The sequence below is a fragment of the Takifugu rubripes genome, chromosome 4 (assembly GCF_901000725.2).
Source record: "Takifugu rubripes chromosome 4, fTakRub1.2, whole genome shotgun sequence".
In the NCBI taxonomy this organism is placed as follows: Eukaryota; Metazoa; Chordata; class Actinopteri; order Tetraodontiformes; family Tetraodontidae; genus Takifugu; species Takifugu rubripes.
In genome coordinates this window covers 11,852,734-11,964,907 of record NC_042288.1, presented here as the reverse complement: position 1 = coordinate 11,964,907, position 112,174 = coordinate 11,852,734, and the positions used below count along the sequence as shown (strand labels likewise).

Genomic DNA, 112,174 nt, shown 5'->3' with positions numbered 1-112,174 from the left:
ATAATTAAAAGCTTTTGCTTTTAGATTAATTTTCTGGATGAAATTCCCAGAGTGGCCTTGTTGGTAGTTGTCTCAGCAAAAAACATGTGAGGATGTTATCCCCACATGTTTGTATTGAAGCAGGTATTTGCTTTTTAACCCTCTTAGTACCAACCTCCTTGTTGCCACATAAATTTAACTCATAATACAACACATTCAGTTATTCAGAAGGGTTATTTAATACTTAAAACCTCACGCCCCATCATAACTTTTAACCACTATTATTCTATAATGCTGTTGAGAAACATTATTTTATTCAGTGTACTAAGCTGTGATATGTAATATTCTGGCATAGTTTTACTTGCTGAGAATTTAGACTGTCATCCCATTTTGCTTTGGATCACATGTTGAACCTGTCAGTTTAGTTCCGTTCCTTCATTATTAACCAGAACCAACCATGTAAAAATGTTTACTTGTTAGTTCCTAATAATATGTGCCTAGGCAGCTTAAGGAGTATATTTTCCCACGATGATTCTTTTTCTCCGGGTTCAGCACATGTAAAGTTACCAAACTCAACAAATGCATATATTTTCACAAAAGACCAAATTAAGTCACTTACATCGCTGTCGTTAAAATCTTTGCCGGGCTCTTGGTTTAGGACTGGCATTATGGCGGAGAACGGCTGCAGTGCAGTCTGATTCACTCTCACTCTGTTACGATAAATAAAATGTAAATCGGGTTGCAGGTTCTGTGATAGCTCGTATCAATTGCAGCTTCCCCCCCAAAAGTATAGCTCTGTGTTGTGCGTAAACTGGCTGTGCGTAAATGCGCACGTGGAGACATCCTCAATGTTGTGCCAATGTTTTTTCCTAAATGTTATTCAGACATTAAATATTTTAGTCAGTTATAAAAGATCCCTCCACTCACCTGAGGAGAACGGTGATTCCATGTGCCGCGGGTTGCTGCGTTTTCTCCACTTGTGAGTCCACTCCACAGAATTTTACTATGGCTCCTTTATCGTTATGAGCATAATTTCGGTCCCCAGCATGGCAAGAGCCCAACTCCCTCGCTGGCTCCGGAGATGTGCTGAGAGGGTACTTCGCCCCACCTCAGAGCCAAGCTCCTCCCAGAAGTCTTGCGATTCGCTAAGAAGTTTATTTGGTGCTTCACGCCACCTGCTTTGGACCCTGAACGTCTCAGGCGCAGAACAGTTTGGGTTGTTGCTGCTGTACAGGCTGCAGCGTTGACTGCTTTATGACTATTTCAAACACTTTCCGAGATGACAATTTTAAAGCAATCTTTGGATCCATCTCCTTGATTATTACAGGATTCGGTTGCTGCTGATGTATTTAATATTACATCATCAAAAAAGAAGGAAAGAATAGCCGCTCATCTTCAGGCTTTCCCCAGAAATTATTCAAATCAGTGTCTTATGTGATCCCAATTGGATAACCTAAACTACATTTCCCCCCGCAGATAGCTCATTGAACAGGTCACTGAATCGTTCTAAACATGTTCTTAAGCAGCTTTTAGATTAAAAAAGGGAACTTAAATGGACATCATATCATACGGATTTTTGTTGCTTTTAAAATTTTAGCTAGGTCGATCGACATCCTCTGTTGTGCAGACAAATTAATATAAAAGCATAATAATAATAATAATAATAATAATAATAATAATAATAATAAAAAACGTGGTTCACTTAATACTGTTTTAATTATGTACATGAATATACATGTATGTACATTCGCACATCATACAACGAGGCATTCCAGGAGTACATAATTCAAAATAAACCCACATCAAGACGCAAACGTCCATCTGTTTAGTCGTTCCGAAGCTGTCGTGGCGAGCACTTTTGCCTAGTGAGCGCAGCGGCGAAATGAATACAGATTACACTGACAGACGCACATACATCACAGCTGATGCTCAATTTAATGCAGGAATTTACATTTACATCATCCCTGAATACGACACTAGTAGGTTTGTGATTAATAGGATATTGTTAATGGACGCACAATTATCTCACCAAATCTTTCACAAAATTCCCATTTTATGGTGAACAGAAACGCAAACAGCACCTTTATTTAACTGCAGAAGCTCGAACTATTATTTTGACAATACTGGCGGGGCGATATTACACAGTTTCTTGTGTTATGTAATTGGTTCCGATGGGTAAATAACGCACACTTCTCTATATTGGGCACTTAATTAGTTAAACATTTAGTTAAAGGGCTTTTACGCATATTCTCCCCCCGATGATTCCTCCTCAGAACAGGACCTTTGCACGAAGGTTTCAATGCCGTTCTCGTTGATTGTTGTGCACATTCCCTTTCTTTTTTTCTCCCGTTGCTCCATCTTAATTGTGTCGTACAGTCCCGTCGGGCCGTCCTCCAGAAGCATATTTCGCTCCGAGAACGAAGGCTTCATGCTCGTCACGTTCTTCAGGAGGAGGAGTGCCGGTGCGTAAAGCATATTGGCGAGCCCCATGCCCAAGTTGAGCTGAACGAAACCCAGGTCGTGCACTATCTGCCCGGCCACCACGGGCCCGAGGGCATATGCCACACAGTATGAGATGTCTGCGATGGCGTACACGCTGCCGTACACCGACACGTGTCGCACGTCCACCAGGAAACCCAGCGTGGGCAGAAGCGCGGTGTCAACGAAGGCGATGCCGAAACAGATTCCGCACAGCGGGATCATGAGCTGCCCAAAGTTTTTACAAGCCGGGACTGTACATGAGCTGGCGCCTATGAACACCATGCCTATGGCCCCGTAAAACCACTGGAGGTGAGGGTACTTGGCTGCTAATTTGACAGTGAGATACACACCCAGAACATGAGGGAAGAAGGAGGGGAACCATGTCATGCCGATTTCCCACTGACTGGCATGCATGTTTTCTTCCATCCAGCTGGCAATAGTCGGCTCCAGGAAGGCGAGGGGGATGTTGCAGACCGTGAGAGCCCCAGCCACCACAGCGATGTACGGGTCAATCATAAGTTTGTAGATGGGGGTGCCCACCGGCATGTTTTCTCTCTCTCGGCTGGAAAATGGTTTCAGCACAGCCAGGCACATGATCCCATCAGCCAGGCAGATGCAGGCCAGGATCAGAAAGGGCACCCGCCTCCCAGCGAACTGATAGAGGACCCCTCCAAAGGGGGGCGCCGCGAGGCTCCCAAAAGAGATGAAGGCCAGTGCGATGCCCAGCGCTTTGCTCCTCTCCTTCTCCTCCGGGTACCTGTCAGCGATCAGGGCGATCCCCGACGTGTCCGCGAACGCCGAGCCGAGGCCCTGCATGCTGCGCGCCAGGAACAGCGTCGCGTAATTATCAGCGAAGGCGAAAATGAGGGTAGACAGAAACATGACATTGAGACCAATGAAGAGTGGAATATCGTAGCCGACCCGGTCTATGAAGGTGCCGCTCAGCGGGTTCACCAGGAGCTGCAGGATGGCCTTGGAGGCGAAAAGAACCCCGATCTGCAGGTCGAAGTTCCCCTTGGTTTCTCTGGTGACGTTAGTGAAGTTGCTGTGCGACGCAGCGTCTTGAGCGCGGTCCGCTGCCTTCTGTAGCCCTTCAAGGTAATCGGGTATAATCGGAACAATCACCATGTAAAGCATGTTGTCTAATAAAAGTACAATACAGACAATCACGAGAATAATCCGTTTCTGCCGCACAGGGTCTTGGATTACATCGCCCAGTTGTTTAGTTCTTTCTCCCATTTGGGACAGTTTGGAGGCTGCAGATTGTGCCAAATTAGGGGCTTTCCCCTCTGTGGTTCCCTCTTGCTCCATTTTCCCCTCTTCTCTCGCTCAAAGCTTATCTTAAAAAAGAAAAAAAAATTGGAAAAACAGCTTCCCCAGTTGACTTGGTTATGAAATCACGCACGTGTGGCACATCTGTTCTAGATTAGTTTCTTATCCAGCACCGGGAAGTCTACTAACGAGCTAGGCAACTTTCCTCTGTTTTACCTCCGTCCCTTGCGCCGTTCGTCATTGCACACGCGTTTCCACTTTCGTGAGTCGGACTCGTTTTATCTCCGTCGTCCCCGGTTGCTTCATTGTCTCATATCCCGTCATTCGGGTGACGCGCTGGTCCCGGTCCGCACGCACAGGTTGGGGATTCGACTACAGCTCACAGTGGCGCTTCCTTCAGCGCGCTCGCCGCATCTGCTGCGCCCTCTTCGGCTCACGGGGCTCCCGGCTGTCTCCAGTCACCTGTAACGCTGTCAGTTAAGTCATCGTTTCTCATCAGCCCGGGCCAGTTTTTGTCGCTCGCGGAGGGGAAGCACATTGCAGGTTGTTGACTCCGAGAGGAGTCTCCCCCTCCCCGTCCCACCCCACTACCCCCTCCTCCCCCACTACCCCCTCCTCGCAATTCTGTCGATGACGGTGACGCACAGTCCTGCTGCTCCAGAAGATCTTTCTATGCTAATTGGATGCCAAACCCCGGTTGCGCACTGCTGTCCTGTTCGTGGAAGGCAGAGAGCACGCTGGCTTCTGCTTTGGCTCTCTAATACAGTTTTAACTCACTCATCTACGTTATGAGGCGGTGCTTTAACATCTAGCGCGCATACATTTGTCCAGCTGTACCTTGCACATTACAAGTTGTAAAAGGTGCTTTGACCTTTTGTAGCAAGAGAGCTGTATCTATTGTGATCTAATAAGTCTTACGTGTATTGTTGGGAAACTTGTTGAAATGTCGCTAAAAACCAGAGAAAATTTGATTAGAAATAAATTAACCACACGAAGCATTTGTTCTGTTTATCTTAATGGATTTGGTCACTTTAAATGCAGAGTTTAATGGTGGCGTGCCAATATCGTGCGTTAAAGAAACTTTTATGAGATCAGACAATTCCTGTCTGAGGACTGAAAGGCGTAGACAGTGAAACACTGCCATCTACTGGCCGAAAGAGCTCCAGCAGCTCAGGCTTAATTTTTTTATGGATGCAAATTATTTCATTTCTAATATCACTCTTTACCACGCTCTAACCTCTCCCACTTAGTCATATTTTGGCAAAATGAATTTTCGAGGCACTGGCATTTTTGATTTTCCAAATTTAAACGACATTCAGGCAAATCTAGAAACGACTTTTTTTTTTTTTTTTAAAGGAAAGCATTTTCAAGCAAATGTTTTGTGCGAAGATGCACATCGATATGCCTGACACATTACGCAGGTCAGTGTTGATGTCGGGCAATAAAAGAATATGCAGGTCCAGCAAGCATTTCCACCATCCATCATTTATTTATTTCCAGGCATCATTCGCCGGTTGAGCCAGCAGATGTCCTCATGTCCTCGCAGAATAAATCATGTTTTTCTGCTTTGCCATGTAAAGAAAACGCCTGTGGCAGAAATGACCTCCATATACTATCTTACGCTCTATCAGCTTGACTCCTACATTTCTCAGAATCTGTCAGAGATATTAAAAAATAAGAATATAAACTGGCAAATTATACACTTGATTTAAAGATGTATGTTTTGTGTGTGTAGTTTTTTTTTTCTTTTTACGTTGTTAATCATCTCTTGAATCAATAATTCCTCTTCAGGTAAGCTCAGAGAACCAAGAAGTGACCTAATAAAGAATATATTAATAATATAGAGATGAATAACCATTAGAGCAATGAGCAAACTGTCTGCTGCTACGTGAATTATTAAAACATTAACTATTAATAAAATATTACTAACAGATGAAGTTTATAGCTTCACCATAAGAGATCTGTACATCTAAATGCCAGACCGATTTTCTACTTTTTGGGGTCAATTTTAAGATAATTTGCAACATTTTTGAGAATAACACAAAAATTCAGCTGCTCGTTTCCCCATTAAGCTTTGACGTAGATGGATAAATCCAAGCAAAATATGTTCGGAATCTAACCAAGTAGGGGCTTATGTTGAGGTTTTTTTTCCCCTTTTATTTTTAGACCAAATGTTACATCACTTTAGTGCTAGAACAGCTTTGATAATCATATTTATTTCCCCCTGCGAATGCACTCTAACAGCCATGGACGCCAGGACTCTGGATTCTGGAACTGCTGGATTCTGCTTCACCCTGCGAGACTGTAGCGCTTCAACTCAGCCTGACTCAAAGAGTCACACAGAAACATCAAAACCTGCTCTGGTCTAAGTTTATTTTTGTTTAGTCTGTGTTTTCCTTGTGTATTTTTGCATCTGCGCGACAGCAGTGCTGAAGCTCACAGTCACCAGGTAACACAGGCGCCAGAGTATCCAAAACTCCAAGTACTCCAAAACCCATAAAACACGCAGTTGTGCATGGATGTTGTCCACTGATTCATCTGCTGTTAATCATTTTTTCTAAGCCTTATGAGGAAATTTCCTTAAGTGTGCTTTAGACACGCATTCCTTCATTATCAGGCTGTTCATGCTCTGTCCTCTTGCATTCCAGCTGGAGTCTGGGGGTGAAGGGAGCAAGAATTTAATTAGCAGGCTTACATGAAAAACATAGGAAATAATAAAACATGGATGTCAGAAAGAGTCAATTCTTCATGGGAAAACAACAGAAGATATTTACCGATACTTAAATTCATTCGAAAAGACACAAAATGGGACAAAGAGGAAACATCAAAGGCTGGAGTCGAAGAAAAACACATTTCTTGCACTTTTTGACTTTTAATGAAGCGTCTCAGTGACTCAGATCAGCTTTACTTGATGAAATACATAAACCATTTAACAATAAACTTTCATTTAAAGAAAAGTAAATTCCAGCTGTAAACCTGGTATATGACCAAATACATACAAATGCATCATATAGACTCAATAAAAATTCTTATTAATAAAGTCTGGAATGTCATTCTGTATGCAGTCCTCCGAGTTTTATTTTGATATATCCTCATCAATGCAGCCATAAACACAAAGTATTTGACAAAAATACCTCAGTAGTTCAACAGCTCCCTCAAATCAGTTCAGACAAATTCAGTGGATTATAGTTTTGAAGAGAGATTAATCTACTGTACAATTTCAAAGCAAATTCAGTTTTGCAACACAGAATTACATGGAAATCCTTATGTTGGTTCTGGCTGCATTTGAATTTGGAAAAAACAAAGAAAATTGAATGATGCAAACTGGAATGGATTAAATGCACAATCCTCACAATGAAAGCAAAGAGTGGGAGACTCATCACTGAATTTATAAAACGCTTCCCTGCAGAAGCACTTCCTCAGTTTACAGGTTCCTGAAAGGTCCGGTGCGAGGAAGGTGCTCAGGTTCTGGTTGAAGACGAGTCCAAGTGTTTCGGATGAATCAAACACCAAAGTTCTACAGAGCAATGATGCGCGGCTCTGCTTTAATCCAGATTACAGTCAAACACTAATCCTGTAAAAAGTCAGTGTCTTTAAAACAAATGTTGTGGGTTTTCTTTTTTTTTTTTTTTGCTCCAATATGCAAAGCCTCCAGTTTGTGCTTGGTTATTTACCAGAGCATCAGTGTGTGTTCATCACTGAAAGATGCCAATCTGGCTACAAACGCTGCTGCGCACAAGAGATGAACCACCCGGCGTTCGATGAACTGATTGGAAGAGCAGCAGCTGTGTGTGTGTGTGTGTGAGAGAGAGAGTGTGAGAGTGTGCGTCTGAGAGAGTGTGAGAGTGTGCGTCGTCTTAAGGGGTTGAGGTTATATAATCGGGTTCACATCTGACAGTCAAGATCAGTAATGGAGAGATCTGTGGCAGCAGACTGACCTTTCACCTCCTTTTTTCCACCACCGGGTCAATCTGGAGGTGTCGGCCAGATTACGGATGGTGATTTCGCAGATGATTGGAAAGCAAATACACGCAAAAGGTTGTGGCGACGCTTTCAAGGATGGTGGGAGAAACTGCGAAAGGAGCGAGGCGAAGAGGAACATGACGAGGATAAGGATCAGGATAACCTTTATTGATCCCACATCGGGGAAATTCCCGTGTTACAGCAGTAGCCCGTGGATGAGCATGTTACTGAAACCTGACACATGAGGCGCTACGCTCGCTGCCGTCACGGAAATGCTTCGCTTTCACTGCTTCATCCAGGGAAAGAGCTCAGTTTACTGGTTTTGGCTGCGCGAAGACGGACGGCAAAATGAACCTTTTCAAATCAAACCCCTGTTGTATTGGCAGCCGCCGCAAAGGCGAACGCTGATTAATCTAACGACTCTGCCCACCATTCCTGTTGCACTCGTGATCATGTTAGCAACTAATCCTCTCAAAAGGATGATATGAAACTTCACTGGTGGACCAGACATAATCCGCAGTGCCTCCTGCTGCATGAGCGCCACTGTAGGACTGATGGGAGTGTGTAAACATCTATGGAATCATCTCACACACACCTGGACAAGCGGTGTAACGCCTCAGCCAGTGATCCCGTAGAGACGGACGTTTGTACCAGCAGCGTTCTGTTAACCTTTGTCTCCTCCTCAGATAAAGTGCAGATGAAAACGGCACCAGCCTGCTGCGCACGTGCCGCCTGTGTGACCTTACGTAACGTAACAGGCCTCACTATTGACAGGCTGCTGTCAATTAATCTGCTTACAAACAGTAACCACGTGTGTTTCCCCTCGAGGTGTGGTCGCGGTCGTGCGCGGCAAAAACCGAGCACTTCCTGTGTTTCTTACTGAGTTTTTAACAATTGTGGTGAAACATCTCCTGAATATCCACAGCGGGAGACGATTTGATTCATTAAATAAGTCTAGATTTTAATAAATTAGCTGCAATCAGACGGCCTTAATCCTGAATTTAGGTTAGTGCCGATTATCAAAGGTCAAACAAAGGACATTTGCACTTTTAAAAAAAAAATCCTTTATTATTCAGGAAGAATACGCAGGGGTGTTTTTATTTGAACCCCTGTGAAAAAATATGGATTTATTAATCACAAAGTACAAACACATTGCACCGCAAGAACAAAGGCGAGAAAAGAAGTAATTAAAAGAGTGATTTCACACAGGATAACACCAAACCTATCAGAAAATGTCATCACAACGCCTGAACATCTGGACTGCAGATGTTCATCACTGACTAATCTTAAAGGATTTTGCAGGCGTTTAAAGTTAAGCTATTTATGCATTTACACGGGGAGGCTAAAGGGTGTGAAGGGACCCCCGGGTGCTCTCTCTCTCTCTTTCATTCATAACATCTGAAAACCTTTCTATGTAAATCTTCACTAAACTATAGAACACAACAGTTCTGATCAGCTGATCACATTCCTAACGTCTCTGATCCAATCACGAGTCAAAATGATCGTGTGCAAGTCTTTTGGGTTTCATTTAACAGAGCAGACAGTTGCTATTAGAGCTAAGAGGAGTAATAATAATAATAATAAAACACTTTAGATGTCTGTGTTGTTGCAAATTAACGTTGGAGCAGAGTGGTTTTGGCTGTTGATCTTTTAGGTTTTTGAGGGAGAAATTATTATCAGAGCCTTACAAGTAATAAGAGCAGAGGTCATAAAATACACACGCATGCCAGATCCGCAAGGTTTGACTCCAATCTCGCTACAAGTTTCTTTGTTTGCAGCCTTAAACCTTCAGAAAGTCACAGTCTAAGATCAAAGATCTACATTTGTGTAGGTGTGTAATAATCTGAGGAACGCTCAAAGCAACTGGGTCAAGCAACTGAACTGATTTTCTTCTTCTGTGGTTGCTGCTTTGGGTAACACGAGTTTGTTGTGTTCCTTTGTCATTAAGTTCACACACACACACACACACACACACACACACACACACACACACACTTGGGCACAAACACAGAGGGTCTAAATTAGTTGTGAGAAAACAGGACAGTGAAGGTGTGTTGTCATGGCATGCTCAGTTTATTTGGACTTGTTCTCGATCTGAGGTGCTTCGATCTTCTCCCCGGTCAGGAACTGCCAGATGCCCCCTCTGTAGTTCTCATTCCCCAAAGCATACAGGAAGACGTTGATGGTGGGGCAGGTCTTGGCCAGGATGGGAGCCATCTGCAGAGGAGACGGCAGCGTGAGTTCAAACGCGCCACTCGAACTTTAACAGTGAAGATGCTTGATGGTTCTCACCATTCTGAGCTTTGGAGAGACCAAGTTGGCGTTCTCCACAGCGGCGTAAAAGGCCAGAATTCCGTAGGGCCCCCAGCACAACAGCATGGCTTTCAGAGGGGTGCTGGGATTGAACTACAGAATGAAGGGGTTGAATGGAGGGATGAGGGGAAGAAAAGCAGAGAGTGAGGAACCAGTGATCGAATGCTGAAGTGAAGGCGACTTCTACCATGTTTTTTTTTTAATTCCCAGAGGAATGTCACAAGCCTGGGATCAAGTCCCCGGGAGAAAATCGGCCCCTGTGCTCAAGCTCAGCTACAATACAGAATCAGCAGGTTAAGAGGGCGTTTACTGTAATCCCGACTTCAAATGTGACATTATTCTGTGTCACAACTCATGCACACAAAGCCACATTTAACCACTCGGGTTTGTATGGTTAAAGAAAGCAGATCAGAAGCCCTCCACCTACGTTCTATCATTTGGTTTGGCTCAACAATCTGAGTTATTTCAGCTGCTTCATTTGGGATCACTCGAAACATTGCAGCAGACTTTTAATTTTAACATTTTGTGTGATATAAAAACAATTGGCAGAAGACACCAGACGGCATGCCTGGGAATGATTTCTAACAACTGTTTCTATTCACAGATTGTGTTTAGCCACATTTCAATAGTCTGCCGGATGCTGACATTAGCATTTCTGCCTTGCAAATGGGTTTGAGTAACCGAATTCACCCTGCAGAGGAGAAATTCAATTCTAAAACTGAAGGAAAAAGAAGATTCAATCTCAGGAGTTGACTCAGTCGGCCCTTGTCAGAATGAGCTGTGACACGGCTCTCACCTACGTAACAAGTTAAATGGACACCTTTTTTCACAACTAAATTCTTTGTGCTAATATATCAGCTCCTAAATCAACCTCAACTATATATTTTTAAAAACAGCACTCTTCTCTCACTTTTAATTGTGTCTTATGAAAGAAAACATGCAACCACGTCCTAAACGACACACCTCCAGCCAGTCTTGCACTCAGCGTGACCCTGTAAGTGTTTGATGAATTGATGTAATGTGACTCAGACAGATGCCTCCAACATTAGCACAGCTACTGTTTATGGCTGAGGTTCGAGCTAGCGTGCAGACACTGTCTGCACAGATGACTGATGGGATGTTTTCGCCTCAGGGTGATTCCCGCTCATGGCCACAGTCAATGTTTACAGCTCAGCACCGATGCTACGTTACTCACGCAAAGAATTGAAAATGTGACCCAAAAACCGAGCCATTTACACAGCAGCGTCACACACACTCTATCCATTTTTTTTGCTGAATAAGCGCTTGGCTTTTATGGCAGCCATCTCACGCTGGACCCATGATGGGGGGCAGCTGCTGTTTCTGATGAAATGAGACGGTTCTGTGATGGCCAGCTGCTCAGCTGCAGATTGAAAGTGCCATAAAAGCCCCTCTGGCTACGTCTGATGGCTGTGAGCAACAGTCTTAAGCAACATACAATGAGGTCACCTGACTCAACCCCCGAGGGCCGACGCACTCCAACGTGCTGACACTAACCATCACCGGGCACCAGTTACTCCTCAGTCCCAGTTGAATTGACTAGTCTTGCCCCTGTAGCAATGACCTATATCTGCCCACCCCCCCACTTGGATTGATTTATTACTCTGCATAGGAACAACTCGCTGCATTTATACTATTTCTTCCACCAGATGGGTGGATTTCTTATAATCATCAGGTGCTTTCATTTGTTTGCATGATGCTGCATCAATATATAGATATTAGTATTTCACTCACCCTGGGGTTTCCAGTCTTCTTAAACTTCTCAGCGATGGACTGATATGATGACATGACAACGAACACTTGGATGACCATGTTGAAGATGGCCATGGGGATCAAGTAGGAGACGTAGTTCCTGTGGAGAAGGAAAAACACATGCAGCAAAGGGTCAGATTAGATTATTACAACCGTGTTTCTCTGAGCATGTGGGAGCCAAACCTGTCTCCCTTGCTGTAGTCCAGGGTGCAGCAGGTCCTGAGGGGCTCGTAGTCATACTCGCCCCAGCCAATGAGAGGCATGGCAGACCAGAAGGCGCAGAACAGCCAGATGAAGACAGCCAGAGTGATGGCGGAGCTCCACTGCAGCTTGGTCCCTGACAATAACAAGGCCATCGCATTGCATCAAAAGGTCGCATGGTTATTACACACTTCCGAGAATTAAACAGTGAATTACTTTAATGCATTCTATAAGCTGAAGCATGTATGTGAGCACTTGAAGCTTTGTGTCACTTATTACACTTCTATAATGTAATTACATGGCCATGAAAATATAATGTGTAGCAAATGAATAGATTTGAGGGCTGCGATCACCTGACCTCTTCACCACATCAGCTGACACCAAAACCAAAGAGTGTGTGTGATTGTGTGATTGTGTGTGCGTGGTGGGGAGTCCACTGCGGGTCTGACAGTATCAGGTGTTCACTTACTGGTGCAGTACTGGTGGTATCTGTCCCAGGCGATGGCAGCTACAAAGTGGATGCTGGCGAGAGCCGTCACAAAGCCCTGGAAGCCGTGAGTCTGGCATCCATCAGAGCCGTAGGGCCAGTACCTGGAGACGAGAGCGGGGGCTGTTATGGGCTAACTGTGTTTATGAGCCAGGAACCAGGACATGGTTTAAGAAATAAAATCAATTAAAAAAAGAAACATGTTTAACTTAGTAAGAAAAATAGTACAAAACGCAGGGAACAGCTAAATACCCTAAAAACCTCATTCGGTGCACCTTTATTGATCTTTTTCTTGTCTCTCTGAGCAGACTGACCCTGAAATGATCAATACTGATGATTAATGACCTCGTTTTCAGACTTAATATTGCATCAGGACCCCCTGTCTCATCACAAGTGGCGCAAACACATCATTTAAAAGCGCAGTTATACAGAAGTCGCCAATAAAAACCTAATTCTGTGCTTCAGTATTTCCACCTAAAGCTTATCTAGCGTCATGTTTACAGATGCCACGCATCCCTGCGGGAACAGCGTCTGTCATCTCCCGCACATCTCAGCGCAGAGGAGGCTGTGTGGGTCGCTCCCCTCGCCCCCTCACCGGTTATAGGTCGCGACTGTTATTATTCACCCGACGACGCCAAACAGATCCGTCGAGCTTTTGTTCGTTCATCACAAGCGACGGCTCAAACACAATCACATCACGGCGTTCATTACGAAACGGGTCGGTTACATCATCGCTCACCTCAGGAAGCTGGAGAAAGCGGCGATGGTGGCGTTCATGGAGATGCCCATGTCAGCCAACGCTAAGCTGAACACCAGGAAATTGCTGGGGGTCCTCAGTTCCCTCACCTTGAGGAAGGCGACGACTGTCACCGCATTCAGAAAAAAACCCAGCAGACCTTGAGGGGGGAGAAAGACATTTGTGAATGGAAATGCGCTGGTATGCAGAAGTCGGCGCACACGCACTCACAATGAATCGGGCATCGAACTCGGTTTTATTCCCCGAATATGCAAAGTTGGGTGTTTTCTGTTTCGAAGTTGGGGTATTTCCCACCGTGGCATTGCTGCAGATGACCTGGTGTCAGCGGGTGCAGCCCTCGCAGATTCAGTTTGGCTCAATTCCATCAGAGGAAACTAGAACACTCACCCTCCACCAGCAGACAAGATCCCAGAGAGAACACGTCGAAGTCGGAGAAGCCCTCCGGTAAAGGGTACGACGAAACCATCCTGGAGCCGATTCAACTTAACGCGCAGCTGTCACAGACTTTTCACCCCGCCGATCCTTCACGACTGTGCCTCGGTGATGGACGGAAGGAGTCCGCTTTTAAAGGGGTATTTCACGTGAAAACCGTGCACTTTATTATGTAAATCTGGCCGTTCTCTGCTGTCCCAATCCGCGCTGGAATGCCTTAATGAACATAACCACACAAACCCAAGCCTTAATGCGCATTTGTCCAGGGCAACGGCAAAGCCCTCAATTAGTTAAACAAGAAGCCTTTGTGTCTGTGCGCCCTGGCGGCGGCCACTGAGGTGGAGGAGCAGCGACGCGCAGCTCTGCCGCTTTAAGAGGACACAACAGGTGTCTACGGACGCTCAGCTTCCAGCCAAAGGACGATAAAAGCTCAGAAACTAGGACTAATGTAACCTAATTTTTCAGACACTGTTTTTCCGTTGTCAAATTCTCCTTTAAAATTAGGAATTTGATGTCTTTAATGCACGACTGAGAGGAAGCCGTGGCATTTTTACAGATACTGACCTTAAAGAATTTGAGTTCTGTGATTTCAATCTGGCGTCTAACATGGTAAATAAGTAGTGTAATGTCAGATTCCTAGTGCAGATTTATTTTTTATTAGATTTGGTGTGAGCCTATAGGGGGGATTGCATTGCAGGTCATGGTCATGTTCTTTATTCTGTGACGGTTTTGTCATGTTGGACTTGCAACAGCTTTTCATACCAGTGGGGACACAAATCTGACATTGTGCGACCTTAATCTCTTCAAGTAAATTAACTCTATTATCCAGGAAAAGAGGTGAGAACTTTTCAGATGTTAATGCCTGAACGCTCGGGGTTCTGGAAAACATTTGAAGTGCGGATCAGATTAAATCTAATAAGATACCGAACCACCCTTTACTAATAAATCTTCATGCTCTTTGTTTTGAACAAACATATTTAAATTATGAAGACTGTGTGAACTTTTGAAATAAAAAGTGGTGAATATGTTGAAGCTTCCCTTTTATGATCTTTCTCTAATGAGCTGAGAACACTTGAATGAATTTATGTTTTAAATTCAACAAGATTGATGGATCAGTTTATTCAGTTATATTCAGTTAATTTTCTGCCAACTAAGAATGACATTGCAACAATTTCCTATTCAGGTTCATATAAGGAGGCTTTTAATGCTTCACTAAATAAGATTAGCTCAATATGGAATGTTTAAGGTTTTCAGCATAGGGTTTGATTGCTCAACATGTTTAGCACCACAGAGCTCCACGTTTCTGGAGGACCTGTGACACGTTTTTAATACCATGAGGTAAAGAATGTGTCCAAACACAAGCAAAGGGGATTAACATAATTAATTAAGGTGGTCAATGACTTTATTTTGCACAGTTCATAGAGAATATTCAATAATAAGACACTAAACACAAGGCTGTGTGTCTCAATGTTGAAACTGATCTCTACACCGTCATGCTGATTATCTGAAATGATTTAATCTAACGAGGGATTTCACCAACATTTACAGTGTTTATAGTAAATACACACAGTTCAGGTCCCTGTAAATGATCTGATGCATGTGTCCAGGAAGACTGTCTGATCAATGTCCCTGCTAACAATCATCACCAACATGGTGTAATTGAAGAGAAAGAACAAGAAAAGAACACTCCTAAAACTCTTAAACTATGTAATTGAGAAGCCTAAAACAAGTCAGTCACTGTGAAAACATAAAAATTTAAAGTGAGGGAGTCCACTAAGATGCCTCTGAGTTATAATAACATACTCAGTGTACCACAACTTTCCTCAGAGACCAAAAGAATGTAAAAAAAAATAATACTCAGAGCTCAACTGGAATAGATGATTTCAGTCTACTACAGATATTTGACTATCAAACTCATTTATCAAAATGTATAAGTCTATGTCTGATAAAAGCCTGATTTAGAATGGTATTAAAATGTACACATTTAGTAACATATTGGCATTTACTTAGAATGAATGCTCAGCATTCTTTTGTCAAAATCTATTTTTTCCATTGTTGTCTATACAAAATGTTGACACAGGCCAATACACCTATAGGTCAGATAGATGATTGCTGCAATATTGTGCAAAACAAGCCAGGTACGACCCTGCTGCAGTCCAACTGCAGCCAAATGTAACACTGAACTCTGTGTGCAACAGCAAATGAGCAGGTAGTGTTGTAGTTCAGCAGTGCAGTGTGGGACTCTGTCCAAATAGATTACAGAAGTGAAATCAATAAGCTCTTTCATTCAAACTGAGTAAACATACATTCCTTACAACTGGGGGCCTGACCTTTTAGTTGGCAAAGATAGGAAATACTATTACTATGATGTTGTTTAAGACTTTACACGTGCATGTTAATAAAATCGGATCCAAGCGAGATAAATAATGAGAGTAATAATGAGAGTAAAATGATGTCTGCAATCGTATTAAAACCTTTGGGAGACACTGTGTCATCACAGTTTATGTTTGTTCTATTGTGATGATGAATATAAAAAGGCTTCTATTAATTTATTAAGAATCAATAGCGCATTAATAAAATGTGAACAGAGCATCTGTTCAGTTTCCACAACTCAAGGTAGAAGCTATAGGCTATCGGGCCACCTTGTGGTAAAATTGAGCTGTGCGCGCACAGATTAACAGTCACGGCAGGGCTCAAATGAACAAGCTACATTTGAGGGAGAAAAACCATCCAAACAGCACAGTGGATTATGACCATTTCGGAAGTGTTTTTCTGTGGTAATAAATGGGGACGTCTCTGCGCAGCCTATCGGATTCCGGGATGCAATGCGCATCCAGATGAAAAGAACGCCAGTCCTTTCACTAATCCTTGTCTATCCTTTTTTATCTGGGGACTCATAGCAGTGCGATCACTATGGGACAGCGAAGTGGTGGGAGAAAGCCATGCGGATGATATTAATGTAAATGAAAGACAGGGTGTCTTTTTGTATTTAGTGTGCGCAAACCGGGCGCATGTAGGCAGGCTGCGTATGCGTAAAAGTTGGCCAAAATGTTCCTTTTCCTGTTCCTGGGGCTCTATGTGGCCACAGGTAAACTTGTCACTTCCGTGAGTTCCTGCCCGTCACAGTGCAGCTGTTTCTACCACAACCTGAGTGATGGATCAAAGGCCAGGTAAGAATTCCGAACAAATAAATCCATTTTCTTTAAAGAGTCCAGGAAACGTTTCTACACCGACGGATATTTTTAGAGGACAGAAGCAGTCAGAGGTAAACATGTGTACTGAAGATCATTTATGGAGTGCATCTCGGTCCAATTTTATTTAATGCAGGATTATCTCCCAAAGGCACTTTCAACTTTGAGTCTATGCGTTTTATGCGATTTTTATGGATTGATTTATTTCAGAGTTTTCAATTTGGTCGAATGTATGTATAATCTCACACGTATTTAGATTCATGCATTCACCCTTTTCAAATATTTCTAAGTATTAAACTGCAAAAACAGGAAAATAATATTTCCCTTAACAATACACTCACACCGTCTCTTTCAGGAGTGTTATTTGCAACGATCCTGAGATCTCCGTTGTGCCTGTCGGGTTCCCTGCTGATACGTCCAAACTGCGGATTGAGAAGACAGCCATCCAGCGGATACCAAGTGAAGCCTTCAACTACCTCTCTAGTCTGGAATTCCTGTGGATGTCTTTCAACACGTTGTCCGCCTTGAACCCGGACAGCTTCCGAGGCTTGTTCAACCTCGAAGAACTTCGTCTGGACGGGAATGCCCTCACGGCCTTTCCTTGGGAATCCCTCATGGATATGCCCAGTCTCAGACTTCTCGATTTGCACAACAACCAGCTCACGGTGCTGCCGGCGGAGGCCACCACGTACATCAGGAACCTCACCTACCTGGATCTGTCCAGCAACAGTCTCCTGACCCTGCCAGCAGAGGTGCTCTCCACCTGGCTGGCGGCAAAGCCAGTGCAGGGACCAGAGAGCACGAAGATGATTCTTGGTAAGAAGTGCGCTGTGATGGCCGACTGTAACTTAACAAGCGAGTTTGTACGTTTTGTATCTCCAGATAAGTTTGTAAATGACTTTTGTGAAAAGGAACAACAAAGAACACCTCTTTAAGTTGTTAAACTTCTGTATGAAGTTGCTGAGGGTTAAATTTTAATTGAACTTGGATTTAACATGGCCTATATTTAATCTATCATTTTATTATATTATGAGTAGATACTATAAGCAGATATTGTTTATGAATGTATTTGCAAGTATAATGCATCAATATGTAATTATTGTAATTTGTTATGTTTTGTGAATTTGTGTTTCTAAGGAAGTGGTAAAATCTAACCCTGAAATCTCCCATTAGCATTTTAAAATGTGATTATTCTCTAAAGTAAACTCAGCATTTAGTTCTAGTCTCACTGTTCACTTCCCATGCCTGAACCTATAGACAGACACACCATAATCTGCACTTTTAATTGCTCTGCTTGTACCTTTAAAGTGGACCGTTTTGGTTTTTTTGCGCTGGCCACACATACTTGCAAAATCTAACCTTGACCACTGGACCACCGGCACCACCACCATCATCATGTCACGGTCATGCTGTAGTTTATGAATTAAAATTTAATCCTCTTATGGGATTAATATTATTCTAACATTCACACTGGCCATCTGCAGGCTTGTCTTTCCATTTGCAAACAGCTGGAATGCTCCTTTTCCCCGTGGCTTCACTTATTTGTCCTTCAGGTCTCCATGACAACCCTTGGGTGTGTGACTGCCGACTTTACGACCTGGTCCAGTTCCAGAAGTTTCCCACTCTTTCGGTGGCGTTCATCGACACGCGGCTAAGGTGTTCAGCTCCTGAGAGCGTTTCCGGGGTCTTGTTCAGCGACACGGAGCTACGTCGATGTCAACTCCCGCGTATCCACACAGCTGTGGCACGAGTCCGGAGCGCTGTCGGAAACAACGTGCTCCTTCGCTGTGGGACCATTGGGGTTCCCATCCCAGATCTCACGTGGCGCAGGGCAGATGGCCAAGCTGTTAATGGGACGGGTGAGTCTTTGTGCATTACCTTTCGTACTGTTTTTGGAAGTTCAGTAGTTTTACTGTCTGTTTTTATTCAATGTTTAAATAAGACTCCCCCGATTTTTGCACCTACAGTCCAACAGGAAACCTCAAAAGATGGAATCACCTGGTCCATCCTGAGTGTTCCAGGGGTGTCCTTTCGTGATTCAGGGAAATACATCTGCAAAGCCAGTAACTATGCTGGGAACGCTGAAGCCGTCATTGCTCTCATCATCTCTAACTTGCCAAAACCAGAAGGGAACCAAACCAGCAATGACAAGAAGGCCAAAGTCAAGAAACCCAATCAGTTGGGCAAAGCTGCCTACCAGGAGAAACTGGTTGCCAGATATGTTGCTGCAAAATCAAGCCCCTCGTCAAGGCCTGGCCTGGATCCAGGCCTTCTGACTGAGCCCAGCCCCGATGCAGCCAGTTACAGCCTGGCTGTCAGGGCCACACCTACAGCCGCCACCGCCTCAAATCCCGAGGCTCTGTTGGACCTGGAGAAGACTAACCTGAGCAACCTCGCGGCCAATGCCTCATCACTGCAGCAGGACCCAGACAGAGTGGTCCGCTCGGTAAAAGTGGTGGGCGACACAGACAACACAATTTCTCTTAACTGGAGAGCTCCCAAGGCCAAAAACACAACCGCTTTTAGCGTGCTGTACGCTGTGTTCGGAGAGAGGGACATGAGGAAGATCAATGTCGGGGCTGGACAGAACCGAGTCACTATCGAAGGCCTGGTACCCAGGACCAAGTACATTGCATGTGTGTGTGTGAGAGGGCTGATTCCCAAGAAGGAACAGTGTGTCATTTTCTCCACTGATGAAGCAGCCAGTGCTACCGGCACCCAGAGGCTGATCAACGTTATCGTGATCACAGTGGCCTGCATCATCGCGGTCCCACTCACAGTCATCGTGTGCTGCGGGGCGCTCAAGAGACGCATTAAGAAATATTGGGGAAAGAAATCCAAGGACATCCAAGATTCATATGTGACCTTTGAAACACTGTCACCAGGCACAAAGGCTAAAGGACTCGAGGGTGATTATTTAAACAGACTAAACCCAGAAGAGTCCAACAGGCTACTGTCGGCCCGCTCCAGCCTGGACTCTGAGGCCACAGCTAAGATAGAGGGACAGCCTAATGAGTACTTCTGCTGACATCATGCTCCAGCTCCGGCTCCGGCTCCTGCTCCACACCATCTCCCGCAAGCCCACCCGCAACCACACTCCAGTTTCAAGCCCAATACCTACCCGCATCCCCATCGCCCTCGCCAGCCCCATATGCAGCCCCAAACCCACGTCCACTCACATCCAAATCCCCAGCGCTGCCCTTCCACTCGCACCCGGCAGCAGCCTAATGCCAGCACCCCTCCCACACTCTCCCACACACACTCACCATGGGATTCCCCCCCACCCGTTCCTCCTCGCTGGATCTTGCCACCAACTCCACCTCCACAAAAAGCCAACTTTTATCAACGAACTTTAGCACGTTGCACTATAATGGAAATATCAGTTTAGAGAACATTTTAATTCACATATTGTTTCCCAGACGTTTATAGATTCTATCATGTAATTCTCATTTATCAATACGTATATAAGTAGACAAAAGTCAAACATGCTGATCCTTTAATGTCTAAAATAAAGGGTTTTTTTTTCTAACTCAAAGGAAAAATCAACTGATCACACTCCATTGTTCATAAAATATATCAATGTGCTTGATTTGTATATACCGTATTGGATGATGCACACACACACACGCACATCTCAGTCTGTGCCTCTGTGTACATCTGTGACATGTCTTTTGGAGGAGTTACATGCTCAGGCACTGTTCAGCACGCTGGTGAGAGGAGACAAAGCTGGAGCTGGAGAGAAGTACAGGAAAAAAGACTGTGGAATATTGTAAATAGGGTGGAAGTAATGCAAAAAGGAAATTTTAAATAAAAAAAAACTTCATTGCATTGACGCACATATCGAAATATCTCCATGTACCTGTTTTGTGCCACTTAGAGGCACCATTACCCCATTAAATGTAGATCTATTTATTCCAATGATATTTCAAAATAGCTCAATAAACTTTTATATGCAAATCCTCTTGGTGGTGTCCTGTGTTATTATCTCATTAACTTTTAAATCAGAATTTTCCATTTTTGACCTAGGTCTGCCTCACTGCTTATTGCATTATTAATCAGGAGAAATGCCAGTGATTTTAGATTGTTAAATGTTAATTAATGGGATTAGTTTAACCCCTTTATAAATAAATAGTTACCATTATTAAAGTATTAAATCTTTTTTTAAATCAGCACGTGATGATTAAAAATGCTTATTTTCTTTTAGATGTAGGTTATTATTTTGTCTGTTTGGCCTACTGACATGGACCGGCAGGTGTTAATCAAGAATTAGGCGCCGGTGCCACGTCAGGGATTAAGTCTAATAGGCTTCTCTTGTCTGAAGCACTCTCCTTATCTTGAGCACGAATGTAGCCTCATTTTTTCTGCGGACTATGGACAAGATTTGTTGCTTGCTGGCTATAATTTTGTTCAATCTTATTGAAGCTGATTCTCACTGTTTGCGTGGATGCACATGTGTAGAAGACCGTCATGGAAGGTAAAAGCTGATTTTAAGCAGATCAAGCGAGTAAGAGACAGCCTTTAAAACAGTCAGTTGATGATTCATTATATATACATCACACTAATTGGAGGGAGAGTCGTAGAAAAAATGCTTAACTAGAGTTTCTATATAAATTATGATGCTTAAAAATTGTTATTGATGAATGAAACTAGCTATTTCTTTCATTCAAACTCTTTACTCAATCATAGGTCGCTCACGTGTATGGAAGAAAATGCCTTTGGAGCCATACCGCAAAACCTTCCACACGATTTGACTAAAATACGCATTGAAAAGTCGCGCTTTACCGAAATCCCCAGAGGCGCATTCTCAGAAATTCCCTTCTTGGAAAACTTGTGGCTAAATTTCAACGACATCACGCTGATAAACTCAAGGGGTCTGGAAGGTCTGGCAAATTTAACCGAGCTCCGTCTGCAGGGGAACAAGCTGCGTTCAGTACCATGGACAGCGTTCGAGGACGCCCCGGCCCTCAAGATTCTGGACCTGAAGCACAATCAGCTGGATGTCCTGCCGGAACATGCGTTAAAGTTTCTGCCAGGTCTGACCTATTTGGATCTATCTTTCAATCGGCTCACGGTTGTATCGAAAGAGGTCTTCCTAAACTGGCCCCTCTACCAAAGACTGCAGAGGCAGGAGGAGAGAGATGTGAGCCAACTTGGGCCGAACATCGTCTTGGCGCTGCACGACAACGCCTGGCTCTGCGACTGCCGCCTGAGGGGCTTCGTGGAGTTCGTCAGGACCTTAACTCCCCCGATCATACTGATGAACTCCTACTTGACCTGCTCAGGGCCGGACTTTAGGATGGGCAAGTTCTTCCACGAGGTAGAGCTGCAGTCGTGCATGAAGCCCGATGTCACCGCTCTGACGGCCAACATCAGCCTGCCGCTGGGCGTGAACGCTACGCTGCGCTGCGTCGCCAAGGCCAGGCCCAATCCCACAGTGTGGTGGACATATGGTCTGAAGATAATCAGAGGATTTCACGGTGAGTGTGTGATGTACTCAGCGCATCTTTCCACACGTCCAGGCTGCGGCGATATCTTGGATAAATTAGATACTTAAACACATTTTAATCGCAGACCGTCATGACCCTATCGCAACATCAGGAAGGTTAAGTCTCCACATAATCACTGATGATTCTCCATCAGAGTTGATTAAGAGTGTTGGAGATTACAGCCTACTCTAGACTACCTAATAATTAAATAAGCGTCCCCATTAGACACAAGCGAAGTGTTACGACTTCATGATCACACAGCAACCAGTGATCTAAAACTAATTAACATTTGACATATTAGGTAACATTTTAGACATCAGTTATTTAAAGATTTCTTTGTGATTAACAATTAAACAGGCATGTCTATTTTTGTAATGTTAAATATTAATTGGTCGTTAGCAAACGCCCTGTGAAGTACTCCAGCAAGTCAGCTCTTATAAATATTATACTCTTCTTAATCATCTGTGGTCCGTTCTGCATGAACAACTTTTCTGCAAAAGGATATCTCCATGACTCACAAGAATAACATCTTAACTTTACATTTACACTGATTTTGATGAACATTCTCAAGAAAACACACATTTCCATGTAATAAAAGGGAAGAAGAAGACGCTAAATACAAAGTTTTCCAGTCAGGCTTCACCCCCTCTCTCTCTTTCTCTCCCGCTTGTCACCAGAATATCAAGAGAGAGTGGACGAGGACACCATCAGATCTCTTCTGTTCATCCCGTCCATCCACCCAGCAGATCGTGGCGTCTACACCTGCACTGCTCTTAACTTCATTGGGAACTCCTCTGCCAGCATCCACCTGGAAGTACACTCTCCCGGGGGCTCCCAGTCATCACGCCTCCCTGGTATTGCCGCTCTCCCCTCTTCTGCTGGTGACGAGAACGTCTACATCGACATCCGCATTGCCAAGCAGATGATTCGAGGCATCGCCATTGAATGGTACGCAACCTTGGACCACCCAGCTGAGACTTGGTTCACTGTCCACTTTGGCTACGCTAATGCCGATAAGAGAGAACTGATCTACATCGGCCCTGGGATCAACTCCTACTCCGTCTCCGATCTGATGCCTGCTACCAAATATGAAATCTGTGTAACTCTTAAAAACAAGCCACCGCGTCCGGAGCAGTGCATTATATTTGTAACAGGAAGTGACGTAACTGAGATGGAGCAGAGGGAGAAGCTCATTCATATCGTGGTGATAGTCTTGGCCATGGTGTTGGCTGTGCCGATTGGTATGTACGCCTGTACCACCGATATCAAGTTTGCGTGCCTCGAGGGCATCATGCAGGTCTGGAAAAACCGACGGAGGGAAAACGCCTCACCGGCGATGGAGCAGGAGAGACAAGGCACCTTCGACAGCCTGCAGGCTGCCAGCGATGAAGGTCTCGTTGCTAAAGAGTCCAGTGAGGACAGGAAGGTGAGGAGGAGGTCGGAGGACAAACTGCACAAAGGCAGAGCTGACCAGAGCAGACTCACGGCTGAACTGTACTGAGATATCCCAAACAAGAGTAGATCCACTAGCTGATGCTGTGCTTGTGAAATCCTCATTCAGAAGAATGGTGGGATTGTCTGCCTTGGTTTAAATCTCATCCCTGATAAACCTGGTTTCGTAATCTTTCAGATTAAGATCATGGTGTCAATATCAGATTAATATCTCAAAGACCATATTTTCTCTGTACTAGTCAGGGGGGAAAAATGATCAAAAAAATGATTGACCAGTGTCACGTTTGAGTGCATTTGCATGTATTGCATTATAGTTTTGCTGTATTTGGGATTGACAACACACAGACATGTCAAATGTCTTGATTTGGATTTTTAAATAAGCTTTATAAGATGCTGCATAAACCACCAAAACTGAAGAACCCCCCCCCCCCACCAGAAAAGAACCACTTTAATTCCATAGTTAGATAAACACTTTGTTTACACTTTTGTTTCATAATGTTATGTGATTACAGTTTATTGCTAAATGTTGGCTAAAGGACGGTCAGCCAAACCAAACAGCTGCTATCCCAGCTTTTACTTCACCAGGCATCAATCCTCGACAGACAGAACAGTTCTGTCCCCTTCTAAAGATTCTGTGACACTACAGTGCATCTGTGGGGAAATAAAGCACGAAAATCTGCAGAATGTGGACCTTCATTAACGTATATTTAATCCTCTCTCCTTTACGTCACAGCTCCTTGTCTTTTGTGAAAAAAAAACCCGAAGTAAATCATGCACGTCACACATGATCCGCACGGCCTGGCTCAGACAGATGGCATATGGGATGCGGCTCGGCCAATGGCATTGTTCACTTGACATAATACCCAAACACTGACATCCTCCGTAGCGTCCCTTCCTGTCGTCACTTTACGATCATCCCCATCTGTGTGTGTTGTCCCCTGTGATCCTGTTGCCATTGACAAAAGATCACGACTGATATTATCCGCTTTTACTTTTGGTCATAATCCATAGTAACCGTGCACACTTTAGATCCATAGAAACTGTGCCATGTTAGATGCAGTAGATGTCATTTATCCGTGCACAGCATGTTTGACCCAGGCGGCTGTCTATAGTGCCGCTCCTTTATTGGGTTCAGAGGACGTCCTACGTGTCAAACACACACCAAGGATTTTCAACCTTGTGTTCAGCTTTCTTTCATTCTTAAGCATCAATGCTCTTTGCAACTTTTAACTCAGTAATCCTCTATCAAATAGCCCAGTAATCCCCGCTGCCTCTTAACGTGGCGAAATGCATGATCATTTGGGCTGCTCCTCATATTCCCTCATTTCATCTCAAAGCATTAGCCTTGTGCAGTGCCGAAAAGTTTGGGTATTTATGTGTGTGACGACGAGTTTGACCTTTGAGCACAGGAGTTTTATCTGCGTCACGACACAACACAAATAATCCCCAGTTTCTTCTCGGCCCCGTCTGCATCATCATAGCCATGTAAAATGTGCAGACAAACATCTTATCAGTTCAAGCTCGATCACAGCAGCTGCAATTTTGGTTGCTAGCCAAAAAAGCAATATTGCACAGGGATGAAAAAGTTGGACCTTGGATTAGAGGGTGTAATCTGCAAAAATCATGTAAATTTGAAATAACGTGCATGTTTTCTCATGACATGGACACAAATAAGCAGTGAGCGGTTCAATCTAAAGTGCTCACAGCGATAATGGAGCAAATGCCCTTATATGGAGTTATTACAAACATAGTGGGGACATTCTCAGACATTTTCTCTTAGTTTATGTTCATGATGCTATATTCTCGAACAAAGTAAAAACCAAAATTTACACATTTTGGAAATGAACGAAAAGAGAACATTGCAACCTAGCAGTGCCTTCAGTAACATCACACTGCCCTACATATGTTATAGATGTAAACTCCAAGTTTCTAAAATCTCCGAGAGGTCAAACTGCTTCTCTGCCGTCTCCAAAAGGGGGCAGTAGAGTATGTAGGAAGGCTCATTAAGGAGGCGTTGGTCTTAAGTTAATTGCAACAAGGCTTTGTCTCTATTCAAAGAGTCATTAAGATGCCAAAGATCTGGAGATTGCCCTGGTTTCGGTGTGTAATCCTGGACGGTTGTAGCTGGTTTCCACCAGATGGGAGCTGGGAGCCTAGCACACACATCTGAAGAATCAACACTGCCAAAAAGCGTAAATCATGTTTTGACAAATGAATGTAAAGTTTCCGGCTCTTAGACAAAATTAAGGATGAATAAAATGTCCTTAATTAATGGAATTTCGTATCCTGTTTTATTTTGCCAAAAAGACACCAACAAATCAGATTTCACTGGAGATTATTGTGTCATGAAGTTCAGGGCCACATCATAAATCTTCCCTTTCCTCTGTTGTGACCCTAAAACACTCTGGGTCTGTTTTCACAGGTGAGCAGGACGGCCAGATCCATCTGTACAACCTAAACGTCCTTTAATAAATGAATAAATACATGTTTACATTTGATAATTGCTCGCAACCACCTTTAAATGGTATTTTACACCTGCACGGGAGGATTAAAGCTCATCTTGTCTTGATCACTTTGCTTCCCCGGGCTGATCTTCTCAGTCAAGTGTCATCAAATCTCCTGTAAGGAGCTTGGTTGGCTCCCAGATCAACAAACAGTCTTGCTTGTTGAAATGTCAACATCATTCCCAACAAGGAATTATAAGCCACTGGTGTGTCGAGTTGAATTTGTCTGCTCCAACATGATAAAAAACCCCAACAAATCAACAGCCAGAAACAGAACATATAACCATAGACATGTAGTTCCCACCATAAAGATTGGAGCTGCTTTGATGGTCCTTCTGAACACACACACACACACACACACACACACACACACACACACACACACACACACACACACACACATACACATTGGTCATGGTCTGGCGTTGTCCCTGGACCTTGAGGGGAGTTTGTTTTGTGGAACATTAGTGATGTTTGAGCAACTGCTTCTGCTCCAGCCTCATCTTCAGCTCTGAAACCATGGCTCTGTTCACAGTGTCCTGCATGTTCATCGCCGGCCTTTTTTTCGGTTTGATCGCCACCGTTGCTGAGACGGTGGGGACTGTCCATTCCCTGCCCTCTGGGAAGTAAGCGGGGGGTGGAGGAGGGGCCGACGGGGCGCAGGGCGGCGGTGGCGGAGGCCAGTGCCTGACCACGTTGCTGACGTTGTTGTTGTAGTTGATGTTCTCTGGCTGCTGCTCCTGGGTCTCCTCTACTCGGAACCTATCAGCTGGATTCTCCTCTTTCTTGAAGGGGTTTTTGATGTTCCAGGTCTGCTGTTTCTGTGGCCTCCTCCTCACGCGGCGGTTAGGCAGAATCCGGTTAAACTTTTTGTTGCGCATGTATGTGGCAGTGGAGATGACGACTGTGATAATGACCATGAGAAGAATGACACCAGCAAGCATGCCTAGGATTTGCAAAGGCTTGTGTCTATTCTGCATCAAAAATGATCCCAAAGGCCCCCCACTGAGTTGGGTCTGTAAAAGAGCACAAGGACATTTCAAATTCATGGGACTGGACGCCTGACTTCTGAATGTTGTCCCATGTCTGCACTGTAGTACTGCATTTAGTCTTCATTTGGCTTTAAGGTAACTTGTAAACATCCTGCTACTGTAACGTTGGGCTTACTTTTCATAATGTACACAAATGTGTCTTGAACATTAAAATGATCAAGCTTTTTAAAAAAATATAATTTCAAGACAAGATCAGAGAGTTTAACAGGGAAACAAGCTGAGACCATTCAGCATTTGAGAATTCCTACATGAATTCTTTAGGAATTACAGCTATTGAGCTAAAAACACAAGAAAAAAAATTATCCCCAGACTATAGAGAATAATTTCTATGATTTGTGTACTCTTTTACAGACACAGCCCTCTTCTACCACAACATTCTTGAAATATCACAATTTCCTGCTTTTGCCGTGCTGATGATCTCAAGGCGAGCTTCCTTTATGGCACAGGCCTCCGTACAATCTTTCTGATCTTGCCCTGAGGTTTTACGCGGGACTTTTTCACAGAGTTCCAGTAAATCATAGTTGAGACGAAGACCGTCACTGAAATGGCGAAGGTGACAACGGTCAAACAAATTCCGAGCACAGCCCTGGGACGCTTCCTTAGGCCCAAGAAGTATGAGAAAAATCGGGATTTGATCTGAAAACATGACAATTGCATCTGTATGAGATTTAACTTTTTTTCCTCCTGCCGGATTTAAAATTTGGTGCAGCAAAGATGTTTCACTGTTTCATTTCTATAAAATAGAAATGCGTACATGTCCTTACATTATTCTATAGAAACTTTGGTTTTCAGCAACTTACAGCCTCAGTGATGTCAATCTTGACCACCGCTGTGGTGCTGAAGGACGGTTGGCCCCGGTCCCGGGCCTGCACCACCAGGGACCAGGTGCAGTCTGTCTGTTGGGTGATGTTCTGAATGATAGCCATGGACTTGATGTAGGACTTGAGTATGATCTCGCCCGTGTCGGCGTTGATGTCGAAGATGTTGTTGTCCGGCTCAGCTCTCATGATGGCGTACTCGATAACGTTGTTGGGTACTTCGGCATCGTCGTCTACAGCCTGTATTAATCAACAAAAAATTTTGGCAATAGACTTCTACCCCGTATCATTTCTGTTTTTTCTCTCTCATGAAATGAGGAAATTATCACCTCGATTTTCACTGGCGCTCCGATCACCATAGTCGTCTCCAGGAAGTTGTCATTGAAGGCAGGCGGATGGTCGTTTAGGTCCAGAACCGTCACAAATACCTCAGCCAGGCTGTACTTCCCCTCTGCATCCTCTGCCTTCACATAAAAGTTATACTTGGACCTCACTTCTGCGTCCAGGCTCGCCCACGGCTGGGTGTAGATGATCCCGGATGCGGGCTGGATCAGAAACCTGCAGCAGAAATTCAAGTCTGGCTACCTTTAGGATATCAATTTACTTGCTAGCGCGTCTGAAACGTATGGATGTGCTCTGTGTGATTAAAGGTATTAACGTTTTAAACGTACTGGTTGACAATCAATGATAATCTGTGAGTGGCCCAGTGACTTTCCTAAGATTCCCTTTTCGGGAATTTCGGAGGCTAATCTAGTCCACTTGTGGCTAAAGCAAAGCAAAACAAAACAAGAACTATGTTTTTCTTCACGTGGTCATCACATTTTAGCATCTTCTTCCACAGTGCAGAGCCAGCATTAGGTTATTTAGAAGTGTTTGAAGAGTGACACGCAGGAGGAGGGTGAGCTAGAGTGAACCTGTGTGAGTCACAGAGCTGAAGACGATGGTCACAAGCTCAGGCTATTTTCACCTCCAATCTCATCAGAGGATTAACAAAGACAAAGAGCAGGCAGGCAAAGATCAGGACTCTCCGATCCCATGTTTCCGCAACATATTTAAATGTGCAGAAATAAAATGATAAAGGCCTGTCTTGTAATGATATGGCAGAATAGCAACCTCCTGCTATTACTGGCTTCAGTTAGCCTCTGGTTTACAGGTCTAACCTAGACTGGAAAGGTAATAAAGATAGTTTTCAGAGAAAATCCCCCGAAGGACTGTGGTGCTTAAGTGCAATAAACAGAACAATGTTCTAATATAAAATCAAGTCTGATGTCATCTGTGTAGCCTGAGGTAGCATTTATAGTAGTGCAGTGGTCTACTAGTGAAATGCAGAATTGAGGAAGTGCTTAGGAAATGTATTTCTTTGCTTTAGCAAAATCTTTATCAAACAAGATTGATCAAACAACAATGATGTTGTATAACTGCCTTAGCCCTTAAAATCCCAGTGTCTCATAAAATGGAATGTTTTAAATTGAAGTTTCCCACAGGTTTTCTGGTTAATGAGCAGACACATGGGATGTTTGAGCTGTTTGGAATCTTGCACTTAAGAATACATGTTCAAAGTGTAGGCGTGTATTCGTTTGACAGAACTACTCTCTAATCCGACCAAAGTCAATTTAGGTGACGTTCTGATACTCACAAGTCAGCCCCTGATCCATAAATGGAGTACTTCACTTCACCCCAGGATCCTGAGTCTGGGTCTACTGCCTGTGCCACAACAAAAGATATTATGATTCTGGAGGGAGAACGTCCTCAGAAAAGTCCCAAATCTATCTCTGACCTCATCCCCTTGATAAAGTCTGAATTATTAGATTTGAGCCTATCTCTTTTTTTAGTGAATGAAAAACAAACAGGCAAAAAAGGGCTGCTAACCTCAACGGATTGAATGGATCTGTGCTGGACTGGAACATGATGTTACAGGGGTCAGCTATAAAAAGACTGATTTATTTTTTTATGTCATAGGAGCATGATCATGGGCAGCTAATCTGTCTGGCTCTCACTGCAGGGATGCCTGTCTCCATGTGTCCAAGGTCACTTACTGGCTGTACTTTCATCTGATTGAAATTGCCTAGGATCAACAAAACAGGCCTCTCTGATGTTCACGCAAACGCAGGATTTAAGAGCGCACCGCCCTCTTGGTTTGGTCCATTCTGTCCATGTGGACGCGACATTAATAGTGAGTTTCTGCACATATTTTTGCACAGCATTTGCGTGTTCTCTGTAATCTGGGAATTTGGTGTTACACAACAAAATGAAAGTGATAGCCATCTGGCAGCTTACCTCGCCTAGCTTTTATCTACATGTTTTTGCATATTATCCGGACTCACACTGCCCAAAAAGTCCACATTTAGGGAATTAATGCGGCATTTTGTCCAAAATCAGAATTTCTCCTCTGGTCTGAGTGACGTACATTAGCGCTGGCATGTATTTTTGAACAGGATGAAGCCTCGCTCACCGTGACTGACACCACGTTGGAGCCGCCGGGTGAGTTTTCTGGAATTCTGGCGATATAGTAATCTGTGGAGAATTTGGGAGCGTTGTCATTGGTGTCCAGGAGATGAATGACGATGTCTGCGGTAGCACTGAATCTCTCGGGGGTATCAATTTCCATTGCGAGCAGCTAAAGAGGAGAAAGGCCAGAAATAAAGTCTGCTTTATGCATTTCATCTTCAAGCTCAGGTTTTTCAGGGGCCAACCTTGTATGTGAGAAAATGATGTTTCTCATAGTCCATGGCAGCAGAGTCTTCCACTAAGATTGTCACTTGAGCCTCATTGAGGACGGTCTGAGGAACGACCCGCAGCATCCTTCCCGGTCCGATCAGCTTTAGGTTGAACTTGGCGTTCGCCCCCTGCGAGAAGATGGTATGCATCAATCGATGTCTCATCAATATCTCATCATCACTGAAAAGGGATGTAACGTACGCACGGATGTATTTAAAGTAATGTGCACGATGTAATCCAACAGCCACTGTATCATCCCCCTCAATCAATATAAAAGCTCAATATCTCTCCATTATTAAAGTAATGTAGCAGAAATGAAGAGGATATCAATAACAGCTTTGGTATTCTCAGTGGAATATAATCGCGCTGATGTTGTAACAGCATTATGAGGAAATATATTTTGGATTAAGTTCATAAAAGGAACTGGAAGCAGACGGAGACTTGCATAAGCTGGCAAATGGAGAATGATTCAACGTAGTCTGGCCCGCTATCAGATGTTGTTGTTTTTTTGTTTTTTTTAAATGTTTGACGAGAGTCATGTTAGATAACTAATTTGTTCAGAAAGTCAGCGGGGTTATGCAATAAGTGGTTCCACTCCCGGGTTAGCGGGGGTGGAGTTCAGTGGTGGGTGATGCTGTTGGTGTTTATCAGCTCACCTGATCCGAGTCGTTGACCGTGATTTTCAGCCCACGCAGGATCTCGCCCTCCGGTGGATGCTCGTACATGGTCAGCTCAAACATGTTCTGCGGGCCTTTCTCCCCGTAGAATGTAGGCGGGTTGTTGTTCAGGTCCACCACGCGGATCACCACGGTAGTAACGCTGTAGTCCGAGAGTCTGCCTTGTGGACTCACTTCTGATGCCTGAACACGAGGAGGGTGTGTGTGTGTGTGATAGATAATCACTTATTGCATGTGATCGAGTGATTTGATGAGCATGTTACTTCAACTCACCCTGACTTTAATGTTGAATATTTCCCGTTTCAGGTTGATGGGAAGTCTCTGGAGGGTGATACAACCACTTGTCTTGTTGATGTGAAAAACACCATCGTCGCCTGAAAAACAACAACCTGCTGAGCAACGTCCCACCCAGTAGCACGCTCCCAGTCCTTCAACCCTAATCAGCCTCAGCCAACCTTACCCTCATCGAAGGAATAACGGATTGGATTTGGGTTTCCAACATCCCCATCTTTGGCGATGACAGTGAATATTTCAGATCCCTGTGGGAACAAAGGGATCATTTACTTACACTCATATAAAGCTGTGACACGGCCTAAAAGTAAAGTTTCCAGGGACTGATTTGGTTTCTTTGGCTGCATCAAAATGTCAGAAAAAGTACTGACAGCATTAGTGAAAGTCAGCTTCAGTCAACCTCCTAAAAATACCAGTCAGAGCTACACTCTCCCTCCTCTGATGTGATGCTGCCGTGACATTTTGAGTCGGGGGAGATAAAGCTGCTTTCATGCGACATGGGAAATGTCACAGACGTCCGCAAATGTTACTGAAGCAGTTGAAATTAAGGTCCTGTGTGTAAAAATTCGATTGGAACTTCGCCAAAACCCTTCAAAAGAGACACGTGATTACCGGCACTGAGATTTCATACACGTATCCAAAATACGGCGTCCCAATAAAAACGGGCGGGGTGTCCTGTGCATCGATGACGTTGATGGTCAGGGTGGATGAGGACGATAGGAACTGCTCTCTGCCGTTAAAATTACCACCACCATCCTGGAAGAAAAGTCACAATATTAATACACACTTCAGTTTTGGGCGAGCAGAATGTGCAGATATTGTATCCTTGGTGGTGTTTATTGCGTCTCTACACCTAAATGTGATGGGATTTTTAAAATAGTTTCCGGTTCAAATGAACGTGACCTATTCTAGGACACAACTGCTTGTTACCCTGACGATGACGGTGACAAAGTGCGCCTTGGTTTTCTCATAGTCCAGCATTTCTCCGGCCTTTATGCGGACGACGCCGCTGTGTCTGTCGATGGTAAACAAAGTGGACTGTGGGTTCTGCAACAGACAGCGAGACACGTTTAGAGCACGTGCTGACACACAGCGAGCCCGTTCATATCCCCTGTCCCGTCTCCAACCACTGACACGCGCAACAAATGCTGAGAGGCATTAATGAATTAAGCCATATATTTTTCTATCTCAATGGCCATCTGGATGTAAAGAGCCCATAAGCTCAACAACTACGCAGGTAGGAGAGAGCTGCTGTGTCCAGATGTGCCCTACCCCCCCACTCTATCACTCCAGACCAGCTGCTCTTGTCTCCCGTACAAACACACATGTACATGGTACTCCTGTACCTGAAGGTAGTAGGTGACTGAACCGCCTGATCCCGTGTCCTTGTCCACTGCCTGGACTCTGTAGATGCTGCTTCCACTCTCAGTCGTCTGAAGTGGAAGGAATAAAAAAGTCTCCGTCAGGTGGCAACACATATAAAACAAAATGATTTAAAAAAACGAAGGGATTTCAAGCTTTTTTTAAAAAAAAAAAAACATATTACATTTAGAGGGGGAAGTTTAATGTTCAGGAGCTCAAAAGTGTTTGGACAGTTGACAATCAGGCAGTTTGGCATCAGGTTCTGGAGTTGACTGCAGCTAATACTAACGCGTTAGCATGAGGCAGCTGTATGGGTGTGTTAAAGTCCAGGGGGGCATTGTTGCCAGTGAAGGGGGCTAAAAAGAGGCCAAAAGGCAAAGAAGCCCACAGAAAACATCCCATAAAGAAGTTTACAGAATCCCTTCATTAAAAAGGGGTTTTGTTCCTTATCAGAGAAAAGAGGTTCCCCTCTGCATGCTTTCTATTTCAGTCAACCTACAGGGAGAGAAATATGAGCTGAGGTCTTATGAGATCTAGTTTTCATACAACCAGGCTCATACTTACCATTTTTTAAATTAATCCAAATTTTGTTAAGCCTCTACATGGACTGGCAATGATTTTGACATGGAAATGATCATATTTTGGTGAAAGATTAATTAAATATTGTGATTTCCAAATTCAATGATGTGGTTAAAAATGAAGAGTTGTCAGAAAAGTAGCCTCATACTGGCCACACAATCATTTTTACTATGAACGCACACCCACTTTCTCCTCTACTCACCTCCATCACATCAGCGATCGCTGGCATGTTTTGGAATTCTGGCTTCTCATCATTGGCGTCCATTACAAACACCGTCACTCGTTCTACAACCTAGAAGAAAGACGATGCACCTTCCAGCGTCAGGTCTATATGCTTTATTGCCCTACCTGACGGAGCCACATCTGGAACTTGATGTTAATACCTTGCTGCGTCCATCTGTGATGCTGACAAGAACATCAATAGAGTCTTGTTTCTGAAACAATATCAAAGGGATTCATGTTAAAGTCGAACAAATAAAAATTTTAAAGGAGGAGGAAATAGAATATTCCTCCATGAACATCGGAGACAGTTCACCTCTCTGTCCAGCTGTTCTACCAGGGTGACATTTCCAGATATGGGCTCAACCCGAAAGTATTCTTTGGAGCCAGGGTCAAAGGAAAGACCGTATCTGACCTCATGGCCCTCTGGGTCTGTCCCGTTGAGACGATAAATCTGTGTACCTGAGAGAAAAATATATAGATATAAACTGAGACACAAAATAGTGGCGGCATGACGACCACTCTGGCTGACAGATGGACGTTAGAGGAGGACGCCTCCATCACATTTCCATCCCCGGTGTCAACAGTTGGCGGCAGCAGCAGGTGAGCGCGTCAGGGTGAGGACATCTTTCCACCCAACATCTGTTCATCTATCAGGGACCGTTTAACATCCTGGACTCTCACACGTAGGCTGCCAGGAGGCCATTTTGTTGATTGGTTGCTCTGTTTGCGTGTCAGAGGTCAGACTCACCGATGGCTGTGTCCTCTGAGAGGCTAAACAGTGCCAGGTTCCCGTTGTGGCTGTAGGGGCCGTTGTCATAGAAATAGGGAGCAAAGTCGGCTTGTGCTGAGGACGCAAAGTGTTTGATGTCATTCACATTATTGCGGGTGCACTTTTAACCAGTTATTTACACAAGTGTGATTTTAGCTTCAAGTATGGGAGCTAAAACAGCAATATTTATTGCATTTCACATTCCAAGAGCCCCGTGTCTCCTGTAAGTCAGACTGGGATTACAGGTGGGTTATGTCACCCTCTAAAGACAGAGCGGAGAGCTTTGTTGGGCAAAATAATGCTCTGCCTGTTTATTAGATGAAAGGGGGGGGTCAAGTCTAATACTCAATATCTTTTAATTGCCTTTGAAAACAGAGCTGTAAAACTATGGTGTGAATCACCCAGAGCAAAAACAGATTCAGCAACAGTGTATGTGGATCTAAACAGGCCAGACCGCAAATGGAATTACTGATAAATGCAGAAAATACACATTCTAGTTGGCTTAAAATTAACATTTACACTGTTTTATACTGCGATCCTTCAACAGTGAAAACAGAGCCGAGACTCACCGAGGCAGACACGCGCACACAGAAGAATCAGCGGCAAATGCAGGACCTTTACATTCCTCATCCTAAAGAGTGGAGTCGTGGAAGCGCACCATGAACACGGCTTCGTGGAGAGACCTGCACACTCAGCCTTCAGGGTGCCTGTGGGTGACTACAGGAGGCTAAAGGCTCAAATGCTAATCCAATGACACTTCTTAAGAGTCACTCCTGGGATCCATCAATGCTGCTGCTTCTGCAGTCGGCCCACGATGGAAAACATACAAAATGAGGATAAATAATGGAAGAGTTCCTTCTTATTTGACCTAAATAGCAATTTTTTTCTAGTGTACTTTTGTAATTTAGGGAAATTTGGGTTCTTTTTTTACTTGTAGTTATTAGTTAATAAAAAAATGAATGACATTTTAATCATTTCAACACCTAAACTAATTTCTGCTATAAGTATAAATTATTTAGATGATTGAGACTTATTTTAAATAAGATCTGTGTAATTACCAAAGATTCTTTACTTTTAGTTATGTGGACAAATAGAGGGATTATTATGATGTTTAATTGCAACCATCGTTCCAACCAATGTCAGCAAATATAGTGTAGATTCCCCATCTGCTGCTCTATTTAAGCATCTGCTGGGGAAAAATATGGCTTAAACAGGTAATGATGGTGAAGACGACTGTGAAGGAGCTGATGAGATCAGAGATTCGCTTCAGATTTTATGGTCGAAATTACTGAGAAAGCTAAATTTCTGCCACCTTCACTCATTAATTCGTTGGAATTTGAAAGCTGACTAATCTCCTTTATGTTGCCACCAATGTGAACAGTCAACAAATGTTATGTAACATTATCACAACTATCCCTCATTTTGCTGGGATGGTCTGTAAAAGCTCTTTTCCAGTGGATGAGTCAAGGTTATGAACTGCTACATCTTTCTTTATAGTGGGTAAAGTTATGTCAAATGGTCTATTGAGAGCTGCAATAAAAGTCTCCCAGGTGCAGTTATTTTCTTCTTAAAGCCCAAAGTGTACACACACACAGACACACACACACACACCACGTGTATTCTGCCTGCTGTGTGCACCATTAAAATATGTTGCACGCAAAGGGATTTATATGCATGAATAAATGTTTTTCTGCCCATTCTCATGCAGCAACTAAATACTCTATAATCCACATGGTACTTTTAGAATATGCTCAGTGGGTCCCTGGTACATTAGTCCTGTAATTTAAGTTGCCCCTGGACAGATCATATAAACAATTGCAGAAAATCAGTGTTTGACGTAGGACCGATGACGGCAGCAAAAAGCCCTCAGCGTCAGCTTCTTCAGCTTTTTGACTATAGTTCCATATTATGGTCCCTGGAAGCTGAATGTTGAGACATTTGCTTCCACAGGATGAAAACGATCACCTGTCAGGTAATTTCTGTGTGCTGCTGATCAAGGCTGCGGCTTTGACTTTAATTCTCCTAGTCCTGGCAGATGGCGGGCCTAAAGATTAACCCACTATGCTCTAATCTCTTCTCATTTTGTAATGCACGGAGCCTGTCTGCGGCCGGGCCCCATCAGACATTAACGTAAAGCACAGTTAGCGCACGTAACCTCAGCACAGTCGTGCTCAGCCGACATCACGCTGGGTTAGCAGACAGATGATCTGCTGGCGTTCAGCGAGCTCAGGTTTAATCACATGCGTGGATATACGCGCAATCTGTGATCAAAAGGTTGCGAATGCAAAAGCAAACGGTAACTATAAAAAAGCATCGCGGGGATAAAAGCTCCTTGCTCATCCAGTCATAGCAGCTTCTAATCTCGTGCCTTCAATCACAGCAGCACATGCTGACCTCTTTGTTCCTGCTGACAGAGCCATTAGTCCGCCCACAGGGAAATTTATCTCCCCGCATCATTCGCGTGGGACTTTCACCATCAATGGGCCCCGAAAACACAGTTCAGTCTTGAACACTGGCTTCAGTGCCAGTCCGCCGCTGACACGGCTGCAAAGAGAAACAGGCAAAAACAGAATCAGACCTTTAGCACTGACACAAAAGCACAGAATATGCAACAAATGCCGAGCAAATATTAAATCATGCTTTTACATCAAAGTGCAAAGGTCATGTTGCTCAAAGGGCAAAGCAAAGTTGACCCACGGTTGAAAGGAATATTATCTGAAAATCCGGAGCATGTTTTCCCCGCAACATCAGGATTTGCTGCGTGAGATTATTTTACCTTACTGGAGCACGTTTTTGGACGTCTATCAAGGAGCCATGTTGACAGATAGAATTAGTTTGGCCCTGGTTCCATACAAGTCTTTAAAATGGACGGATTGTACGATGATGTACCCAAATGGATGAAATGTAATGTGTCCCTAACATGTTTGGATTAAGGCATTTTGAGTTGACAACATTCAAGTTGAATACAGTCATATTGTTAGACAGCCTACAGTAGATCAATTAAATTGATGAATTGATAATTCACTGATGCCATCTGCTTCAGCTTTTCAGAATGAATAAATATTCATTCACTAAAGAATTGATTCTCTCAAACAAAAGGCAAAAATAGAAAGGCAAACTTTGAGTAATGTTTAACCTATGCCGCCTGTGTCATCTCTGTCTGTCGCACCACCTGTTTTCATGAGAGCCTGGTTCAGCTTTACAATTTTGGATTATTATTCATAATCTGTAGTGCGCTTTGCCAAGGGCAGAGGTTCTCTTTTAGTCCAGGTCCACTCCTAAACTAGGTCACTCTTTTAATCTCTCCTTGTGGAGTACACTGAGGTTAAGGGCCTTTTTTTGGTTTCATAAACCCCACAGCCAGAACGCAGAGCGCAAAAAGCACGAATCGCATAAAAATCTTAACAAATTTGATCCATCTTTACTGTGGGGAATCGTGCAGGTATGAGGAATCAGGACGATGCGGATGGAGGGCGAATGGGGAAACTGTTGGACTCCAATTCCTGCGTCTGCTTTTCCTCTACTTCCCCCAAGTGGTAAAAGTGCAGTGCTGCACTCACACGTTTAGATTTTCGGATCTCTAAACACACCTTCAAGACTTTAGATAGATAGATAGATAGATAGATAGATAGATAGATAGATAGATAGATAGATAGATAGATAGATAGATAGATAGATAGATAGATAGATAGATAGATAGATAGATAGATAGATAGATAGATAGATAGATAGATAGATAGATAGATAGAATAAAGTTTTACAGATTTAATTCGTTATTTTGTCCCAACCCTGAATTGTGTCAACAGCAAACTCGGGTTGTAATCCAACGTTTGCTGACTACAGAAAGGTGCCCTTTATTCAAGCATCCATCCCGGGGACTCTTGGTGAAACAAGGGGTCCATTTAACTGCGGGGTCTTTGGAGACCACGTGACTATGGAGCCACAGGCCCACGCGGAGGCAGAGTGATGACGTGAGGCTTGGCCACAATGGGCTCAGTGGGCTCCGGCACATGGAGAAAATTGGACACAAAGTTTGAAGTCAGTGTGTTTTTGTGAACAGCAAAGTAGATTTCAGGCGCGTGGCAGCTTCTATTTATATTTGTCATCAGTTTTACGGTTATAGATCTGCAAACACGGTTGAAAAAAGTTGTATTTTTTATATATATATACTACCGAAAACGAATTCTTTTTAGGCTTTTCTTCCGTTTTTCCTCACTTCGTTTTTATTTATTTATTTTTTTGGAGGGGGTTGACTGCGCTTTACGTCCGCGCGTCCGCGCTGCCTCTCATTCATCCAGCAGAGGAGGGGACGTAATGAAGCTGCGTGTCCTTGTCCGACACAATGCAGAGGGATGCGACGCACGGACAGGACGTGGGACATTTGGTTCCAGAGCAGAGAGATATCAGCTAAAGGTTCGTGAGATGCGCACCACATTTTCAGTCCAACCCCAACAGGATTCCCCAAACGCTCCTTTTTGATGCACACATTTGACAGAACAGAGGCAGCAGCCCCGCGGACGCGCCGAGCAGAGCTGGTAAACACGCTGCCGCTGCGCGTAAAACACGACGAATGTGACAGAGGTTAACTTAAGCACTCTGTCAATCACAAATACTCTTCTAGATTCGCTCTCTGCGGGTGTGTTTTTAACCGTTTTGCAGACCTGGCGTTTGCGCGCTGTGCACGTAGTTCACTGGATAATCAATTATCCTTTCAGTCACTGATGGCTTGGATAACATTTTTCTTCCTCGCAGATTTCAGGTTGATTTAATAGCACCGTGCACCCCCCCCTTCCCCTCCACCCAGATCAACACAGATTAATTATATGCAGAAGTGCTCATTAATATGTGAGCTGCTCAGTCTGGTTCAGACAGTGGTGGGAATGTTTGAATGAACGCCCCCTCCCCCCTAAATGACTGCCAGACTATTAAATGAACACACACATGAAGGAAGGGGGTCGTTTTCTCTTGGTTTCCAAATGGCACTTGTATTAAATTAATCAATCACATGAAAACGACAAACAGCACACACACAAATTATAAAGCTTTTCAATATTTGACTATAAGAGTTAATTGTTTACACCCATGGATGAACAGCAAAGCCTTCAATGGGAGTTTAGCGCTCAGACGCCACATCCAGGCTCTGAAGGCAGCCATTAATGTAATTTGTAGTGAGATGATAAACGGAGTGATGTGCGTTTCTGCTTGAGCAGATAGTCAGATTTGCCCAACGCTCCAGCGCGTCTTGAATATGTAAAAGTGCTCAGCTCGAGCGCTTCATCCTGACAGTTTGACAGCCGTGGAGTGTTAAGCTCAGATAATTGGGTGATATTTACTCACAGAGCAAACAATTACTCCACACTGGCATGGATAGGGTGTCTTTTTATGATGATTATTATTATTTTTACCCCTACTGATATGATTTGTAGAAATTATTCTCTTTTTGACAAGTCCAAATGGCAGATTTGCATTTACAGGGGGAAAGGGCACCGCTTACAGGAGGTAACCCCCAAGAAATTAATGACAACACTTTACGACAACACGATTACTGACCTGGGATCTGTCAGAGGGTTCGAATCTGAATATTTGATGCAAAAGTTAAGCACGTCCACTGTGGGGACTCATCAGGCTTAGAAAACCTGTTCGTATGAACCCCGCCTCTCCAGATATTTGTCTTCACCCTCAACCACTGACTCCCTGAAAAAAATTTAGAAAGCAATGCTGTGTTCATCCATGCTTCTGAGGACCAAGGCGTGCAGGTTAAGAGATCTCGCGCTGTACAAACTGCACAACATTCCTGCGGCTTCGTCCTGACTGCAGGTTGTGTTGAGCTCAGAAAACGGTCTGGATTCATCTCGTAGAGACAGACACGTTCTTCTTAGTGCTTTAAAAAAATATTTGACCGAGACGGGTCAGCGCTGTGATGTTTCACGTCGGCGCGTTTCATTTACGCCGTTCCTTATTGCAGAATGAGGCTTTAGCATCTGCAGCAGCGACCATGACCGACGCCAGACAACACTAGATGACCAGCGGCGCTACAGGACTCCAGGATGAAGACCAAATATGCCATCGTCTTCATCTGTATCGTGGGGCTGGTCATCATCGAGAAAGAGAGTAACATCCTGTCGAGGTGAGAGAACGAAGAGCCTCATTTACAAGCTGTAATCAGATCACAAGGACTGTAAATGGTTCTATTTGTGTGTCTCGCAGGGTCTCTGATAAGCTGATCCAGAGGCAGACCCCTCAGCAGACTCCTCAGACTCTGCTAGATTGCAGCAACGCGCCACAAAATGGCTCCTTGACGTTGCTCCAGATGCTGCTCTCCAAACTCGCCACCTCCACCGGGAATACTTTGATTCTGTCAGAGGACCAAGAGGAGGGAGACATCAAAGACCTGGGCGGGTCCAACTACAGCGGCGGACGAAAGCACATCCTGCTCCTGGCCACCACGCGGACAGGTTCCTCGTTTGTGGGCGAGTTCTTCAATCAGCACGGGGAGAACATGTTCTACCTGTTTGAGCCTTTGTGGCACGTGGAGCGCATGCTGACCATGGCGACGGAAACCAACAACGGGACGGTGCTGGCGGGAATCTACAGGGACGTACTCCAGGGGCTCTTTCTGTGTGATTTCTCCCCACTGGAGAAGTTCATATCCCCCCCACCTGTGGACCACGTCACCCCGTCTCTTTTCCGTAGGGAGTCCAGCGTATCGCTGTGTGAGGAGCCTGTTTGCACTCCTGCCATCAAAGATGTCTTTGAAAGGTAAATTATATTGGACGCTATGCTAACTTTAGCCCTCAGGTTTAAGTTAAGGGTTGATCATCAGAACACGGAGGTTCCGTAAATGTCCGTGTGCTGCGACAGCCTGCTGTCTTCTGTCTTCTCAAAAAGAAACCCTATAACTTTGCAGCTCCTTGACGTATACTTACAACGACTCCAATCCTCTCACAGGTACCACTGCAAGAACCGCCAGTGTGGACCTCTGAACTTGACCCGCGCCTCAGAATCCTGTCTTTCCAAGCAACACCATGCCATCAAGACCGTCCGCGTGCGCCAGCTGGAAACCCTGCAGCCTTTGGTGGAGGATCCCCGCCTGGATGTGAGGGTCATACAGCTGGTGCGTGATCCGCGGGCCGTGCTGGCCTCCCGTATGGTGGCGTTCTCTTCAAAATACCAAACGTGGAAGGCCTGGGCGCAGGACGGCCAGGTGCCTGAGGATGACGAGGAGGTGAAGAGGCTGAAAGGAAACTGCGACAACATCAGGATGTCGGCAGAGGCGGGACTGAGCCGGCCTCGCTGGTTGAGGAACCGCTACATGTTGGTGCGTTACGAGGACATCGCCCGATACCCCATGCAAAAGGCGGAGGAGATGTACAGGTTTACAGGGATACCGTTCAGCCCCCAAGCTAGGGAGTGGATTCTGAAGAACACCCAGACCACGCAAGGGGCGAGCGGGATTTACTCCACGCAGAAGAACTCATCAGAGCAGGCGGAGAAATGGAGATTCAGTATCCCCCTCACGCTGGCCCAGGTGGTGCAGAGGGTGTGCGGGTCTACCATGAAGCTGTTCGGGTACAGACTCGTGAGCGACGAAAAGACGCTGACCAACAAGTCCTTCAATCTGCTGGAGGAGAAGCAGTTTTATTAACTCGTACATCCAACGGCTGTGAATCGAACCTGGAAAAGCTGTGAGGACGAACCAACAAAGAAAATGATGTTTTGTTAGGGTCGTTTTTTTGGTCCTACTCACCGATCCTGTGCCTCATATTAATGATGAAGAGCCAAACGGAGCTGAAAGGACGATGCCATGCTTAAATTAGAGGAGATTTTTATTGATATTGGGATGTGTTTAAACTTCAGGGATCAATAGTGAGAGTGAAAACTGTGTTTTATTTTAAATGTGTCTGTAATGCCTTTGATCCCCAGAAAATGCCTATTCTTTTTGTTTGTTTTTTAAATTTTTGGGTGGTTATTAGGCTTTATTGTCATCAAACCTTAGATTTGGACACAACCAGACAAGTGATGCAGTCACTTTAGGCCTGTTTTTTTCCCCCACATGTAGAGAAATAATACAAAAAAAGTGATTCTTTTTTTAATCAAAGATCATTTTATTACACCGCCAAAAAGCCGATGAGAGAATTTATTTTTTATTGCAGGTTTTTTAATACAAGTACTGGAAGTAGCCATGGTTGAAGTCACTTCCAAAAGTCATTTCCTGCCTTGCTGATCCAGTTCTTCTCGTCAAATCGCCAAGTCAAAGAAATAAACCCCAAAAGGCCTTCGGTGTTTTAGAGTTGGTATGATTCAGCCTGATTATCAGTAAAGTCAAACCCAGGTGCTCTTCGCTCTCGGCCGTGTATGAAGGTGTTTGTTGTTACCCGCTCAATGGCTTCATTGTGTGCGCTTTAGTGGAAAAGTGCACATGGAACGGGATACTGGCTGGAAGTAAATACAAGGGTGGGCTGCTGCAGCAGGGAATGTTCTACACACTTAAAACACAAGGACATTTGAATGTCCGCTACTGGAAATGGGTCAGTTTTCTCCTTAAAAGGACTGAAAGGGCAGCAGGATTTTACAGCAGCTTCCTCCTGTATTTACGGTGTTCCAGCTCTTCAGCCAGCGAGAACACAGCCTTAGGAAACACCTTCACTGTCTCCAACACACTGCAGAAGATCCTCAAACTGCCCCAATGGGCATGAAACTAAATATCTGTTGAAGTCTGTGCTCTTTTGTCCCTATTAAACACCAGCTAAGGGGAACCACATCACAGTGGCCTCCAGCCTGATGTCAGATCGTCCCACAGCAGCACAGTAGATGTTAACATCCCGTCCAAGAGGAAATGTTTGGGTTAAACCCCATTATAGGAGCTGGCACTTGTTTAGGTTGAAGTTTCCTGAAGGTGCTGTTTGAAAGCATGTTTGACTCTGCAGAGAGGTGAGGTTGACAGATGGATTCCTGGGGTTTTTTAAGGATTGGGGACAAAGATGCACGCTCAGAGGAGGAAGTACGGAATGACCTGATACAAAGCAGCCAGGGCGGATTACAGGGATCAGACCTCAGCGTTGTCTGCTCCAGTGTAAAGTCTTTCTGCAAGATTATGCCAATGGAATTGTCTTCCTCTCTTTATCTCGGGTTAAACTGAACCCCTTAAAAGCAGAAAGGAGCAAAGCGAAAATGAAAAATCTAGAGGATCTTAAAGGATCTCAGAGCTGACTTAACTGACTGCTGCTCTTGTTTTCCACATAAATGCTGCAAGAGAATTCACGACATTTCTCACACTGATTCTGATAGATGTTTTCATTTTCTGACACAAAGATATGTTTTATTGAGCAGGAATCCATCTTTGTGTTAGGTGAAACCATGTCTCAGACTGTTGTGAAACCAGCATTAGACTCTTGTAATTCTCTCTATAGCTGCCAAGCTTCTCTTCTTCAACAGGACTGAATTTCTTCCCAACATCCTCAGTCTTGATCCAGCTTTTAGACCTTTAAACTCAGTGATTCTTAACTAAAAAGGTTCTCCAGCTCCCCTGTTGAGCCGCCTGCTGCTCCAACATAGCAACTTTTGAATGTAATCATACCGAGCATGCAGATGAACACATCAGGTATTGAATCAGGAACACACAGGTATTGAATGAGTCTTCTTGTGCTGTGGGAGGGAGGAGCACTGAAGAAACAGGAAACCCCCCCAACACCCCCTCACCCACCCCCACCCCAGTTGACCTTTTCTGCCCTCCTAAACATCCCAAGTCCCTCTCCTAGATGATCTGTAATTTACTTTTCAATACAAAGGTGAGTTTACCTGATTAATTAAGATTTTTGTGGATCTGCACGTCTCAGTTTGGACCATCTGCCATTTTTGAATACCCATTACCGTACACTTACTTCCAACTTTCCATCTCAACACGCCCCTCTCTTCTTACTGACTGTCCCTCACTGTAAAGGTAAATAAATCCTGCGGTCAGGGTGGAACACTGAGTCCTCTTATGTGCCTGAAAGAGGCCTTGTTGTGCTTCTGTTGGGGGAATCAACTCAGGTCTACACCAAACTTTCATAGCATGGCTCCTGTGAAAGGTCAAAATTAGGTTAATTTCAAACCTTAACTCCTACCTATCAGACTTGTTACATTATTGTTCCAATAACTGGCGTTGGTCTCGTTTTTTTCATCATGTAAACATGAAAGTGTAATTTGGTCCATAGCATGTACTTCCTTTTGGGTCCAGCAGATGGCAATGCAGTCCACAATATCAGACGTATTCATCTGACTGGAACCCGACTCACTGTTCGGGTCCGGGTTTTTGACGTGTATAATTTCATCACGAAAAAAAAATCAGCGTGGACAGTCTAAGACAAAGCTATAAAATCAGGTTTACCTCAGAATAACTGGCTCATAGGATTTGGAAAATTATGCCAATGTGCACAGTTCTCTCTCTCTCTCTCTCTCTCTCTCTCTCTCTCTGTGTGCACTTCTGCAAAGAAAAATGCACACATTGTACACATGTATGATATATGCATTTGAGAATTTAAACGATGGTGGCCTCTCATGTGACTGCTCACATGTGCAGCGGTAATTACTGGGATGTTTTATCTTCCTTATTACAGGAAGTTTCCCCGCAGCTCAAGACAAAGCTGAAAATGACTCCTGCTTGTGCCCGCTCCTCTTCAGCCCATTGTCTGTCTCACTGTTCCTTTCAGCGTGTCTCTATGGCTCAATGGAAAGTGTAAAAGATGTACACATCAAAGAGGGTTCAGACCAGCACTAATCCACAAATAATGACTGGTAGACGGGCCTGGACTTAACACACATGTTCCCTTCTGATCAAGAAGAGCATAGAACCATTTTAATGAGGATCTTTACTTGTTACACAAACATGGAATATATGAGATTTTGTAAACTAAAATAGGAAAAATGATTTATGTCATGTTTGCCATCTGTGAAGGCAACACTTAAGGATAGTGTTTTTAAAATGCTGCACACACAGCAACACACAAGCTCAGGTGGAGACCCCAGAGGGGAAATTCTTGCACACTCACCTGCATTGTCTCCTGTGCTCTTCCTGTGTGAGGAGCCCGTGTTGTTTAAATACAATGGAGGGTCAAGGAAACTGCAGCACCTGTCAGACAGACACTCCATCATTGTGACACGCAGGGCAGTGACAACAAACGCTGCAGACGCAAACCACAAAAAGGCTCACTTTATCTTAATTAACGCTGCTTTTTTTTACAGGTACTATTACTTTGTAAATCTTTAAAGACCAAATTATTCACATTTATTCTATTTTTCTTAAAATCCTTGCACTATTTTCAGTACAGCCTTCAGCAGAGTCGCACAAAACTCCACTTACTCCTTCAACATTGACCAACTCTTCAGTCTTTTTGAGCGCTGTCTAACTGCATTTTAAACGTCTGAATTCAACTTTTCTGAGACGAAAGGTAAGACTTGACACCTAGTGCTGCTTTACAGGACTTCTCACGTGTACATGTGACGATGGCAACGGCGGGGGGAGGAACTGATTTTGTGCGATTTCCTAGCATCCACTCAGAACTCTAAGCTCTCCCAGTCTCTCCTTAATCTCCCCTGAACTTCCCAGTGGTGGGCAGATTGTGTTAGACTGACATGAAACAAAAGCTAACAGTGTGCAGCTGAAAGTCTTCCAGAGCTCCAGAGGAAGGTTTATCTGAAGTTCAGGGGGGGGATTAAAGCTCTCTCTGGAAACATTGGACGGTGCTGAACAATCGCTGCTGTCTCCACTCTCTTCCCTTAAACCCTGCTATGATGATACCTCCTAACGATGACTTAAATTCACTTTTTAAAGTCCCTGGAAGACGTGTGGGGGGACAAATGCGAATGGTGACGTCATGACAAGAAGGTTCCAGATTTGACTGGAGACTTTTTCCTTTGCTGTCAGCATTGATACAAAGGTTGTTGGTTAAATCCCAGCCACATCCCTGTCCCTTCACAGTGTATGAATGAGCCCATTTCCCATTATTTAGCAGAAATATTTTAATATATAGCGATCCAAAGTCCAGCCTCACTGCCAGATCACTCTTTTGGATAACAATGCCGCTGCCCTTTGACCCCAGTTTTGGGTGTACCCCATCCAGATCTGCTCCCATTCAGGCTCCAGACATCTCCGTTACACTGGCCATCTACCTGCATCCCCTGTCAATCAGCCTCGCCGTCAAACCCTCTCAGGTGGCACGCTACGAGGGGCAATTTCTGCCATTATGTATCTCCCCTACATAATTTACAGTCGCTCCTTTTGACGGTTCCCTAGAGGGAACACGAGAGGGGAAATCCCACCGCGCTCCCCAGTATTGTTGGTGGGAGTGAAAAAAAAAAAAAAATCATGTTGCAATTTTAATTATCCAAACATTGCTTGTTTTATAATTAATGAGGGGTGGACAAAGCTACAGCCATCGAGGAAATCAAACGGCGTGGAAAGCGTCGGGTCATTAGGCCGTCGGGGATCGGGTGCCCTCCCAGCTCAGAGACCCGGGCAGACAAAGCAGGAGACGGGTGATCTCAGGGAGGAAGAAGTCCTCTCCCCTCCCTCGTCTGATTTTGCTATTGTTTGGCTGTTGTCCTGCAGAGGGACAGTGGAGATTGTTACTGGAGAGGCTGGATCTGGTTGACCGAGTCAGAGACGGCAGAAGGAGGCCGCCGAACGTGGCGAAATATGCCGAGAATAAAACTTCTGAAGATGATCAACTTATCAGTATTTCCAGTAGAAATATATTTATAACAAAAACTCTCTTTCTTTTACTCCCTCACACACACACACGCACACACACTCACTCAAACACACTCACACACACGGGGCTGAGTTTGCCTTACCGTGTAACCTCCCTTTGATTCGCCGCTCAATGAAACTTGTGACTGTTTTAATTAAGGGGAAAACACACTGACACTGTAACACGGAAATCCGCCGCCGTGCACATAAAGGCCACTAATGCTTTTCTTCCTGTCGACGCCAGACTGGCCTCCTTTTGTCAAACTGACCATTCACTCCTCCTTTCTTCGTTTTCGGCCTCCCCTCCTGCTTCCATTCTCAACTATGGCGTCGCATGAGGTCTGCGGCTAATGGCAGAAACAGCCAGGTGGGGTCCAACAACACACACGCGTGCACTATTCTGACTTATTTGTGGCTGATTGAACTACTTCCTATCTTATTTAGCAGTAGATATATGTCACTGCTAAACCCTGCTAAACTTCCTTAAAAGTTTTCCGATCTCTGGACAGTGTTGCTGGAAACTGACGTGAGAGAACGCCTCTCCGGCCATCAACCATCATCCTGCAGGGATGGCAGCTGTCTGTTGGTTGCCGTGTTAGTCACAGAGGTACAGTTTTCTGCCGGCGTATTTTGACAGATGTTTCGCGGCGGTTTTGTGTACGCTGCTGTGCGACATGTCCTCTTTTCCTCTGGGGATCAATGTCTGTCCTGTCTCTGCCTGATCTGATGTTTATCTGCTGGTGATCAATCACACTGTCGACAGTGTGAGGGTTAGTGTTACCTTTCCCCACTGCACAGAGCCCGTGTCTTCATTACGAGGGACAAGTGATTAAAAAGATGCGCAGGAATCGGCTACTGTACAAAACTACCGAATGTGGATGCAGAAAACCTGAAAGCACCTCGTCAAAACATCTCACCGTCTTTTTAAATGTAAGTTAATAAATGTGGTTTCTTCTGCTTTTCGTCCCTTTAATAAAGGGGAATCCGTTTTATTCCAGAATAAAGCCCCAGATTTTTCTCTGCACAAAAGATAGATGACCCCCCCCGCGCTCACAGCAAATGGGATTTTCATCCCCTAATGCAGGTGTCAGTAATCTCACTTTGCCTCTTCAAGTGATGTTTTTAGCCCCAGGAAGTGCTTGACCAGATTCCTCTCTTACTGCGCAGAAACGGTGTAATCTCTCAATCCTTGACACAGCAAATAAACAGCAGAGAAAGAGGCCCAGCAACTTTATCCCTCACTTCCTTCTACATTGTCTTGTTGACAAGTTTTAGAGGAACCCCGCAGAAGAAACACACACAAAAAGGAGACATATTTCTTAGGTAAAAAGCCCAAAGGGGCTTTAGCTTGGGAATGAAGGTTAAGTGCACGTAGTAGTGCTCACAAAAAGGAACTTAACACCTTCGCATCTGGTGGCATTGCATGCACTTCCGTCCATTTCAGCCTTAACGAGACACTGTTCACTTAGATGAAAAAAAAAAGAAATGCATTTACTTTTTTCTGCAAGAATCTTCAGTAATAAATGAACTTCCTGCTGGAGAAAGGTCAGATATCCTCAGGTAAAACTTCCTTTGAATCCGTAATGTCTCGGCTAATTGAAGGTTAATGTCTTTTAACCTCTCTCATAAATTATTCCTTCAGATACCTGAACTCCCCCTGCTCCCCTTAGCCCACCCCTCATCTTAATTGAAAGGGACATTTTCCCCAGGAGGTAGCGGCACAGTACCACGAGCCCCGGTGCAGGGCCAACTGGTCCTCCTCTCCTCTTCTTCTTCTTCTTTATTTGGCCCCAACTGAAGTGGCACCAAAGGCTGCATAAATCCTGGTTTTAAATCCTGGAAACTCTGTTTTCTGTAACACTGCGAGAGTGGGAAAGAGATGGATGCACACTTCAGCTTTATTCAATTCATGTCCCATTCTGGACATTTTCTCACAAAATGTAAAAATGAAAATTAAAGCAATGTAGTAAACTCAAAGAAACACCGTCACTTCGACATCTAAAACAAACACAAATGGATTTGAACAAAATCTGTTTCAGTTAAATCATTTTATTGTGTTTCGTTAACATTCAGCCCCAAATTGAACAATAAGTGTTGTGAAATAGGCCTCGGGCGTGTTTTCCTTCTCTCCCACATGTAAACAAGATCGCTTCCGTCTGGTCCAAAGCAAACAGACTGTTAACAGACACAACATAAAGCAGGTTTGATAGAGACACAGCAGATCCTGAGGCCCTGGATCAGCCGTACTAATGGGATTAGAACAGCCGTGCACATACCAAATACCTGACTGACAGAAAAGCTTAAGACCCGCACAACAACTTTCACTACATGTCAAAATAATCCACCGCTGTGGTGAAATAAACTCTAATGGATGTTTCAATCACATTAATAGAGAGTAATCCACGGCAACTATCAGGAAAAGTGTTATAAGCCACAACACCTTCAGCTGCTGGAAAGACACCCCCCCCCCCCCCCCCCCGTTTTCTTCCCCCCCTCCACCCCTAAGGGGCAGCAGAGGCCCGCGTTTACTGCAGGACATCTCTGGGCAATGACTGTCAAGTGGAACCCTTAAGCCTCCACAAGCAGGAACAAAGAATCAAAGTTCAGCCGAGGCAGCAGCTCTGCTTTCTGTCTGACAGTCTGGGCTGCATTTGCTCTGATTCTGATCATGATCTGGTTCCTTTAACATCAGCAGACTCAGGAAGAACAGAGAAAGGTAAGTTTGAAAAGGAGAAAAACGTGAATTGGTTTTCATTTTAGTTTCTCTCTCTCTCTCTCTCTCTCTCTCTCTCTCTCTCTCTCTCACACACACACACACACACACACACACACACACGCACACACACTTTACTTGGTCAGCTAGCTTCCTGTCTTTCAGCAAACCGGTTGATACATTGAGATGGTGTTCCTGGGTGGGCTCCTCTGCAGGACCTTCAGGCTCAGTTCAAGGCTATCAAGTGAAATCTCTTTTGATGGAAAAAAGAAAGAAGGGAAATTAGCAAAAAAAGGGAGAAAAAAAGTTTAACGATAACTGAGAAACGTGGCGGGGGCAGTTCCCCGCAGACTGTGGGATGCGACACGGATTAATAAAGAGAACGGGTCAGTGAAGGGAGAGGGTGACGGCGAGGTTAGCTGGAGGGCCAGACAGCGCCAGATGAAAGTGGGAACTCTCTCCCACAGCTGTCAGCAGGTTTTAATGCAACCTCTGCTGCTGATTGGCAGAGCCGAACAGGTCTGGCCACCAAAACTTCCCTAGTTTCTCAAGGAGATTCTGGTAAAATGTCTCTGGGATGAACAATTCCATTCTCTTGTTGACTGATTCATAGTTTTGATTTCTAACATCTTTTTTTCCCCATCAGTTGTGAGAAGACAAACAATTTCATCGTGTGTGTGTGTGTGTGTGTGTCTGAACGCTGCACCTACATTTGTGTCAGATCTGTACAAGTGAGGTTCCATGTTGAATACAGTAATCTTTAGCCTTTTCACAGCTCTGTAATTGAATCAAGCCATGATCTTTCATCCCTGTAGTTATTTTAAGACATGAATGACACAACAAAAATTGAAATGTAGCCCTCCCCTTTCCCATTTCAACAAAAGGTCAGAAATTCAATCACCACTGCTGCTATTGCTATAATAATATATGTATGGGAAACAGCCGCAGTTACTGACCACCAAATTCTTGGGCTGCCTCTGGTCATTTTTGTCTTGCCTAAGAACAGAGGCGTCTCTCACTGGAGTTATCCATTAATCCCAGCAGGCAGGGACACCAGCACAGCACACCACCAGTCCGATCGGCCTTTCCTCCAATTCAGTGTCTTTACCAGCAGTTATACTCATCGGCCAGAATTTTAAAAATGTGCATTTACTTGCACCAAGGTTTTAATATGACATGTTTTTTTTATTAGAAATATCATATTAAAAGAGACTTAATAAACATGCTGAGTAGCAGACCCCTTGTGGTAAAGGAACAGACACATTTCATCACTTTAAAAAGTGGTGAATATTGTAAAATTTTAATGTCATACAGAATTTGGCTTTCTGAAACGGCGCGAGACAACAGCAGACTCTCGACAGGCACCACGGAACGAGTGAACAAAGTGAGGGAGGCAACTGGAGGAAGTGGAGCTGGGCGGAAAACAGCAGCCTCATTAATGCACCGTCACAGCTTTCATTAGCCCCCGAGAACCGGCAGCATCTGCATAAATCAGCCTGAAAGAGACGTGGAAAGGAAATCGCAACAAACTAAGCAAACACATTACGAGATCTAAGTAAAAATCCCCCAATTTTCCAGGAATGTACTTTACAGTGAAGTAGGTGGATCCTAATGAATTCAGTCAATATTAAGTTAAGTTGTTTTTTTCACTGATGTGAATAGAAGAGAGGCAATTGTAGTTATTTTTATTTTTAAATTATTGTTATTTAACCACAGTTAAATGCAGTTAAAATCCTTGATTGGCGCCAAGGTCTCAGATATATCACCACAGATGACTTCTGCGCCTAAAATGTGAAACCGGGAATCACAAATATTCCTGTTGTGAGGAAGAGACAGATGTTTTCACTGTTGTGATGCCCCCCCCCCCCCCCAATTCTCTGTGTGGGTGCTGCTTCTTGCAGGAGGCATTTTTAAACTCTTGCATCTATTACCTTTCACCCTGTAAATACCTAATGCTGGAAACATTTGTCAATGTATGCAGCTGGCTGAGCAGAATAGATTATTAGGAAGCGAGGGGGTGGGGGGCATTGCCTCTCCAAACAGTGAGGGGAAAAAAAAGAAAATCACATCTTGCCTGCTTTAGAAGACAATGCTGGTCATTTTCAGATATAATTATATTTCATATTTACCAGCAGGTTATTAATCACATGATTACTGTAAGTATAGATCCTCACTGCAGTTTTCAAGTCAAATTAATCATGCACACATTTTAGAAAACGCACAAAAATGGGAAAAAGGAGAGAGGCGGTTCATCGCTCTTGGGCCAAATGTGCATCTGCGAGTTTAAATGTCACAAGCAAATGTTGCAGAAGGAATTTATGTATTGTGCGGTTGTCGTATTGTGTTCGTAGCATCGTATTGTGGTGTTTACATCAAGCCTCATTAGAGATTTATAGCTGATGCACTGCAGCTCGTTCATTCAGACATGCTGGGCTGGAGAAGCACGAGTGTGAAAACACTCGCTGTAAATTATTGAAGGAGAGAACAACAATGCAAAGGAGCGAGCGCGGAATGGGCTCGCGCTGTAGCCTGAAAAGGCAAATTTGGTCGCAGCCTTTAACACGCGGCCGACATTTTCTGGAGCTAACTGGGTTTCTTTTAAATGCGCCCTTCAATCTTCTGTGGAACATTTGAGCAGCCTATTTACAGTATATGTCAAGCAGCTATAGCTCGCAGCCTTAAAAACAGGAAAAACACGATGTTTTCCTGCACACGGACAGCAGGAGTGATGCGTAATCAGGTGATGTTCTTTGTCGAGTGTAGCATTTTAAGGCGCCTAAAACAGAGGCGCCGCCGGCGGTCGTCCTCCCTAGTCTGTTTCACGCAATCAGAATGTGTTTAATAGTGGTAAAGAAAAAGTAAAAACATCAATAGTACACTGGCCTCCTGTTGGGTCCTGTGGCCAGTGTTGCGGCGTGTGAAGGGTAATGGGACATCCAATGCCAGGGGACAGCAGGCAGCAGAGTCACACACCGCTGCCGAAAGAAAGATGAAGTAATCTCAGGAAACAAGTAGACACACTCCACTTCGAATTTCGCCCCAAACAAGATTAAAGTGACATTATTCTATGAGAATGTGGCAAGAGTATTAATCTTACACATAGAGGCAGAGGCCAGACAAACACGGGCGCCTTGCAAGAAGTAAGGGGAGAGCATTTATTATAGTGTCAGCACGGTGGACGGCGGGGCTCAGAGGTGGCCCACACGGCGCCATAATTGGACCATCATCCACAATTTTAGAAGTAATAACAGCAACTGTAACAGGGACATGATCCAACTATTGATCAGTGTTGTGACTAAGGTGAACGTTCCAGGACAAAATTATGACTGTTATATGATGGTATTGAAAAATATAAAACAAGATGGTGTAAAGGGTTCCTACAGTGGGGGGTGAACCAGAACCGTTCTGGAAAAACACCTGGTTTGTAAGGGAAGGGGCATATCAAGGTCTATGATGCCAAATCATCGCTTTAAAAGAATCAATTTAGAGATAAAAGGTCAATTTCATTCTTCATTAATGGCCTGAATTCTGCAGTTATAGATGTTTACTGATACCTCCTCGTCTGTGTTATTGCTCGTGACCAGGGCCAGGATGTCTGCTCCAACTACTTGAGCTTTTTTTCAAACTTTTTTTGATTTTGCAGTTAAATTAGATCACTCTCACATCCGTCTCCACGTTATCAATCTCTTTTCTAGTGTGTTGAAAATGTCAAAAGAAGATGCATATTGACTAATAAAACACGTGAAAAGTCAATCCCGCCAGAAGCAAAGCTTCCACACCCACGCCATTAAAGAATTCATTAGTTTCAAAGCTGCTAAATGAGCATTACATTGAGGTTTTGTTTCCAACCTGTTGCATAAATAAGCAAGTCTCTAAAACCCTGCTGAGAAGGACAGAGCTTTAATGAGAAGGGTTTAGGCCCCTCCACCCATCCACTTCTGTAGCCTCAGCTCGGACTCCTAATGAGCCATCATCATGCAAAAAGTGCCAGCTTGATACACATTAATTGGATTTTCACTTTTTCACCAATTAATTGACCGGTATTGTCATGTTGGCCAGCCACTGAGGGCTTCTGTGAAAACAGGGAAGCTTCCCCCTTTTATTTCCCTCCCACCGCCTTTAATGGCCACCGAGCAGAGAGGGGAAGCATTTTCCTTTTCTTTCCTTCTTTACTGCAGAGATCAGCTATCTCATTATAGGCTTATGACATTTGTTGGAGCCAATCCCTTTGTGGAGAGAAAACAGTTTGTGTGCTGCTCAGTTGAAGCCTTTACAGTTTGTTAACCTGCCTCCGCTGGTGCCAGGGCCCCTGGGGGGAGAAGCCTGATGTGCAGTGAGTGACTCAGATTCCTTGCAGCCAGAGGACAGACCACAGGTTGAAGGAGAACAATCCCGTGCAGTCTTGTTCAGCAAGCACCACAACACGGACCGGCGTCCGCCGCGACCGCAGCACATCGCAGCGGTTATTTGATATATTGACACGTGCGTGTTGTTTCAGATTTTGCCAAAAGGGGCAGGTTTGCGCACTCTTTGCGGACCAAACAGAAGGAAAATTCAAGTCGACCTGTTGAATTTAAACTTCAAAGGAGGAGTGAAGCACCATTTGGTTAATCATCTATGGAATACTCATATTTGGAGGGCAAATTGTCATACAGTCGGTAATTATTAACAAAATGCTAATGGTGTTTGTGTTGTGGTGCCACGGTGACTAAAACCTCACTTTAAATAACAGCTTTGTAAACTTTTATCTACTTAAAATGAAAAAAAAAAAGTAGATAGTTAGAATCATAAAAAACACAACCAGAAGGAGCATAAACTTGCAGAAATGAGCAGGAAAAGAGAGAACGGCTGTTTATTAAACAGGGCAGTGCGTTGCCATGGAAGGAATCCTGAGGCTGACCAGAGTTTGACCACACGATAGCTCATTACAGCAGCGCGGCTTTGCTCCACTGACTGGTGAACAGCTCCAGGTCAGGATGACAGGGGGAATTGATCGGTGCACTGAGTTGATGCATTACTTATTTGTATAAATATCATTTATGTTGTAATTGCATTTGCAAACACTGCATGCTTAATTTGTCACAAAAGGAGAAATACTGTTCATCACAGAGGGGGAAAAAAAGTTAAATAAATGCAGTTTTGATGTATAACCATTGGGGGGAAAGCTACTGTAAAACACAGAGAGTGATTTATTTCTTATACAATAAGTGTGGTATTATTGTGTCTGAGTTACAGCATCTGTCACTTATTGCATCAGTAGCTTTCAGAGAACAGTGAATGTTATTGTTGGGCGTTATCGATCCCTCACTTCATTTTGACAATTATTTAATGCAATCGTTGTCTAAATGGCTGCGACTTCATGTCTGAGACGGCTGCTCGACCTGAGGCGTTCAAAAAACAATAGCTACAGCAGCTCGCCGGGGTCAATGAAAGGACACTTTGTCAGCAACTCTTTTTAAAGGTAAGGTTGTTGCAAGAAGCTGAAAATAAACCATCCTCCTCAATCAATAGCCTTCCAGTCAGAGAAGGTTGAAGGTTAGAGGTCGAACCCGAAAGCAACCTCTGATTGGATAATCAAGGGCAATAGCCTTAATTAATTGATTCGTGGGGGCTTTGGGAGGAGGAGCGTTTTATAACACAAGATGGGCCGGTTTCCGTAACCATGAAGGATCCCATTATTTATGTAAGAGTGTCCATTATGTCACATTGGGGAGAAAAAATAGGCGTTTTTAATAGCATCAACATTTAATCAAGCAGAACTTCATTAATCCACATAATTAATTGAGCAGGCTTTGCTGTGCTCCTTTTGCTACCTTTACTTTCTGCCCGGACAGACATGTTTCACCATTATTGTTGTCCCATCCCTCCAAGGGTTGTGAGTTAATCTGCATGACCCAGCGCCTGTCACATACTAATAAACACAGAACTAATTGACTTTGTTGCACCACTTATCAGCTGCCTCGCCAGTCAGAACAACCTCAGAGATTTTTGTTTGTTTACGGCAGGACAGCCAGGTGTGTCTCATCAACCAGGAAGTATATTACAGTTTATTATATAAGTATTATGAGGTCATTACAGTGGAGAACAGAAGTGAATGATAATAAGCAGCTATGATGATGATGGTATCCACAAAGAAAAGTCGTTTGATTGTTTTTCTATACTATGAAACCATTCAGCGACACATTCCTCATGCACAAACTTACTATGCTCATATTTTACTATGAATACTTGCAAGGTCTTCTTATATTATCTTGCTGAATGGGGCACATTGTGAAGTTCTGTGTTTGGGGCCTACTCGTGTCTGTGTTCTCAGTCACGGACCAGTTCATGGCGTCCACCTGGTGGTGGGTGACAGAAGATGCAAATGAGGAGGAATGTCATTGGCAACGTTGTGTTTTCTTCACCTCAATTCTTGGTTCTACTTATATTATGCACACCTAAAATGAATTCTTCTTGACTTGTAAAGTTGGAGGTGTGGCGGAGCCCCAGAGGGCTGCAGCAAACATTAGTGCTGACCTTGTAAAACCGTGGCTGAGGTCAGCGTCCTATTTATCCAGCAATGCAGCACGAGGAGAATGTGGCCACCTCACACCACAGCCTGTTCGCTTTATCCCCTCTCTCTCTGTCTCTCTCCCTCTCTCCCCCCCTACACCCTCATGTGCGCACATTCACACGTACACACAATGGCCGTTCAAAGTTTTTCCAGGGTATTTCTCGGTTAATTAACAGATTAGTGGTGTGGGGCAGCTCTGAAGTTCAGAGGTCAAGACTAAACCCTCTAACTGGGGGGATAATCAGTGGCAGGTGGGTCCACACTTCTCCTGTTTGCCCCTCACACACCCATCCCCTCTTGACTTGACTTGTGGCAAAATAAGCACCCATCTCCTTCGTCCTCCCCCTGCTCCCTTGTATGGGCTACCGGTACCCTTGACTCCAGTTAATGCACCTGTAAAGGGGGGCAGTAACGGGGCAAGAGGGAGGGGTTTTGAAAGAGTGCGGGAAGAGGCCACAATTGGATAAGGTCTGGAAATGTGCCACCCTTTCATGCACACTGCCAAGTCCCATATTTACAAAACTGACCAGCAGACTCTGTGAACACGGTCTCACTGAACAGAACCTGGACTAAAGGAACATGAACGCAGGGACGAGACACACAAAAATGGGCGCTTAAAGAATAAGGGCTGAGTTTTTTGTTTTTTTTAAATTCCAGCCCCGTCTCCATTCACTCCTCCTATATTCCATTCCAGGTTCTGCTTGGTGGAGAACCCCTTTGTGAGCCTGTGAATGGGAGACTTTGGGAGTGTCTCTCCTTCCATTAATTAGGACTGGCCAGTGTTTCCGCTCCCCTGTGAGCCCCCTTCATTATTATTTCTTCACATTCTTTTGGAAAAGTTAACCCCATTCTGCCATTTGGACTTCAAAGAACTCAGACAATAAGGAAGTCCTCTTAAAATAGAGGTAGAACTGATTTCACAGCATTTTAAAACTGCCGACAGCGGCAAAAACACAAATGTCTGTTCTTTTGAAATCAACTGCAGCCTGAAACCGATGCGGGTCCATTTTTGCTGCACAAACTGGAATCAGCTCCAGGTATGTCAATGATTGTCACCATTACAAACCAAATGTGTTTTATTCAAACGAACAAAAACACACTCCTGAAAACCTAAAACACACCTCCCCTACGTCTGTGGTGAACATCGGTCGGCCTTGTGGCGCCTTCCACCGCTGCCCAGCGGGCATCCAATGGCACCAAACAGGGGGGAAAAAGAAAGAAAAATCACTTTGCCTCATTAGCTACACACACTCTTATTTTGTCACAATGCCTTACTTGAGTCCTGCTAACAGAGCCCCCCCCCATCTCTTTCTCTAGGTGGAGACTTCAGGGGCCGGAGGCACAGTTTGGGTGAGTGGGGCCTTTTCTTTCTGCCCCTCTTCTAGCTGGTTTAAGGGTTGTAATTATCTTTTGCTGGGGGTGGCTGTAAATTGGATTAAAGCGGAGGGTCTCGGCTGAGTGGATCACCCCACCACCACCGACCCACCACTCCCCGGTTCCCCCACCATCTCACCACTTGGTGGGCCACACGCTGATAAAGTGTGGAAAACCGGATTTGGATTCAGCCTCAGCATTCATGCCCTCCTGACGGAAAAAATGAAATTTTCCAACAGAAAGGGCCAGTGTGCCGGCGGTATCTGTCCGCGCGGTGTATTTCATCTGGCCGCACTCTTCCAGAAACACCATTACCTACGTTATCAGTGTGAACCCACTCAGCCTGACTGGACTGGGGAGCCTGACTACCACCCCTGCAGCCTCCGACCATCCCAGGACTGGTGTTTCCAGAATTTGCTGGCTGATTTTATTGAATTGCCATTTGCATATTGAAGGTTTGTTGTATTATTTTGTTCTTGCGTCCCTGATTGCAGTGTTGAACGAAAACACGCGGACAGTTGACGTCAAAATTTCAGCTGACAAGTGAGAAAGGGTATGGGTAAAAGATTACATTTACGGGAGGTGAAACAGTTTTCCCGGTGATCGTAAAATTCTAATCCTATCGAGGAATGTGCCCTGGTCTTTACGGATTGCTGAGATGCTGGTGCGTGAAATGACAAGTCTACCTTTCCGAACGACGGGAACCCTGTTTTCAATGAAATCGCAAGAGATTTTACATCAGCTCGGTTGCAGAATTTGCATCGGAAAATAATCAATTCCCACGTTGTACAACTCAAATTTTAAATATTAAAGTTGTCATGGTAATAAAAAAAAACCAAATGTGGGGTTGTTTCAAAAACAGCAGTAGTATTGGGGAAGTAATAAAAACTCATTATATATTTACTTCATTAAAAAAGTGCATTGTTTACTCAGCTACATACTACAACTGCCTTACAATTATTATATAGATTAAAAAATAACTGAGTATATAAATTCAATATTGGTGAAATAATCTGTAACAAAAGACCCGGCTGGATTGATCATTACTGACAGAGCAATAATTTAAAAATTTACCGTAAATCTGTCCCATTTAGCTTTCTATGAATTCACAAAATAATGTAAACTTGCCTTTACTACAGTATACCTAATTATTGACACTTCTCTTGCTCCTAAATTTGTGAACGTAGGGAGTAACACAGAGGTTAACGATGTCCTAAAACCTGAAAAGTAATGGAATTGAATATATTTAGGAGTTTTTTCCCCAATATAATTTCCAACAGATACTTACTAAGGTTCACTGGACGCCCAAGTGTTGATGGAGAAACTAACCTTTCAGGGCGATACTGGGATGCTACTCGACTGAGCCGTAATAACTCTGATGGCTTCACCAAACGGCTTTGGCATTTGAGTGAAGGCGGGAAAAACACAGTTACAGAGTTTGCAAAAGAAAATCAAACACAATAACACATGAACGGCAATTTGAGGCCGACTTATGCCTTCAAGCAGTTCATTGGATGATCAAACAAAAGGCCACACGGTGCAATCAGGTGAGTTAGCTGGCCTTTTGCATTTAAGTTAACAGTTTTCTTTTCTTTCTGTTTTATAAGGCGCTAGTGAAAACATACCACACTCTTATCTCGAGTGCTCTTCTTTGATGCTTCCTGAACCTCCCAGCCTGCATGGCCGCAGAGATAAATGGGAGGGAGTTCTGTTGGTAGGAGATTCCTCAGCACAGTGGGAGCTCAGCGCCGTCACTACAAGTGTTTGTTTAAGATACGGACTGTTTCTAGTCCTCCCTACTTTATTTATTATTATTATTACACACAAGAAATTGGTGTTACACACAAGAAATTAGACCCGGGTGTGTTGTGTTGTGCTGCTGTGGCTGACGGGGATGGAAAAAAGACCCTGTGAAAGTTGAATAAAGAGGTTTTATTAGATATGTAAACGTACCATTTGAGCCCGGAGCGGCGGGCTGGGACCATGGACGACCCACCACTCTGGCAGGTTCCCGAGCGGATACGTGGCAGTAAATGAGGGGATTCTCTCCGTGTTTATTAGACAGTAGTCGCTACCTCCTTTCATTGTTAATTTCCTGCCATGACATGTGCAGACAGAGATCAAACAGGGGACAAAGTGACCCTCCACCCTCCACACTCAACACCCCTCCACCCCATGATCAGTCAGCCTGACTCCCCTTCGTTCTCACTGAGCGCCTTAAAACCGTACAAGCTGTTTTCCTGCCCCAAGCATGTCCGCCCTGCGATACTGATTAGCGATTGACTCGGGGGCCATTTGTATATTCGCAACTTGATTTTGCCGTTGATGAATGTCGCTTCAGTTCCCCGAGATTTAATGTTCCGTACAAGCGACCGTAAATCTGTCACTTTGGCTTAATTCGCTTTTAATTTGTATTTCGGCTTCTTCTCCGTCTCCTTTGCGTTCACCTTTCAAAATGGCCATTCGGTGAGCCTCTCCTTTACATCGGAAAACTTTGATTGCCGATCTGTGCCATCCGTGTCAATCAAACATCTGCTCAGCATTTTGTCCACTGCTGCACACGCTGACCTCCAAGTAACCTGCGGAACAGGCAGCAAGGAGGGAAACGGCGGGAAGCAATTTACTTTCCCAAAGCTACCATGCAAAGAAATGGCCAATCAGGGCTGTGCGGCGAGTGTCTGTTTTTTGATTAAATGTGCTCCAGTCCTGGATTCTTATGTTTGATTTTCTTTCTTTTTAACTGCACCCACGGTGTTACATAGGCAAAGGGGAGGTGAAATTTCTCCCTTCCAAATGGATTGCAATTTCCCTCCATTTAGCACCTGAAGGTAATTAGCTTGAAGAGATTGCAGAGTGAGAAACACGTTCATGGAACATTAACTCTCGCACATTCTCCAGTTGCAGGGAATTAATAGGAAAGATTAAAGTTTAAAGAGAGCAAATGCCATTAGCTCGCAAACCTCCTTCTCCTGGGCTGTGACCAAACCATGCTAAACCAATGCTTTTTTTAATATATACAAAAAAAATTCTATTCATGTTAGCTTTCTTCAGATAACACATAATGTAAAGCATATTACAGGGCCCCGCCACTTTGTGTAGTCCTCTTTTTTATTTATTCTGCTGAGTTATGTTAATAATTAGCTTAGGGATGTCTTAAATGTAGCGATAAGATAAAGAATATTTGAACATTTAAGATAATCAGCAACTGTCACCAGATCTGATATGCCTTTTTAAATGAATCATGTCCTAATATTCCCTGTGCCTTCTGGGATGTTTTAAGTCTCTGTGTGTGTATCTAATCATTTACTTCCATCATACATCGAGTTTTCATTAGGTTATACTTTTCCCCACTTATTTGCCCATTTAGCCGTTCATCCATCAATCTATCTACCTTAAGGGGATAGAGGAGGAGACGGCAATTGGCAATGAATTTTTAGAGGCCATCCCACTCACAGATTCCATCAAAGCCTTAAAAATTCTGCAAGGGAAAAAAAAAATGAAATTGAGACATGGTAGAATTTATTACCCAGAAAATTCCATTCTACTATCTGATTTGAAAAGTCCAGTCCTCCTAGCTTCAGAAAATCTATTTCCCCACATTTTAATACCCCCTAGCAGTCCTCATAATTCATTCGAGTGTGTAAAGCTCGGTTTTATTAGATCTGAAACAAATTTTGGTGGGGATCCTATAGGTCATTAACCATGGAGTAATTTTATCCTTGTTTCCCTAATGATGCCATAATGGTGAGTGAATTTCTTAACTAAAGACCAAAGAACATTGTGAAGGTCAGCTTCATCTACAGGCTCCTTCAAGCGCTTCTCGGAGAGATTGGAAAAGTCGCACATTTTTGAGGAGTCATTAATAACCTTAAAGCTGAGAGCCTATTTGCGTTCTAGCTCTCTACCTTTTAATTTTCCTGCTTTGTCACTCACTCTCTCCCGCTCTCCCATTCTATCTGTATTTTTCCAGCCTTTTTATCACCCTTTTGGAAAAGAAAGAAAGCTGTATGGGTGTGTGCATGAGAGAGCGGGTGTAAGAAAAGGAGAGGGAAAGTGTAGTGACACATGGATCCCAGATGTGATGCTGTTATAATTTGAATTTTATGCCTTTGTTATCGCTTTAATCATTTCTTTATTCGTTTTGTTTCAGTGGTCTGGGAGAGCCACCTGATAGGGTAAACCACCAAGGGAACCATTTTTATTTGGAATGTGGTGCAAGGTCTAATTAGAATTTGAATTTTGCTGAGCCTTGAAATGGCTGGTACTTTATCCTGATCGCCTTAGATATTGTTCCAAGTCAATCATTTGTCACTGCAAAGCATGCTGGGAAGCTCCCTCTAATGAAGCCCTGGGTTTTGTCACCATTTTTTGCTGCCCTGGCACTTTTGTCCATTTAGGCAGCCTGATGTAAGGACGCCGGCGGTTATACATCCGTGTTACGACGCCGGCAGGATCACGGCGTGGTTGTATGTCACATCCATCTGAGGTCTGTCAGGATTTAACGTCCGCACAACACGGGGAAGGATTCATCTTTTACACTGTTCATCTTCTTTATGTTATACACGTCGCTCTAATCGTATTCTTAGACCGAGAAGCTTAAAAACCACTTTTATCTTTACTGTGATTATTCTATATTGACTGAGGGGGAGAGCTATATTTTAAATACTGCAAAAGTAAGATTTATAATCATCTTTTCTTATAAAGGAAATATTACAAACATGCACATGCTGTTAAACCCTTCAGAAACCTTTTGTCGACACCGTCAGGGGCTCGGATGGCAGGTCCAACACACATGTTGCCGTATCATCAGGGGGAAATCCCAGAAGTACGGGGGAGAGGAGGGTCCAGGTGGAAGTGACCTCCGGCTCTGGAGCTCCAGTCCTGAGGAGTCTCAACATAATAGAGTTTAGACGAGAACAGAAGCAGCAGTGGTGCTCATCGAGCAGACCTTAAAAACATGATGTGATGAAAACAGCCACTTATTTTAACCGCTAAACAGTTACAGATGTGAATGCGGATGCGTATAATTTGCTCTTTAGACAATTTCATAGTATAATACTGGCATGAGCAGCTTACAGTAAGCTGCAACAAATCATAGTTATGTGTGGATAATTGAATATTTCCCTTTTTACTGTGTGTTTAGATGATTTTAAAAAGTAGCATTAAACATTCCCATGCGTGTGCATGTGCGCGCGCACTCGTCTCATCCAGGCTGATTTTGCCTTGGACAGGCGACCACGGGCTGTCCTGTACATCGCCGTGTGAACATGAGAAGGTAATGGTGTTTTTGTCACAGCCTATCTGGGTTAACGTTGTGTCCCCCTCTCAGGTTCCCTCCGATGCATTTTATTTCCCCGAGTGCCTCCTTTGGACAGATTGGAGTTGACAGGCGTTAACGTTCAGAAATGTACCCATAAATGGCATTCATGGGTGCTGATATGCACTTTGCTGGTATATGAAGAGCAGCGCAGCAGCTGTGCACCGCTGGCACCTAAACCCTTCATCTCTGCTGATCATGATGTCGTTTCATTGCACTGTAAAATAATCCATCCTCTTGACAAAGTTGAATTCATTTATATTTACTAGAAATGTTGCCAGTTTATTTATATAATAAGCGGGGTTTTTTTTTTCAGATGTGCTTAAGAGTGCTGGGATGTCTCCACATTACTCCTGAGACCAGACTCATGTTAATTCCATTTAGATCTAATTGAAACTGAAGTTAATAAAAAAAAGTCTGAAAGCCCGCTTCAAACTCCTTTGAAAATAAAATAAAATCCTTCTGACAAGATGATGGATCACCTGTAAGTCCACCTGACACTGAAATTAGGGTTTTTTAATGACATGCTGCCTCCTCCTAGATGTGAAATTCAAATTCCCTCCCTGGTCTCCCTCCCCGCCGTCACCTGTCCCTTTGACTCGCGTGCGCCAAACGCAGGCACTTCGTCTTTGTCACAGGGAGCAGGACATAGTTTTTCACCAGCGAGCTTTTGTATTAACCAATCTCATATGGAACTGAGGACATAGCTCATTGAGCAGCGTGTTGTTGTTACGTGAGCATATTTTTCCTCTCAGGGACCAGGCGCCAATTCCGTCCACCGCTCTTTTTATCCCAACTCAAGAGGTCTCCTTTTGTTTTCTGCACAGCCTCCATTGCAGATAGATTTGATTTCCAACCCTTAAAAAGGGAACAGCTTGAATTCACAAAACATGCAGCAAGAATAATAGATAAAAATCTAAAACATCAAATTTGCACCCAAGTGAATTAATGGTAATACATGAGATGGAGGACAGTGGTGTCACCAGTGATCAAGTGTGGCACCTCTCATGAACACCCACACCCCTTTTTCTTGGGGGGGGTCCCTGTAATCCATCCTGAAGCCAGTAAAAGCTGGGCTGGCCCCCTGGACGAGAGGCAGCGAGAGGCAAATGAAAAATCGATGTGGCTCTGACACATTAACTTATCCTCCCGTTTCATAACTGGCACGAGGTGTCAGAAGAAATCTGCAGTGTGGAGGAGGCATGTGGGTCCTTACTGGTCTGCACAGGAGGAAGTGGTTTAAAGTGGTGGGTTACAGGGAAAGAAACTGGGACCGCTGGTCGAAGGTTGTGTTGCTCCCATTTCCTGATTGACTAACACATCTACTCACATATGAGGTGCACAGGCCTTTAAATCCATCCATCCATCCATCCATCCATCCATCCATCCATCCATCCATCCATCCATCCATCCATACAGCTCATCACCTGGCTAATATATAGCAAAAAAACCCCATTTAAACTCATATTTAACCCTAAAGTCAGTTTACAGTCGGCAGGTCACCAGTGATCAAATGTCCATGTATTTAGATGGTGGGAGGACGTTGGGGTCCCCAGACAGACCCCACGCAGACATATTGAAAGCGCGCTAACACCACTCAGAAAAGGGATTCAAACAATTTTTCAATCTACAACCGCAATTAATTCATAGCTTCATGCAATTAAATGGAAAACTGGATGGATGGCGTGATATATGCCTGCATTGCTCTTTGAATGCGGATCTAAAAGCAGAATATTGTGTTTATTGTTCCCTTTGTCTTTTAGGTTTCTCTTAATGAACAATAATAAGCTACATCATGTCAGTCGAACTAGCGGAAAGAAAAATAGCCTTCACACGGAGAACTCTTCTAATCAGGACTCTCTCTCAACTGTTAAATGTATTTAAACACTAAATTAACAACCCATAAAGGGCCTCTGGTGCACTCCATTTAAATTAGAGCCAGTTCTTATTTACTGCCACAGAACTGCAAAAGTGACACTCTCCCTGATCACATTAAGAAAAGCAACGGAGTGACCTTGGTGTAATGGAGGTGATGAGATATGAGCACCACCCTCGCCCTCAAAAAACACACAGATTCCATGAATCCTCAGCCATCAGACAGGAGTGGGAAAAAAAGAAGGGTAGAGAGTGGATGACTGCCCTCATCTACATTGTCATTAAATCACCAGCTAATGGTGTTAGCATCAGTTCAGCTACCGCCGCTGTGAAGAACAAGCAAGATTTACGAGAAGGACATCTGAGAGTTGAAAAACAGAGGAAAGGAAGAAATACGCTTGGTCTTTGGAGTGAAATACCCACTGCCAGCACTTCACCTCTAAGTTCCACGTAGGGGTGTTGGTGTCATCTTGTTTTGCGGGAGTTGATCGCTCGCATATTTAATGCTTTAATTACACCTCAACAGCTGTGCACAGTGATTTAAGTTTATGGATGTGAAAGCGCTTAATTATGAAGCAAAGCGCATCAAGTCATTTCTGATGGCGGATGCAGACAATTAAATTTATTTAAGATTTTCAGCAGAGGCGGAATAAACGGCTCGCTCAAAATGACCCGCGCTGAAATGCACAATATGCTGTAATGTTTTCTGTAATGAAACATCGCCGTGAGCAGAAGGTATCAATCAAGGGGCCGGTATCAGGACGCAAAGAGCGTGTGGGTTCTGTTTCACCATCAAAGAGAGAACAGAACATTCAGACGAGACAGCACAGCTCTGAAAAATCTTCTGCCCTCGCGATCAAAACAGCTCAAACATCATCTTAAACCGTCATTACAGGAATTTTCCTTTATAGTTAGTATGTTACATATAACATGCTAACTAGAAAAAAGGCTGGATAGGAAAACAATTAAAGCAAAGAGACGTCTGAGAGTTTCATGTTCTCAGATTAAAGTAGCAGTTGTAGTTTTAGTCTAAAAGGCTCCAGCAGCTGAGTGAAGAAGTGAAAGACCGCCGCAAATGAAAGCACTCCCACTCTTTTGTGTGTCCTCCGCTGGTCGCTGACTGGCTTACATGCTAACAGCGTCGACCTGTTTCCTCACTCGAGTTCGGCTTCCATTATTTGGCAAATTGAGTCATGGCCGGCGTTTGGAAACAGAACATAATGTGCCACATTTTTCTTTCTTCATCTCTCAGCACCCTTCACTTTCTCCTTTTTCCCCTCTCGCAGTCCTTTAAGGACTCCGTCCGTATTATTTACGGCTGACTGGCTGAGGCCTGCGCTTGGACTGACGGTCTAAAATAGAGTAATTCCTTTAAATGTTTTTTTAAAAGCCGCAGGAGCCGCGACACGGCGGCCTTTATTGATGACATCATTACAAAGTATAGGATCTCTGAGTGAATAGTAACGTCCAATCTGTCATTTTCTCTTTGTTATCGGCACTTTAAGTTGTAAAGGTTAGGTCATTTATTTTAATGTTTAATGTGTCCAGATGGTATTGCCAGTATTGTTCCATTTTACATTTTAAAGCAGTTTTGTACGATTTTCAATTAGATTAAAATCTTTATTCAGAATCATTATTTGGTTCATTAGTTGTTAGTCTGTTTGTTATTTATGGTAACATATTTCTTTTCACAAAATAAGAAAACCTCTACTTTTTTTCCTCACAGTTGCCATTAAAATAAATAGAATGCCAATCTTTGTGGTTAGAATTTCTTCGGGTCCAGCTTTTGTTTTACTGTAATAAATCTGTGAAAAGAGGGGGCAGACTGCACCCAGCAACAGAATAAGGCCCCACATACAAAGACATTCTTGTACAGCATATTCCCCAAAGATGAATAGCTGTTTGGTGGTATGGTCGTGCAGAACAATGAGACGGATTTCAGGAAAATGGGCTTTGGGGTGGCATTGTACGCATACATTGAGGAGGGGGGGGGGAATCAGCACGCTTGAGCGCATTTAAATTTACACAAACTCTCTAGGAATGACAGTGATAAATGTTACACTCTATTCTACAATATGTTTAATGCATAGGTCTGAGGAGTTAAGTTTCCCCTCTGGTGGGAGGCTGCTGCTGTAGTTACCACTATATGTTACATCAGATTCCCTTCCATTAAAATGCCATGTTGTGCAGTGAAGACAGCAGCAGAATATGACACTGAATTTGTTTACCTGTCACCTCCCTCCATTCGTCACCCCCCCCCCCCCCCCCCCCCCCCCCCCCCCCTTCGCCCGCCTCTTTTGAGCACAGGTGCCCGTGTTTGAGGTCAGAGGTGACACGTGTCGTTTTCAGAGTCCGACCAGGACCAACCAAATCGTAGAGTGCATCATTTAAATAAATACAATCTCTCCATCCTTCCTGCATTTTGCCTAACTGGTCAGATGTGTGGATGGACTGTCAGGCCTCAGAGAGAGAGAGAGAGAGAGAGAGAGAGAGAGGAAGCATCTTTTCTTATCACTGGAGAGATTCAAGTGTGACAGTCCACATCATGGTGCATTTCCTGTGTCAGGAAACAGAAAACCGTTCTTCCCTTTGCTTTCACCACCTCTCTCCGCGAGTCTCCCATGCACAGATGCACCTGCGTGGATTATGGCGTGCACGCCGGAGCCTCTGACCTGTTTGATCTTGTGTAAGCAGGGCCTGCATGAGCAGCTGAGGGTACTTCTTACTGTATGTGCGGAGTAGGCACTGATAAGATAGCGTGCCTTTGATCTCTGGGAAGGATAAGCGTGAATAAGTATTGTGGTTCTTATACAGCTGCCTGAACGCCACGGTGATGCTTTAGCTGCTGTTTGAAATATACGGCACAGCAGGACAAACAGGGCAGCGATGCTGCTACGGGTAAATTCAAACAACTATACAATCGAACCAGCAATTTTTTTTTTCAAATATTCTTAAGATTCCTCACCTATCCATACACGATATAATACTAATTTTTTTCCATATTTTAATTTTTTATGTAACCTCTTTCATTATTGACATGCCGCCCAACCTATTTCTGAAAAAGCCTCGACAGAAAAGGTGGAGAAATGTGTTTTATTTTTACTATTTCCTTAAATTCCCCTCCTTTAACAAACAGCATGACCAGAGAAAGTGATTCAGCCTGCAGAAGATGATTATATTCCGTAGTTTTATGGCCCGTGCCGCGTCCCGGGACACAAACGGCTCCCTGTGCATTGTCATCGGTCTACAGTAAGGCCGGGGATATGTAAACAAACAAGCCCAAACTTTCTGTGATTTACAACATCGGTGCTTCTTGGCCGGGGATCCTTCAGTGCCTCCAACAGGTCTGAGCCAACCGGCAATTCCAGCCGCAGACAGCTTGAGCACTTTCGATTTTATACCTCAGCAATTTTTATAGCGTCTTTAGCTCTGCACGCGCAGCTCGTCCAGCGGAGAGAGAGACAGAGAGAGAAAGAGAGAGAGAGAGAGAATATTACACACACACAAAAAGAAAACAGGTGTTGATGAAGGGTGCTAAGTAGCTAAGCCATGTGACTTAACAGTTTGCCGCTGTGATTGGACCCCAGTGGCGACTGCGCTGCCATGCTAGCTCCTGATTGAAGCGGATGATGGTGGTGCGCTGTCTCGCTGCCTCCTGCTCAGATTAAGTAAGGTAGAGTAGCCAAGCCTCTGAGGGTTTTAGCATCTGTGCAAGGTTGCTGTAACTGATACTGTGAAGTTATAATTAAAGGTTCCGACTGAGGGAGCCTCGCCTGATGCAGTTCACACCTTTCCCCCCTTTTCCCGCAGGAGCGATGTGTGATGCAGGAAAGCAGCCGAAAACTGCATTTTAAGTATCTGAGAGGTTGTTTGTGCCCCAGCGGGTGAAAAATAAATTAAAAAAACAAACAGCACTGTAAAGAAAAGACAACAGGTCTCTTCTCTCTAACAGGACAAAAGTGGGATTATTAGTTCACATAATGGAGCTTTGTGTGATTATTGATGACTTGCAGGGCTGATGTGAGCAGAGTTTTATTGCTGCGTGAACCACATCAGACCTTTCTATTGCCCCATAATGTTTTCACTCGTTCCTCATTTACCTGCCAGAAAATCAGACGCGACAGCTAAATTTTGACAGTCGAGCAAATCTACTCTCTGCCATTAGAGCTAATGTCATCTCCCTGTGCTAATCCCTCATCATTTTTGGGCCTCATTGCCTATTTTTCTCTATGATATTAAGTATTCAAAGCTCATTTACATTCTTATTTTTCAATTTGCTGCTGCAGTAGTTTAATTTATTCCATATAATTTCTTTTTCTGAGAGGGACATTAATCATTGACTGTACGTTTTAGTGCCTCTGGGATTTTTTTTTTTTTCAAATCAATAAAATAAAGGGATACAAGCTTCATCCCTGAGCTGGTGTTGGGATCTGTTCTTATTGTGTTCGTTACTGGATCTTTACCAACTGACAGTCTGGGAGGACTTTTTGGTGTTTGGTGTTTTGTCCGTCATCTTTTTGTCTTGAATTTTAAAATGCAAACTTTTTGGAAAAGTTTCTTTCTTCCCTGATTTTATTTGGAAAGCAGTGACAAAAGCATGCCAGAGAAATAACCCTGATATCAATAAGAGCCCCCCTGTAATGCCTCTGGTAGTTCTATATTTCTGCTCTGTTAAAGCCGGGGGCCTAACCACTTTCATCCTCTTTCTTCCTCTCTTTTCTTGTTGTTTCTTGATCCTTTCACATTCATTTTATGCTTGGCTATTCCGTAGGCTATCAGTGTATTAATGCCATGGCTTAAGCCAAACAGCCTCCGTGAGATAAGCCCCCCCCCCACCGCTCGCCGTGTGGCTGTTCACAGTTCATACTCTGCACCCCCTGAGATGAAAAACCCCAAATCATTTCAAATTATTCATTTTTTTGTGTGTTTGTGTCATTTTCTGGTTTTTAATTCTCCCTCAAATTCCTTTTTCGTAATTTATTTCCCTGCGTCTGGATGGGATGTTGCGTATCTTCATTATGCCCAACCTTTCGGTGACATGATGTGAAAAGGGGGGGTGATCGTTGGTCGATGGAGGAGTCTGCAGTGATGGGGGGGGGGGGTCTGTAAACTCCGAAACATAATGCTGTGGGCTATAATACTTTGTGCATGGCTGGAAGCAGGCCTGCTAATCACAAGGAAAAGACCCCACACTGTCTCACTCCACAAACCTGGCCCCAGTAAGAAGACAGCCACGGGGGCACGATGTCGCTTGTAAATCCTAAATTAAACTCAACTGCCCACAGCTCTCCGGCGAAAATCCACCTACTGTGCAAAACCTGCGTCCCGCGTGTCCTGCTGAAGCGCACGGTGCGTGGAAAAACAGACCAAAGGGTGTCCAGGCGTCCACAGCGTCGGGGCCGTGGAGTGGACAATTTGTCGGCCTCTTGGTCACACGTGAATTTATGCATGCGGTTGCTGACAGCCGCTAATGGGACCGGAGCCCTACACCGGTGGGGTGGATCGGGAGGACTTCCAGAAATAAATAATTCAGAATAAAGCAAACACAGTTCCCATCCTTTTAGTTTCACAGATAAATAAAATGATGAAATGCACAAGTGGTGAGTCTGAGCTCTCTATTGGGGAGGGGAAACGGTCTCCTTGAAGGCAATCTGTTCATTAAGATAATGTGTTATTTCCAATTAAACTAACATTAAAACGGTCCCCGTAAAGAGTCAGAGTCAGCGTTTTTCCTGACTTGCTCTTTTAATTACATCGTTCCTCTCCTGTCATTAAGGATATTAAAAATTCATTAACAAGAATGGTACCGCATCGCCGCAACAAATCACAGAAACTTTGGTCCCGCGCTGTAAAAAGATTATTGCCTTTAATGATTTTCATCTGAACGCCGTCGAGTGTCTCTGAAGCTTCTGGACCTGGAGCGTCAACAGGTTACCGCGGCGGCGGCCTGTCAAGTTGTCCGGGCCTTGCGTGTGTGTGCGGATCGCTTTAATATGTGGTTTAATGGAAAAAGAGGGAGACATTTAAATGATGAATGTGTTTTGGCGACACAGGGCTTTATGTGCTGTATTTATCCATTTATTAAATGTACATTTATTTGCGGTGGCATCCAGCGTTCGCTCTAATGTGATTCCATTGCCGGCTGTTATGTTTCCCGTCAGTTATGTTTCTGGCTCCTAATTTGTTTTCATCAAATGTGTTTATGGGTAGCTGAAACTGTTTTACAGCTTCACTATCGAACCGTGCTGCTGCTGCAGGAAATGAGTCTGTCCATGAATAACATCGGCTGAAGTGAAGAGAGGAGGGAACGCCGCATCTTTCGGTATCGCGGTTGCAGCTTCGGACCTGTGCGGTGCGAACGTACCAGCCCGGATTTGTCAGTATGATAAACACCAGAGCGTGACCTCAGATAACCCCCCCCACACACACACACCCTCAAATGATGAAGATTAAACAGACAGGCCGACGCACTCAGGAGACGCACCAGGTGCTAATGTGGAAATAATTATGTGTCTGGCATGAAAGTGAAAGATTTAATGAATAAATGTAAAACAACAGCTTTGAAACGTTGCGCTGGCACTGAAATCCCGACTATTTCCCTGGCGGTCGACGTGTGAACACCTTCCATCCATCCGCGGGGGACTTGTTGGCAGCGGGAATGATGTAAATGCTGAACATGTTTTCCAGCAAACATGGATATTTAGTGTCTGCAGAAGAGGCCTTTGTACATGGCAGGAGTCACATAGGAGTCTCCGAGGAATCTGCTGTCATAAACACCTTCATGGGCTTGTGAGGATGAAAATGAAGCGGAAGTTCTTTAAACACAGTTGGTGAAAGTTTTATGGTTCTGCTTCACCAGGCTCTGATGAGTCTTTTCAAATTCTGCAGGCCCGTTGTCTGATGCTAACAGGAGAATTTGGAGGAACATGGTTAAATAAAGACTGAAGAACATTGTATAAATTAGTATTTGTCCGACAATGGCTGTGAATTGAAAAATTTTAGAGATACGAGAACAAGACAGAGACGAAGGGTATGAGATAATCCCAGCCTTTTTCTCATAATATAACACCAACTAAAGAACATGTTTAGGTCCAAACACACAAGGAGCCCTCACAAAATAAATCTAACACTAAATTTGACACGATTCGACAGGATAAACCCCAAAATAACAAATGTCTTACGCTCATGTCACATCAGGTCTTTGTTGTTAAATCAAAGTCTGGATGTTGACCCGTCTCCACACGCTCGCCTGCAAATGCACTTATTGAACTGCATTACATCGCCCTGTGGGGGGCCCATTACTCACCCCGGCTAATCTGTAATGAGCGGCCATCATCAACCGCCCGCGCTCAAATGGACTCTTACATTGATTTCACTGTGAATGAAAAGAAAATCCTGCTGTCTGAGGACAACACACACCCCTTTGGCCCCCTTTCAACATCGCCCCCACTGTAATCCTAATTATTTATTTCACAAAAATAAAGTATTGATCAGCCGTATCGGTGTGGCATGTTTGTTTTTCTATGCGGACGATGGACGGCAGCAAGCCTCTGTTTTTACAATCCGGCCGTGCTCTTATTGGCTCTGGTCTGGGGACAAATATCTCAGCTGGGGTGGAGATCCATCAACCCTGACAGGTCTATTGTACCACCACCCTTCACAGACTCTGACCAACCGCTCGTGCTAAGATATCGCTTTCAATTAGAAAAACATTCATGAAGGTGGATTGAAAATGGTCGCGCTAAAAAAACCCAAAAGGTTTCCAAGTTTAGCTGGAACAACTCAGATTTCCAGCCGCTTTCAAGCATCCACGAGTAATATTCTTAATTTTTAAAGCAGATGAGCTCTCATAAAAATGAAAAACGTGCATGTGAGTGCTGCCTACAATTATGCTAATGTAAAAAAAAATTGTTCCTAAAGAAAGCGACTGTTTAATACTCCAGAGATCCCACTTACGGATGCGAACCTGAACATATTCTTGAGTGTCTATGAACCACAGAGACAAACCTTGCTGCAAATCCAAACATGTAAACGGGCCTCGATTGTCCTGAGAGGCCCGAAGAGTGAAGATTCCAAAAACGAATGGGTATTTGAATGATTGCTGCTGTGACAGGCTTGCTGTGATAGAATAACACATTCTGTTGAACAAATAGGCCCTTGAGTGCCGGATGGTCCCAGGGGTCTGCCTACAGCCCCGAGGCTGAGGCTTTTCACAGAGATGGGCTCCTCACAGTATGTCTGCAGCCTGACAAACACTGACTGTGTCTGTAATGGTCCCCATGTGAATGCAGCAATATTGTTAGCACACCGTCCAACACGCGTTAAAAAAAACCCCATAAAAAACAATTTGAAGCACATACATGCATGCTGAATGTTAACCTTTAAACAATAAAAGATTATTTTTACTTTAATATGGTCATCTCTATTTTGTGAACCTTCCAGGTTTGGGCTTGTATGTTAGAAAAGGCTCCAGCAGAGGTAAAAGCCAGCTCACTGTTGCTCACTGGTGCCTTAAGAATGTTGTAATGGCGTGAGCCCGGCAGCCCCACGCAGCACGCTCTTTGATGATGTCACATGGTTAGACAGGCGCCATTGTGGATATGGGCTTCCACGGAGTCGCTACACAGTGTTCCAGCATCTGCTGAAAAAGAGACACCCTCCCAAGCCCCTTTGACACAGCTTTTTTTTCTCCTCCCTCTTCTCTTTTATTTTTTCAAGAGAATCTGGACAAAGGCCACAGTTTCTACTGTGATATCCTGTTAAGGCTGTTCTGGACCCAGCCAAGCGTGGCCTTTCTTCAGAGAGCTGGGGCAACATCATTCAGCTTCCTCCCTGTGATCCAAGACACACAACAAACCCTGTGGTCCACAGCTCAGTGGCCAAGGAAAAAGCCCCGTCGCACAATGTCTTTTGCACATACGCACATTCAGAGGCATGCGCGCACATTATACATCATCTCCATTTGGGCATGTAGGACACAACAGAGGCACAACTGGGAGAGAAAAGCATTTTTAGATGTTTTTTCCACTCATTTTGTGTCCCTCTGATGTGACTCTTTGACTCTACCACAATTTCTGTGGTTACTGGGGACTTGAAATTGCAAGAGATTCCTAAAGTATTGTCACATTTAACAAAGGTCTTTGTGGAGTAAACCAGGCAGCGTACATGCTGTCACTCCAATAGGCCCTCTGTTTCCACTGAGCTCAATTACACCACTGCTAACTCTGTATAATTAACACCCCCTCAGAGTAATCAAACAGGATCTATGGCAGGGGCGATGGTGGGGGTGGACGACATACAGAAAGCATATCTCAGAGGCAGACATGATAGAATTACAAAATGAGCAGCTTGCAAACTGTCTCAGCTTTGATGAAGAAACGTTTAATTATCCCCTGGTGGAAAAGGTCCCCTATTGTCTAAAGCTAATTTGTCCCTTTTGGCTACTTCCCTGCCCCAGAGGCCTGTCTGTCTCAGGTTACCTCCTGCTACTGCCCACCATTCCCGCTGCCACCCTGGATCTGCACGCCGCCCTGCTCCAGAGACAACCACAGGCCGAGCGGGACGCAGACAGTATTTTGTTTGTTGAGTGCAGCTCAAAGATCGGGGCCTTTGGGGAAAAGATGAAAGGATGTGCAAGGACTCCCTCCCTGCAAAAGGATCAAGCAGGTCAATTTCCTTTGACTTTGTCCTGTCCCGGAGTCTGTATTCCCTCGGCCCACAAAGGCCGCCATTGGACAGGACCGGAGACCCACTCGCTCGTCTCTGCCTCCCAAATAATAAATGGCGGTGCACGACTCCTCAGCCCTACTCCTTTTTGAAACAGGAGATAACCCTCCCTGGAAAGAGGGGACATCCAAACAGAAACAGATACTATATAATTCAACACAAACTTCTGGTGAAACTCTGGGAAAACATTATTGTAACAGCCATTTTTTAAAATATGGTGTCTGGTACTTTTTTATTCCACCCCTGACTAATTTCTTATCCTTCCCAGATATTAAAATTAAATATATTCACATTAGTCATGACACTGGGTGCGGTTCACATTTAAATGCAATTTAAAGGGGGCATATATTTGCATAGTGAATTAAAATTAAGGCCTAATTATGCAAATAAATTATCAAATGCGACAGGGGATGGTTTTCAGTTCACTTAATATCTCATTTTGTGAGACAATAGTTTCTTGATAGGCCAGTAGGCACTGCCTCTATTTCACCACAGTGATTGATATTCAGGTGTAATTAATTGCAAAATAAGCTCAGAAATTAAAAATAATTCTGTTTAATCTCACATAATGCTTCATGTTTTGTGCACGTTTTCATTACAAAATTCACGGAGAGAAAAGTCGGAATTTTTTTCCTACACAGTGAAAATCAATAATCAACAAACTTGGCTACTGATGGTTTAATAGATATAATGTGGTGTTTATTTGTGCCTTTGAAACAGGATTTTATGCACAAGTCAGTGTGATTTAAAAAGTAAACAAACTTTAAACGTTAATTTTCTAAGCTGATGAGAAGGCAGAGGCGCCACTCCCCAAAGATCTCTGCTCTGTTGAGTGTCACATAAAACGAGGTGGGGAACCGTGCAGCCCAAATCAAGAGAACCAACAAACACCCAAGTTGGAGCAGCTGGAGCAGTGGAAAAATTCATAAACAATATGCACTTTTTGTATGAAAATATGAGTAAAAAGCAATCAGTACTCTAAATTGAACAATTTTTTTTCTTTAATTTTATAGCCATTTAGAATATCCAACTAGATATAACTTTACTGTGAAATATAAAATCTGTTTATTAAGAAAATAATAATAAGGGATTTACATTTCAAATAAATAAATGCCTGATTATAGTTCCAAAAAAAGACAAAATGCTTTAATTATAGGAAGCCTCAAGTCCCTTCGTGCTGCGACTAACATTGTAGAAGCAGGCGGGACTTTTAGGAGCAGTGGAAGAGGAAACAGGTGGAAGGTAATGAAGAGTATCACGGGGTAATTGATGACCCGTCCTCAGCACTGCGGATATTCTGAGGCTTAATCTTTGTCATCAAAGAGAGAGAGATGGAGAGCTGAGAGCTGGAGAGGTGACTGAGGCACCCCTCTCTCTCTCTCCCTCTCCTATGGGTCAAGTAAACAGCCTCGGTGGGGACAGCTCAGGGGCTGGTGTATGACCAGCCAGGCTGAAAATGGCCCTTGTCCATTTCTGCCATGTAGCATTTCTTTCTCCAGCTGTTTGTCCTTTGTCACGGACACAGCTTGTAATAAGAAGAGCCAACATATTTATGGAGTGGCCGACCCCGCCGGTACACGGCTCCTTTATCTGACGGCCACCAAACAGCTTTGTTACCCTTTAAGAACTCCAAAAGCAGCTCAGGGGTAGAAGGTTACGTGCTGCTTCTCTTACATTAGCATGTGAGCAAAAAAGACAGAATTGCATTTTTCTCCACTCAGTTTTTTCTTTTTACCACATGAATCTTCGACTTGACCTTGAGGCCGATGAGAGCCGTCGTGGCGAGATTTTGTTCAGCAGCGACCGTCCACTCAGCAACGTCTATGAGCGATTAGTTAAGCTTCGCCAGAGCACTGTGAGGAATTTTTCGAGGAGCGACAAAGAGACATTCAGACAGCTCTGGGGAGGGGAAGCCAGGTTTGGTCAAGGAGTGAACTTTGGGGGCAAAATGAGAAAAAAAGAATGTTGAATGAAACAAAATAACGGAGGACTTTGCCAGGTTTCCTGTATGTTTTCAAGAGATAAGCAGGGGTCCCCCATTTTAGCAGGACAGCGGTAGGTTAAATACTGAAAATAGCTGTAAATGGAGGACTCAGTGTGCTTGACTCATGCCAGTGTTGTTGACTCCATTCTAAGGAAAATGACGCTAAAATCCTATTTGAATGAAAAATCCTAGGGATTTTAACATTTGCATTTGCTGTTAACACCATGCTAACGCTACGTTAGATGGAACATCTCAATTCTCTCACTTTTATCAAGGTTAAAGAGTGAGAATGTGACCTTGTTAATCAGTTAATAGTTCACATCACACTGTGGCAGTGGTGTATAATGAATTCTGTTAAATAGCCTAAACGCCTTTTAATCCTCTTCATCAAAGCATGATTACATAGAAGGGGAATATCAAGCGCTCCTATCATTTGGTTAACATGATCAAATTGACTCCTGTGTCATGAGAGATGACACCAGTGGTAATTAATTTCTCCATTAGGTTGGCCGATGTGACAGCCATGCAAACAGAGCGGAGTGGCGGGGAGGACACTATAACTTCAGCAAACCGGGGCAACCCGACTGCAGAGGAGGAGCGACGGGTAATCACATTATCCGTCTGTGAGGGAGCGCTGTTCATTAAAATCAAACAACACGGATTACATTGTGTGCCGCTGCGACATCAGCATATTTTCCGACACGACAGATTTCATTGTGGTTATGCATTTACATATAGTAATGAACTTTTTTGAAATTCATTCCAAATTAGTCAAGTGAACCGTCGGAGCCTGTGGGTACTTCCACCGGGGCCCCACACTCTTATAGTTGTATAGGTTTTCTGTCTTTTTGTATGAACTATTGAGAAATAAAAGTATGTAAATTAATTAAACAAGTGCGGTGAAGATAAAGGTGCTGATTTAAATTTGCATGACAGAGAAAGGAAGATAGCATTTTAGAGGCAATTATATAGAGGGAATAGACATCATATCATATCTACCCCTCTCTGCTTCTGCCCCTGAGCCCCCAACCCCCAAAAAAGACTTTAATGCAAATACAAACAGTTTGTTCTAACCTGTATTTTTCCTTTCTAAATAATGGCTTTAGCTGCCTCTGTGTGCGCCTGCAGGCTGTCCTGTCACCTATGGGGGGTTTTGAGAAAAAGTGAAACCAACAGTTTCTCTTTGACCAGCAGGACCCGGGGGCTTCTCTCGGGGAGGGGGTAATTGTCCGGCATTTTCACCACAATGCTCGCCATATGGAGAACAGAAGGATCAGCCACTGGCTCCCCGCCAGAGCAAAGGCAAACACCAATCCACATATGCATAGAAGTGGTCATTTAGAGCCTCCGCATTTTACCATAACAACAGATGAAACACAGGGGTCATTTTGTTTCCCCGAAGAGGCATTGTACCCAGGCCTCACCACCTCTCGAGCTGGCTCCGTATGAGGCAGGATAAACTTAGGGGCCTAGGCCCTGGTGTAAATAACAAAGAAAACTTCACTTACATGCTTCTTAAATCCCATTGAAAGATGAAAAAGAGGGAAAAAAGAAAGAAGGGTCCATTTCCTCATCTCCTGATATAGGCTTAACACGACGCATGAATTGAAGTGGCTATCAGCTGCCAGTCAGAGACAATGTGGCGCTACCAACCGAACAAGACAATTAGTGACATGTTTTATAGTGATTGAATGAAATACACGGCCACAGGCTGCAAGGTGCGCAGTCCTGCTCTAACTGAAGTCTTTTGTGTCTATTTCAGAAGTATTTGCATTTTTGTCTGACGGTAGTGTTAGCACCAGCTAATTTGTATTCAAAATACACTGGATTTTATAGTAAGCAAAGCAAATTCAAATACGTTAGACAAGGAAGCCAATGGCAAAAGGCCTGCAGAGAGAAAAACAATCTTCATCATTCGGTTAAAGATTGTGTCAATTACTAAACAGTGACAGCAGAAAAAATGTAAGATCGAACATTAGAATATGGGGGTTTAGGGTTTTCTTGTTTTGTTTTTTAGTTTCTTTTTAGAAAATACCATATGAAACAGACAACTAAAGACAACTAAAAGAGGCTAAATTGGAAAAACCTTCTTGAAGAAGCAAATGGAAGCAATATATTGTAACAAAAAGCTGAACTACATCTGGAATTTGTCTGGATGAAGTTTGGGTTTTTGGCCCACAATCCTTTAAATGCACAATTGTCACGATTTCTAACATGTGCAGGATGCTGTTTCTTCTGTTTGCAGATGATGTTGACTGGATAGATAAAAAAAAAAAACACAGGTGAATGGTTTGGGGGTATTATTTGTGGGTCGGCATACACAACAGACATAGTTGGATTGTTCCTTTCTTGTGTATTAATAATGTTATTATGTTCTGTCTTTTTAAATATAAAAAAGGAAAATGGAGTGTGTTTAATTTGACAAACAACTTTGTGTGAGGTGTCAGTGCCCTCGTTGTTGTGAGTTTCTTCTCCTTTTTTTTTATCACTGAAAGCAATGAGCCAAACGGCCATTTTGTGCAGGCTTGCAAGTAGTTTAGTGTGTACTTTAAAGCTGGTCAGCCAGTCAGTGAGCTACTTAAGAGCTGCAATATTGTAATAATGACTCGCTGATGGGGCGGTAGCAATGGAGCTGAACTTCTTACTTCTGTCTGATGTTGTCTGATTATGGCTTCAGGCGAATAAATAATTACTGATTACTTGCTCAGGATTTTAACTCCTTCAAGAGGTGATGACTTTCTTCTTCTTCCTTGTCTTCTGTTGTTCTTCTATGACAAGTATTATCATTTTAGTTGTAGGATAAGGGATTCGAGTTTATTGACAAATAAATGCAGCATTGCTGGCTTGTTGGAAGCACTAAAGCTGCATTTTAGACCCACTTCCAATCCCGTGACTTATTAAACATTGTTTTAATATCCAGAGGACATCAGGCAAGAGGCTGCGGCATTCTAACCAAACGAACAGTAAAAAAATAAAATAAATAAAAAGCGTGCCGCGCCACCGTTTGACACGGTGGAATGAGATTAGATGGAGTTTGTTCCTAAGTGAGGGGAAATTAAAAGCCTGTTGGTGACTCGCCTCACACAGATAGCAGCCACAGCCCACCCCCACCAGAGGCCCGACAACACAGGGGTAGCCGGGCATGAACGGAGACATGAACAGGGAATGACCCCACAAACCACCTCTGCAGACACCTTCAGCAGGCTGCGTGGTTTTAAAGGTCGGAGCAGTCTGAGGTCACGCGAGCACACAATACGTTTACTGAGACGGATACAAAGGTGGGATGCGTGCGGATTGTAGAAACAGGGAAATTAGGATATTTCTTTTTCTAAGTGCAAAGGCACAAGATTAAGAATCCTAATTCATGCTGGACTTTTCTGCTCATTGTTCCTCCAATGCCGTGACCAGAGGAAGGCCCTTGACATTCTGATCCTCTAACACATGTCTTGGGGTTTCCAGCACATCAGGATGACACCTCATGAAAGGGGAACCCCACCTTTGGCTCCTCCAGGAGAACAACACGTGTCAGAAGCCCCCCATGGGCCCTGTCAGGGGGTGAAGAGGTTACGCGCTCTGTGCGGCCGCACGGATCTCGGCGTCCACGAAGACCACCATAATGACTGCTAATTACGCCGCCATCTGCGGGGTGGGCTGTGTTGTGTAGACACCTGTTCATTAAAGAGGAGAAAGAAACTTTTCTCTCAGCAGCACATGAGACAACAATACGAATGGGGTTTTACAATTCTTCAGCAAACAGGGCTTATTTTTCAGTTTCTTCTTTTAAAAACTCACTTTAAAGACGATTTTAGTTTTTCTTCAGCTAATTAGAATAAAACCTCAAAGGTGACCCAATTACAAAGATTTATTTTTAGATTTATATTGAATAAAAATGTGCTCCTGCACAAACCAGCATAACTATTAAGCCCAAACATTAACTCACACAGCATTTAAGTGTCCTTGATTGGTTGTTGACTGGAATAGCAGAGGTCAGCATCACTGGACTGTGGATAGAAAAGCACTTGAAGAGATTCGGTGGCGCATTGTGAGTCCATACAGCGTTGAATGGGACAATATTAGGAACTTTCTCTCTTTAGGGATTAAATTAATATTTATGAAATTTAATATAAACATCAGCTTCCTGTGCTGGCACCTGATTTTACTGTCATGGTGCCACCATATGTGGATGGTTGTGACAGATGTTCTGATTTATTATAAAACACACACGGTCAAACATACATCTATAAACATCTCCATAATTTTCACTGTTATCAATATTAGCCTTGGGAAAAACAGGTTTCAAATAATTTATTTGAGTGAATAAATGGAATTGTGCTGTTAAGAGCCTAGCCCACAAAGGGGGGTTAATAAAAAGTCAGCTGAACTGTTGTGGTTCGCTAATGATCAGATGAACTTTGTGTGATACCTGTGCAGTTTCTAAAGGCATTGCCAAGGTTAAGCAGGCCATCGGGCAGCATTAGTGCTAAAGCGTTTGAAGGGGAAGCCGATAAAAAGCTCTCCGATATCTGCTGAGGGGGAGCACAGCTTGTCAATTCTGCAGCCCTAAGAGGTGATCTGCCATTACTGACTCACAGAAGACTAATGAGAGCCATTCTGTTGCCAGCACTCTGAATAATATGCCAATACCCACTGAGGATTTGTCGAAAACTACCTGTTTTACTATCACTGCTATAACCCAGAATGCAGGATTTCTACTCTGAATGCTTTAACGCGTGTCCCTGTCCTCAAACACATTTGTCTAATCCCTTTCAGTTTAAGATTTATGCAAAATGCCTGATTGCGCATCTCATATTTCAACATTTTATCTGTGGAGCTTATGACTCCATTTAGCTTTAGATCCTCTGAGAGTGAGCCAGCCCAGCAATCATAAAGTGAGCGCCAATTAGGGTGTTGACGGATTGATTTTGGAAGATAAATTTGGGATGTAAAAGGTTGACATAGCTGCTGCGTCTCTTTCACTGACTGTGCGGCTCCCAATTAAGTGAGGAGAGGCTGCATTTTTTTCTCTCTCCAGGATCAGAGTGTCTCCCTGACAGATGAGCCACTAATGAGAGCAAATCTCCCTAAATCTGCGAGAAACATGATGAATTGAATTATGTTCACCATGTTCATTTGTCGTGTTTACAGATGAGACAAAACACAACATTTATCTAGTCACCAAATAGCAAATGTGCAGCTAGGTCCATGGTTCCTGCAGGGTTTGCATATTTACAATTATACTCAAGTACAGACCATCATTTTAACTGTTCTCGATATCGCATTGTCCTGAAATGTCCACATCTGATGTACGAGGATGAAAGCAGTCGTCTGTTATGGCTGCAGGCATCCATCTACCTCCCCCCCAATATTTATAAGACAAATTAAGGAGGCTACCTCTCTCATTATCACACCCCAAACCTCACCATATGTATCACCGTTATTATACAAACAGCAGAAGATGGCTTATTTTCTCATTTAAATTAGCAAGTCTAACATTAATTGGTTAGAAACCTCGTTTGGCGGATGCTATCGAAGTTAGGGCTTGGAAAAAAATATCCAACAGATGGCTTAGTCTTATGACTTTTATTAACACCTTTGAAGTTTAATGAACTGGTAATTGGTTTTCTAATACATAATGGGACCATAGGAACACGAGCGGTAATGCAAACAGATTAGCTTGCAGACAACAGATAAACACCTTTCTCTTTCAATGTCACCTTTAAGTACCTCGGAAAACAAAAGCAAGATGGGGGCAATAAAACACCCCCAAAATACCCCAAACACTCTTGGCCTGAGCTCCCATTTCTCACCCCGTTAAACCGACGTACAAGCAAATGAATGAACTGATATGCTGTTGTGTTTCATTTTCTCTGTTGTCTACAACAGAAAATAAAAAAGAAAAACCTGCATGGTCTTTTTTACAGTGGCAATGAAAGTCATATTCGCTGCCAGAGTTTGTGGCAGTGTGTTTATGGCACGTAAATTACATGTGAAATATCCTAAATGCAGCCATTCATAAATGAAAAACTATCCCTCAGATTAAGTCTGTTTTAGTCTAAATAAACTGGGTGACCACCAACTCTCATGAACTGTTGACCAGCTTTAAAGTACGCGCCTCACAATAAATATGATATTAATGTAAATTTGCTCTACACTTAATCCTTAAGGACATTTTTCTTTGCCTGGAGTGAGCTGAGGTGTCGGGGTGGAGGCGGAGGGGTAAAAATGACCACCGTTGATTTATCCTGGATGTTCTCTTGTCTGGTTCGTGCTGTCAGAACACCTCGCTTCATCCCATTCCCTCCCATTATCTCCCCGCGATCACCGCAGTCCAATGGGTTTCCTGCAGGGTCATAAATACTTCCACAAGACCCCATACTGCTTCCACATCATCCTCCGCCTGACACCTAATGACAACGAGAGAGAGAGAACGCGTCCTCTCTCTTGTGACTTCCAGGCTTCTGTCTCCGTGCACTTTTTTCAGAGGGTGGAGAACGTGTACCTACACCACGAGAGGCCGGCGGCAGAAACGGGTCCCCCAGACTTTGCATTTAAAACGCCACATTAAAGCAACATGTCTGAGAATCTTGCACATGATTGATGCTGGTAATGACAGTGTTTTCTCAGTGTGAAAGGCATATGTGTGCTTTTCTCTGCATTTGAAGACAGCAGGAAAAAAGTAGCGGCAAAAAAGGAAAGATTGCTTGAACTCATTGCTGCGAGTCAGACACATTGATGAGAGGATCTATTGTAAGTGGAGAATCTAATTGATTGCTCCCTACAAGAATTAGCTCTACAGGAGCTCCTCTAGAGGAGCAACGTGACATCAGATTCGAAGCCTTCAGGCCGGGTCAAGTCAGCAGTTGAGGTGTCATTACTGATTGCACCGTAAAAGGCAGAGTTGCCCATTAAATTAGTCAAAAAAACTCATCGAGATATTGCGTGTTTTAGCTTTAAACAACTGCTGTGTCAACACACAACTTATTTTTTCTTCATAAAATGAAAAAAAAAAGAAATTGAATGGGGATTAACCAGAGATAGACTGGTTCATACCAACCAGCTCCAGATGGGGACGTTTCTTTAGCAACAGGAAACAGTTAAGCCTGTGTTACTTTACCCCTCACACATGTCAATCGCTACATCTACCAGCATTGCAGGACCTTTGCAACGACCGTCTATGTAATGCACTTTATCTGTTAGTCATTTTAAATTTATGGCTAATTGGTGTGAACTGCAGTTGTTGCTTAACCCGTAAAGCCCCACTGTGTTTGGCAGATAGCATTTTGGGACATTCAGCTTGCAGAGTGAATTGGCCACCCACAGATCCCTTGCATTGTAAAGCTGCCACATGCTCTATTAGTTCCTACTGCTTGAATGTATATTTTAAAAACTGCACAACACAATCAGCCAGCACGGCCAGCTCTGCACCATGAAATCAGATCATCATCGTCTTTTGGCGTCAACACGAGTGCTCACCCCATGCTTCAGTACAGAAACCGTGCCATTTGCACCAGTGTGGGCCTTGGTGTGATGCCCTCCCATTCACGGGGACCGGGCTGGTATTGTAAAGTGTAATATATGACCCCGCATTGAGCATGTTCTTTGTGGGGTCTCCTCCACAAGCTGTGCACTTGGGAGGGACACGAGTGACTGAACATTGCTCTATTGAGTAAGCCTTTATTAGAACGAGGTGTTTAGGCCTGCCATTCAGAGAGGAGCAGCGTCGTGTGATGAGGAGGCTCAATAAATGAGTACTTTAGCAAGCAGAGATAATGTCTACAAACCGGTGGTGTTTAGTTTGCTGTTAAGGATGACATTAACAAAGACACAGACCTAGGGATGCTGATCAAGCCCCAGGTCCTAACACATGGGATGGCGTTTCTGGCTCATTTCCTGCACCATAATCAAGGCTTATGTACCTTCATAGGAGGTTGACAGGACACACACATGTGCGCACGCGTGTGTGTGTGTGTGTTTAATGTCTGAAGACCTGCTTTATAGCAGAACAGAACCCGTTTCTACGTCAATGTCTCGTTTTTGTCCATCTTCTCTCTCAGCCCCTGATGAAAGTAGGAGGGAATCGGGTAATTAAGGATGCAAATGGAACCGAGGAGAGGGCCCGCTTGTAATTCACATCTAAATTGTCTCCCACCTCAGCAGAAAATTTATCACATTAGACAATGTCAACTTTTACACGAAGGAATCCCATTTGCATTTTCCAGATTCATTACAAGGGTGGCACTGCAATAATAAGCCATGAAAGTGGCCACTACCCTCCCTCCATTCTGGTGCACCCACCCTGCCCATCGTTACCGGGTAGAGGGTAATCTGATGGGTTCCTCTTCACTGGTCGTTCAGAGGTACTGGAGGGTAACAAGGAGAGTGGTTGTTGGATATACGGCATGGAGAAATAGTGGTCCACCCACTTATTTGTGTGTGTTTGTGTGTGTGTGTATGTGTGTGTGTGTGTGTGTGTGTGTGTGTGTGTGTGTGTGTGTGTGTGTGTGTGCATGTGTGCACCAAAGCCACCCCACTCTCCCGAGCGACAGAAACCTTGTTGTGATTTATGCAGCCTGAGATATGAGTGCTGGTTACGCAGTAGCAAGACATCGATCTGACAAAGCAAACCAAACAATAAAGAGGCGAGGAAGATGATGTGCCCAGTGGAGTGGAGAAATGGAGAGTGTACCTATAAGAGCTAATTATCGGAGCACATAATTCTTCAGGTTAAGACAGGGGGAGCCGAGTTCCAGCCGAGCCACAGCTGTCGGAGAGGGTTCCCCTCAGAAATGTTTCCGGAGCTCTGGTTCCAGAGGAATTCTAAACAGAACTATCATTTCCTCTAATGTGGATTAAACAGAAGAGGTGTGGTGAAAACACTGATCTAATTTAGTGCTGTAAGGGTGATGCAGCCAGTGGATGCTGGTTTCCACTGGGAAATTCCCAGTCTTATCACTCTTCAGGTTACACATTACACTCAAATAGCAACCACTTAGTGATGGCTTGAAAACTAATCTCAAAATAAACAGCTCAAACTTGGAATTCCAGCATCATGTCAACTCTCTGCAGGCAACGAAAATGATAATGATAAAATTTGCAATTATTATTTCCTATCTTGCAAAGCCATTCTCTGCTTCTGTAAGCAGCGATCCTTTAATTAGACACGAGCATACATACTCAGAGACCGGGGCGGGGGGTGGGGGGGACTCGCCGCCATTAATAACACCATATAAAAGCACAGGCAGAGAGCCTCTGACACTTTTAGTAGTTTGGGAAACAAGATGTAATCGGGCTTCGGTGCCAGGAACAGGCTGGGGCTGTGTGTGTGTGCGCGAGAAGGAGGGAGTGAGGCCTGTAAGTCAACGCAAACAGATCGCTGTGAGTACATCACTGATGAAGACGTTATCGGTGAGTTATACGCGCCCAGACAACGGGAGGGTGAAATGCATAGGAGCCATAGGACAGTGAAAGTGACAGATGAAACGGGCATCTGCTGTTGCCAAGGCTGGTCACTGGTGTGTGCACGATTAGTCTTTCAAAAACAGACGTGCAATAAATTAAAAGGGGAACAAAAAACAACATCTCTAATATCTGTTACAGTGAAGCATCTACACCGCTGCACTTTTAAGTGTTTGGATCACCAAACCCAAAGCGTCCACCGCACTTTGTTCTGTGCTGCAGTTTTAGGCTGGGCGTGAGTGGATGGAGCACAGGATGGGGCTCTGTTAAGTGGCACCCTTGGCACCCATCTAACCTTGGCATGCTGCTGAGCACGGTCCACTAGCTGCAAACATGCTGAGGTTTGATTCCAGAGATGCTTTCGTGCAGCACTGGCCACCGTGGAAAGGATGGATGCTCCATTACTGTACAGTATTACCGACTATATGACATGAGGATAAACATCTGCAGCACCAAAGCGTGGGGAGATTTATCCCCTAAAGTAATTGGACGTAATGTCGAATGGCCATTACAGACATTACACTTCTACCGGTTTAAGTTATCAGTTAAAGTACGGTCTGTACACGCAAGGTCAATTGGTATCATTGTTTCCTAGTTTCTGTGTTTGTTTGTTTAATATAAACCATGAATTCTAATTTTGGCAGGACAAAATGGCCACATTAACCAGGCGTGGCAGTCCGGGAAGGAATCCAGCTGGAAACAAGCAAAGGATGCTGCATTTCCAAAAACTGGCTCCACTGACAGCGGCTAAGTAGTTTTCACTATTTCCAAATGGCCAGTAAAAACATGGAAACATGAGAAAAACATTCAGATATTGATGGGTGAAAAGTTTCAGCTCATTTTCGACTTTTTCTGCTGCTTCATCGTCATGTGAATTGTGGGTCGGGGGTCCAAAGGTTTATCTTACCTGAAGGTGGAGGAGGGATATGTTTTTTAGACCCACTGGAATGTTAGAGATCTGTTAATTTCCTAATCCTACTGCGTTATTCATCTTATCCTCCCTCCTGCTTTTTCCCCTTCTTTCTCTTTCAGGTGAATGTCTGGGATTTGGTGTCTGCAGGAGGAGCTGTCTGGGTGAAGGCTGAGTTCAAGAAAAGTGCATCACACAAGGGTGAGAGGTGTGAGGCCTGGAAAAATACAAAAAGGAGATTCTTCCAACCAGTTAACATGCACAACTAAAACAATGATTCTTCTTCTGTTCACGACCTTCAGATAATTCTCCAGTGACAATATGCTGCATATGTAATCCATAGGACACTCCTGTAAAATGCTATGAAGCAGACAAGAAGGCACACACACACACACACACACACACACACACACACACACACATACACTGCAAAAGTGTCCCACTAATCTCTGGACCTCTTGCCTTCATTGGCCTTTAGTGTGTACATCAGCCTTTCTCTCACATTTTCATCAGACCCCCCCAACAACCTGAAAGCCCCCACTGAAATTCTACCCCTCACTCCACCATCCTAGCCTTCCTATGATGGATGGCAGTACCTCAGGTCCTCTCAGCCTGTCCATCAAGCCCTGCTATTAAAACACTTGGAATGACCAGCACCCCCCCACCCTCTCTCTCTCTCTCTCTCTCCATCCTTTCTCTCTTGAACCCCCTCGTCCCTCCATGCCATCCCTCTGCTCTCCTCTCAGGCCACCACCACCGCTGCAGCCGTCTGCCCCCTCACCTCTCTCACCCTCACTCCCTTCTTCCCTTCCTCCCGCCAACACTTGTCTCCCACTTCAACTGCCCCCAGACCCCTACAATCCATCTTGTGGAGAAAAAACATCATTTATTCGGTACTTCCCAGATAATTTACTTTTTCTCTCCCTCTTTTCTCGCTCTTCTTTTCTCTTTCTCCCCTCCTTTCTAGAGGAATTCTCCATTTCCCTATAAAATGAAAATTCATCTGGAATTACATCTTATGTCATCATTATGTTTATTAAGCGTGGATGATGTATATGAGGAGCTGCGGCGTGCCGCTGAGTGCTTAATGATGCATAAGATTAAGCCGAGCCTCTCAGCTGTGCTGAGACTCCCCTCTGCTTCCCAGGCTGCAGACACACGCTGGGGGAACAGGCTCCAAACGGCCATCAGGTGAACAGGGGAGAAGAAAAAGCCTATATCCTCTTTGTGTGTCAGCAGAGAAGAAGGGAAAGTGTGTAGTTGGTGCACAAGAGTTGCTGATGGAGGAGAATCAGAGTTGGCAGCGACTTCAGAGGAATTAAAGATGAGGAGTTTGTGTTAGTTTGTGACTGAAATTCTGTTGCAGTTTTTATTGGGCTACTCTTTATGTGTCAGGAATTAAAAAGTGATGAAGGATGTTTTTTCATCTCTGATCTCCTCTTGCGAACACACACACACACACACACACACACACACACAAACACGCTTGGGCTCCTTGTGGCCTACAAACAGAAGCAGGACCAACCAGTGACGAAAACATTAGCGTTCTGGTGCTAAACAGTCCAATAAAGCTCTCTACGGAGAAGAACGTAGCCTCTCCTTTCCCCCAACGCTGGCTCTCACACCACGTGAGGGCTGCCACAGTAAATCCAAATCATTAGTCTTCTCACTCCGCCATCACTGGGAAGGAGAAAAAAAGTCTGCCTCTATTAGTAATGGAGACCTCGTCAGAGACCTTCCTCTAAGAGCCCTGCCTTCCTAATTCCCACAGGAAAAATCCCCAGCAAAAAACTAATTCTACTTTTAATAATCTGTCATCAGGACCAGAGGCAGTCATAAATTATGTGGGGAGCATGTGCAGGAGGGGGCCACCAGAGGCAACTCGGAAGGGGGAAAAAAACATTCAAAGCCTGAGTTTGACAAAGTTTGAAGAAGATAAATAATAACTTATCAACAGGATTAGTTCTAAAGTCACGGTTGAGTGATCCACCAAGCGGTTTCCACAGCTCTGAATGCAAGAGGAAGAATTTACCGACATACCTGTCATTAGCACCTTCTCCCCTTCTCTTCCTCCAGAGGTCCTTTCTTTAATTAACTCTAATCCCCTCCACTGCTCTTCACTCTCCACTCAAGTTTGGATGAGTGTTGCCTTGCTTGTTTGTGTTCACCGTGGTGAAATGTGGAAATGTGAATGTGTCTCTGTGACTTTAAGAAAAACCGAGAGTGAGCAATCCCCCCACCACACACACACACACACACACACACACACACACACACACACACACACACACACACATGCAGAACTACAGAAACAATAAATTTGCAAGGTGTCATTATAACATCAGATATCATCCAGCATTATAAAAAAAAGCCCTTATTCAGAAACATTTGCCAACTTAAACCTTTAAATTATTAAACTTTATTCATGTCTTTATTGTCAGATTTGCAGCTTTTCCATTTTTTTTGTGCTGAACAGCCAAGACCTTCCTTCCTGCATCGTAATGGTGGTAAATAAATCTTTATTATCTTCTTCATTTAGTCTCATGAACTTTTAAGGCTCCTGTTTTATACCAGTGGTGCAGATTCCAGATATAACTACGTCTGTGCAGGGATTCACCCCAGCTGCCAGATTTACTGACATCCTACATGTACAGATGTGTTTCCTCTTGGATTTGATGTATTCTGGCATTAGCATTTGCTTACTCTCTACTTTTGTTACCGATAAAATATGCTGTGCTTTCTTAAAATACTTTGCAGGCATTGGTGACCTTTCAAGAGAGTCCTATTGAAAAAAATGTGTTTAATTACTGACCTAGCAGCTGTGACCTCACGCTAAAAAAAACTCTAAAATGCTTCATGCTAACTTCTGAACCAAACTCCAAATACCCTGGTCCTTCTTTCTCATGCAGCATAACATAAAGCTTGCGCCTCAAGCGTGTCACATAAAAAAAATGAGAGAAAATGCATACATGCAGTACTGGGATTTCAACCCCTGCAAAGTAAAGTGCTCAATTTTCACTCCATTCTCGCGCGATACCAAAGAAGCTCAATCATGCTGGGACAGTAATATGAATCAAGGACAGCTCACTCACTCTCAATTGCAGCTTGATCTAACTGGGACCCCGGTTAAAGCCTGAAACTGGGTTCTCAATTCAAATGGGAGAGCGAGTAGGCCAGACGGACTCTCCAGCACGTCTCAGTGCTGATAGATTACCTAGTGCGGTAAGGACAAAGGGAATGAAGATGACTACGCTGCCAAAGCTGGCTACAGATGAGACATGCACGGCTGAGTGACCGTGGCGCACCGCACCCATTTGTCTATGTGTTCAAGTTTTGCACTACATGTGACAAAAGGGTCCAGCCCACGACACTATTGACATAATGGCTCAACTTTTTATCGGAGAATATCTTCAACTTTTGCTTTACAATCAGTCTGTGCATGAAATGAATCTCCGTGTCCTTTATTTAGTTTAATTACTTGGGTTATAATGCTTCAATCCCTACAAACCCTTTAGGCTAAAGTTTATAGCATACATGTTCTAAAATGCTACGTGATCTACTGGGAGTTCTATTCAGCGGAGGCATAAAACCCACCAAGACAGATACATTCGATGCTTTTGAGTTTATTTATTTCATTTTGTCACAGACTGCATGATGCGACGCTCTCAGAGATTAACCTAGATGTTCTTGTGGCCAGGTTCACTTGTATCCAAGCCACAGTCGTATATTACAATGCAGCCGAGGTGGCACTGGCAGTAACTCATTCTTTTCTATTTTGTTCTGCCTCTGCATATTCCACAAAGCCTCCCCTGCTCTGCACTTAGAAGGTCACCTCTTTCATCAGCTATTCTATTTGCATTCCAAATCGTACGCACATGAAAAATGTGCCACCGAGTTTTGGTGGCGGCCCCTTCGAAAGCATATTAGATAGAATTTGCCATATGAACCTTATGCACGCTAACCTTTGCAGATGGCCCCACTATTGTGGAGAAATGGATTGCCTAATAAAGCATATCATCCGACATATTTGCCGCATGGGTGACCAAATAGAGGCTGTGTTTTTTGAGCAAATTCCCTTTGTCAAATTTGTCAGTGTTCACGCTGCCGTTTTAGATTTGGGTCACGGAGAGGAGGAGGCGGGATCTTTAGTGTTGCAGGTAAAAGTGGCGAGCAATTTAGACTGTTTCTGACGATGAGACAATTTTTCCACAAGATTTATTTCATCAGTCAACATCTAGTCTCCCTTTGTTTATCACCTGTTCGCTCTCTCATTCTCTGCCTGTGCAACAATGTGCAATACATCCCACCTCAGTGATGATGGACAATTGTAGCTGCCGCCATAAATTAAAAGACAATTAAAATTCGATATTGGTAACCCCTGTTTTATCCTTTTTCCCCCGAAGTGCATTCAGCTTGACTATGTTCTGTGTGTTTTCTCAGGAGAGTGTTTCAGACATCCATCTTTATTATTCATCATTAGATTCCCAGCATAATTTCACTTTATAATTATCATTAGGCGCCACTGCAGCGAGAAAAAAAACCCCAAAAAAAACAATGCTACTTCTATACCTTGCGAGGTTTTCACCAGAAATCTAATTTCACCGCCGGGCCCCTAATTCATCGCTCCCAGAAAAACCTCTTTCATCAAACTTTGCATATGAGCAGCCAAGTGATGCACAAGCTCTTAACGGCATGCTTTGCCTCCTTTGGTGAGTTGGCCAACCAATCCATCTTCCTGAGTGTGCTCAGAGCCGAGGAGTGGGCAACCGATGCTCCCGTCATCGGGTTCCTGCGGGAGATGGATTGGGGCTCCGCCGCCACCCTCCAGTCCAGTACCGGCCCAGTGGCACAATCTGGACCCCAGTGCTGAGAGCCACGTGGTGGGCCTTCTGTGCGAAGGCTACGAGAGACAGAATGGAGGATGCTGCGCCTCAGTCACTCATGTAGACTCCAGATCCTCGGCGCCACAGGAGACGGAGCTGGACCTCCTGTTTGTATCACATGGAACAGAGTGAGGGCGTCCAACTCATTGCCTGCCTGCACGGTTGCTAATGCAGGCATTTTGTCTAGATGACAAACCACTTGATAATGTAATCATCAGCAAAAGAAAACTCAGGGAGCATTCATGGACTCTTCTGGCATATTGAAAAGGCAGATTTGCAATTTACTGAATAATAAATATGTGATTCCCATCTTAAGTTCCGTCCTTCATCACCTATTTGTCATGAAACTGCCTGATGGCACAACAAATACAATAAATCATGGCTGTGATTTCTCTTAATCTATATGTCTTTTAATATGCACATCCACTGTTAACCGCTTGTCCTTCAACTGTAGGAGGAGTTTTGTTCCAACCTTTCATATATCGTTCATTCATGACTGGCTCCAAAACTGAAGTGAAAGCTTCTTTTATTAATCACAAAGAGCTCTAGTGAAGGCTTTGCACTCCGTTGCTTGCATCCAATTTACAGCAGCAATAATTCATGCTATGCTAAACATTTCGTGTAAAATGTCACTTTGTGTTTGTAATTAATTTCTAAATTAATAAGCAAAATTTCTGAGTTATGGCTTCAAACCTTCTCTCCCATCACTAAACAATGCATCACGGTGTCGCCCTGGCGTGATTGGGGCGGTACTCTCGTGAGAATACGATCAAGCTAGTCAAGTACAGGCTGGCGATCCATGCATATTCCCACGGATAAAGGAACATCGCTTTAAGAAGTTCTAATAAAGCAAGGGAAAAACTGCGAGTTTTCACTCAGCCGTCTTATTAATCTCACCGCTGACCAGGGTGGCCTTGCAGAAGACGCTGGGAGCACTGTGTTAGGTTACCTTGGATGTGGGATATCATATGTCCCTCATCTAACGCAAGCTATGGAACCTTGATCAAAAGGGAGCTAAAAGGGGGGGGGGGGGGGGGGGGGAAAGGAGGGAGGGGGTCCACAATGAGAAGACAAGACATAACCCGCAGAACGCACCTGTTACACACTGAACCGGAGAAAAATCTCCACTTCAGCGGCATCTCTGACATAAAAAGTTCACTGGCTCCCCAAAGTCAAGCAGGAGAACATGAAAGTGAAGAGAGCGATGGAATCAACCCAAGGGGCATCTGGGCTCCCACAGGGTTTATATTTAGAATGTTGTTCTAAACATTTTCGATCAGCATCTTGACGTATGTCAAACCGTCTGTGACTGAATATGAAATGTGTCCAGTGGTACGAGCGGTCCATCTCCGCTGCTTCTGTGCTACTGATGGAAACATCCATAACCTGTCCTCTGATATTTCATTCCCATTTGGGTGCCGTGAACCCCAGACGTAATCGATATACAGACACACAGGCCTCCTGTGTTATTACAAGGGGGACAATGTCTGCTCAGCTTCCCGTGCTGTTACACAGTTCAGGCTTCCAATTAACCTGAGCGGATCCCCATGCCAATCACACACGGCTTCTATCGACAAGCCGCATGAAAAGAATAATGTTGTTAGGATGATGTAGCTCACAGCAGGAGGGCCGTACCCCCCTCCAGAATCACTACTGACAGGGACGAGCGTTGCAGTCATTTATCACGTCCCGTCTGGTCAGCGAGGGGCCAAACGGGTGCTGCGCGCCTCCCGACAACCCCCCTCCTCTGCTCCGATCTGAATAACTGTGATTAGCGCAGCGTTGCTGAGGTTTATTGTGTGATGTTTCAAACGTAGTTGGGTTCATGTGGCGCAGTCAGATGGAGCCGGTCTGTTTAAGGCAGACTGCTTGTGTCTGTTGTCCAATTAAAACCGTCTCCATCTGACATTATCTTTACTTTTTCAATGAGCATTTTAACTCTTTGCGTATGCATCAACAAACAAGTTATTCCCGCCATTTCTGTACACTTGTGAGGACACCTTAGTGTTGGAGCTGTGATGAATGAAGGGTGGAAAAATCGCACAGGTATGATAACAGTATAATCTAGAACTTGTGAAAGTACCAGTTTATTTGTCAGCGGTGACACTTTTTTATATAAATCCCACCTGAGAACAGATGTGTGGTAACTGTTGGCCTGAGACGGGGGATCAATCCATTTATTTTTCCCATGTCTGCCGAGAGACAACATACAAATTGAGACCGCAACTAAGTTGCAGTAGCAGCCAAGTGTGGCCTGCTAGGATTTCAGGAGTGATTGAGAGTGTGTTTAGATGCTCAGGGCCAAACTCTAAAAGCATTGTTACATTGACAAGGCCAGTGCAGAGAAAGAATGCCCCCCCCCCCTCCCATTCTGCATTTGCTCCCTCCTTTCTTGCTGCCACAGGCGACTTTCATATTGATTATTGTCCAACAACAAAAAAAAGAAAAAATCAGTTCAAGGAGCACGATCATCAAGACAAATGCAGTTCCACTCAATGCCAAATGTGCAAAGTCCTGGAATCCTCAGAAACATCTCACCAGAAGATACAGCGCACATCGGAATTCTTTGTACTTCTTTCATTAACAGTTAAGTCAAAACAAAACCGCTATAAAGAAAAGCCATATTCAGAAAAGTGATTTCCGTCTGTGAAATGGGTTTTAGATGATGGCAGGTTTTGTCATTAATACATTTCAATTGCAGGATATTAAAAAAAAAAGAGGAACTTGATGTATATTATTATGAACAGTGAACCTTTACTCATAACTGTAATTGATTCCTCTTATTTGGGTCGGCTGTGCTGCGACTTGAGGGTGTCTTGCAGATTTAATGTGGTCCTGTACCTTTAAAACTTTCCATTTGTTATGTTTGGTCATCCCATTAGTTGCCATTTATTATCATTAGCGTGATAGAAGCTTCTTCCTTGCAGAAGCAGAAAGGAAAAAACCTCTATATTTTCACATTAGACAGAGCTCCAGTGGTGCGTCAGATTAATGTTCCCCAGCAAAAAAAGGTAGATGGAACATCAACTTCAGGAATGACATCATGACTATTACATTATGCTCTCTATTTATTAGTTTATTTTCTTGGACAAATTCCATCATTTTTCACGCAATGATTAAAGACTCTCCTTCATGAACATTTTAGGAGGCAGTAAATTACAGTTTTTTGATAGTTTGACAGCTTCTTAAAATAAACAAGATAAGGAGATAATGTCAGAACGGGCTCTGGCCTGAGCTGAGCTGGTGATTTTGGAGCGGGCAGGTCTGGATGTGAGCTCTTAGATGACTTGCTGTACTTCTCCTGCAGCCCTTACTGAGCCAGACAGGCCGTGATAAATGATTGTACTAATGTACTTTCAGCAATAACAGAAGTCTCTCACCACCAACTTTGCAGAGGATGCAAATAGATTTCGACAAACTGCTGCAGAAAAGAAGTTTAGGAGGACTCAACCCTGGAGCCTCGGGAGGTGGCTGCGCATATCTCCCTGTTTTAAAGAGCGCAAATCGAAACTGTAGATTAAACCTTGGCTGCTGGAACAAGTTAAGATGATGGCGCTCAGTATTAATATATGCTTATATATGCTTATACGCATGCAAACTTTATAAATAACTAATTAGTGTTAATGTGTCTTGACAAAGATGGTGTTTTAGAACACATTACACACATTTATGTATTCAATAAGGGCTGTTGCAGCTTTTGTGTCTTATTATTAATATTTCAAAAGTTTACTTGATTGAGTGCATCATGATTGCAGCAGCAGTCTGTTCATCAGCAAGCTTTTTTCCCCTCTTTTATCATCATAAATAATGTTGATTAATTAGCGAGTCAAACCCACTGAGGATAATCCAAGTAGAATATATCACTGTCAGGAAAACTGTTGAATATTGCATTTACACCAGGAGCATTTTAATTACAGAAGTCTTAACATATTCATTAGGCCTCACGAGGAACAAAACAGCAGAAAGTAGAGAAGTGGGAAATAACTTCTGGAAGCCTAAATAACTTTTAACTTTTGCTCTTCCTTCCTTATTTGTTTCATTTTTTTCCCAGTGTAGTTCCTCAGCTTCATTTGAACATTTTACTGAAGTCTAAGATCATATTTTATTTATTTGTAAAACACATTTATTGATGATAATAAATGTAAATGCTGTAAATTAGTGCGTTCATATTTAGTGGCTGAATGTTTTTTTTGTAATAGTTTTTAAGTAAAGTTCACAGGTGTGGCTCATAATTAAAGCTGTAGTTCATGTATAAATGACATTTTCAGTGGGGAGGGTTGTGTGTTTTGCCTCAAATACTCCCTTTTCAACATTTAAGGGCTGAAAGAGAAGGTTTTTTCCTCCCTGTAACTAAAGTGAGCTTAGCATTCTCTCCAGGCTCCAAAAGGCATGTCTTACTGCTTTATGAAGCCATATCCTCCTTTATGAAGCTAGCCGGCAGCTCTCTAAACCACAGGCCCATCAGAGCCAATCTCATCAGAAGGATGTGGGGCAGAGATGAAATTGGGCTCTTTAACTCCCTGTACCGTAACATGCTAATGCAGGACAATGACTCGCTCATTGCCTGCCATTATGGAACGTACTGGAAGCCCAACTCGAGCAGTGTGACAGAAACGATGGTATGATACACGAAAATGCAGGTTGGGACAAATCCAACCGTCCCTGTCACGGCGTTGTTGACAAGCATCCTTTTAAGAAAGAAAATGAAGATCGATGTCTTACATCTGTTATTATTAATATATTGATGATGCTGTCAGAGCCATTATGAATATACATTTTTTTTACTCTTTGTTGATACATCAGCCCAGGTAATGGATGAAAATTCTGTAAAAATGCTTAATTTTTAGCGCTTGCATGTGTTTGTGGACCATCTGCTGCTTGCCGTGTCCCTCTGAGGACGGGCGAGATCAGGTAAAGAAATCGTTGCTGATCAGAGTCTCATGCTCGTTGGTCTTCCAACCGTTATACTCCAGCAGGACTTATTTAAAGCTTAATTCTGAGCATCAATAAGTATCATAGAATATTAGAAAATGCAAATTTCCATCAACGTGGATGAAAGTTTCAGTGTTTGCCAATTAAGGTTAAATATGCAGCCGTTTTGGTGGCAAAGCCTTTATTCAAACACATCCTAACAACTAACCTTTGGTACGATCAAAACAACTTCCAACACAATTGCTGCTTTCCTACTGTAGGAGCCTGAAAGTGTAAAACATTTTGGTAAAAATGCAGTCCTTCATAAATACATGTGTATACTTCTAAAAATAAATCAGAATGACATCATATAGTAAATGCATTACACAAAAGTGAGTTATATCCCAACAGATTCATCAAACTAGGGTATAAAACAAGCTTCCTTATGTTTTGCTAGCACTGGTACACATTAGAATATGTGTCCTCGGCTTCAGGGGTAAAGTGATCTGAACATGGGGCATTTAATCTCTCCATAATCATGATGGCCGTTGATGTGAAATGAACTTTAGCCACTCTCCTTGACCAGTTTGCAGTGGTCAGTGGTCCACATCAAGGAGACTAGATTGGATTTATTGCTACTGGGCCAAAGATAACAAATACATGCAATATAAAGGCGGAGATGGATGCCATTATCACTGGATGGATTTTGTGCCCATCACAAGGGGCAATCACACGGAATAGATTGAGACTGCAAGCCATGCCTTCGCATTAGGGCTATATATCTTAACTGGAGAATATAGAATGCAAGAATAGAAAGTGCCTGGAGAAACAAATCTGCAAACAAAACCTTCACTCAGAAACAATATGTGTTCTGCCCTTTGTTAATTGATTTCTCTGCAGACTCTCCAGAATTATGAGCGCTCAGAGGTTTCAGCAGGCTGAGGTGAAATATCTTCATCTCATCAGCAGGGTTGGCCCAAGCTTCCTGGGAGTCCTGGGAGGGATGAGATGGGGTTATGAGAGGTCATGTAGAACAGCTCAGCGTGACAGCGAATCAGAGGCCACCCCTCCGGATGGACTCACGTGAAAAACAATAGGAAACAAGTAGATGAGACGCAAACACGGGCCCGGGCGGATAAACTCCGTCACCTCTGAGCTTTGCACCAGCGTGGCCTCGAATAGAATCAATCTGTTATAACACGAGGTGCACTAAGTTCCTAAGGTCGCCCTGTCGAGGAAATAAAAGCTCGATTGAAAAAAAAAATCCTTTTTTTATATATGTTAAAACCCTCAGTAATAGATTTTTAATGTTCATTTGTCTATGCCTGGAAGGCGTGGAACTTTGACATTTGAAATAATTGTTGTTCGAAGGATCATCACCAGGGGAGGGTTGTGAATAGTGGAGGGCCGATTTGAGTAAATGACTGTGTCAGCCTGTTTATTTCTAACACGATTGCCTCGGGCGCTGCTTTGGGACAGCTATTAGAAGGTCTGGCCATAAAGCGAGAAAAGCCCAGCGATCACCCAAAAGTTAACACTTAATGTGACAACTTATCAGAGGAGAGCTCCCTACAGAGAAGAAAGAGGAAGACAACGAGAGATAATGAAGAAGATAAAATTATTATCACCACGATTATCTAAAGTGGCTGCGGTGTCAAAGATCACGCATTCACTCAGGGTCCCAGCATTGTCCCATGTGTTTTAGCATATTGTACAAAGCCGTCCAATCCATGTTAGCCTGAGGGGGCACAGAGGATGAGGATGTTCAGGCCGCGATTTAATTAAATGACTCTGATGGCTCTCGCCTGTAGCAAAGCCTGAAGTGTGAACGATCCTGAATGCTGCGCTGCAAAACAATCACCAAGTAAGTTCTAGCAAAGCTAAGAGGCTAAGCTAAGAGGATAGCAATAACTCAGATAAAAATCCAAACATCAACTTCAATATGTGGATCAGGTGCTCAGAAATCTATCCTAAAAAAATGCATCTCAAGGTACAGATATACTGAGAGAGTGTCCTCCCAGCAGCATCCCAGATCTCCGTGACAACTTTTGCCTGGTACAAAAATGTGTGAAATGCATGTAATCTCTTTTGTCAGAGACAGATCCTGTGGCTCAGGCTGCCAGTGGGATGACTCCTATTGTTCCCTAAAATCTCAAAGGAGAGTTGGAACACCAGAGGGAGGGCTGAAGTTAAATATAGGAAGGATGGATTAACGATGTTCTGCTACCATCTATAAATATGACTTTCTTTAATCAGCTAAACTACTCAGCTGCTTTTATTTAATGTGTCAGGCTTAAAGTTTCCTAAAGAGGAGATACTCTAAGTGCACTTACCTCCGTTCACTTCTGGCTGAAAAGTGTGTGTACGTGTCTGTAGGCAGAGGCGGAGGCTGAAGGTTTTTTGGGAGATTATGCTAAATCAGGGCCAGTTAGAGGAGGGGGTGGAGCAGGAGGCCAGACAAAGACTGAGGAGGACACTGTCACTGGCATCTCAATGGGCCAGAGGCTGAGCACGCATGCAAAGATGGTTTTTTGGTGTGGTTTTTTTTTAAAAAGAGAGAGAGCAGAAATCCGTTGTGTTTCTTCAAAACATCTTTTTGGCCTCCTCAAACAGATGCTGAGGCAGATGGTGGTGAATTAACAGAAGATGGGAGAAAAAGAAATGAGAAAGCCCGAAACGGGCCCATGGAGGGCAAACATTAAATCTGCGCACGAGCCTGTGCGTGCGTGCGTGTGTTTGTGTGTGTGTATGTGTGTGTAGGTCCAGGGGAGAGGCTGTTAAACTGTATCTCAGCTGGGAGGACTAAAGAAGATGGGTGGAGGATTCCCTGTCAGTGATGGAGCTCGCGATAATAATCACAGGCGTGAAATTACAATGCTGATATTTGTTGCACCCAAGGGTGTGGTGTGGCTGGGCTACCCAAGCTTGGAGGGCCCACATATCACCAAAAGGCCCGTGCCGTCTGATGGTCATCAATGATCACGAGAGCGGCCCCTCGCCCACATCGAGGCCCTCTCCTCTCCCAAATCATCAAGAGCTGCTTTCCTAACAATCGTCACAATTTCTCTGTTCACAGATAATAAAATACTGTGGATATATTAGAAATATGCAGCAGGGGTTGGTGGCTCGACAGCATGCGTATCTTCTTGGCGAGGTCCCAAGCCCTGACAAGATATGACACCACATTTTTGTCAGTAAAGGGGGGAGAAAGGAGCTCATTTTCATGTCCATCATCCCTCGCTCTCGCCACTGCCTCCGCGAAGGCCTCCTCTGCTGCCCACATTACTGGGGTGAAAGTAAAAAAGCAGATCAGTTGTCAGGGCAAAACTGATAATGGCAATGAGACAAAGGCTGATCCCAATTGCCCTGCTTTCAGCCCGCCGCTACCTCTGCGCTTGGCAGCACTAAAGGCTCCGCTGACAGACGCGACGGAGAACTGTAGCACAAAGTGCAGCGCTGGCATGAAAATACCGCCTAAATGGGCCTGTTTGTCCAGAGATCAGTGTTTGGGAGAATTATATTTGCATTCGTGCCCACGTCTATGACGGCTGCTCGCGCGGCCGTATGTTTCAATAGCAACGCTGCGTTGTTATGGACAACACTTGCATCTAATTTTGTGCCTCTGGCCTCGTGGGCCCGTTTCACCGAGATAACCTTCCCCTTCTCGGCAGAGGGAGAGAGAAATCTTTCACCAGGAGAGAAGGGGGAAAAAATTGAAGGTCATTATAATGTCATCACAAGTTATCCTGCTGACCCAGACGTCCCTGAGATTGAATGCTGTTTTTTAGAGGACATGAAAGGAAGAAGGAGGGCCGCTTACAGAGGGAGAAGGGAACATGTTAACAGAGAAAAGAGAGAAAATATCTCAACCTAATAGCAGTTTGCTATAGTGTATTTATGCAGAAATACATGGCACAGGAGCTGGTAATGCATAAGCTGCCTGTTAGATTTATACCAGAGAGAATAGGATGGTAAGGATGCACTTTATCTTCAGACGTGAAAACAGCCCTTCTGCTAGGGCAGAGTCCCGGTTGGGGCTGCTGGGAAATTGCTGTTTTTACATTTCTGTATCATTTTCCCGTAAGGAATATGGATAACAAATGAAATATTCAACCCCATTGTCTGATTTATTCCTTTTATTACCCACAAATACCGCCCCAGCATTTGAAGGATCTGTCCCCTCATCCCCTCTTACCACTCGGGAGGGGGGGGGGGCTGGCAGCTTATCAAGTCTTCTCACATAAACAGGTCAGGAACGTATGAGCGCCTCAGTGCGTTATACTTTAAGGTTCTCATCATGTCACTAAACGGGAATCGAATATTACCGTGAAAGGCTTCCCGGAGGTGTCGCTGCAGGCCTGATTGTGAAATCCACACGTGCTTCATTTGGGAGGAGTCGAACAAACAACATTCAATCCAAATAAGAGTCAGAGCAGTTAAATAAAAGATGTTAATCCTGGGCCTTAACATGTCACTTTAAGCTTGTTTCTATCCTCCAGCCTCCTCTACAGACCCTTGTGCTGTCTGCAAAGCAACAGAGACAGATGCCCAGTTGAGGTGTCGCAGTCGCACAAAGGACCTCTTCAGATATTAGTAATTGACCATTAATGAACTCCTTATGATAGCCCTCTGAGGAATATACACAAGGGCCCTGGGGACCGAGGGGCAGAGGGGAGAAATGGCCTCGTGGAATTAACATACTCCCAAGGCTACAAGAGGCTTTTAAGTGGCCAATCAATAAAGAGCATTAGTTCATCTTGCCCTCTGAGGGACCCCAGAGCTGTCTGTTGTACAAAAAGGAGCAAGAGAGCAGTCAGGAGCCCCGTTCTTTGTGAATGATGAATGTGGGAATCCAAACAGAAGAAGCTGATGTTCATGGGATTAAAACCATGTTACCAGCTCACAGGACCTCTCAGAGTAAAGAGACAATAATAATAATGCTGATTTAGGAAAAATAAAGTGGGTTTTTTTGTGCAAACGTCCTTGGTGCTTTTATGATGGCAATGCAACATCAACATTATAACCTCAACGGTAAAACTGGGACAAGGGCATCACAAATATCATGTGACATTTACTGTACATATCCCATTAGATAGCTATGAATAAAGCTAGACCTTCTCAGCACTGGGCTGTTTTATTCTTAATTTCCTCATTTGTGTTATATGGGACAATGAAATGGATATCATCACGTAGAATAGCACTATCATACAAACACCGAGCCGTGTCCTTGAAGGCGTCATAATAAATGGTTCATCACCGGCAACCAAATGGCAAGACAGATTTATCGCCGCCGATCTCGCTCATCATCAGAGCAAAGTAGTCAGTAAAATTTCATTGTAACTTCCAGGGAAATAAATAAATTTGGCCTCTGACCTTGAGAAATACAGCCCTCCCACCCTTCCTGGGACGCTGCAACTCTCTGCTTCCATTATGGTTTCTCTTTCCTTCACCTCTGTCCATCTTGCCTACTTTGGTGCTCCTTCTGTCCCAAACCTTCTGCTTCTAGTGAGACCAGGTGTGGGGTGCAGAAGGCAAAGAAAAAACACCCCGGACACTGAATCCCTCTGGGGGAAAGACAGGGTTGAGAACAGAGGTGTTGTCAGCATTCTGACATCCCTGCCCGATAATCTGGCCTTCCATAAAATTAGAATAGCAAATACCCCTTTGACAAAGATGCATGTCCTCCCTCTGCCGCCATAAAAAAACTCCTGCCAGAGTCTTTGAATGCCACAAACTTCAATTTAAATTTACTGCGCCGCAAAAGGAGAAGTGATATGCATTCAGAAATTTTAATAACCTATTAAGTTATGACTTCAATTTCATTTTATGCATATTTTCCTTGGCGAGGGCTGCCATCGTGGGAGAAAGACAAGAAATTTAAAAAAGATAAATAGTGCTATTAATCTATAACATTTCTCTTCCATTATTCTCGAAAATGAGAAGTTATTCTTACTCAGATCAGGGTTTAATTAGCTTCCTCTTCTTGACGCACAAGCCAGAAAATGACCATACCCGGGATATTTGAAGCCTGCCATTTGGCTGAGATTAAAATAATCATCTGTCATAATAATATGTCCGTCTGACAAGCGGTGAAGTTGATTAGGTTTCAGTAGCTTTATTAATAACAACTTGCTGGATCAGATGAAGGTGGTCCTGGACCTCTGGCAGAGCTGCGTAAGAGGTCAGCAGGTCTCCTTTTGTTATCAATCCTAGAATTGCTTTTTTGCTCAAAGCTATTCTTTACCACTGAAACTGGTTTTAAGTCACAAAACTATTAAGCAAGTCATCACAGCCCCACTTTACCGCGCGGACGTGGGAGTGCAGCAGGGTGTAATAGCTTTAATCTGCCTGTTGTTTGTCTCATGGGCATTAAACACCATCTTGATATGAGTGAAACTACAATGCACACAGGAGGGGGCCCTCATAATATTTAATAGGTCATCAAAGGGAATGGGGGGTAGACCGCTGACATTTGCCTGGATAGTTAGGAGAAAACCCCAGGAGTTGTCATGTGACTCATTACCAGAACACACTTGACTTGAGAATCGGTTACATCATCATTCAAAAATAGTGTCTGGCAGGAAAAAAAAGTCATAACTGCTCAAGTTAAAATAGCCCCTTAATGAGGGTGAGAGGCTGATTCTTGTCTATTCTGGAAATAGACTAATAAATTAACAAAACTCTATTACTGACATCATGAGTGAGGCTGTGGATGGACAAAAACAACAAGGAGCCCCACTTCCTGCCGGAATTCACCAGCTACGCTTAAAGAGAGATTTCTGTTGCATTAAAAAAAATATAAAATGCAAAATAAAACTAAAATACATTATTTTCAACGCATGCAGCCCAGATGCTGATCTGATTGAGTCAGACCAGATGTCGGAGGAACAGAAGGACGATCATAATCTTTGTGATTTCGATCTTAAAATAAAGTAGTTATGGCTCTATAAGTGCATGTTTTAATCCTACTTTACTGTCACTTTAGGGAGAAACTAGCCATCTCTGCAGACGGTTTATTGAGAAGAGTAGAGTAGAAACTCTTCAGAAACTCCAGTCCAGCTTAGTTCATTAGCATGTCCTTCTTCATCTAAATATATTAAATTATACCTTAATATAATAACCCTAAATGCCATTTTTGTTGTAATGAAACAACATTTTTACATTCTCAAAGCTAATTCAGCTTTCTGAGTCCCCTCTCAAACTTTACAACCCCCCCCCCCCTTCCGAACAAAAGCGTTGCAGCGCTTACATGCCCCTCGCACATTGATTCCCCTCCTGAGGGCCCAAACCAATTTCTCTTGTTTTGAGTCGCTCTCCCTGCCTGAACCTGCAGCGGCCATCAAAGACATTCATCCATCCGCCCAGGATGACTATGACTGATCTATCCACCAAACAATCAATTTGTTTCCCTCTCTCGCTCCTTCTCGTCTCTCGGTTCCTCTTCTCTTTGTCTCCTCTGCGCCGTGTGTCGATGTGCAGAATATGATGAAAAAGTGAGAGCGCAGACGGCTCTGACACGGCGGCACGTGAGAGTAACAACACAATCCCTTTCTGACCTTGGAGAACAGCTAATTCGCATGTCCATCAATCTATATTTCTGACACGCAACTTGTCATTTCTGCGAAAACCAACAGATCCTTCATGCAAACAAAGAGCCATAATTCTCTGCTACTTCGGGCCACTTGATCCCTGACAGTCGGGATGTTTTTGTTCTGAAAACTCTGATGTGAACCAAAGCAGAGGCGCTTCATTCATTAAGCTGTAATTGGACGTGTTTCCCGTCCGGGAGCGCAGCCTCCTCTCGTCCCTCGCGGCGAGGTGATGTCAGTATCGGGGAGAAGCTGTTTAATCCCTCCTGTAATTGCAGCGAGCAGGCAGCAGGGTTGTTTGTGTCTGCAAAGCAGAGCCCATTTGTCACCAGTCGTGAACAACAGGAAGTATTTTGCAGCGTTGTGCAGCCAAAGTGTTGATATTAAGGGTGGTTTTGAAAAGGCGGCGATGGCGTCGACGCCGCAGTGGTCCGTGCTTTATATTATGGCTGCTCGTGTGTGCTGATGCAAATGTTGTTTTTTTGTGTGCGGTGGGGGTCCCTTCCTCCCATTCACAGACAATTTGTTAGACCGGCTGTTGAAGCCCCGACCGAAGCCCGCGGAACAGCTGGAGCCCCTCCGTGATTGATAAAGGTGGTGGCAAGAACTTCATCTCCCCCCGAATGAAGACAAAGACCCCACAATGCCGAGCCAGTGTGTCACGCCCGCCTGTCGTTAAGCGGGGACCGCAGACGCACGCCGGTCCTCAGCTGGGGGAGCCGAGGTGCCGAAAGGGAGGTCAGGACCCAGACTAATTATCATTCTGTGACAAAAAGCTTCTTTTGTTGTCATTTTATAAGTGATTTACCTTTTAGGGGCAGATCATTAGAAAGTGAAGTTAGACAAAAGGGATTAGCGTCGTGTGTTCGGGGCATGTGTACAGTGTTTATAAAGAGATCTCAAATAATGGCACATGCAGTCTCTCTTTGGGGGGGGGGGGGTAGATTGAATATGATCATAGAAGCAAACAGTAACAAATATTGACACGTTGGATTACTGACCCGTGCGTGGACACGTGCTTTGAGCAGCTGCACACATCCATGAACATGACAGATAACGCCGCATCAACCGCTCACGATTAAAAACATATCAGCACGTCGTATTGATCCTGGGGGGGGCAGCACCATGTTCGCAGGAGAGGTTTTAACAGAGACACGCGCGGCGTTGTTGTCTCGGTGTCATAAACTTTTGCTTAGTTTGTGACCCATGCAGGAGCAGGTCAGTGACTCCAAAGCCAGGAAAGGGGGGGGCGGTGGCTTTGTGAGGGGAGATAATCGTTATATTCCGCCATGAGGAATCCCACCAAAAGGATCTGTTTCCTGTGACTATGCCTGACGCTGCAACACTGCGTGGTGGCATCTTGGATTTTCCAATTTAGGAGGTGTTTCCAGTCGGACCCAGTCGACTTTGACAGAAGTTCAGCCGCCCTCCCTGAAAGGTTTGCTGTCAGTTTAAGGAACCATATCTCATACATCTGTTCAGCTTACTGTTTGCTTGTCTTGAACACCCCCCTCCGCAGTTGTCTGCTTGCATTTGAATGATCGCACACAGGCGCCCAACTTTCGCGTGAGCAATGCATCCTGGGTACACCCATCCTTGACCTATTTAATGGTCGTGCTTCTGGTGAAGACCCGTCGCACAAATTGAAAAGTTTTTAGTCGCTAAGTGAAATGTATGGCTTAGCCCCCCCGTTGACAAAAAAAAAAAAAGAGGATTGTTCTCTTTTAATTCCAGACCCTATTTCATACAAAGTGGATTCCTGCTCCGTCTATTGTGTCGTGCTTGTTGACATTTCAGCTGCCAGGACACAGAATGAATGAGTGAATATCAATGGCCACAAAAGACATACGCACAGCCTTTTTTTCCGTCATTATTGTTGCTATCGAGGTGGGGCAAGGGGGAGCCGTTTGGATCACCCCCGGGACCAAGGAAGGCCTCTCCATTTTCAGAATTCCCAGTGAAGTTCAGAGAGAGATATCAATCTCACTTTGAGGCTCTGGGCCTTCATTTGTTCGTGAGAGATGCAGAGCGCTGCTCAGATGGCTCTGCCAATTCTTCAAATCCCACTTACAGTAAGAGTTCACACAACACACACACACACACACACACACACACACACACACACACACACACACACACACACACACACACAGCAGAGCATCTGCCCAGGGGGTCAATATTGTAGACCTCAAAGATCTTGATAAAGGAATAGATAGATAGATAGATAGATAGATAGATAGATAGATAGATAGATAGATAGATAGATAGATAGATAGATAGATAGATAGATAGATAGATAGATAGATAGATAGATAGATAGATAGATAGATAGATAGATAGAGATGGAACACTTTGATTCTGTTTTATGTTTGTATGCTCTATGTTTGTGTGTGTGTGTGTGTGGGGGGGGGGGGGGGGGTCCTGCCCTTATTTGGTTTCTGTTTTCTGGTCTGATAATCATCATCAGAGAGCTGTTTGAAGGAAACACATGTTCGATTGCCACAGTGGAACGGTACACTGGTGTAAGGGTTTTTATCCACTGCCGGTGCAGCAGGCAAGGCTAATAATGACTCGAAGAAGTGAAATAATTACATGCATCCGCACAAATACAGCCATTCCCCAGCTCAGTGAACAACTCTCTCTCTCCTGCAACAAATAGTCTCTCGCCCTTGCCAGCTGGTGACATTTCAAAGAGTGTTGTTTGACTGTTTCCAGGGGGTTTTAGGTTTTTATTTTTTATTATGAGTCCCCAACATTTAGCTTTTTCTCCATCTGTATCTATCTTTCCCCACCTTCCTCCTAAGGACACCGCGGTGTCAGGCATCAGACCTGGTTGTGGTTTGGTTTTAGCAGGGCAATGAGCCATGCAGGCCTTTTTCCCCCCCACAGTGGGCTCCTGAGTGGAGTATTTACCCTCAGATGTGTTCTGCTGGGCCCCCTTTACCCACACTACTGATTGCAAGTGATGTTCTGGACTCAGTCCAGTTGACCTCAAAGGAGACCAAATACATCATTGTCCCAAGAGGAACCTCAGGAGACTGGACATACACCAATTCTGTCTGTAGGCATCAGTAGATTCCTTTGGCTAGCTGCTAGCCGCTAGTGCGGTAGCACCGAGCTGCTTAACACAGTGTCAAAGCATCACATTTTTTCTTTTTAATCAGGGAAAAAATAAACACTGGACACCCTTCACAGACAAGCAGGTATGTTTCAGATGCTCTGTTTCCAGATGCACCACAAAATCCTCGACTAGTTCACTTTTTCCACCCGCTTTGCTAATTAGAAATGTGAATATGCAATCATGTTAACACTGAGTTTAATTTGTGTGCTGCACATCTCAGCTCACACACACCTCACAGCAATTGATGGATATCCAATGAGACACAGAGTCCCCGCCAAAGGGACTAGCTCTGCAGCCTGTGACACGTTGCTGAGGCTGGTGGGATGTACGCCTTAAATTAATTAACATCAGACCTCTTGTAGCTGCTCACTTCTGTAAACAAACATTTTAATATGCAGTAATTAATTAAATCTGCCAGGCTACTCTGCCCCTCCCACAGATCTCCTTTCAATCTTACTTTCCCCATCTTGTTAAAGAGTTTATTAGGTGCTGTGTAAGGAAATTTTTAACTTTGTCCATCACCGTGTCTCCCAGGCACATTTCTGTATTCGACCTGTCATAATTTAAAGTTGCTTTTTCGAAGGTTTTTCATGGTTTTCTCTCATCCATAAACCTCAAATGTCTCATTTGGGGTTTATTTTGGAGTCTGTAAGGATGATTTGTAGGACACAATGCACATTTTGCTAAATAACAATAGAAAAACTGAATTTATGTGTAGATCCATGCGGTAACCTGATGTAAAAACTAATGAAATGTAGACTATAAACTGCAAGTATGGAAGAAAATCAAGACAATGAAAATATGCTTCTTGATTCCATAACTGAGCAAGCAGCCGCTGAGTCGAACACACCGACTAAAATAATACAACTGTGCCAAACACGACTGGATTAACATTTATTCAGCCAGATTCCTCACTCAAGATAAATAAATTCAAACACTCCAATAAATCCCTCAAATTATCTACAGTGGATAGTTCTGCATTCATCACAGATGGAGAGAAAAAAATTAACAAAACGATGAAGGAGTGGGGAAAGATTGCATGAGTTTATGGAAATCCATGTCAGCGGGGAATGGATGCAGACTCAAGGGGCATCGCTGCACAGGTAAGCTGCTTTTGGAGGGTTCATGTAAATCCTAAAGTCCAAAAGTCAATTACTGGGGCATCTCAAGCGTGTGTTACTGAAAGACTCTGATGTTTTATTGAAGAGAGGCTTTAATTCATCGGGCTTCTCGGCTCCCTTTCATGCAGCTCGGGGAGAGAGTGAGGCACCTCCTTCAGATGGCCAGTGTCATATATCACACACATACAGAGAGAGAGAGAACACACTAATGCCCAAAAACAACTCTCAGGTGGTCTGCTTCACTCCACTGACCAGACCATTACCCCTACACACACACACACACACACACACAGACCACACACTAAACACAAAACCCATCCTGTCAGGTTGTGACTCTCTGCAGAATTAATACAAATACAACCAACAATTATCTATTTTAATCCCTTGAAAGTTCCATTCATCATCCTGCTTTTGTGAGTGCTGAGTTCCAACTACGGTGCTCTGTCTCCCCGTCAGGCACGTCACCCCAGCAGCTCATTTCCTCACAGCTGGTTTGATGTTTTTTGGGGAAGGTGGGAGCCGGCGTTATCGCTCCCGTCATTACAGCTGCTATCTTCCATCCCACCCCCACCCTCACCCTCACCCCGCCCGCTGGAATATTAATAAACAAACACTCGTCGTAGGCCGCCGACGCAGGACGGTTCCTCCGTCTCTAATGTCTCCACAGCTGGAAAGGAAGCTCACGGTGGCGTTGCCCAGAGTGAGGCGAGGAGACAGCTTATTTTTCCACCGTGATTAGCCAAACTGTGCTGCTCATATACAAATGGAAATGGGATGTGCATGACTGTCCCTCTCCTCACCCTCTCTCTCCCCCATCTGTCAAGACGATAGATTTTAATCTTTAATCCATGAGCACCCATTGAATACTGGGGGGGGGCTGCAAATTATAGATGTTTTACTGTCTGTGTTTGATTCCCTCCACAGTGTCTCATGCCCGCTCTCCACCTCTCACCCCATCCACCCACTGCGGTCACATCAGAAGGTGTTTCACTGTTCCACACGGACGTTGGCACGCCACAGACACGGGCACAGAGGCAGCCACATGCGTGCTACACGTGTTCATTCAGCGCCATCCTGGTGCCATATGACACTGTCATCATTTGGTAATTAAACCCTTGCTGGCTTTAAATATGAAAAGCTGGCAAGAGGTGCTGATGATGATGATGACGCTGGCTGTCGCTCAGCCCAGATTCTCCACCAAACACCCAGACACCAGAGCGGGGGGCATATTGTCCCGTCGCTGTCCTTGTTTGGCCATCCATTTCTGTCCCGCCAACGCCAGTGTGAGCGTCATTATTGAGATCTGGGAATGTGCAAAACTGTGCTTGTGATGCAGCGTTGGGAACGGCGGAGTCACGGGGAAAAGGCAGAGGTGTTGCCAGGGAGAGATTGGATTTGGGGAAGGATGGGGTTTTATTTAATGTTCAGCCAGTGAGCAAGTGGAGCACTATATTTCTAAAGAGAGGGGGGAAATAAGGAGAGGTGGGGGTGGCAGAGTGCATTTTTGAGGATGAAGGGTGGAACTGCCAGGGAGAACTCTAGCTGACAGGAAGTCAGAGCTTTTAAAGGTAAATGCTTTAACATTAACACCCTCCCAATACACACACACACACTCTCCTGCTCAGCCTCTGGCAGTCTTGGACAGTGTAGATGCCACTGACCAATCTAATGGACTCTGCTGTAAGATCCCCTGCCAACAGCACCGTCCAACCAGAATGACTTCTCTCCCTCAATTTCCAATCTGCCTCTCCAGCAGACGCCTGCGTGTGGCTGAGAGAAGAGCTTAGGTTCCGTTATTGTCAGCCCGCACAGCTTTATGAGCAGTTAGGCTCCTGGAGCTGGGTTCCTCCCATTCAGATGTTCCAGCAGACACCCAGCATGTCGCCTCAACAGAGCAGGCAGGGAAAAACACTGATTAGAATCCTTCATAACACCAAAGTCAGCTCTCTTGGAGGAAATGTAGTGTTTATAAGTGTGCCAGCTAGTTTTGAGTGAAATTATGTATTCTTATTAGTTGTTAGCACATGTTTTTAAGCACAAGCAGCAGTGCAGTCACAAAGTAGCCTCTTTAAATGCCATTTTAAGAAGATGCTGAGTATTTTAAGCTAAGTATGAAGTGTTTCGCAATATCCATTACAAGTCTTTGGTCCAGTGGCTTCTTGCCATTTCTGATCTTCAAGCACTGTATAGAGACTTATAAGACAAAATGTTTGTTAAATAGCCAATAGAGAAGCTATATCCTTTTAATGTTGGATTTTATAGCTTTACCACGCTCTGTTGTCCTTGTGGATATTGTACTATTGCATTTTTAGTGGTCATTCGTCTGTTAATGTTCCAGTTACTAAGTTTTATTCTCTCACTTATACTTTTTTTTTGCATTCTCTCACACTGTTAAACACACAGGGAAAGTTTCCTTTATGTGGCTGTGAGAGATCGAGCTGACCTGCAGAGATGATCAAATTCCAATGAGAAACTAAATAATTAAAATAATGAAAACGCCACAATAAATCCTCCTGGTTTTGTTGTTTGTTTGTTTGTTTTTTGGCCGTCCCCTCTTATTTGTCTGTCTGTGTGTGGTTTTGAGAGACACAAAACAGTTTTTTTTAAAAAAAATATTTGTTATTAAATACATTTATTACAATATGTATTTCATTGTTGTTATTTGTGTTGGTATTATCATTATGATGTCAGGGACCCTGACCATCAGCATTTATCCGGAGATTAATTACAGGATTCAATATTTAAACAACTTAATATGATTTGTTCTTGTTCATGTTTCTCAAACTCAATAAAGAGAAAAGTTATTAATATTCTTCTTGGTAAAAACATGTAACAACCTACCCTGAAACGTGTGTGTCTGTTGTACATGATCGTGCTGATTCAGACAGCTAAAACTCCCCTGATGGATCCAAACATTTCTCACCACATTTGCAAGTTGCTTTTTTTCTGTCTCTCTTAATTCAGCTCCCTCAATGCACCGTTTTCTTTGATTTCCTTTCTCTCTCCCTCCTTTTTCCCCCCTTTATCAAACCCTAGTTCATTGGAGCAAGGTTGCTTCCGCTTTTTGTTGTCGCCTAAACCGTTTAGTTTTGGATGATCGGTCAAAGATTCTGACGACCAGCGGTGAGAGGCGCG

At 43.9% G+C, this 112,174-nt stretch overlaps 7 protein-coding genes and 2 long non-coding RNA genes across 17 annotated transcripts in view; 4 read left to right on the top strand and 5 right to left on the bottom strand.

The window, feature by feature from the left end:
- chata (choline O-acetyltransferase a) overlaps window positions 1–1,041 on the bottom strand; it is a 5,974-nt gene extending 4,933 nt beyond the window's left edge. The window contains exons 1-2 of the mRNA XM_029835583.1: window positions 907–1,041; window positions 599–689 (exon numbers count right to left, since the gene is read on the bottom strand). Of these exons, the coding sequence (XP_029691443.1) occupies window positions 599–646 (48 nt within the window). The 5' untranslated portion in view covers window positions 647–689; window positions 907–1,041. The remainder of the gene's footprint in view (window positions 1–598; window positions 690–906) is intronic.
- A 635-nt stretch (window positions 1,042–1,676) lies between these two features.
- slc18a3a (solute carrier family 18 member 3a) lies at window positions 1,677–4,307 on the bottom strand. Of its 2 annotated transcripts, none has more exons than XM_011603286.2 (2): window positions 3,949–4,307; window positions 1,677–3,800 (listed from the first exon to the last, which is right to left on the bottom strand). In XM_011603286.2, exon 2 carries the CDS (start codon window positions 3,769–3,771, stop codon window positions 2,218–2,220), a length of 1,554 nt encoding a protein of 517 aa, XP_011601588.1. In that variant the 5' UTR covers window positions 3,772–3,800; window positions 3,949–4,307; the 3' UTR covers window positions 1,677–2,217. The 2 variants fall into 2 exon arrangements, with proteins under 2 accessions (XP_011601588.1, XP_029691444.1); XM_029835584.1 differs by having other exon boundaries at window positions 1,677–3,551.
- Window positions 4,308–9,745: 5,438 nt separating this feature from the next.
- On the bottom strand, window positions 9,746–14,010 carry rgra (retinal G protein coupled receptor a). Its single transcript, XM_003964019.3, has 7 exons — window positions 13,611–14,010; window positions 13,206–13,362; window positions 12,449–12,570; window positions 11,962–12,115; window positions 11,761–11,878; window positions 9,988–10,101; window positions 9,746–9,912 (listed from the first exon to the last, which is right to left on the bottom strand). The coding sequence occupies exons 1-7, from the start codon at window positions 13,687–13,689 to the stop codon at window positions 9,769–9,771; spliced, it is 888 nt and encodes a 295-aa protein (XP_003964068.1). The 5' UTR covers window positions 13,690–14,010; the 3' UTR covers window positions 9,746–9,768.
- Window positions 14,011–16,533: 2,523 nt separating this feature from the next.
- On the top strand, window positions 16,534–20,778 carry lrit1a (leucine-rich repeat, immunoglobulin-like and transmembrane domains 1a). 2 transcript variants are annotated; one of them, XM_003964018.2, is made up of 4 exons: window positions 16,534–16,825; window positions 17,202–17,662; window positions 18,400–18,705; window positions 18,814–20,778. In XM_003964018.2, exons 1-4 carry the CDS (start codon window positions 16,704–16,706, stop codon window positions 19,872–19,874), a joined length of 1,950 nt encoding a protein of 649 aa, XP_003964067.1. In that variant the 5' UTR covers window positions 16,534–16,703; the 3' UTR covers window positions 19,875–20,778. The 2 variants fall into 2 exon arrangements, with proteins under 2 accessions (XP_003964067.1, XP_029691113.1); XM_029835253.1 differs by lacking the exon at window positions 16,534–16,825 and adding an exon at window positions 16,968–17,076.
- A 442-nt stretch (window positions 20,779–21,220) lies between these two features.
- On the top strand, window positions 21,221–24,430 carry lrit2 (leucine-rich repeat, immunoglobulin-like and transmembrane domains 2). Of its 2 annotated transcripts, XM_029835337.1 has the most exons (3): window positions 21,221–21,320; window positions 21,533–22,323; window positions 23,010–24,430. In XM_029835337.1, exons 2-3 carry the CDS (start codon window positions 21,546–21,548, stop codon window positions 23,831–23,833), a joined length of 1,602 nt encoding a protein of 533 aa, XP_029691197.1. In that variant the 5' UTR covers window positions 21,221–21,320; window positions 21,533–21,545; the 3' UTR covers window positions 23,834–24,430. The 2 variants fall into 2 exon arrangements, with proteins under 2 accessions (XP_029691197.1, XP_029691196.1); XM_029835336.1 differs by lacking the exon at window positions 21,221–21,320 and having other exon boundaries at window positions 21,422–22,323.
- A 1,655-nt stretch (window positions 24,431–26,085) lies between these two features.
- On the bottom strand, window positions 26,086–35,455 carry cdhr1a (cadherin-related family member 1a). 2 transcript variants are annotated; one of them, XM_029835249.1, is made up of 17 exons: window positions 35,346–35,455; window positions 34,756–34,851; window positions 34,321–34,466; window positions 34,169–34,219; window positions 33,988–34,077; window positions 33,191–33,277; window positions 32,775–32,891; window positions 32,457–32,600; window positions 32,014–32,092; window positions 31,827–31,927; window positions 31,533–31,736; window positions 30,852–31,004; window positions 30,611–30,775; window positions 29,795–29,862; window positions 28,488–28,716; window positions 28,141–28,398; window positions 26,086–27,304 (listed from the first exon to the last, which is right to left on the bottom strand). In XM_029835249.1, the coding sequence occupies exons 1-17, from the start codon at window positions 35,404–35,406 to the stop codon at window positions 26,753–26,755; spliced, it is 2,601 nt and encodes an 866-aa protein (XP_029691109.1). In that variant the 5' UTR covers window positions 35,407–35,455; the 3' UTR covers window positions 26,086–26,752. The 2 variants fall into 2 exon arrangements, with proteins under 2 accessions (XP_029691109.1, XP_029691110.1); XM_029835250.1 differs by lacking the exon at window positions 26,086–27,304 and adding an exon at window positions 27,754–27,976.
- A 3,262-nt stretch (window positions 35,456–38,717) lies between these two features.
- chst3a (carbohydrate (chondroitin 6) sulfotransferase 3a) lies at window positions 38,718–43,066 on the top strand. Of its 2 annotated transcripts, XM_029835815.1 has the most exons (5): window positions 38,718–38,814; window positions 39,022–39,189; window positions 40,742–40,903; window positions 40,984–41,535; window positions 41,725–43,066. In XM_029835815.1, the coding sequence occupies exons 3-5, from the start codon at window positions 40,824–40,826 to the stop codon at window positions 42,419–42,421; spliced, it is 1,329 nt and encodes a 442-aa protein (XP_029691675.1). In that variant the 5' UTR covers window positions 38,718–38,814; window positions 39,022–39,189; window positions 40,742–40,823; the 3' UTR covers window positions 42,422–43,066. The 2 variants fall into 2 exon arrangements, with proteins under 2 accessions (XP_029691675.1, XP_003964094.1); XM_003964045.3 differs by having other exon boundaries at window positions 38,747–39,189.
- A 7,030-nt stretch (window positions 43,067–50,096) lies between these two features.
- On the top strand, window positions 50,097–89,186 carry LOC115249694 (uncharacterized). 4 transcript variants are annotated; one of them, XR_003888375.1, is made up of 4 exons: window positions 50,097–50,222; window positions 77,553–77,652; window positions 87,149–87,615; window positions 88,562–89,186. It is a non-coding gene; the product is annotated as an uncharacterized lncRNA (long non-coding RNA). The 4 variants fall into 4 exon arrangements; XR_003888374.1 differs by lacking the exon at window positions 77,553–77,652 and adding an exon at window positions 58,090–58,122; XR_003888376.1 differs by lacking the exons at window positions 50,097–50,222; window positions 77,553–77,652 and adding exons at window positions 57,548–57,809; window positions 58,090–58,122.
- An 8,186-nt stretch (window positions 89,187–97,372) lies between these two features.
- LOC115249591 (uncharacterized) lies at window positions 97,373–99,599 on the bottom strand. The gene is made up of 2 exons (XR_003888265.1): window positions 99,542–99,599; window positions 97,373–98,202 (listed from the first exon to the last, which is right to left on the bottom strand). It is a non-coding gene; the product is annotated as an uncharacterized lncRNA (long non-coding RNA).
- Window positions 99,600–112,174: the final 12,575 nt, after the last annotated feature.

Bases quoted from the DNA above. Each gene is read 5' to 3' on its own strand.
- slc18a3a (XM_011603286.2), bottom strand. From the start codon at position 3,771: ATGGAGCAAGAGGGAACCACAGAGGGGAAAGCCCCTAATTTGGCACAA.
- rgra (XM_003964019.3), bottom strand. From the start codon at position 13,689: ATGGTTTCGTCGTACCCTTTACCGGAGGGCTTCTCCGACTTCGACGTG. The intron at 12,571-13,205 runs GTGAGCGATGAT...TCTCGTCTCCAG, and splicing joins GCTTTCTCCAGCTTCCTGAG to GTACTGGCCCTACGGCTCTG. The intron at 11,879-11,961 runs GTTTGGCTCCCA...CCTTCTCCACAG, and splicing joins GACTACAGCAAGGGAGACAG to GAACTACGTCTCCTACTTGA.
- lrit1a (XM_003964018.2), top strand. From the start codon at position 16,704: ATGTTCCTTTTCCTGTTCCTGGGGCTCTATGTGGCCACAGGTAAACTT. The intron at 17,663-18,399 runs GTAAGAAGTGCG...TTTGTCCTTCAG, and splicing joins GAGCACGAAGATGATTCTTG to GTCTCCATGACAACCCTTGG. The intron at 18,706-18,813 runs GTGAGTCTTTGT...TTGCACCTACAG, and splicing joins CCAAGCTGTTAATGGGACGG to TCCAACAGGAAACCTCAAAA.
- lrit2 (XM_029835336.1), top strand. From the start codon at position 21,483: ATGAATGAAACTAGCTATTTCTTTCATTCAAACTCTTTACTCAATCAT. The intron at 22,324-23,009 runs GTGAGTGTGTGA...GCTTGTCACCAG, and splicing joins GATAATCAGAGGATTTCACG to AATATCAAGAGAGAGTGGAC.
- cdhr1a (XM_029835249.1), bottom strand. From the start codon at position 35,406: ATGAGGAATGTAAAGGTCCTGCATTTGCCGCTGATTCTTCTGTGTGCG. The intron at 34,220-34,320 runs GTGAACTGTCTC...ATATTGTTTCAG, and splicing joins TAGAACAGCTGGACAGAGAG to AAACAAGACTCTATTGATGT. The intron at 27,305-28,140 runs GTAAGTTGCTGA...GCTCTTTTACAG, and splicing joins AGATTGACATCACTGAGGCT to ACCCAACTCAGTGGGGGGCC.
- chst3a (XM_029835815.1), top strand. From the start codon at position 40,824: ATGAAGACCAAATATGCCATCGTCTTCATCTGTATCGTGGGGCTGGTC. The intron at 40,904-40,983 runs GTGAGAGAACGA...TGTGTCTCGCAG, and splicing joins GAGAGTAACATCCTGTCGAG to GGTCTCTGATAAGCTGATCC. The intron at 41,536-41,724 runs GTAAATTATATT...ATCCTCTCACAG, and splicing joins ATCAAAGATGTCTTTGAAAG to GTACCACTGCAAGAACCGCC.